General features: G+C 45.4%; 1 long non-coding RNA gene and 4 other non-coding genes across 9 annotated transcripts; 1 reads left to right on the top strand and 4 right to left on the bottom strand.

Moving 5' to 3' along the window:
* The first annotated feature begins 23,829 nt into the window (after window positions 1–23,829).
* Window positions 23,830–118,852, top strand: LOC140493399 (uncharacterized). Of its 5 annotated transcripts, XR_011963666.1 has the most exons (8): window positions 23,830–23,971; window positions 50,625–50,753; window positions 54,015–54,097; window positions 57,570–57,656; window positions 61,371–61,475; window positions 66,299–66,362; window positions 73,138–76,727; window positions 78,401–78,725. It is a non-coding gene; the product is annotated as an uncharacterized lncRNA (long non-coding RNA). The 5 variants fall into 5 exon arrangements; XR_011963669.1 differs by lacking the exons at window positions 73,138–76,727; window positions 78,401–78,725 and adding an exon at window positions 117,135–118,852; XR_011963667.1 differs by having other exon boundaries at window positions 75,679–78,725.
* Window positions 81,480–81,552, bottom strand: trnav-cac (transfer RNA valine (anticodon CAC)). Its single transcript has one exon. It is a non-coding gene; the product is annotated as a tRNA-Val (tRNA).
* Window positions 84,818–84,890, bottom strand: trnav-cac (transfer RNA valine (anticodon CAC)). Its single transcript has one exon. It is a non-coding gene; the product is annotated as a tRNA-Val (tRNA).
* Window positions 88,146–88,218, bottom strand: trnav-cac (transfer RNA valine (anticodon CAC)). Its single transcript has one exon. It is a non-coding gene; the product is annotated as a tRNA-Val (tRNA).
* trnal-cag (transfer RNA leucine (anticodon CAG)) lies at window positions 89,744–89,825 on the bottom strand. Its single transcript has one exon. It is a non-coding gene; the product is annotated as a tRNA-Leu (tRNA).
* Window positions 118,853–144,179: the final 25,327 nt, after the last annotated feature.

Raw genomic sequence — 144,179 nt, 5'->3', positions numbered from 1 at the left:
GGCGAGTGAGTGAGAGAGAGAGAGAGAGGGGGCAAGAGAGAGAGAGGTGCAACTGAGCGGGAGGAGGGGATGGAAATGAGAGAGAGAGTCTGAGAGAGTGAAAGAGCGCATGAGAAGGGAAAGAGAGAGAGAGAGAGAAAGATAGAGAGGGGACAGAGCGTGATAGGGAGAGATAGCGGGCAAGCCAGAGACAGAAGGATGAGGGAGAGGGAGACGCAAGGGAGAGAGAGAGACGGGTGAGAGAGAGGGTTTGGGTGAAGAGTGAGTGAGGGGAAGGGAGAGAGAGAGTGAGAAAGAGAGAATACGAGTGAGGGGGTGAGAGCAAGGGAAAGAGAGAGTGAGAGAGAGAGAGAGAGATGTCTCGAGGTAGCAGTGCTAACCACTGAGCCATTGTGCCACGCAGCTGGTCAGTGCTAGGCCCATTGCTGTTTGTCATCTATATCAATGATTTGGATGAGGATGTTTAAGGCATGATTAGAAAGTTTTCAGATTACACTAAAATAAGTGAGGAAGGTTCTCAGCAATTGCAACAGGACCTTGATCAGCTGGGGAATTGGGCTGAGAAATGGCAAATGGAGTTTAATACAGACAAGGGCAAGATCTTGCATTTTGGAAAGTCACATCAAGACAGGGGTTTCATGGGGCAAGGTAGGGCCTGAAGGAGTGCAGTGGGACAGAGGGACCTTGGATTCCAGGAGCACGGCTCTCTGAACTCAGGGAGACAGGGCAATGAAGAAGGCTTTTGGCACACTGGGCCCTTCACCAGTCAGGGCATGGAATATCGAAGTTGGGAAGTTCTGTTGTAGTTGTGCAGGATGTTAGTGAGGCCGCACTTGGAGTATTGTGTTCAGTTTTACCCACCTTGCTATCGGAAGGATGTTATTAAACTGGAAAGAGTGCAGAAGAAACTTACAAGGATGTTGCCAGAACTCAACTAGACAGATATAGAGAGAGGTTAGACAAGCAAGGACATTTTCTTTCGTGTGTAGGAGACTGAGGGGGTGTCCTTATAGAGGTGTATAAGGTCATGGAAGGCATGGATAGGGTGAATACACTCAGTCTTTATCCAAGGCTTGGGGAATCAAGGATGAAAGGGCATCAGTTTAAGGAGAAAGGGGAAGATTAAAAGGGAACCTGAGGGACAATACTTTTACCAGAGGGTGGTACACATACAGAATGAACTACCAGTGCAAGTGGTCGAGGAGGATCCATTCAATAACATTTAAAATGCACTTGGACAAATACATGGAGAGGAACGTATTGGAATGATATGGGTCAAGTGCAGGGAAACTGGGTTAGTGTGAATGGACCAGTTTGGGCCAAAGAGCCTGTCTCCATGCTGTAGAACTCTATGACTCTATGAACATACCCAGGTATCCCATAATACAGAAGCGACCAAAGCAATATGCACACGAGCCGGTACAAATGTGAAACAGTCCTGCAGAATTTGGCAGGAAGCCAGCCTGGCCTTGCAGTGAAGGATTCCTGGTACAGGAGCTGTGGTGAGATGCCCAAAGAGAACCTGGGAAGGAAGCTGGAAAGCTCACTCCACTGCCGATAGCCTGGAGGACCCCCGGCTGGGATAAGGCAGCTGGGATCCGGTCACCCAAGGGAAACCTACAGGCTGTGACAGAGCTAGGTCTCCGACACAATGAGCAGGACAGAAGGTTGCAGGAACATCTCACCCACATGGAACTACTCCAGTTCCAATTGGGAAGAGCCCAAGCCAGTGAAAGGAGGGTCTCTGGGGATGGGGAGGCAGCCTCAGGTTACATTGACAATCTGGAAGGACAGTGTATGAGCTCCAAACAGCTGCATGGGTCCTGTACACCTACAACACGGAACAACTCACATCAGGCCCTAGTAGGGGGTGTCAGGAGCAAATACAATCCCTAGGGAACAAGGACTCCTCCCAGAATGGGATAATGTGTGCCTTTGGGGTTCTACCTCCCCAGGGAGATAATGACAGGCCCCACACTGACACATCACAGATGGGGTCTCCCACTGCCTGTCTCCCAGGTAACTGCATCTTTTGCCCCCAGCCCTGACCCACAGACGGACCCAGATTCCATGAATCCTGTGGTTACCCAGTGTAAAGCAGCTTATGGTCTCACTCCGTACACAACAGCCATTCCAGGCACCCAGCTGGTGGGCAGCACCAAAAAGGCCACTCTGTTTGATCCTGTCTCAAACCCAGATACATTTTTGAATGAGATAGACCGACAGTCTGTCATACACGGACTGGATGCTGACAAATAAATTAAATTAATCACCATGTGACTTTGTCCAGCAGGCCATTCAGCCCTCGCTGAGGGACAACAGTGAGGGAGGGACATCCACGATGAAATGAAGGCAGCGGTCCTCACTGCTCGAGAAAAGTCCCATCCCGGGTTAGTGACAAACAGCGTAAATATTTGTTCCAGGAGAACACCCACACTAACATTCCTCACTGTCAGTTACAGCAGTTCACCAAGGGCTGGGTTAATGACAGCTGTAAGGACACTTTCGGTGGGCCACTGGGCTTGGTGCAAGGGATTCCAATTATCCCAAGGGACAATGTTAGGATGGGGATCTTTGAAGTTGAAAGTATCGGAATTACATTAAAAAAGGTATTTGGATGGGTTATCATGATTCCCTCCCACATGCTGTGGAGATAGAGGGGACATTGACAAGGACCACCCTTACGTAAATGTGAAGGAACAGGCCATACCACGGCATTCCCATCGCCTGTCATTAAATAATTCGGCTCCTCTCACATCAAGCTGTGGTCCTAACTGCACTCACCTTCATATATCTCGGGATACCGGTGGTTAGGATTGCAGGCTGTAACAGATGGGTACGATCATGGTGAATAATGCTTGGATACACCCCCAGGGACTGGAAGGTAGATGGAACTCCCCGGGTGATCACCTTAGTTTCATTCATTTGCAGTGTTTGAGTGTTCCTGTCTGGGCCCAGTATTGATTGCCTGTCCGTAGCTGCTCGGGAGCTGGTTTTGGTGGTGAGCTGCCTCCTTGAACTGTTGCAGGTGGTGGACTCACAATGTCCTTCGGGAAGGGAATTCCTGGAGTTTGAGCCAGCAGGTCTCATTCCCTTGCATTTATTCTGCTCACTGGATGTTGGCGATGCATCACTATTCTGTATGGATTCTCAGAACGGAATATGTTTTGTCGAAACAGTTTGGAGAGCCACAGTCACTCAGTGGTTAGCACTGTTACCTCACAGCGCCAGAGACCTGGGTTTGATTCCACTCCTGAGCGACTGTCTGTGTGGAGTTTGTACATTCTCCCTACATCTGTATGGGTTTTCTCCCACTGTTCAATGGTGGGCATTTTGGACAGATTGCCCGTAGTGTCGAGGGATATTCAGGTTCGCTGGAATAGCCATGGGAAATGTAGGGTTTCACAGATATCATCAGGGGATAGATCTGAGTTGGATTCTCTTCAGAGGGTCATTGTGGTCTCGATGGGCTGAAGGGCCTGTTTCTGCTCTGTAGGGATTCTATGGTATCACTTATCAGCCATATGACAATCGGTTTGACCAATGTACAAAATGGTTTTCGCTCAAACAGCAGGCTACTCTGACAACAAACATAACCAGCTTTTAAAATTAGGTTTGTAATTCATTGTATAAGCTTCTTTCTATTCAAAAGACTGGGTGGGGGAGGGGGAATGGGTAAAATGTTCCTGCCTCCTTGCTAAAACACAGATAGACAGCTAAGAGATGCTGGGTATATTGGACAAGTTATACTCCCAAATCACAAAAACCAGACAGCAGCCAGATGGTTATCCCATCAGCATAATGTCAAAGGCAACAGTTCCCCTGGGCAGACATATCCCTAATAACGTCTCCACTAAACAAAGGAGGGCCCAAACAGGAAGGTACCGGGTCCTGCTACACAAAGAAACTAACAGGAACAAGCCATCCAAATGATTAGCAACGCTTTACACTGTTAACTGATTCTCTGAATTGGCCAGAAGTATAGAAAGTTCTGGGAAACCATCCAGAAATGAACAAAACCAGGGATCACCTGCAGACTGATCTCTTGAATTTTCTGGAGGCTTTCTGAGATGACCAACATGGCAAGGGACAGAGACCAGCTCACCATCCAGAGAGAGGGAGAGAGAGAGGGAGAGAGACAAGCTGAAGGAAACCTCAGGAACATGGGAGAGAGGGAGTGTGAAAAACCATTGAGAGAGAGAGAGCTGGAACCAACTGGAATACTGAGTGTCACCCCTTCAGTCTGTCCATGCTTCAACGCCTGTTTGTCTCAGTCTGACTTCCCCTTCTCTCTTTGTCCTTCTCTCTCCCTGTCTGTCTCTTTCTCTCAATCTGCCTTTCTCTCACACCCTCCCTCTCTCTGTCTGTCTCTGCCCCATCTTTCTCTCATCCCCCTTCTCCATCTCCACTCGCTCTACCTCTCTCTTTTTTTCTCACCCTCCCTTTCTCTTTTTCTTTATTTCAGACCTGAAAGTGCTCACCCAATTTTGACCCCGCTAAAAACATTTGCCCCTCATTTTAACTCTCCTCAGAAATTTATTCCCTTCCCCAAAAACCTTCCCTCCCAAATGCCTACCTTACCAACTGTGCCCCCCTCAAATATTTCGCTGCCCCCAACATTGCTGTGATCCCCACTCCCTGGGGCAGAGGGAAATGAGTGGAAAAGTGTGGAGCTGGAAAAGCCCAGCAGGTCAGGCCTGACCCATCGACTCTCCTGGCTGACCTGCTGTGCTTCTCCAGCTCCACACTTTGTAACTCTGACTCTCCAGCATCTGCAGTCCTCACTTTCTCACACAGGTAAATGAGTCTGGGTTGACTGACTCGCCTGAGACGATTTTAATGTACAGCAAGATCCCAGTCCGAGAATTACAGAAGGTTTACATCACAGATGGAGTCCTTTCTGCCCATCATCCCCCCTCCCCCATTAAATGATCCTGGACCGGTTCAGGATCCTCAGGATTGGCCCCTGAATGGCCTCATTGACTATCCTTCCTGTGCAGACCTCTTCACAACCCTGTCTCAGATTTTGCATCACATGCTATCCCTCCCTCCATCTCTCTCTGACAACAGCCCCTCCTTTCTCCACCAACCCCAAAACTCCATCAAACCCTCCCCCTGTCTCTGGCTGTCCCAGTCTCTCCTTGTCTCCCACTCTCCCCCTTCCCATGCAGACTCACAGTCCCTGGGCTGGAGGACATAGTGCAGAGACTAACTCACCTTTTGACTGACTGCTGTAATGCACAGCAAGATCCCACTCTGAAACCGTCGCCAAGTACACACACTGTCCTTCTCCCTCAATAGATGTCCTTCCCACTCTCTATCTCCCTGTCTCTCTCACTCTGTCCTTTTCTCACTCCACCTCCTTGACTCTTACTGCCCATTTCTCTCTCTCCACTTTCTCCATCTCCACTCTCTCCATGTCTCTCTCTCTTTTTATCACTCTCCCTTTCTCTTTCTCTTTTTCTTTATTTCAGACACACTCAGAAAAGTACTTCATGTTCCTTCCACTCACCCCCTCCCCACAGTGGGGGTAAAACCTGGGAGAGATCAGGCACTGAGGCAAGCTCTTCCCATTGCCCCTTCCCCAGTCGCTGGGACAGAGCAGAGGGGTCCAGGGAGAAAGAGGGAGAGAAACTACAGGAGAGAAAGAGAGATGGACGGACAGACAGTGAGAGGGAGGGAGAGAACAAGAGAAAGACAGGCAGGCAGAGGGGGGTAGAGGAAGTGAGAAGAACTGAGAGAGAGCAGACAGAGACAGAGAGAGAGAGAGAAAGAGAGAGAGTTAAACTCCAGGAAGAGAAATACAATGTCAGACAGATACAAGGAGAAAATGGGAGGAGAAAAACAGGGAGAGTTCAGGCAGACAGCAAGACAGAAATCCCAGGGAGAGATATAGGACAGAGAGAGAGAGGAGTTACAACAGCAGAGAGATAGAGCTGAGAGAGTGGGGTGGTAGTGGGGGCTATGATGTTGCTAGAGTGATGTACAGACAGGAATAGTATAATCCCACAGAGTTGAGAGACAGATGCAGAGAGAGATGAGCAAGGTGTTAGTTTTGTGAAAGACTGAATGATTAAGCATTCCTGAAAAACCAGGTGAGGTGACAAAGGGGGAAGGGAATCTACTGGGAAATGTAAACAGGACAGAGATGTGAAGGATGGTGAGAGATAGGGATTGAAGGAAAGATGTGGGAGAGAGAACTGGGAAAAACAAAAACAGACATGAGAGCTGCAGAGAGAGAGGGAAGGAGTGAAATCTGTGGGATCAGATCCCTCTCTAGCATTTTGCTCCTTTCTCTCTCCCCGTTCCCACAGACGGCCTGAATCCCACAATTTGTGTGTGTGTGTGTGTGTGTGTGTGTGTGTGTGTGTGTGTGTGTGTGTGTGCTCTCGTCTGATAATTCCTTATCGCAGAATAATTTGATTCTCTGTCTCTGTACTGTCCGGGTTTCAGCTCCCAAATCAATACTAAATCATTCACGATTCTATTGAATAGTAGAGCAGGCTCGAGGGGCTGAATGGTCTCCTCCTGTTCCTATTACAGATGGTCTTATGTCCTTAACACTACCTCCCAGCTCTTGGTCCCCACACTGGAGGTTATGACTCCACAAGGCCCTGATCTGTAGAGTGCTGCACTCTTCCGTGAGTCTCGGAGGGAACCAGTCTGATTTGGATTGGAGTTGGAGCCTCTCAGTGAGAAGTGAAATCTCCTCGAGGTTCCCCTCAGTCTCTCACTGTAAGGTGGAGCAGGCCAGTCTCGGGGAAGCAAACAGCAGGCCCGGTCTGCCCTGTCCTCCAGCTCCATTTCAGAAGGCCACATGGGAGGGGCTTGGTTCCTTCATCAGCTTCCCATGCTCTCCCTTCTGGGTTAGGGTGGGGGCTGAATGGCCTTGCTCCTGGCTCTTCTTGAGGTGCAGGCTGGCAATGATTGGGTTATACACGGCATGCCCCTGGAGTGAGGTTGGTTAGCTCAGTTGGCTGGTCAGTTAGCTTACCACACTAGCTGAAGTTACTCTGAAGGACTCTCCTTCCCAACCTCTCCCCTCAGCTGGGCCCTGGTGACCCTCTGATTAAATCCCCACCAGACCCCACTCTGTAATGAGGAGCTGTCCCATGCTCTGGTAAGACTACAGTGACATTACATTGGTTTGTACCTGGGGCACTGTGTGCAGGACTAGTCACTGCATTGCCAGAGGGATGTTAGTGTGTGGGGAAGGTTTACTGGATGAATCCCCACTGGAATGAACAGCACTCTCTTTCCCCCAGTTAATTCACTCTTGCAGCCTTTGTGTCTTTGGAGACACGAGGACCACCTCACCTGAAACAGCAGCTGGATTTTATATTCATTAGATTGGCTAGTTTACACACACACAGACACACACACACAGACACACACACACGCAGACACTCACACACATATACCCACACACACACAGACACTCACACACAGACAGACAGACACACACACACACGCACAGACACACACACAGACACACACACACAGACACACACACACACAGACACTCACACACAGACAGACAGACAGACACACACACGCACAGACACACACACAGACACACACAGACACACACACACAGACACACACACATACACACACATACACACACACACAAACATACACACACACACAGAGACTCACAGACAGACAGACAGACAGACACACACCCACACACAGACGCACACACAGACACACACACAGACACACACCCACACACAGACACACACACAGACACACACAGACGCACACACACAGACACACACACACTCACACACACTCCCTCAAGCACACACACACAGACACACACACACTCCCTCAAACACACACACACACACACTCCCTCACACACACACACACAGACACACACACAGACACACACACATACACACACACACATACACACACATACGCACACACACACATATACACACACACATACACACACACACCTACACACACACACACACAGACACACACACACATACACACACATACGTACACACACACAGACACTCACACACAGACAGACACACACACACACGCACAGACACACACACAGACACACACAGACACACACACACACGCACAGACACACACACAGACACACACAGACACACACAGACACACACACACAGACACACACACAGACACACACACACTTACACACACACACATACACACACACAGAGACACTCACACACAGACAGACAGACAGAAACACACACGCACACACACAGACACATACAGAGAGACACACAGACACACACACAGACACAGTCACACACAGACACACACACACACAGACACACACACAGACACACACACAGACACACACTCCCTCAAACACACACACACACAGACACACACACACTCCCTCAAACACACACACAGACACACACACACACACTCCCTCAAACACACACACACAGACACACACACACTCCCTCAAACACACACACACACAGACACACACACACACAGACACACACACAGACACACACACAGACACACACTCCCTCAAACACACACACACACAGACACACACACACACACTCCCTCAAACACACACACACAGACACACACACACTCCCTCAAACACACACACACACAGACACACACACACACACTCCCTCAAACACACACACACAGACACACACACACACACACACACATACACACACACACACATACACACACATACACACACACACACATACACACACACATACACAAACACACATACACACACACACACATACACACTAAGACACACCCTCAAACACACACAGCCACACACTCTCACATGAACATTCACTTTCTCTCTCACGCACACATATACAGACACACAGAGATACACATGCATCCACTCATTCACACACACAAACACGGGCAGTCTCTCTCTCTCACACACACACACACACACACACACACACACACACACACACACACACACACATACACATACACAGCTGTAAAGGCATGGTTGAGGTTTTGCTGGAGAAATGATTTCTCCGAGGACTGAACCCTGATCTCACTTGATGACTGCTCCGGGGGACAGACAACAGCTACAGAAGACTTGTTGGATCTTCCTGTGCACCACCTCTTGTATCGACAGCATTATTCTGTTTAGGTGCCTGCTTTTCTAAAACATCTCCAAGCAACAAGTAACAATAGATTGATGAAAGATTTCACCCAAACCATGTTTCAGACACATGCTGCTGATCATGCTGTTCGTGACCCTCTGACAGTGTGGCACTCCCTCAGTACTGACTCTCTGACACTGCAGCACTCCCTCAGTACTGACTCTCTGACACTGCAGCACTCCCTCAGTACTGACTCTGTGTCAGTGCAACACTCCCTCAGTACTGACATTCTCACAGTGCAGCACTTCCCCCAGATTGATCCTCTGACATTGCGGCAATCCCCCATGACTAATCCAACTGATAGCGCAGCACTCCCGCAGTCGTATCCTCTGACAGTGCAGCATTCCCTCAGTACTGACCCTCTGACAGTGCAGCACTCCCTCAGTACTGACCCTCTGACAGTGCAGCACTCCCTCAGTACTGATCCTCTGACAGTGCAGCATTCCCTCAGTACTGACCCTCTGACAGTGCAGCACTCCCTCAGTACTGACCCTCTGACAGTGCAGCACTCTCTCAGTACTGACCCTCTGACAGTGCAGCACTCCCTCAGTACTGACCCTCTGACAGTGCAGCACTCCCTCAGTACTGACCCTCTGACAGTGCAGCACTCCCTCAGTACTGACCCTCTGACAGTGCAGCACTCCCTCAGTACTGACCGTCTGACAGTGCAGCACTCCCTCAGTACTGACCCTCTGACAGTGCAGCACTACCTCAGTACTGACCCTCTGACAGTGCAGCATTCCCTCAGTACTGACCCTCTGACAGTGCAGCACTCCCTCAGTACTGATCCTCTGACAGTGCAGCACTCCCTTGGTACTGACCCTCTGACAGTGCAACTCTCCCTCAGTACTGTTCCTATGACACTGCAGTACTCCCTCAGAACTGACCCTCTGACACTGCAACAGCTCCTTGGCACTGCGCCCCTGACGGTGCTGCAATCCCTCAGTACTGACCCTCTGACAGTGCAGCACTCCATCAGTACTGACCCTTTATCAGTGCAGCACTCCCTCAGTACTGACCCTCTGACAGTGCAGCCCTCCCTCAGTACTGACCCTCTGACAGTGCAGCACTCCCTCAGTACTGACCCTCTGACAGTGCAGCACTCCTTCAGTACTGACCCTCTGACACTGCAGCACTCCCTCAGTACTGACCCTCTGACAGTGCAGCACTCCCTCAGTACTGACCCTCTATCAGTGCAGCTCTCCCTCAGCACTGCTCCTTTGACACTGCAGCACACCCTCAGAAATGACGCTCTGACACAACAGCATTCCCTCAGTACTGACACTCTGACTTTGCAGCACTCTCTTTGTACTGACATTTCTACAGTGCAGCATTCCCTCTGTACTGATACTGATACAGTGTGGCATTCCCTCAGTACTGACCATCCGACAATGTAGCCCTCCCTCAATACAGATGCTCTTACAGTGCAGCACTCCCTCGATACCGACCCTCCAATAACGTGGCATTTTCTCAGTACTGTCTCTCCGACAGAGCAGAACTCCCTCAGTACTGACACTCTGACAGTGCGGCACTGCCTCAGTCCTGCACTTCTGATAGTCTGGCAATGCCTCAGTACTGAGCGAGTGGCAGTGCAGCACTCCCTCAGTACGGACCCTCTGAAACAACACTCCCTCAGAACTGACACCCTGACCGTGTAGCGCTCCCTCAGTAATGAACCTTTGAGTGTGCATCACTCTCTCAGTACTGACCCTCTGGCAATGCAGCAATCACTCAGTACTGACTGTCCGACACATAGTGTGGAGCTCCCTCAGTATTGACCCCCTCACAGTGCGGTGATCCCTCAGTACTGAACCCCTCACAGTGCGGTGATCCCTCAGTACTGACCCCCTCACAGTGCGGTGATCCCTCAGTACTGACCCCCTCACATCGCGGTGATCCCTCAGTACTGACCCCCTCACAGCGCGGTGATGCCTCAGTACTGACGCCCTCACATCGCGGTGATCCCTCAGTACTAATCCCCTCAGAGTGTGGTGCTCCCTCAGTACTGACCCTCTCACATCGCGGTGATCCCTCAGTACTAATCCCCTCAGAGTGTGGTGCTCCCTCAGTACTGACCCCCTCACAGTGAGGTGATCCCTCAGTACTAATCCCCTCAGAGTGTGGTGCTCCCTCAGTACTGACCCCCTCACAGTGAGGTGATCCCTCAGTACTAATCCCCTCAGAGTGTGGTGATCCCTCAGTACCGACCCCCTCACATCGCGGTGATCCCTCAGTACTAATCCCCTCAGAGTGTGGTGATCCCTCAGTACTGACCCCCTCACAGTGCGGTGATCCCTCAGTACTAATCCCCTCACAGTGCGGTGATCCCTCAGTACTGACCCCCTCACAGTGCGGTGATCCCTCAGTACCGACCCCCTCACATCGCGGTGATCCCTCAGTACTGACCCCCTCACATCGCGGTGATCCCTCAGTACTGACCCCCTCACAGTGCGGTGATCCCTCAGTACTGACCCCCTCACATCGCGGTGATCCCTCAGTACTAATCCCCGCAGAGTGTGGTGCTCCCTCAGTACTGATCCCCTCACATCGCGGTGGTCCCTCAGTACTAATCCCCGCAGAGTGTGGTGCTCCCTCAGTACTGACCCCCTCACATCGCGGTGGTCCCTCAGTACTGACCCCCTCACAGCGCGGTGGTCCCTCAGTACTAATCCCCGCAGAGTGTGCTGCTCCCTCAGTACTGACCCCCTCACATCGCGGTGGTCCCTCAGTACTAATCCCCGCAGAGTGTGGTGCTCCCTAAGTACTGACCCCCTCAAATCGCGGTGGTCCCTCAGTACTAATCCCCTCAGAGTGTGGTGGTCCCTCAGTACTGACCCCCTCACAGCGCGGTGGTCCCTCAGTACTAATCCCCTCAGAGTGTGGTGCTCCCTCAGTTCGAACCCTTTCACAGTGCGGTGCTCCCTCAGTAGTAACCCTCTCACAGTGCGACACTCTGACAGCATGGCCATCCATTAGTACTGACCGTCAGAGAGTACGCACTTCATCATTACTGACCCTCTCACTGCACAGCAATCCCTCCATCCTGACTCACTGACAATGCAGCACTCCCTCCACACTGACCCTCTGACAATGCAGCACTCCCTCCACACTGACCCTCTGACAATGCTGCACTCCCTCCATACTGACCCTCTGACAATGCTGCACTCCCTCCACACTGACCCTCTCACAATGCTGCACTCCCTCCATACTGACCCTCTGAGAATGCTGCACTCCCTCCATACTGACCCTCTGAGAATGCTGCACTCCCTCCACACTGATCCTCTGAGAATGCTGCACTCCCTCCACACTGACCCTCTGACAATGCTGCACCCCCTCCACACTGATCCTCTGACAATGCTGCACTCCCTCCACACTGATCCTCTGACAATGCTGCACTCCCTCCACACTGACCCTCTGATAATGCTGCACTCCCGCCACACTGACCCTCTGACAATGCTGCACTCCCTCCACACTGACCCTCTGATAATGCTGCACTCCCTCCACACTGACCCTCTGACAATGCTGCACTCCCTCCACACTAACCCTCAGACAATGCTGCACTCCCTCCACACTGATCCTCTGATAATTCTGCACTCCCTCCACACTGATCCTCTGACAATGCTGCACTCCCTCCACACTGACCCTCTGACAGTGTAGCACTTCCTCAGTACTGACCCTCTGACAGTGTAGCACTCCCTCAGTACTGACTCTCTGACAGTGTGGAAGTGGCCCTATACAGACCCTCTGACAGTGTGGCCCAATCTCAGGACAAAACCTCTGACAGTACTGCACTCCCTCAGCACTGACCCATTGACAGTGTTTTACTCCCTCAGTACTGACCCATTGACAATGTAGCACTCCCTCAGTACTGACCCATTGACAATGTAGCACTCCCTCAGTACTGACCCATTGACAGTGTAGTACTCCCTCAGCACTGACCCATTGACAGTATAGTACTCTCTCAGTACTGACCCATTGACAATGTAGCACTCCCTCAGTACTGACCCATTGACAGTGTAGTACTCTCTCAGTACTGACCCATTGACAATGTAGCACTCCCTCAGTACTGACCCATTGACAGTGTAGTACTCTCTCAGTACTGACTCATTGACAGTGTAGAACTCCCTCAGCTCTGACCCATTGACAGTGAAGTACTCCCTCAGCACTGACCCATTGACAGTGTAGCACTCCCTCAGTACTGACCCATTGACAGTGTAGCACTCCCTCAGTACTGACTCTCTGACAGTGTGGAAGTGGCCCTATACAGACCCTCTGACAGTGTGGCCCAATCTCAGGACAAAACCTCTGACAGTACTGCACTCCCTCAGCACTGACCCATTGACAGTGTTTTACCCCCTCAGTACTGACTCTCTGACAGTGCAGCACTCCCTCAGTACTGACTCTCTGACAGTGTGGAAGTGGCCCTATACTGACCCTCTGACAGTGTGGCCCAATCTCAGGCCAAAACCTCTGACAGTACTGCACTCCCTCAGCACTGACCCATTGACAGTGTAGCACTCCCTCAGCACTGACCCATTGACAGTGTAGGACTCCCTCAGTACTGACTCATTGACAGTGTAGTACTCTCTCAGTACTGACCCATTGACAATGTAGCACTCCCTCAGTACTGACCCATTGAGCGTGTAGTACTCTCTCAGTACTGACTCATTGACAGTGTAGCACTCCCTCAGCTCTGACCCATTGACAGTGAAGTACTCCCTCCACACTGATCCTCTGACAATGCTGCACTCCCTCCACACTGACCCTCTGACAGTGTAGCACTTCCTCAGTACTGACCCTCTGACAGTGTAGCACTCCCTCAGTACTGACTCTCTGACAGTGTGGAAGTGGCCCTATACAGACCTCTGACAGTGTGGCCCAATCTCAGGCCAAAACCTCTGACAGTACTGCACTCCCTCAGCACTGACCCATTGACAGAGTAGGACTCCCTCAGTACTGACTCATTGACAGTGTAATACTCTCTCAGTACTGACCCATTGACAATGTAGCACTCCCTCAGTACTGACCCATTAACAGTGTAGTACTCCCTCAGCCCTGACCCATTGACAGTGTGGTACTCCCTCAGTACTGACCCATTGACAGTGTGGTACTCCCTCAGTACTGACCCATTGACAGTGTAGTACTCCCTCAGTACTAACCCACTGACAGTGCAGCACTCCCTCAGTACTGACCCTCAGACAATGAGGCACTCCCTCAGTACTGACCCTCTGACAGTGCAGCACTCCCTCAGTACTGACCCTCTGACAGTGCAGCACTCCCTCAGTACTGATCCTCTGACAGTGCAGCACTCCGTCAGTACTGACCCTCTGACAGTGCAGCACTCCCTCAGTACTGACCCTCTGATGGTGCAGTGCTCTCTCAGTGCAGATCCTCTGATAGGGAGGCTTGCCGTCTGGACTGACCCTCTGACAGTGTGGTGCTCCCTCAGTACTGACTCTCTGACAGTGCAGCACTCCCTCAGTACTGACCCTCTGACAATTTGGAAGTGGCCCTATACTGACCCTCTGACAGTGTGGCCCAATCTCAGGCCAAAACCTCTGACAGTACTGCACTCCCTCAGCACTGACCCATTGACAGTGTAGTACTCTCTCAGTACTGACCCATTGACAATGTAGCACTCCCTCAGTACTGACCCATTGACAGTGAAGTACTCCCTCAGTACTGACCCATTGACAGTGTAGCACTCCCTCAGCACTGACCCATTGACAGTGTGGTACTCCCTCAGTACTGACCCATTGACAGTGTAGTACTCCCTCAGCACTGACCCATTGACAGTGTCGTACTCTCTCAGTACTGACCCATTGACAATGTAGCACTCCCTCAGTACTGACCCTCTGCCTCAGTCCTGCACCTCTGACAGTCCAGCAGTGCCTCAGGGTACTCTCTATCTGACAGTGTAGCACTCTCTCTGTACTAACCCTCTGACAGTGCAGCACTCCCTCAGTACTGACCCTCTGACAGTGCAGCACTCCCTCAGTACTGATCCTCTGACAGTGCAGCATTCCCTCAGTACTGACCCTCTGACAGTGCAGCACTCCCTCAGTACTGACCCTCTGACAGTGCAGCACTCTCTCAGTACTGACCCTCTGACAGTGCAGCACTCCCTCAGTACTGACCCTCTGACAGTGCAGCACTCCCTCAGTACTGACCCTCTGACAGTGCAGCACTCCCTCAGTACTGACCCTCTGACAGTGCAGCACTCCCTCAGTACTGACCGTCTGACAGTGCAGCACTCCCTCAGTACTGACCCTCTGACAGTGCAGCACTACCTCAGTACTGACCCTCTGACAGTGCAGCATTCCCTCAGTACTGACCCTCTGACAGTGCAGCACTCCCTCAGTACTGATCCTCTGACAGTGCAGCACTCCCTTGGTACTGACCCTCTGACAGTGCAACTCTCCCTCAGTACTGTTCCTATGACACTGCAGTACTCCCTCAGAACTGACCCTCTGACACTGCAACAGCTCCTTGGCACTGCGCCCCTGACGGTGCTGCAATCCCTCAGTACTGACCCTCTGACAGTGCAGCACTCCATCAGTACTGACCCTTTATCAGTGCAGCACTCCCTCAGTACTGACCCTCTGACAGTGCAGCCCTCCCTCAGTACTGACCCTCTGACAGTGCAGCACTCCCTCAGTACTGACCCTCTGACAGTGCAGCACTCCTTCAGTACTGACCCTCTGACACTGCAGCACTCCCTCAGTACTGACCCTCTGACAGTGCAGCACTCCCTCAGTACTGACCCTCTATCAGTGCAGCTCTCCCTCAGCACTGCTCCTTTGACACTGCAGCACACCCTCAGAAATGACGCTCTGACACAACAGCATTCCCTCAGTACTGACACTCTGACTTTGCAGCACTCTCTTTGTACTGACATTTCTACAGTGCAGCATTCCCTCTGTACTGATACTGATACAGTGTGGCATTCCCTCAGTACTGACCATCCGACAATGTAGCCCTCCCTCAATACAGATGCTCTTACAGTGCAGCACTCCCTCGATACCGACCCTCCAATAACGTGGCATTTTCTCAGTACTGTCTCTCCGACAGAGCAGAACTCCCTCAGTACTGACACTCTGACAGTGCGGCACTGCCTCAGTCCTGCACTTCTGATAGTCTGGCAATGCCTCAGTACTGAGCGAGTGGCAGTGCAGCACTCCCTCAGTACGGACCCTCTGAAACAACACTCCCTCAGAACTGACACCCTGACCGTGTAGCGCTCCCTCAGTAATGAACCTTTGAGTGTGCATCACTCTCTCAGTACTGACCCTCTGGCAATGCAGCAATCACTCAGTACTGACTGTCCGACACATAGTGTGGAGCTCCCTCAGTATTGACCCCCTCACAGTGCGGTGATCCCTCAGTACTGAACCCCTCACAGTGCGGTGATCCCTCAGTACTGACCCCCTCACAGTGCGGTGATCCCTCAGTACTGACCCCCTCACATCGCGGTGATCCCTCAGTACTGACCCCCTCACAGCGCGGTGATGCCTCAGTACTGACGCCCTCACATCGCGGTGATCCCTCAGTACTAATCCCCTCAGAGTGTGGTGCTCCCTCAGTACTGACCCTCTCACATCGCGGTGATCCCTCAGTACTAATCCCCTCAGAGTGTGGTGCTCCCTCAGTACTGACCCCCTCACAGTGAGGTGATCCCTCAGTACTAATCCCCTCAGAGTGTGGTGCTCCCTCAGTACTGACCCCCTCACAGTGAGGTGATCCCTCAGTACTAATCCCCTCAGAGTGTGGTGATCCCTCAGTACCGACCCCCTCACATCGCGGTGATCCCTCAGTACTAATCCCCTCAGAGTGTGGTGATCCCTCAGTACTGACCCCCTCACAGTGCGGTGATCCCTCAGTACTAATCCCCTCACAGTGCGGTGATCCCTCAGTACTGACCCCCTCACAGTGCGGTGATCCCTCAGTACCGACCCCCTCACATCGCGGTGATCCCTCAGTACTGACCCCCTCACATCGCGGTGATCCCTCAGTACTGACCCCCTCACAGTGCGGTGATCCCTCAGTACTGACCCCCTCACATCGCGGTGATCCCTCAGTACTAATCCCCGCAGAGTGTGGTGCTCCCTCAGTACTGATCCCCTCACATCGCGGTGGTCCCTCAGTACTAATCCCCGCAGAGTGTGGTGCTCCCTCAGTACTGACCCCCTCACATCGCGGTGGTCCCTCAGTACTGACCCCCTCACAGCGCAGTGGTCCCTCAGTACTAATCCCCGCAGAGTGTGCTGCTCCCTCAGTACTGACCCCCTCACATCGCGGTGGTCCCTCAGTACTAATCCCCGCAGAGTGTGGTGCTCCCTAAGTACTGACCCCCTCAAATCGCGGTGGTCCCTCAGTACTAATCCCCTCAGAGTGTGGTGGTCCCTCAGTACTGACCCCCTCACAGCGCGGTGGTCCCTCAGTACTAATCCCCTCAGAGTGTGGTGCTCCCTCAGTTCGAACCCTTTCACAGTGCGGTGCTCCCTCAGTAGTAACCCTCTCACAGTGCGACACTCTGACAGCATGGCCATCCATTAGTACTGACCGTCAGAGAGTACGCACTTCATCATTACTGACCCTCTCACTGCACAGCAATCCCTCCATCCTGACTCACTGACAATGCAGCACTCCCTCCACACTGACCCTCTGACAATGCAGCACTCCCTCCACACTGACCCTCTGACAATGCTGCACTCCCTCCATACTGACCCTCTGACAATGCTGCACTCCCTCCACACTGACCCTCTCACAATGCTGCACTCCCTCCATACTGACCCTCTGAGAATGCTGCACTCCCTCCATACTGACCCTCTGAGAATGCTGCACTCCCTCCACACTGATCCTCTGAGAATGCTGCACTCCCTCCACACTGACCCTCTGACAATGCTGCACCCCCTCCACACTGATCCTCTGACAATGCTGCACTCCCTCCACACTGATCCTCTGACAATGCTGCACTCCCTCCACACTGACCCTCTGATAATGCTGCACTCCCGCCACACTGACCCTCTGACAATGCTGCACTCCCTCCACACTGACCCTCTGATAATGCTGCACTCCCTCCACACTGACCCTCTGACAATGCTGCACTCCCTCCACACTAACCCTCAGACAATGCTGCACTCCCTCCACACTGATCCTCTGATAATTCTGCACTCCCTCCACACTGATCCTCTGACAATGCTGCACTCCCTCCACACTGACCCTCTGACAGTGTAGCACTTCCTCAGTACTGACCCTCTGACAGTGTAGCACTCCCTCAGTACTGACTCTCTGACAGTGTGGAAGTGGCCCTATACAGACCCTCTGACAGTGTGGCCCAATCTCAGGACAAAACCTCTGACAGTACTGCACTCCCTCAGCACTGACCCATTGACAGTGTTTTACTCCCTCAGTACTGACCCATTGACAATGTAGCACTCCCTCAGTACTGACCCATTGACAATGTAGCACTCCCTCAGTACTGACCCATTGACAGTGTAGTACTCCCTCAGCACTGACCCATTGACAGTATAGTACTCTCTCAGTACTGACCCATTGACAATGTAGCACTCCCTCAGTACTGACCCATTGACAGTGTAGTACTCTCTCAGTACTGACCCATTGACAATGTAGCACTCCCTCAGTACTGACCCATTGACAGTGTAGTACTCTCTCAGTACTGACTCATTGACAGTGTAGAACTCCCTCAGCTCTGACCCATTGACAGTGAAGTACTCCCTCAGCACTGACCCATTGACAGTGTAGCACTCCCTCAGTACTGACCCATTGACAGTGTAGCACTCCCTCAGTACTGACTCTCTGACAGTGTGGAAGTGGCCCTATACAGACCCTCTGACAGTGTGGCCCAATCTCAGGACAAAACCTCTGACAGTACTGCACTCCCTCAGCACTGACCCATTGACAGTGTTTTACCCCCTCAGTACTGACTCTCTGACAGTGCAGCACTCCCTCAGTACTGACTCTCTGACAGTGTGGAAGTGGCCCTATACTGACCCTCTGACAGTGTGGCCCAATCTCAGGCCAAAACCTCTGACAGTACTGCACTCCCTCAGCACTGACCCATTGACAGTGTAGCACTCCCTCAGCACTGACCCATTGACAGTGTAGGACTCCCTCAGTACTGACTCATTGACAGTGTAGTACTCTCTCAGTACTGACCCATTGACAATGTAGCACTCCCTCAGTACTGACCCATTGAGCGTGTAGTACTCTCTCAGTACTGACTCATTGACAGTGTAGCACTCCCTCAGCTCTGACCCATTGACAGTGAAGTACTCCCTCCACACTGATCCTCTGACAATGCTGCACTCCCTCCACACTGACCCTCTGACAGTGTAGCACTTCCTCAGTACTGACCCTCTGACAGTGTAGCACTCCCTCAGTACTGACTCTCTGACAGTGTGGAAGTGGCCCTATACAGACCTCTGACAGTGTGGCCCAATCTCAGGCCAAAACCTCTGACAGTACTGCACTCCCTCAGCACTGACCCATTGACAGAGTAGGACTCCCTCAGTACTGACTCATTGACAGTGTAATACTCTCTCAGTACTGACCCATTGACAATGTAGCACTCCCTCAGTACTGACCCATTAACAGTGTAGTACTCCCTCAGCCCTGACCCATTGACAGTGTGGTACTCCCTCAGTACTGACCCATTGACAGTGTGGTACTCCCTCAGTACTGACCCATTGACAGTGTAGTACTCCCTCAGTACTAACCCACTGACAGTGCAGCACTCCCTCAGTACTGACCCTCAGACAATGAGGCACTCCCTCAGTACTGACCCTCTGACAGTGCAGCACTCCCTCAGTACTGACCCTCTGACAGTGCAGCACTCCCTCAGTACTGATCCTCTGACAGTGCAGCACTCCGTCAGTACTGACCCTCTGACAGTGCAGCACTCCCTCAGTACTGACCCTCTGATGGTGCAGTGCTCTCTCAGTGCAGATCCTCTGATAGGGAGGCTTGCCGTCTGGACTGACCCTCTGACAGTGTGGTGCTCCCTCAGTACTGACTCTCTGACAGTGCAGCACTCCCTCAGTACTGACCCTCTGACAATTTGGAAGTGGCCCTATACTGACCCTCTGACAGTGTGGCCCAATCTCAGGCCAAAACCTCTGACAGTACTGCACTCCCTCAGCACTGACCCATTGACAGTGTAGTACTCTCTCAGTACTGACCCATTGACAATGTAGCACTCCCTCAGTACTGACCCATTGACAGTGAAGTACTCCCTCAGTACTGACCCATTGACAGTGTAGCACTCCCTCAGCACTGACCCATTGACAGTGTGGTACTCCCTCAGTACTGACCCATTGACAGTGTAGTACTCCCTCAGCACTGACCCATTGACAGTGTCGTACTCTCTCAGTACTGACCCATTGACAATGTAGCACTCCCTCAGTACTGACCCTCTGCCTCAGTCCTGCACCTCTGACAGTCCAGCAGTGCCTCAGGGTACTCTCTATCTGACAGTGTAGCACTCTCTCTGTACTAACCCTCTGACAGTGCAGCACTCCCTCAGTACTGACTCTCTGACAGTGCAGCACTCCCTCAGTACTGACCCCTCTGACAGTGCAGCACTCCCTCAGTACTGACCCTCTGACAGTGCAGCACTCCCTCAGTTCTGACGCTCACACAGTGCAGAACTTCCTCAGTACAGACCATCTGACTGTGTGGCTCTGCCCCCATACCGACCATGTGACAGTGTGGTACACCCTCAGTACTGACCCTCTGACAGTGTCGTGCTCGTTCAGTCCTGACCCTCTGATGGTGCAGTGCTCTCAGAGTACAGAGCTTCAGACAGTGCGGCATTCCCTCTGGATTGAACCGCTGACTGTGTGGTGCTCCCTCAGTACTGACCCTTTGACAGTGTAGTACTCCTCAGAAATGGCCCTCTGGTAATGCAGCAGTCCCTCACTACTGACTGTCCGATAGTGCGGTGATCCCTCAGTACTCACCCTCTGGCAGTGCGGTGATCCCTCAGTACTCACCCTCTGGCAGTGCAGTGATCCCTCAGTACTCACCCTCTGGCAGTGCAGTGATCCCTCAGTACTGACCCTCTGGCAGTGCAGCACTCCCTCAATACTGACCCTCTGGCAGTGCAGCACTCCCTCAGTACTGACCCTCTGACAGTGCAGCACTCCCTCAGTACTCACCCTCTGGCAGTGCAGCACTCCCTCAATACTGACCCTCTGGCAGTGCAGCACTCCCTCAGTACTGACCCTCTGACAGTGCAGCACTCCCTCAGTACTGACCCTCTGACAGTGCAGAACTTCCTCAGTACAGACCATGTGACTGTGTGGCTCTGCCCCCATACCGACCATGTGACAGTGTGGTACACCCTCGGTACTGACCCTCTGACAGTGCAGCTCTTTGGCAGTGCAGCACTCCTTTAGTTCTGACATTCTTACAGTGTAGTGCTCCCTCAGTAATAACCCTCTGAGAATTCACCGCTCCATCAGTACTGACCTCTCTGACAGTGCAGCACTCCCTCAGTACTGACCCTCTGACAGTGCAGCGCTCCCTCAGTACTGACCATCTGACAGTGCAGCACTCCCTCAGTATTGACCCTCTGACACTGCAGCACTCCCTCAGTACTGACCCTCTGACAGTGCAGCACTCCCTCAGTACAGACCCTCTGACAGTGTGGCACTCCCTCATTACTGACCCTCTGACAGTGCAGCACTCCCTCAGTACTGACCCTCTCACAGTGCGGCGCTCCATCAGTACTGACCCTCTGACATTGCAGCACTCCCTCAGTACTGACCATCTTACAGTGCAACACTCCCACAGTACTAACCCTCTGACAGTACAGCACTCCCTCAGTACTGACCCTCCGACAGTGCAGCTCTCCCTCAGTACTGACCATCTTACAGTGCATTACTCCCACAGTACTAACCCTCTGACAGTACAGCACTCCCTAGGTAATACCCTCTGGCAGTGCAGCACTCCCTCAGGGCTTCATCGCAATTTCAGACATGATAGAGATTGAACCAACAATGTTGGCAGAACGAACCTGTTAGCTGAGGTTAATGACCCCCCTTTGTAGCAGAGGGATTCAATCCCTCTGACAGTGCAGCACTCCCTCAGTGTTGACCTTCCGACAGTGCAGCACTCCCTCAGTGTTGACCTTCCGACAGTGCAGCACTCCCTCAGTACTGACCCTCTGACAGTGCAGCACTCCCTCAGTACTGACCTTCCGACATTGCAGCACTCCCTCAGCACCGACCCACTTTTTTTCTATTTAACAGAGTCTTGTGGAAATTTGGAGACATAGGGTTTGCAGATTCTGAGGAAGCATGAGAGAGACACACAAACCAAACCCTGTCTGAAACTCTCTGCAATAGAGTATTCAGAGGCACAGAGTCACTGAGATGAAACTCTCTGCAATAGACTATTCAGAGGCACAGAGTCACAGAGATGCACAGCTTGGAAATGGACGGTCCTATCCAACTTGCCCATACCAACCAGATATTCTCATCTCATTTCATTCCATTTGCTAGCACTTGGCTGATATCCCTCTAAACCCTTCCTATTCACATACTCATCCTGATGCCTTTTAAATGTCGCAATTATAACAGCCCCCATCACTTCCTCTGGCAGCTACCTGCATGCCCTTGAATAAGTGCTCAAACATTCATACTGTCGATACAAACTCTAATAAACACCAACCTACGAAAGGATATCATTGTCATTTTCAACTGACCCTTTGCTTCTTCATTACGCTGATTTGAACACAGGTAAAGAAACAGAGTTAGTGACCATCCACCGTCACCCTGTTATGAAACTTATTTTCAAATGTGGCTTGTATGTGATTCCCACCCCCTCTAATAGTTGCCTGGAAGGTGGGGGTGGGGTGTCCTCTCCTGCTGCAGTCCTTGGGTGTCCCACAGTGATGTTAGCTAGGGAGCTCCAGGAGTTTGACCTGAACCATGTAAAGAGCTCTCTTACTGGAGTGTCCTTTTTAAAGTTGGGAAGTTATTATAGACCAGGAGGACCCGAGAGCTGCTGTCTTGTCAGAGAGAGAGGCTGGTGGGTCACACACCTCAGCTGAGGGGCGAGGTTGAGAAGCTGGGGCCTTCATGGTCATTTCAGACATGATAGAGATTGAACCAACAATGTTGGCATCACGAACCTGTTAGCTGTGATAACTGACCCCCCCTTTGTAGCAGAGGGATTCAATCCCTTTAATAGAGCAAGCTTTAGAATTCAACACTAAAATCAATCTGTACGGACGCACTAGAGACCTGAAACATCAATACAGAGATTGCTGAAGAAGCTCAGCATGTCCGGCAGCATCTCTGAAGGGAGAGGGAGAAAGAGACAGAGAGTTCACCTTTCAATCCAGTGATTTCTGCGGGAAAGTTCCTTCAGAACAGACCGTTTTGAGGAAGGGTCACTTGACAAAGGCACTTCACAAAGATCCTGATCAATGTAACTTTGTGATGTTAGTTCAGAAGGAATAGCTCAGACCTAACATTTCCGTGTGCCTTTGTTCTGTATCTGTTCTCCCATGTAGCCCGCCCTCCGAATACAATACCTTACAAAGCCTTAAACCTGTTTGTCAACTTTCAGCAGAAGCAGCCTCAGGGCATTGAACACAGACTGAATTACTCAGTGACACTTGGATCAGGTAGTTCTCAAGTAAACAGATGGTGGGGAAATTCAGCACAATTCAGCAGGTAGCAACGCTGAAGAGAGAAAGGAACAATTCGCATTCCAAGTGACTCTTCCTCAAAACGGTCTGTTCTGAAGGAACTTTCCCGCAGAAATCACTGGATTGAAAGGTGAACTCTCTCTCTGTCTCTTTCTCCCTCTCCCTTCAGAGATGCTGCCAGACATGCTGAGCTTCTTCAGCAATCTCTGTATTGATGTTTCAGGTCTCTAGCGCGTCCGTACAGATTGATTTTAGTGTTGAATTCTCAAGCTTGCTCTATTAAAGGGATTGAATCCCTCTGCTACAAAGGGGGGTCAGTTACCACAGCTAACAGGTTCGTGATGCCAACATTGTTGGTTCAATCTCTATCATGTCTGAAATTACCATGAAGGCCCCAGCTTCTCAACCTCGCCTCTCACCAGAGGTGTGTGACCCACCAGGCCTCTCTCTCTGACAAGACAGCAGCTCTCAGGTCCTCCTGGTCTATAATAACTTCCCAACTTTAAAAAGGGCACTCCAGTAAGAGAGCTCTTTACATGGTTCAGGTCAAACTCCTGGAGCTCCCTCCCTAACATCACTGTGGGACACCCAAGGACTGCAGCAAGAGAGTACACCCCACCCCCACCTTCCAGGCAACTATTAGAGGCTGTGGGAATCACATACAAGCCACATTTGAAAATAAGTTTTATTACAGGGTGACGGTGGATGGTCACTAACTCTGTTTCTTTACCTCTGTTCAAATCAGCGTAATGAAGAAGCTCAGGGTGGGTCAAAAATTACAGAGGGTCAGTACTGAGGGAGCACCATCCTGTCAGAAGGTCAGTACAGAGAGAGTGCTACGCTGTCAGAGGGTCAGTACAGAGAGAGTGCTACGCTGTCAGAGGGTCAGTACAGAGAGAGCGCTACACTGTCAGAGGGTCAGTACTGAGGCACTGCTGGACTGTCAGAGGAGCAGGACCGAGCCTGAGGGTCAGTACTGAGGGAGTGCTTCACTATCAATGAGTCAGTACTGAGGGAGTGCGACACTGTCAATGAGTCAGTACTGAGGCAGTGCTGTACTGTCAGAGTATCAGTTATGATGGAGTGCTGTACTGTCAGAGGTTTTGTCCTGAGATTGGGCCATACTGTCGGAGGGTCAGTATAGGGCCACTTCCACACTGTCAGAGAGTCAGTACTGAGTGAGTGCATCACTATCAGAGGATCAGTGTGGAGGGAGTGCTGTATTGACAGAGGATCAGTATGGAGGGAGTGCAGCATTGTCAGAGGGTCAGTGTGGAGGGAGTGCAGCATTGTCAGAGGGTCAGTGTGAAAGGAGGGCTGTATTGACAGAGGATCAGTGTGGAGGGAGTGCAGTATTGTCAGAGGATCAGTGTGGAGGGAGTGCAGCATTGTCAGAGGATCAGTGTGGAGGGAGTGCTGCATTGTCAGAGGGTCAGTATGGAGGGAGTGCAGCATTACCAGAGGATCAGTGTGGAGGGAGTGCAGCATTATCAGAGGATCAGTGTGGAGGGAGTGCAGCATTGTCAGAGGGTCAGTGTGGAGGGAGTGCTGTATTGACAGAGGATCAGTGTGGAGGTAGTGCTGCATTGTCAGAGGGTCAGTATGGAGGGAGTGCTGCATTGTCAGTGAGTCAGGATGGAGGGATTGCTGTGCAGTGAGAGGGTCAGTAATGATGAAGTGCGCACTCTCTGATGGTCAGTACTAATGGATGTCCATGCTGTCAGAGTGTCGCACTGTGAGAGGGTTACTACTGAGGGAGCGCTGCACTGTGAAAGGGTTCGAACTGAGGGAGCACCACACTCTGAGGGGATTAGTACTGAGGGATCACCGCGCTGTGAGGGGGTCAGTACTGAGGCATCACCGCGCTGTGAGGGGGTCAGTACTGAGGGATCACCGCACTGCGAGGGGGTCAGTACTGAGGGATCACCGCGATGTGAGGGGGTCAGTACTGAGGGAGCACCACGCTCTGAGGGAATTAGTACTGAGGGATCACCGCGATGTGAGGGGGTCAGTACTGAGGGAGTACCACACTGTGAGGGGGTCAGTACTGAGGGAGCACCACACTCTGAGGGGGTCAGTACTGAGGGATCAACGCGCTGTGAGGGGGTCAGGACTGAGGGAGCACCACACTCTGAGGGGATTAGTACTGAGGGATCACTGCGCTGTGAGAGGGTCAGTACTGAGGGATCACCGCACTGTGAGGGGGTCAGTACCGAGGGAGCACCACACTATGTGTCGGACAGTCAGTACTGAGTGATTTCTGCATTGCCAGAGGGTCAGTACTGAGAGAGTGATGCACACTCAAAGGGTCATTACTGAGGGAGCGCTACACGGTCAGTGTGTCAGTTCTGAGGGAGTGTTGTTTCAGAGGGTCAGTACTGAGGGAGAGCTGCACTGCCAAAGGGTCAGTACTGAGGGAGTTCTGCTCTGTCGGAGAGTCAGTACTGAGAAAATGCCACGTTATCGGAGGGTCGGTATCGAGGGAGTGCTGCACTGTAAGCGCATCGGTATTGAGGGAGGGCTACATTGTCGGAGGGTCAGTACTGAGGGAATGCCACATTGTAGAAATGTCAGTGCAAAGAGAGTGCTGCAGTGTCAGAGTGTCAGTACTGAGGGAATGCTGTTGTGTCAGGGCGTCATTTCTGAGCGTGTGCTGCAGTGTCAAAGGAGCAGTGCTGAAGGTGTGCTGCACTGTCAGAGGGTCAGTACTGAGGGATTGCAGCACCGTCAGGGGCGCAGCGCCAAGGGGCTGTTGCAGTGTCAGAGGGTCAGTTCTGAGGGAGTACTGAATGATCAGAGAATGTGCCGCATCATCTGAAAGTCAGTATGAAGGTGCCCCACACTGTGGGAGGGTCAGTATACGTGCAATGCCTCACTGTCAGAGGGTCAGTACTGAGGGAGTGCTGCACTGTCAGAGGGTCAGTACTGAGGGAGTGCTGCACTGATAGAGGGTCAGTACAGAGGGAGTGCTGCACTGATAGAGGGTCAGTACTGAGGGAGTGCTGCACTGTCAGAGGGTCAGTACTGAGGGAGTGCTGCACTGATAGAGGGCCAGTACAGAGGGAGTGCTGCACTGATAGAGGGTCAGTACTGAGGGAGTGCTGCACTGTCAGAGGGTCAGTTCTGAGGGAGTGCTTCACTGTCAGAGGGTCAGTACTGAGGGAGTGCTGCACTGTCATCGGAACAGTATTGAGGGAGAGTTGCACTGCCAGAGGGTCAGTACGGAGGAGGTGCCACACTGTCAGAGGGTCAGTACTGAGGGAGTGCCACACTGTCAGAGGGTCAGTACTGAGGGAGTGCTGCACTGTCAGAGGATCAGTACTGAGGGAGCTCTGCACTGTCAGAGGGTCATTTCTGAGGGTGTGCTGCACTGTCAGAGAGTCAGTACTGAGGGAGCGCTGCACTGTCAGAGGGTCAGTACTGAGGGAGTGCCGCAAACTCGGAGGGTCAGGACTGAGGGAGTACTGCAATGTCAGAGGGTCAGTACGGAGGGAGTGCTGCACTGTCAGAGGATCAGTACTGAGGGAGTGCTGCACTGTCAGAGGGTCATTACTGAGGGAGTGCTGCAATGTCGGAGGGTCTGTACTGTTGAGTGCTGCAATGTCGGAGGGATTGTACTGTAGGCGAGCTGCACTGTCAGAGGGTCAGTACTGAGGCAGTGCTGCACTGTCAGAAGGTCAGTTCTGAGGGAGGGCTGCACTGTCAGAGAGTCAGCACTGCAGGTGTGCCATACTGTCGGAAGGTCAGTACTGTGGAAATGCTGCACTGTCAGAGGATACGACTGAGGGAGTGCTGCTCTATCGGGGGGGTCAGTAATGGGGGATTGCTGCAATGTCAGAGGGTCAATCTGGGGGCAGTGCTGCACTATGAGAAGGTCAGTACTGAGGGAGTGCTGCAGTGTCAGAGAGTCCGTACTGAGGGAGTGCTGCACTGTCAGAGGGTCAGTGCTGAGGGAGTGCTGCACTGTCAGAGAGACAGCACTGTGGGAGAGCTGCAGTGTCAGAGAGTCAGTACGGAGGGAGTGCTGCACTGTCAGAGGGTCAGTACTGAGGGAGTGCTGCACTGTCAGAGGGCCAGTACTGAGGGAGTGCTGCACTGTCAGAGGGTCAGTACTGAGGGAGTGCTGCACTGTCAGAGGGTCAGTACTGAGGGAGCGCTGCACTCTCAGAGGGTCAGTACTGAGGGAGTGCCGCACTGTCGGAGGGTCAGTACTGAGAGAGTGCCGCACTGTCGGAGGGTCATTACTGAGGGAGTGCTGCAATGTCGGAGGGTCTGTACTGTTGAGTGCTGCAATGTCGGGGGGATTGTACTGTAGGAGAGCTGCACTGTCAGAGGGTCAGTACTGAGGCAGTGCTGCACTGTCAGAAGGTCAGTTCTGAGGGAGGGCTGCACTGTCAGAGAGTCAGCACAGCAGGTGTGCCATACTGTCGGAAGGTCAGTACTGTGGAAATGCTGCACTGTCAGAGGATACGACTGAGGGAGTGCTGCGCTATCGGGGGGGTCAGTAATGGGGGATTGCTGCAATGTCAGAGGGTCAATCTGGGGGCAGTGCTGCACTGTGAGAAGGTCAGTACTGAGGGAGTGCTGCACTGTCAGAGAGTCAGTACTGAGGGAGTGCTGCACTGTCAGAGGGTCAGTACTGAGGGAGTGCTGCACTGATAGAGTGTCAGTACTGAGGGAGTGCTGCAGTGTCAGAGAGTCAGTACTGAGGGAGTGCTGCACTGTCAGAGGGTCAGTACTGAGGGAGTGCCGCACTGTCGGAGGGTCAGTACTGAGGGAGGGCGGCGCTGTCGGAGGGTCAGGACTGAGGGAGTACTGCAATGTCAGAGGGTCAGTACGGAGGGAGTGCTGCACTGTCAGAGGAGCAGTACTGAGGGAGTGCTGCACTGTCAGAGGGTCATTACTGAGGGAGTGCTGCAATGTCGGAGGGTCTGTACTGTTGAGTGCTGCAATGTCGGAGGGATTGTACTGTAGGAGAGCTGCACTGTCAGAGGGTCAGTACTGAGGCAGTGCGGCACTGTCAGAAGGTCAGTTCTGAGGGAGGGCTGCACTGTCAGAGAGTCAGCATTGCAGGTGAGCCATACTGTCGGAAGGTCAGTACTGTGGAAATGCTGCACTGTCAGAGGATACGACTGAGGGAGTGCTGCACTGTCAGAGGGTCAGTACTGAGGGAGTGCTGCACTGTCAGAGGGTCAGTACTGAGGGAGTGCTGCACTGTCAGAGGGCCAGTACTGAGGGAGTGCTGCACTGTCAGAGGGTCAGTACTGAGGGAGTGCTGCACTGTCAGAGGGTCAGTACTGAGGGAGTGCTGCACTGTCAGAGGGTCAGTACTGAGGGAGTGCTGCACTGTCAGAGGGTCAGTACTGAGGGAGTGCTGCACTGTCAGAGGGTCAGCACTGAGGGAGTGCTGCAGTGTCAGAGAGTCAGTACTGAGGGAGTGCTGCACTGTCAGAGGGTCAGTACTGAGGGAGTGCTGCACTGTCAGAGGATCAGTACTGAGGGAGTGCTGCACAGTCAGAGGGTCAGTACTGAGGGAGTGCTGCAGTGTCAGAGAGTCAGTACTGAGGGAGTGCTGCACTGTCAGAGGGTCAGTACTGAGGGAGTGTTGCACTGTCAGAGGATCAGTACTGAGGGAGTGCTGCACTGTCAGAGGGTCAGTACTGAGGGAGTGCTGCACTGTCAGAGGGTCAGTACTGAGGGAGTGCTGCACTGTCAGAGGGCCAGTACTGAGGGAGTGCTGCACTGTCAGAGGGTCAGTACTGAGGGAGTGCTGCACTGTCAGAGGGCCAGTACTGAGGGAGTGCTGCAGTGTCAGAGAGTCAGTACTGAGGGAGTGCTGCACTGTCAGAGGATCAGTACTGAGGGAGTGCTGCACTGTCAGAGGATCAGTACTGAGGGAGTGCTGCACAGTCAGAGGGTCAGTACTGAGGGAGTGCTGCAGTGTCAGAGAGTCAGTACTGAGGGAGTGCTGCACTGTCAGAGGGTCAGTACTGAGGGAGTGTTGCACTGTCAGAGGATCAGTACTGAGGGAGTGCTGCACTGTCAGAGGGTCAGTACTGAGGGAGTGCTGCACTGTCAGAGGGTCAGTACTGAGGGAGTGCTGCACTGTCAGAGGGCCAGTACTGAGGGAGTGCTGCACTGTCAGAGGGTCAGTACTGAGGGAGTGCTGCACTGTCAGAGGGCCAGTACTGAGATAGTGCTGCACTGTCAGAGGGTCAGTACTGAGGGAGTGCTGCAGTGTCAGAGACTCAGTACTGAGGGAGTGCTGCACTGTCAGAGGGTCAGTACTGAGGGAGTGCTGCACTGTCAGAGGATCAGTACTGAGGGAGTGCTGCACTGTCAGAGGGTCAGTACTGAGGGAGTGCTGCACTGTCAGCGGGTCAGTACTGAGGGAGTGCTGCAGTGTCAGAGGGTCAGTACTGAGGGAGTGCTGCACTGTCAGAGGGTCAGTAGTGATGGAGTGCTGCACTGTCAGAGGATCAGTACTGAGGGAGTGCTGCACTGTCAGAGGGTCAGTACTGAGGGAGTGCTGCACTGTCAGAGGGTCAGTACTGAGGGAGTGCTGCACTGTCAGAGGGTCAGTACTGAGGGAGTGCTGCTCTGTCAGAGGGTCAGTACTGGGGGAGTGCTCCACTGTCAGAGGGTCAGTACTGAGGGAGTGCTGCACTGTCAGAGGGTCAGTACTGAGGGAGTGCTGCACTGTCAGTGGGTCAGTACTGAGGGAGTGCTGCACTGTCAGAGGGTCAGTACTGAGGGAGTGCTGGACTGTCACATGGTCAGTACTGAGGGAGTGCTGCACTGTCAGAGGGTCAGTACTGAGGGAGTGCTGCACTGTCAGAGGGTCAGTACTGGGGGAGTGCTCCACTGTCAGAGGTTCAGTACTGAGGGAGTGCTGCACTGTCTGAGGGTCAGTACTGAGGGAGTGCTGCACTGTCAGAGGGTCAGTACTGAGGGAGTGCTGCACTGTCAGAGGGTCAGTACTGAGGGAGTGCTGCACTGTCAGAGGGTCAGTACTGAGGGAGTGCTGCACTGTCAGAGAGTCAGTACTGAGGGAGCGCTGCACTGTCAGTAGGTCAGTACTGAGGGAGTGCTGCACAGTCGGAGGGTCAGTACTGAGGGAGTGCTGCAGTGTCAGAGGGTCAGTACTGAGGGAGTGCTGCATTGTCAGAAGGTCAGTACTGAGGGAGTGCCGCACTGTCAGAGGGTCAGTACTGAGGGAGTGCTGCACTGTCAGAGGATCAGTACTGAGGGAGCGCTGCACTGTCAGAGGGTCATTTCTGAGGGAGTGCTGCACTGTCAGAGGGTCAGTACTGAGGGAGTGCCACACTGTCAGAGTGTCAGTACTGAGGGAGTGCTGCACTGTCAGAGGGTCAGTACTGAGGGAGTGCTGCACTGTCAGAGGATCAGTACTGAGGGAGTGCTGCACTGTCATAGGGCCAGTACTGAGGGAGTGCTGCAGTGTCAGAGAGTCAGTACTGAGGGAGTGCTGCACTGCCAGAGGGTCAGTACGGAGGGAGTTCCACACTGTCAGAAGGTCATTACTGAGGGAGTGCCACACTGTCAGAGGGTCAGTACTGAGGGAGTGCTGCACTGTCAGAGGATCAGTACTGAGGGAGTGCTGCACTGTCAGAGGGTCAGTACTGTGGGAATGCTGCACTGTCAGAGGGTCAGTACTGAGGGAGTGCTGCACTGTCAGAGGGTCAGTACTGAGGGAGTGCTGCACTGATAGAGGGTCAGTACTGAGGGAATGCTGCAGTGTCAGAGTGTCAGTACTGAGGGAGTGCTGCACTGTCAGAGTGTCAGTACTGAGGGAGTGCCGCACTGTCGGAGGGTCAGTACTGAGGGAGGGCGGCGCTGTCGGAGGGTCAGGACTGAGGGAGTACTGCAATGCCAGAGGGTCAGTACGGAGGGAGTGCTGCACTGTCAGAGGATCAGTACTGAGGGAGTGCTGCACTGTCAGAGGGTCATTACTGAGGGAGTGCTGCAATGTCGGAGGGTCTGTACTGTTGAGTGCTGCAATGTCGGAGGGATTGTACAGTAGGAGAGCTGCACTGTCAGAGGGTCTGTACTGAGGCAGTGCTGCACTGTCAGAAGGTCAGTTCTGAGGGAGGGCTGCACTGTCAGAGAGTCAGCACTGCAGGTGTGCCATACTGTCGGAAGGTCAGTACTGTGGAAATGCTGCACTGTCAGAGGATACGACTGAGGGAGTGCTGCGCTCTCGGGGGTGTCAGTAATGGGGGATTGCTGCAATGTCAGAGGGTCAATCTGGGGGCAGTGCTGCACTGTGAGAAGGTCAGTACTGAGGGAGTGCTGCAGTGTCAGAGAGTCAGTACTGAGGGAGTGCTGCACTGTCAGAGGGTCAGTGCGGAGGGAGTGCTGCAGTGTCAGAGAGACAGCACTGTGGGAGAGCTGCAGTGTCAGAGAGTCAGTGCTGAGGGAGTGCTGCACTGTCAGAGGGTCAGTACTGAGGGAGTGCTGCACTGTCAGAGGGCCAGTACTGAGGGAGTGCTGCACTGTCAGAGGGTCAGTACTGAGGGAGTGCTGCACTGTCAGAGGGCCTGTACTGAGGGAGTGCTGCACTGTCAGAGGGTCAGTACTGACGGAGTGCTGCACTGTCAGAGGATCAGTACTGAGGGAGTGCTGCACTGTCAGAGGGTCAGTACTGAGGGAGTGCTGCACTATCAGAGGATCAGTACTGAGGGAGTGCTGCACTGTCAGAGGGTCAGTACTGAGGGAGTGCTGCACTGTCAGAGGGCCAGTACTGAGGGATTGCTGCACTGTCAGAGGGTCAGTACTGAGGGAGTGCTGCACTGTCAGAATATCAGTACTGAGGGAGCGCTGCACTGTCAGAGGCTCAGTATTGCGGGAGTGCCGCACTGTCGGAGGGTCAGTTCTGAGGGAGGGCCGCACTGTCAGAGGGTCAGGACTGAGGTAGTGCTGCAATGTCAGAGGGTCAGTACCGAGGGAGTGCTTCATTGTCAGAGGGTCAGTACTGAGGGAGTGCTGCACTGTCAGAGGATCAGTACTGATGGAGTGCTGCACTGTCAGAGGGTCATTACTGAGGGAGTGCTGCACTGTCAGAGGATCAGTACTGAGGGAGTGCTGCACTGTCAGAGGATCAGTACTGATGGAGTGCTGCACTGTCAGAGGGTCATTACTGAGGGAGTGCTGCATTGTCGGAGGGACTGTACTGTAGGAGATATGCACTGTCAGGGGGTCAGTACTGAGGCAGTGCTGCACTGTCAGAAGGTCAGTTCTGAGGGAGGGCTGCACTGTCAGAGAGTCAGCACTGCAGGTGTGCCATACTGTCGGAAGGTCAGTACTGTGGAAATGCTGCACTGTCAGAGGATACGACTGAGGGAGTGCTGCGCTATCAGGGGGGTCAGTAATGGGGGATTGCTGCAATGTCAGAGGGTCAATCTGGGGGCAGTGCTGCACTGTGAGAAGGTCAGTACTGAGGAAGTGCTGCACTGTGAGAAGGTCAGTACTGAGGGAGTGCTGCAGTGTCAGAGAGACAGCACTGAGGGAGTGCTGCCGTGTCAGAGGATCAGTACTGAGGGAGTGCTGCACTGTCAGAGGGTCAGTACTGAGGGAGTGCTGCAGTGTCAGAGAGTCAGTACTGAGGGAGTGCTGCACTGTCAGAGGATCATGACTGAGGGAGTGCTGCACTGTCAGCGCATCAGTCTGGGGCCTACCTGCATTGTAAGAGAGGCAGGACTGAGTGAGTGCCACACTATCAGATGGGCTGAATGGCCTAATTTCTGCTCCCATGTCTTGTGGTCTAAGAGGAATATCTGAAATTGTTCAGTATATTTCTGCCTCTGCTTCCTACAAACCCTGCTCAGCAATGATTCCCACGTTCAAATTCCAGAGGCTGTGTTCAAACAGACCGCCTTCATTTGGTTACCACCCTCTTTTCCCAGGGATCAAGTTTTCGTTTCGTGTGACTGACCTGCCAGCTCAATTGTATATTTTCATGCTGCAGGACTGAGGTTTATTCCTCAGCTTCCATGTGCTCATCCCAAATGAATCCCACTGCCCCACACTCAGCACAGTCGGGTGTTCCTTATTTCTGAGCTTCCCAATGCTAATCCACACTCCTCCAAATCGTATCGCAGGCGAATTGCCTGGGAGAGAGGAGTGCTAAGAGAGGAAATAAAAATCTGAAAGTACCTTACAGTGACATTAATGGTGAATTGATAATGACAGAAAGAGTAAGTTGTGGAACACAGTGAGAATTTGTGCATGGACCCAGAGGCTACAGTGAATGGATTCATTTTGTCAGTGCTCATTGGGACAGGGTTGATATGAAATTGTGAAGATGCTCCTTGATACAATTAAATGAATTAGCATATATAGAGAGAGAGATGGTTCTGAGTGTTCTGGCCTTCTTCCAACCCAATAAATCTCCAAATGTATCTCAGTTTACCGAATGAGGTGATGGAGGAAGGAGCAGGTACACTTGCAAACATTTTCAAATCCCCTCTGGCCACAGGAGAGATGTCTTCGGACTGACAAGGTGGTACTGTTATTCAAGAAGGAGCATGAGATATATCAGCCAGCTACAGGCCAGTCAGGCTAATATCGTGGGTGGGACGTCAGTTGGAAGCAATTTTGGGAGATAGAATTAATCAGCATTTAAAGAGACTGGAGTTCATGAAGAACAGTCAGAATGGTTGTGTTAAGGAGGGGTCAGGTCTGACCAATGGGATTGCACTTTTTAAGGAGGTGATCAGGTGTGTAAAAAGGGGCAATACTTTCCTGTCGCCTGCTTGGAGGTCAGTAAGGCTTTTATCAGGACCCATATTGGAAACTGATAGTGAACATAAAAACTCAAGATCCAAGGAATTTGGCGCAGAATGCTGAGTGGCAGGAAGCAGACAGTGATGGCCCAGTTAGAAATCTCTGTCTGTTCATGTCTCACTGTTGGGGTCTTACTGATGTGGTTGATAGAAAAGATTTAGATTTGAATGGTGGAGGGTTAATCATTGGGTTCATGAATGATATGAAGATTGGTTGGGTGATAAATACTGAGGATGATAGCCTTAGATTACAGAAGGATGGAGATGGCCTTGTCAGATGGACCGATCAGTGGCAACGGGTGAGGTGCCTGAAGACTGGAGGGTGATTAATGATGGGCCATTATTGAAGTAAGGCTACAAGGAACAGCCATTGAACTATGGAGCTGTGAGCCTGATGGCAGTGGTGGGTAAGCTGTTAGAGGGCATTCTGAGAGACAACTTACATGGATTTGGAAAAGCAAGGATTGATTAGGGATGGTCAGCGTGGCTTGTGGAAATGGTTTGGGATGGAGGCCACGTCCATTTTAAAAGATTCAGATCTTTTTAAACAATCAGTGAAAAATAACATCACCAGGTGCCTTAAACATGGATTGGAGAAAAACTGTTGTCAATGTATGGTCACTTGATGCTTGGAGACTCTCTAGAAAAGCAGGCACCCAAACAGACCAATGCTATCGATGCAAGATGCGGTGCACAGGAAGATCCAACAAGTCATTTGCAGTTGCTGTTTGTCTCCCTGGAGCAGTCATCATGCGAGATCAGGGTTCAGTCCTTGGAAAGTGACCTCTCCATTGAACCTTCCTCCACGTTTGTACAGTAACCGTGGTTTTGTGTGCTTATCTCTGTGAGAGAGAGACACAGAAAGCGAGTGTCTGTCCGTGTGTGTGAGAGAGAGTGCATGTGTGCGTATCTCTGTGTGTCTGTGTGTGTGAGAGAGGGATTATGTGTTTTTGTACGTGTCTGTCTGAGTGTGTGTTTGTGAGAGAGTGTGTGTGTGTCTGTGTTTGAGGGAGTGAGAGTGTGTGTATGTTTGAGAGAGTGAGTGTTTGTGAGAGAGAGAGTGTGTGTGTGTGTGTGTGTGTGTGTGTGTAAACTAGCCAATCTTATCAGGTGCCCATGAATATAAAATCCAGCTGCTGTTTCAGGTGAGGTGGTCCTCGTGTCTCCAAAGACACAAAGGCTGCAAGAGTGAATTAACTGGGGGAAAGAGAGTGCTGTTCATTCCAGTGGGGATTCATCCAGTAAACCTTCCCCACACACTAACATCCCTCTGGTAATGCAGTGACTAGTCCTGCACACAGTGCCCCAGGTACAAACCAATGTAATGTCACTGTAGTCTTACCAGAGCATGGGACAGCTCCTCATTACAGAGTGGGGTCTGGTGGGGATTTAATCAGAGGGTCACCAGGGCCCAGCTGAGGGGAGAGGTTGGGAAGGAGAGTCCTTCAGAGTAACTTCAGCTAGTGTGGTAAGCTAACTGACCAGCCAACTGAGCTAACCAACCTCACTCCAGGGGCATGCCGTGTATAACACAATCATTGCCAGCCTGCACCTCAAGAAGAGCCAGGAGCAAGGCCATTCGGCCCCCACCCTAACCCAGAAGGGAGAGCACGGGAAGCTGATGAAGGAACCAAGCCCCTCCCATGTGGCCTTCTGAAATGGAGCTGGAGGACAGGGCAGACCGGGCCTGCTGTTTGCTTCCCTGAGACTGGCCTGCTCCACCTTACAGTGAGAGACTGAGGGGAACCTCGAGGAGATTTCACTTCTCACTGAGAGGCTGCAACTCCAATCCAAATCAGACTGGTTCCCTCCGAGACTCATGGAAGGGTGCAGCACTCTACAGATCAGGGCCTTGTGGAGTCATAACCTCCAGTGTGGGGGCCAAGAGCTGGGAGGTAGTGTTAAGGACATAAGACCATCTGTAATAGGAACAGGAGGAGACCATTCAGCCCCTCGAGCCTGCTCTACTATTCAATAGAATCGTGAATGATTTAGTATTGATTTGGGAGCTGAAACCTGGACAGTACAGAGACAGAGAATCAAATTATTCTGCGATACGGAATTATCAGACGAGAGCACACACACACACACACACACACACACACACACACACACACAAATCGTGGGATTCAGGCCGTCTGTGGAAACGGGGAGAGACAAAGGAGCATAATGCTAGAGAGGGATCTGATCCCACAGATTTCACTCCTTCCCTCTCTCTCTGCAGCTCTCATGTCTGTTTTTGTTTTTCCCAGTTCTCTCTCCCACATCTTTCCTTCAATCCCTATCTCTCACCATCCTTCACATCTCTGTCCTGTTTACATTTCCCAGTAGATTCCCTTCCCCCTTTGTCACCTCACCTGGTTTTTCAGGAATGCTTAATCATTCAGTCTTTCACAAAACTAACACCTTGCTCATCTCTCTCTGCATCTGTCTCTCAGCTCTGTGGGATCTTGCTATTCCTGTCTGTACATCACTGTAGCAACATCATAGCCCCCACTACCACCCCACTCTCTCAGCTCTATCTCTCTGCTGTTGTAACTCCTCTCTCTCTCTGTCCTATATCTCTCCCTGGGATTTCTGTCTTGCTGTCTGCCTGAACTCTCCCTGTCTTTCTCCTCCCATTTTCTCCTTGTATCTGTCTGACATTGTATTTCTCTTCCTGGAGTTTAACTCTCTCTCTCTCTCTCTCTCTCTCTCTCTCTCTGTCTGCTCTCTCCCAGTTCTTCTCACTTCCTCTACCCCCCTCTGTCTTTCTCTTGTTCTCTCCCTCCCTCTCACTGTCTGTCCATCCATCTCTCTTTCTCTCGTGTAGTTGCTCTCCCTTTTTCTCCCTGGACCCCTCTGCTCTGTCCTAGCGACTGGGGGAAGGGGCATTGGGAAGAGCTTGCCTCAGTGCCTGGTCTCTCCTAGGTTTTACACCCACTGTGGGGAGGGGGTGAGTGGAAGGAACATGAAGTAGTTTTCTGAGTGAGTCTGAAATAAAGAAAAAGAGAAAGAGAAAGGGAGAGTGATAAAAAGAGAGAAAGACATGGAGAGAGTGGAGATGGAGAAAGTGGAGAGAGAGAAATGGGCAGTAAGAGTCAGGGAGGTGGAGTGAGAAAAGGACAGAGTGAGAGAGACTGGGAGAGACAGAAAGTGAGAAGGGCATATATGGAGGGAGAAGGACAGTGTGTGTACTTGGCGACGGTTTCAGAGTGGGATCTTGTTGTGCATTACTGCAGTCAGTCAAAAGGTGAGTTAGTCTCTGCACTATGTCCTCCAGCCCAGGGACTGTGAGTCTGCATGGGAAGGGGGAGAGTGGGAGACAAGGAGAGACTGGGACAGCCAGAGACAGGGGGAGGGTTTGATGGAGTTTTGGGGTTGGTGGAGAAAGGAGGGGCTGTTGTCAGAGAGAGATGGAGGGAGGGATAGCATGTGATGCAAAATCTGAGACAGGGTTGTGAAGAGGTCTGCACAGGAAGGATAGTCAATGAGGCCATTCAGGGGCCAATCCTGAGGATCCTGAACCGGTCCAGGATCATTTAATGGGGGAGGGGGGATGATGGGCAGAAAGGACTCCATCTGTGATGTAAACCTTCTGTAATTCTCGGACTGGGATCTTGCTGTACATTAAAATCGTCTCAGGCGAGTCAGTCAACCCAGACTCATTTACCTGTGTGAGAAAGTGAGGACTGCAGATGCTGGAGAGTCAGAGTTACAAAGTGTGGAGCTGGGGAATCACAGTTGGTCAGCCAGGAGAGTCGATGGTTCAGGCCTGACCTGCTGGGCTTTTCCAGCTCCACACTTTTCCACTCATTTCCCTCTGCCCCAGGGAGTGGGGCTCACAGCAATGTTGGGGGCAGCGAAATATTTGAGGGGGGCACAGTTGGTAAGGTAGGTATTAGGGAGGGAAGGTATTTGGGGAAGGGAATAAATTTGGGAGGAGAGTTAAAATGAGGGGCAAATGTTTTTAGCGGGGTCAAAATTGGGTGAGCACTTTCAGGTCTGAAATAAAGAAAAAGAGAAAGGGAGGGTGAGGAAAAAAAGAGAGAGGTAGAGCGAGTGGAGATGGAGAAGGGGGATGAGAGAAAGATGGGGCAGAGACAGACAGTGAGAGGGAGGGTGTGAGAGAAAGGCAGATTGAGAGAAAGAGACAGACAGGGAGAGAGAAGGACAAAGAGAGAAGGGGAAGTCAGACTGAGACAAACAGGCGTTGAAGCATGGACAGACTGAAGGGGTGACACTCAGTATTCCAGTTGGTTCCAGCTCTCTCTCTCTCAATGGTTTTTCACACTCCCTTTCTCCCATGCTCCTGAGGTTTTCTTCAGCTTGTCTCTCTCCCTCTCTCTCTCCCTCTCTCTGGATGGTGAGCTGGTCTCTGTCCCTTGCCATGTTGGTCACCTCAGAAAGCCTCCAGAAAATTCAAGAGATCAGTCTGCAGGTGATCCCTGGTTTCGTTCATTTCTGGATGGTTTCCCAGAGCTTTCTATACTTCTGGCCAATTCAGAGAATCAGTTAATAGTTTGAAGCGTTGCTAATCATTTGGATGGCTTGTTCCTGTCAGTTTCTTTGTGTAGCAGGACCCGGTACCTTCCTGTCTGGGCCCTCCTTTGTTTAGTGGAGACGTTATTAGGGATATGTCTGCCCAGGGGAACTGTTGCCTTTTACATTATGCTGATGGGATAACCATCTGGCTGCTGTCAGGCTTTTGTGATTTGGGAGTATAACTTGTCAAATATACCCAGCATCTCTTAGCTGTCTATCTGTGTTTTAACAAGAAGACCGCAAAATTTCACCCATTCCCCCTCCCCCACCCAATATTTTGAATAGAAAGAAGCTTATACAATAAATTACAAACCTAATTTTAAAAGCTGGTTATGTTTGTTGTCAGAATAGCCTGCTGTTTGAGCGAAAGCCATTTTGTACATTGGTCAAACTGATTGTCATATGGCTGATAAGTGATATCATAGAATCCCTACAGAGCAGAAACAGGCCCTTCAGCCCATCGAGTCCACAATGACCCTCTGAAGAGAATCCAACTCAGATCTATCCCCTGATGATATCTCTGAAACCCTACATTTCCCATGGCTATTCCAGCTAACCTGAATATCCCTCGGCACTACGGGCAATCTGTCAAAAATGCCCACCATTGAACAGTGGGAGAAAACCCATACAGATGTCGGGAGAATGTACAAACTCCACACAGACAGTCGCTCAGGAGTGGAATCAAACCCAGGTCTCTGGCGCTGTGAGGTAACAGTGCTAACCACTGAGTGACTGTGGCTCTCCAAACTGTTTCGACAAAACATATTCCGTTCTGAGAATCCATACAGAATTGTGATGCATAGCCTACATCCGGTGAGCAGAATAAATGCGAGTGAATGAGACCTGCTGGCTCAAACTCCAGGAATTCCTTCCCGAAGGACATTGTGAGTCCACCACCTGCAACAGTTCAAGGAGGCAGCTCACGACCAAAACCAGCTCCCGAGCAGCTACGGACAGGCAATCAATACTGGGCCCAGCCAGGAACACTCAAACACTGCAAATGAATGAAACTAAGGTGATCACCCGGGGAGTTCCATCTACCTTCCAGTCCCTGGGGGTGTGTCCAGGCATTATTCACCATGATCGTACCCATCTGTTACAGCCTGCAATCCTAACCACCGGGATCCCGAGATATATCAAGGTGAGTGTGGTTAGGACCACAGCTTGATGTGAGAGGAGCCGAATTCGTTAATGACAGGCGATGGGAATGCCATGGTCTGGCCTGTTCCTCCACACAAGAGGTTAGTGAGTAAAATTAGGGCGCACGGTATTGGGGCAAAGTACTAGATTGGATAGAGAATTGGTTGGCTAATAGGAAACAAAGGGTAGTGATTAACGGCTCCATTTCGGAATGGCAGGCAGTGACCAGTGGGGTACCGCAGGGATCCGTGCTGGGACCGCAGCTTTTTACAATATATGTAAATGATATAGAAGATGGTATCAGCAATAACATTAGCAAATTTGCTGATGATACAAAGCTGGGTGGTAGGGTGAAATGTGATGAGGATGTTAGGAGATTACAGGGTGACCTGGACAAGTTAGATGAGTGGGCAGATGCATGGCAGATGCAGTTTAATGTGGATAAATGTCTGGTTATCCACTTTGGTGGCAAGAACAGGAAGGCAGATTACTACCTCAATGGTATCAAATTAGGTAAAGGGGCTGTTCAGAGAGATCTGGGTGTTCTTGTCCACCAGTCAATGAAGGCAAGCATGCAGGTACAGCAGGTCGTGAAGAAGGCTAATAGCATGCTGACCTTCATAACAAGAGGGATTGAGTATAGAAGCAAAGAGGTGCTTCTGCAGCTGTACAGGGCCCTGGTGAGACCACACCTGGAGTACTGTGTACAGTTCTCGTCTCCAAATTTGAGGAAAGACATTCTGGCTATTGAGGGAGTGCAGCGTGGGTTCACGAGGTCAATTCCTGGAATGGCAGGATTGCCTTACACGGAAAGACTGAAGCGACTGGGCTTGTATACCCTTGAGTTTAGAAGACTGAGAGGGGATCTGATTGAAACGTATAGGATTATGAAAGGATTGGACACTCTGGCAGGAGGAAACATATTTCCGCTGATAGGGGAGTGCCGAACCAGAGGACACAACTTAAAAATACGGGGTAGACCATTTAGGACAGAGATGAGGAGAAACTACTTCACCCAGAGAGTGGTGGCTGTGTGGAATGCTCTGCCTCAGAGGGCAGTGGAGGCCCAGTCTCTGGATTCATTTAAGAAAGAATTGGATAGAGCTCTTAAAGATAGTGGAGTCAAGGGTTATGGAGATAAGGCTGGAACAGGATACTGATTAGGAATGATCAGCCATGATCATATTGAATGGCGGTGCAGGCTCGAAGGGCTGAATGGCCTACTCCTGCATCGATTGTCTATTGTCTATTGTCTATTCTCTATTTACGTAAGTGTGGTCCCTGTCAATGTCCCCTCTATCTCCACAGCATGTGGGAGGGAATCATGATAACCCATCCAAGTACCTTTTTAAATGTAATTCCGATACTTTCGATTTCAAAGATCCCCATCCTAACATTGTCACTTGGGATAATTGGAATTCCTCATACCAGGCCCAGTGCCCCACTGAAAGTGTCCTTACAGCTGTCATTAACCCAGCCCTTGGTGAGCTGCTGTAACTGACAGTGAGACATGTTCGTGTGGGTGTTCTCCTGGAACAAATATTTACGCTGTTTGTCACTAACCCGGGATGGGACTTTTCTCGAGCATTAAGGACCGCTGCCTTCATTTCATCATGGATGTCCCTCCCTCACTGTTGTCCCTCAGCGAGGGCTGAATGGCCTGGTGGACAAAGTCACATGGTGATTAATTTAGTTTGTTTGTCAGCATCCAGTCCGTGTATGACAGACTGTCAGTCTGTCTCAACCAAAAATGTATCTGGGTTTGAGACAGGATCAAACAGAGTGGCCTTTGTAGTGCTGCCCACCAGCTGGGTGCCTGGAATGGCTGTTGTGTACGGAGTGAGACCATAATCTGCTTTACACTGGGGAACCACATGATTCATGGAATCTGAGTTCGGCTGTGAGTCAGCGCGGGGGGCAAAAGGTGCAGTTACCTGGGAGACAGGCAGTGGGAGTCCCCATCTGTGAGCGGGTGTGGATGTGTCAGTGTGGAGCCTGTCAGTATCTCCCTGGGGAGGTAGAACCACAAAGGCACACATTATCCCATTCTGGGAGAGTTCCCAGTTCCCTAGGGATTGTATTTGCTCCTGGCACCTCCTCCTAGGGCCTGATGTGAGTTGTTCCGTGTTGCAGGTGTACAGGACCCATGCAGCTGCTTGGAGCTCATACACTGTCCTTCCAGATTGTCAATGTAACCTGAGGCTGCCTACCCATCCCCAGAGACCCTCCTTTCACTGGATTGGACTCTTCCCAATTGGAACTGGAGTAGTCCCATGTGGGTGAGATTTTCCTGCCCTGTTCTGTCCTGCTCATTGTGTCGGGGACATAGCTCTGTCACAGCCTGTAGGTTTCCCTGGGGTGACTGGATCCCAGCTGCCTTATCCCAGCCGGGGGTCCTCCAGGCTATCGGCAGTGGAGTGAGCTTTCCAGCTTCCTTCCCCGGTTCTCTGTGGGCATCTCACCACAGCTCCTGTACCAGGAACCCTTCACTGCACGGCCAGGCTGGCTTCCTGTGAAATTCTGCAGGACTGTTACACATTTGTACCGGCTTGTGTTCCTATTGCTTTGGTCGCTTCTGTATTATGGGACACTTAGGTATGTTCATAGAGTTCTACAGCACGGAGACAGGCTCTTTGGCCCAAACTGGTCCATCCACACTAACCCCGTTTCCCTGCACTTGAACCATATCCTTCCAAAACGTTCCTCTCCATGTATTTGTCCAAGTGCATTTTAAATGTTCTTAAATGTATCCTCCTCGACCACTTGCACTGGTAGTTCATTCCGTATGTGTACCACCCTCTGGGTAAAAGCATTGTCCCTCAGGTTCCCTTTTAATCTTCCCCTTTCACCTTAAACTGATGCCCTTTCATCCTTGATTCCCCAACACTTGGATAAAGACTGAGTGCATTCATCCTATCCATGCCACCCATGATCTTATACACCTCTATAAGGACACCCCCCTCAGTGTCCTACACATGAAAGAAAATGTCCTTGCTTGTCCAACCTCTCTCTTTATCTGTCCAGTTGAGTTCTGGCAACATCTTTGTAAATTTCTTCTGTCCTCTTTCTAGTACAATAACATCCTTCCGATAGCAAGGTGGGTAAAACTGAACACAATATTCCAAGTGCGGCCTCACCAACATCCTGCACAACTACAACAGACCTTCCCAACTTCGATATTCCATGCCCTGACTGGTGAAGGGCCCAGTGTACCAAAAGCCTTCTTCACTGCCCTGTCTCCCTGAGTTCAGAGAGCCGTGCTCCTGGAATCCAAGGTCCCTCTGTTCCACGACACTCCTTCAGGCCCTACCATTCACCATGAAACCCCAGTCTTGATGTGACTTTCCAAAATGTAAGATCTCGCTCTTGTCTGTATTAAACTCCATTTGCCATTTCTCAGCCCAATTCCCCAGCTGATCAAGGTCCTGTTGCAATTGCTGAGAACCTTCCTCACTTATTTTAGTGTAATCTGAAAACTTTCTAATCATGCCTTAAACATCCTCATCCAAATCATTGATATAGATGACAAACAGCAATGGGCCTAGCACTGACCAGCTGCGTGGCACAATGGCTCAGTGGTTAGCACTGCTGCCTCACAGCACCGCGGATCTGGGTTCAATTCCAACCTCACAGGATGCTCTGTGGGGGTTAGATCCTGTTAGGGTTAGATTTCCTACAGTATGGAAACAGGCCATTTGGCCCAACAAACCACACCGACCTGCTGAAGAGTAACCCACCCAGAGCCATTCTCCCTACCCAACATTTACCCTTAACGAATGTACCTAGCAATATGGGCAATTTAGCCTGGCCAATTCATCTGACCTTCGCATCTTTGGAATGGGGAGAAAACCGGAGCACCCAAAGGAAACCCACACAGACACAGGGAGAATGTGCAAACTCCACACAGTCACCCGAGGCTGGGGTCGAACCTGGGTACCTGGCGCTGTGAGGCAGCAGTGCCAACCGCTGAGCCACCATGCCACACCAACTGAGTTTGTACATTCTCCCCATGTCTGCGTGGGTTTCCTCTGGGTGCACCGGTTTCCTCCCACAATCCAAAGATCTGCAGGTCAAGTAAATTGGCAATGCTCAATTGCCGAGAATGTTCATGGATGTGTAAGTTGCGTTACTCAGGGGTAAATGTAGAGTAATAAAGTAGGGGAATGGGCTTGGGTGGAATAATCTTCAGAGGGCCAGTGGACTTGTTGGGCCGAAGGGCCTGTTTCCACAGAGGAAGGATTCTATGATTCTATGACCGCTGAGGCACACCATGAGTCACAGGCCTCCAGTCTGACTGTTACACTCTGCTTCCTACCATCAAGCCAATTGTGTACCCAGCTTGCCAACGCCCCCTGGATTCCATGCGATCTAATCTTCCAGAGCAAGGTACCATGTGGAACCTTATCAAAGGCCTTCCTGAAATCTGTAGAGTCTAGATGTACTGGCCTGCCCTCGTCAAACTTCCTGATCACTTCAATAAAGAACGCTGACTAATTTGTGAGGCATGGTCTCCCATGCACAAGGCTTTGCTGACTCCTCCCAATCAAATGTTGTATTTCCAAATGCATGTCTATCTAATCTCTCAGCATCTTCTCAAGTAACTTACTTACCACGGATGTTAGGTTTACTGATCTATAGTTCCCAGGTTTATCTTTGCAGCCATTCTTGAATAAGGGTGCAGCATATGCTGTCCTCCAGTCTTCCAGGACCTCACCCGTGGCTAAAGGTGAGGCAAAAAGATCAGCAGGGACTCCACAAGAACTTCCCTCACCTCTTGAGGTGCTGTTGGATATGTTTGGTCAGGTCCAGGAGATTTATACACCTTCATACATTCTAATGCATTCAACACATCCTCTCCTGTGATATGGACTGACACCAAGAGATCATCACTAACTTTCCCAAGTTCCCAGGCCTTCATGTCCTTCTCCAAGGTCAACACAGAGGGGAAATAACTCCTGCATTTCTGCACACACGTCCACTTTCGTCCTTGAAGTGTCCTATTTTTCTCTCGAGTTATTTTTTTTTTTCCTTGGGAGGGGGAGATTGTAGTGTTGGGTAGGGATCAGTCAGGGAGGGGGAGATTGTAGTGTTGGGTAGGGATCAGTCAGGGAGGGGGAGATTGTAGTGTTGGGTAGGGATCAGTCAGGGAGGGGGAGATTGCAGTGTTGGGTAGGGATCAGTCAGGGAGAGGGAGATTGCAGTGTTGGGTAGGGATCAGTCAGGGAGGGGGTGATTACAGTGTTGGGTAGGGATCAATCAGGGAGGGGGAGATTGCAGTGTTGGTTAGGGATCAGTCAGGGAGGGGGAGATTACAGTGTTGGCTGGGATCGGTCAGGGAGGGGTGATTGCAGTGTTGGGTAGGGATCAGTCAGGGAGGGGGAGATTGCAGTGTTGGGTAGGGATCAGTCAGGGAGGGGGAGATTGTAGTGTTGGGTAGGGATCAGTCAGGGAGGGGGTGATTACAGTGTTGGGTAGGGATCAGTCAGGGAGGGGGAGATTACAGTGTTGGGTAGGGATCAGTCAGGGAGGGGGAGATTACAGTGTTGGGTAGGGATCAGTCAGGGAGGGGGAGATTGCAGTGTTGGGTAGGGATCAGTCGTGGGGGAGATTGCAGTGTTGGTTAGGGATCAGTCAGGGAGGGGGAGATTGCAGTGTTGGGTAGGGATCAGTCAGGGAGGGGGTGATTGCAGTTTGTGTAGTGATCAGTCAGGGAGGGGGAGATTGCAGTGTTGGGTAGGGATCAGTCGTGGGGGAGATTGCAGTGTTGGTTAGGGATCAGTCAGGGAGGGGGAGATTGCAGTGTTGGAGAGGGATCAGTCAGGGAGGAGGTGATTGCAGTTTGTGTAGTGATCAGTCAGGGAGAGGGAGATTGCAGTGTTGTGTAGGGATCAGTCAGGGAGGGGGAGATTGCAGTGTTGGGTAGGGATCAGTCAGGGAGGGGGTGATTGCAGTGTTGGGTAGGGATCAGTCAGGGAGGGGGAGATTACAGTGTTGGGTAGGGATCAGTCAGGGAGGGGGAGATTACAGTGTTGGGTAGTGATCAGTCAGGGAGGGGGAGATTACAGTGTTGGGTAGGGATCAGTCAGGGAGGGGGTGATTACAGTGTTGGTTAGGGATCAGTCAGGGAGGGGGTGATTGCAGTGTTGGGTAAGGATCAGTCAGGGTGGGGGAGATTGCAGTGTTGGGGAGGGATCAGTCAGGGAGAGGGGTGATTGCAGTTTGTGTAGTGATCAGTCAGGGAGGGGGTGATTGCAGTGTTGGGTAGGGATCAGTCAGGGAGGGGGTGAGTGCAGTGTTGGGTAGGGATCAGTCAGGGAGGGGGTGAGTGCAGTGTTGGGTAGGGATCAGTCAGGGAGGGGGAGATTGCAGTGTTGGGTAGGGATCAGTCAGGGAGGGGGAGATTGTAGTGTTGGGTAGGGATCAGTCAGGGAGAGGGGTGATTGCAGTTTGTGTAGTGATCAGTCAGGGAGGGGGTGATTGCAGTGTTGGGTAGGGATCAGTCAGGGAGGGGGTGAGTGCAGTGTTGGGTAGGGATCAGTCAGGGAGGGGGTGAGTGCAGTGTTGGGTAGGGATCAGTCAGGGAGGGGGTGAGTGCAGTGTTGGGTAGGGATCAGTCAGGGAGGGGGAGATTGCAGTGTTGGGTAGGGATCAGTCAGGGAGGGGGAGATTGTAGTGTTGGGTAGGGATCAGTCAGGGAGGGGGAGATTGTAGTGTTGGGTAGGGATCAGTCAGGGAGGGGGAGATTGCAGTTTGTGTAGTGATCAGTCAGGGAGGGGGTGAGTGCAGTGTTGTGTAGGGATAGAGGGAAATCAGGAGGGCAAAAAGGGGACATGAGATTGCTTTGGCAAATAGATTTAAGGAGAATCCAAAATGTTTTTATAAATCCATAAAGGACAAAAGGGTCCCTGGGGAGAGAATAGGGCCCCTCAATGATCAAGACAGTCTGCACGTGGAGCTGCAGGAGATGGGGGAGAAACTGAACAAGTATTTCCTGTAGAGAAGGACATGGAAGATATCGAATAGAATGATGGTTTGAGAAGTAGCATTGGGAAATAGATGATGTCATCTTGCAAAATGTCCACATTACAGAGGAGGAGGTGCTGGATGTCTTGAAATGGTTAAAGGTGGATAAATCCCCAGGACCTTATCAGGTGTAATCTCGATCTCTGTGGGAAGCTAGAGAAGTGATTGCTGGGCCTCTTACTGAGATATTTGTATCATCGATATTCACAGGTGAGATGCCAGAAGACTGGAGGTTGGGCTAACATGGTGCCACTGTTTAGGAAGGCTGGTATGGACAAGCCAGGGAACTACAGACTGGTTCGCCTGTCATCAGTCGTGGGCACGTTGAGCGACGGATACATGAGGGACAGGAATTACATGTGTTTACAGAGGCAATGTCTAATTGGGGATAGTCAGCATTGCTTTGTACGTGGGAAATCATGGCTCAAGATATTGAGTTTTTTGAAGAAGTAACAAAAGGATTGATGAGGGCAGCGCGGTGGATGAGTGATATAGACTTCAGTAAGGTGTTCGAAATGTTTCCACATGGGAGATTGGAGAGCAAGGATAGATCTCACCGAATACAGGGAAAACCAGCCATTTGGATACAGAACTGGCACGAAGGTAGAAGACAGAGGGTGGTGTGGGGGGTATTTTTTTTCAGACTGGAGACCTGTGACCAGTGGAGTGCCACAAGGATCGGTGCTGTGCCCACTACTTTCCATTAATTATATAAATGATTTGAATGTGAACACAGCAGGTATAGTTAGTAAGTTTGCAGATGACACCAAAATTGGAGGGGTAGTGGACAGTGAAGAATGTTACTTCACATTACAACGGGATGGTGAACTGATGGGCCAATGGGCTGAGGGGTGGGAGATGGACCTTCATTTAGATAAATGGGAGGGGCTGCATTTTGGGAAAGCAACTCTTCGCAGGACTGATCCACTTAATGTTAATGTCCCAGGGAGTGTTTCTGAACAAAGAGACCTTGGAGTGCAGGTTCATTGTTCCTTGAAAGGAGAATTGTGGGTCGATAGGATAGTGAAGAAGGTGTTTGGTATGGTTGCGTTTACTGATCAGTGCATTGAGTAGAGGAGTTAGGAGGTCATGTTGTAGCTATACAGGACATTGGATAAGCCAGTTTTGGAATATTGCGTGCAATTCTAGTCTCCTCCCTATCGGAATGATGTTGTGTAAATTGAAATGGTTCAGAAAAGATTTGCACAAACGCTGACAGGATTGGAGGATTTGAGCTAAAGGGAGAGGTTAAATGGGCTGGGGATGTTTTCCCGAGAATGTCTGAGGCCGAGGGATAACCCATATGGAGGTTTCTAAAGCTATGAGAGGCATGGTTAGGTTTAACAGACAAGGTCTTTTCCCTGGGGTGGGGGAGTCCAGAACTGGAGGGCCTAGGTTCAGGATGAGAGGGGAAAGATATAAAAGGAACGTAAGGGACAACGTTTTGATGTGGAGGGTGTTGCGTGTATGGAATGACCTGCCAGATGAAGTGGTGGAGACTGATACAATTACTGCATTTAAAAGGCATCTGGATGGGTATACGAACTGGAAGGGTTGAGAGGGATTTGGGCCAAGTGCTGGCAAATGTGATGAGATTATGTTCGGATATGTGGGTGGTGTGGATGAGTTGGACACCGAAGGCCTTGTTTCTGTGCTGTCCATCTCTCTGACTGTAAATGTTTTGTACTGTCCATTTCCAGCCATACACTTCACGGTTTCCCCTGTTTACCTTGGTCAGTTCTCCTCTCAAACACATGTCAATGGCTTTGGTTGTGATTGTAGGGTGTGCTTTATGGTCACTTTAAAAATCCATCATCTCACTGAATTCCACGACACTACAATTTCCCAGAGGATATCTCAGTGTGACATTACTCCTTCCCACAGCATCATCACCCAACGGTCGATCTGAGATAGTCACCTCCCTGGCCGTTTCCACAATGTCTTATTCAAAGAAACACTGACACAAACATTCAAAGAGGAGTTCGGAGAACATCCCTTTTGCCGATGTGACTGTCCCAGATTATACAAAGACTGAAGTCTCCCAGAATTATCACAGTGCCTTTGTATTACACAGGAATACATTGGAATGTGGAACAGGGTTGAGCAATGAAATGCTGTTAGGCAGCCTCTAAACTGTTCACCTGCTTGTGTTGTTGACACGTGTTACCCAGAATCTCCATTCGGACTGATTCAGCTTCATCATCTGAGGCCAAATGCTTTCTCTGTTATGCCTTTGTTACCCATTACTGTCAGGGTTACCCATCCTGCACTCCCTGAGACCCCTCAAGGAGGTGTACAATAGAATATTCATGTTCCACCTTTTGTTCACCCTGTCACCACTAAATCTCATTTATCTCTGTGCCCCAGTCTATCCTCCTTATTGTAGAGACTTTATCCATTCCAAAAAAGAACATTACGATTGACTCTTTCCACAATTTCTTGTCACAGTCCAATTCACTGATGTACAGTTTCAGTTAAACTCTGTCTCTTCCTGTTCCTTTCTGCTTGTCTTCAGCTACATTGCCATTTCTGTTTGGATTTGGAAAGCTCCTTTCACCTGAACCCTGGCCCTGCATCCTCTCTGTCAGTTTAAAGTCCTTTCCATAAGCTTACCGACATGGTTGACCAGGACACTGCTCCCAGCAGTGTTATGTTTAATTCACTCATGGGATGTTGCTGTCTCTGGCAGGCCAGCATCGCATGCCCACCCTGAGCTGCCCTTGAGCTGAGTGCCTTGCTGGATCATTACAGAGATCAGTTTAGAGTCAACCCCATCGCTCTGGGTCTGGATCATATGTAGGCCAGACCCGCTGCCTATAACAGATTTCCATTCGGAAAGAATATTAGGCAGTTAGATGGGTTATACTGGACACCAGCATTAACATCTGGATGAACAGTCAGGTGAGAATAGCACGAGGCCATCACCTGTCCCACTCGTAGCTAACCTGTCACTGAGTACGGATCCCCGTGCACCATGAATCACAACCCTTTCATCATGACCATTGTGTGATCCTGATACCTTCCTGCACTCTGGTGATATCACTCAGTCTCTCTCCATGTGGTATCCCTCACTGTGTGGGTCTAATTGCTGCCTCTGTCAGTGTCTCTCACTCTTGCAGCTACTCCAGATCCTGACCCAACAGCATTCTCCATTCCAGAGGGACACAGCAGCACAGGCCAGGGATGGAGACAGGGATTTTCCAGATCTCTGTGGGACTCAGTGCCATTCTCCATGTGTAACCCTCACTGCATCAGTCTAATTTCCCATTCTGTCTGTTTCTCTGTCTCCTGTAGGTCATCTGGATGTTCCTGTCTCAGCCGAATTCCTAACTCTTGTCTCGTCCATAACCACATCAAAGACGGTTGGTCAGTCAGAGAGACATGAAGAGGGAGGTCTGGAGCCTTCAGTAAATCCTGCAGTCGGTAAGATCACTCACAGTGAACAGCACAGGGAGGGGTTAGTGACCTTCTGTATTCAGACCTGGAAGACAGGACATAGACACCGAACTGGGCAAGGTAAAGCAACATTCTAGGCTTCATTCACATCATCTTGTGAGGGACCTGCTTTCACCTCTGCTGTACTGGTCCTCACTGAGACTTCTCTCTCTGACTCTCTCTCTCACCCCCTCACTCTCATTCTTTCTTTCTCACCCTCTCTTTCTCTCTCACCCCCTCACTCACTCTCCACCCAAACTCTCTCTCTCACCCGACTTCTCTCTCCCTCGCATCCCTCTCTCTCTCATCCCTCTATCACTGGATTGCCCTCTATCTCTCCCTATCAGCTTTGCCTCCTCGATATCTATCTTTCTCTCTCTCTCTCTCGCTCGCGCTCTCTCTCTCGTCCCCTTCTCGTGCGCTCTCTTGCTCTCAGACTCTCCGTCTCATTTCCTTCCCCTCCCTCCCACTCATTTGCACCTCTCTCTCTCTCTTGCCCCCCCTCTTGCCCCCCTCGGTCTCGCGCTCTCGCTCGCCCCTCTCTCACTCACTCGCCCCTCTCTCTCACCCCCTCGCCCCTCTCTCTCACCCCTCCTCACTCTCAACCCATCTCTCTCTCACCCTCTCTCTCCCTTCCCCTCTTATGCTCTCTTCCCCCTCTCTCACTCACCCCTCTCTCCCCTTTTCTCACCCCCTTGCTCTCATTCCCCCTCTCAACATTTTGTATTTCTATTATCATGCTTATAATTTCACAAAAATACTATTGAGAACTTTAGACCTCAGGCCAGAGATGGAGATATTAGGTCATTGCCAAAGCATTGCCAAAAAGCAGGTTTTGAGGGATGTCTTAAAGGTGGAAAGCAGACCTGTGAGGTTTTGGCTGCAAATTTCAGACCATGCTGCTTCAGCAAGTGTAGAAACAGCCACACAGGTGAACTAATGAATTAACAAATGGTTGGGAGTCTCGAAGAAAATGGGTTGTCCAGGTCTCAAAGTGTGTGTGGTGCAGGGAGTTAGGGACTATGACAGCCAGGAATTAAATCAAGTGTGAGAATTTTAAATTGAGGGATATTGGCCAGGTGCTGGCAGGTGAGACTAGATTGGGTTGGGGTATCTGGTCGGCATGGACGGGTTGGACCGAAGGGTCTGTTTCCATGCTGTACATCTCTATGGCTGTACGCTGTTGATTCTAATTAGGAGCCTTTTGATGAATCAACAAGCAGTGATTTAGACTTTCTTGAGATTACAGGGAGGTTGAATATGGGAAGCTGGCCCTGAGTGTGTTTGGAAAATGAAGTCTGGAGATAACACACAACGGATGAGAGTTTCAGTATATGAGCTGAGACAAGGGTGGAATCAGCTAGAATTAGTGATCTTGGAGTGGGACTGGGCTGTCACCCTCACCTCGCCTCTGGGATTCAGCTGGTAGCCAGATTGTGAATCAGGGCGGTAACACAATCGGGAGCTGAGTGGTCCTGGTGGAACCTAAAATGAGTGTCACTCAGCTGGCTGTTGCTGAGCAGCTGCTGCTTGGTAGCCCTGTTGATGACATCTTCCATCACTTTACTGCTGATCGAGTGTGGACCGATAGAGGGAAATTGCCTGAGTTGGGTTGCCCTGTGTTTTTGTGTTGAACATCCCTGGGCAATGTTCCACATTGTTGGTCAATGCCAGTGCTGGAGTGGTACTTGGCTTGGTGGGTGGCAAGTTCTGGAGTACAAACCATCAGTATTATTGCCAGAATATTGGCAGGGCCCATAGCCTTTGCACTATTTAACCATTTCTTGATGTTATTCAAACTGAATTGAATTGGCTTAAAACTCACATCTGTGATGTTAGAAACCACTGGAGAAGGCTAAGATGGATCATCCCACTTTACACTTCTGGCTGAAGATTGCTGCAAATGCTGTCATCTTATCTGGTGAATGGGTGTGTGAGACCCCTCCATCAGTAAGGGTGGGGATATCTGTGATGCTTCCTCCAGTGAGTTGTTTAATTATCCATCACCGTTCACAACTGGGTGTGGCAGAACTGCAGAGCTCCGATCTGTTCCACTGGACGTAGGATCACTTAGCTTTACAGATTGTGCTGGAGTACAGTTCTGCTGCTGTTGATGTCCCACAGTGCCTCAGAGATACCCAGTTTGAGATCCTGCATCTCTTCAAAGTCTGTCCCAATTAGAACGGTGATAGTGTCACTCAACACAATGAAGGTTTTTCTCAACTTTAAGGCAAGACTTGTGTCTCCAAAAGGAATGTGTGATGGTCGCTCTTACCGATACTGTCATGGCCAGATGTATCTGCAGCTGGTCAATTCATAACAATGAGATCAAGTATGTTTTTCCCTCTTGTTGGTTCCCTCACCACCCGCTGCAGACTCAGTTGAGCAGCTATACCCTTTAGGACCTGACCAGCTCAGTCAGTAATTCTGTTGCAGAGCAAGTCTCGATCATGGACATTGAAATCCTGTACCCAGAGTACATTTGACATCATTTTATTGCCTCAGTGCTTCCTCCAAATGTTGTTCAACATGAAGGAGAACTGATCCATCAGCCAAGGGAGGATGGTATGTGGTAATCAGCAGGAGCCATGAAACCTACTGGTCTCCAGAGCCAATGCTGTGTACTCCCAGGACAAATCCTCCCTGTCTGTACACCACTGTGCCACCACCTCTGCCTGGTCTGTCCTGCCGGTGGGACAGGACATATCCAGAGATTTCAGGAGAAAGTGAAGACTGCAGATGCTGGAGATCAGAGTCGAGAGTGTGGTGCTGGAAAAGCACAGCAGGTCAGGCTGATGAAGGGCTTAGGCTTGAAACATCGATTCTCCTGCTCCTCGGATGCTGCCTGACCTGTTGTGCTTTTCCAGCACCACACTCTCGATATCTAGGGATGGTGATGGTGGTGTCTGGTCAATGTTTGTAAGGGATGATTCCGTGAGTATGACTATGTCAGGCTGTTCCTTGACTAGTCTGTGAGAGCTCTCCACATTTTGGCACCAAAAACCTTATGTTCGTGAGTAGGATGTTGCACCATCGAGAGGGCTGATTCTGTGGTTGTAATTTCTGGTGCCTTGTTAGTTGCCAACTGGTCCATCCAGTTTCATTCCGGTGTTGAGACTTTGCAGTGATTATTTCAGTGAGTAGCTGGCTGGGCCGCTGTCAGGTTGGCAGGATTTGTTTCGCCATTGACAATGGTTTCATGGAGATCAGCAGATTCCTAATACGTTCTTTTTTTTTTCTTGAATTCAGATTCCACCGTCTGCCAAGATGGGATTCGAACCAGGACTTCAGTCGTTTGTTTTAATATTCTGGATAAAACCGAAATACATCAGGTTTGATCACTCATTTTAAATATCACTAACCCTGGTTTTGTTTCTTTGTAAAACACTGTCCATCATCCTGTCTCCTCCATCCTCCCCTCCAACAACGAGTGAGGAGCACATGGAGTTTCTCTGTCACTAAGACTGAGATAATCCGATCTGCTGTTTCTCTCCCTCCCACTAGCCCACTGAGCCAAACTGCCTCACGTGGTGTTCCTGGTTTTTGTCCTAAACCTACATCTTTCTCCAGTGTCTTGTCAAGCCTTATCAGAGCTCACCTTGACCCTTTACCCTAATCTCACTAAACTCCCTTTCCAACTCTCTTTCCTCCGCTGCCGCCTCATCACTCCCCTTCGCCAATTCATAGATATTGTTCCTTGTTCTGTCTGTTGGTCTTTTCTGGTTATGTCCTTCTCTCCCATTCTGTGAAAAACTGATATTTGACCTCACTGTTGTTGGAAAATCCTGCTCCATCTCCATTCTCCCTTTCCTTTCTGAATTCCTTGCATTTGGTGTCCCTCAACGATCTATCTTTGGTCTCTCCTGTATCTCACGTACATAGTGCCGGGAGGTGATATCATCCAAAAACAGTGTTAGGTTTGACATGTACACTGACGATGCCCAGCTCTCCCTCCCCATCATCCCTCTCCATTACTCCACTGTTACTCAGTTATCAAACTGCTTATCACATTCCACTACTCAATTAGCTGCAATTTCCTCCAATGAAACATTGTCATGGTTAAACCCATTGCCTTACCTTTACCTTTCTGCTGAGCCCCTCCCTCCCACTGGGAACTCTGAGGCAGAACGACACTCTTCACAATATTGCTGTTCTATCTGACCCCAAGATGACCTTCTGATCAGACATCCACACAATCGCAACACCAGGAAATCCAATCTCTTCAACGTTGCTTCTCTCCACCTCACCCCAGCTCCATTGCTACTGAAAACCCGTACCTGCGTCTGTGTCGCCTTAACTTGAATCCAAAACAGAACCCTTGATTTAGTGACTCAGAATCTGGTTTCAGACCCCCCTCTCAGTATTTACCCTCAGACACATTCCCTCTGTATTTATCCTGCCAAACCCCTTAAGAATCCCATCTGTCTCACTGAGATCACCTCTCTTTCTCCAAAATCCAGTGAGTAGAGTCCCAACCTTTTCAGCCTTTATTTAAAAGATAATCCCTCCAAACCAGGGATCATCTCATTGAATCTTCCCTGAAATGCCTCCAATAAAGTGACACATTTCCTTATCTGAACGGACCAAAACTGCTCTCATTCCTGCAGATATGGTGGTCTCACCAGCACTTCCACACATTACTCTCAGGTAGAGACTCCAAACTCTAATACTGAAAAACTTTGAAACAAAACATTCAATTCCCCTTCCTGATTCCCTGGTGTAACTGTGTGGTAGCTTTCTGTGTTTCCTGAACAATTACCCCGGTCCCTTTGTGGTGCAGCTTTCTACAGTTTCCACCATTTAAATAGTACTTTGTTCTTTATTAACTCCTCCAAAATGAGCAACTTCCCATTTTCCCAAGTTACACCCCATCTGGCAACTTATTGCCCCCTTCTCCTGTGCATCTCTCTCTTTTTTCATAATCCTCTTAGACCTTTCCGGTTATGCCTTTTCTAGGAGATATCCCCCTTTCCCATTCTTCCAAACATTTACTGGGAACACTGGGCAGTGGGAAGGCAGTGGAAAGCAGGCAGAGTTGCTATCTTTCTAGGGATACGCTTTGGAGTGTTTGGGAGGATCTTCCTACCCATTGGTCAGGATGGAGACAACTTGCCCATCGTTAGGCATTAGCCTTTCACACCCATGTCTTATTGATGAGGCAGAGCGGCAGCACGGAATGAAAGAAAAGAAAGTAATTCTTGTTCCCCATATCTCACTGACGCTTGGATCATTTTCTCCAATGTGTCAAAGATTAGGGGGTTAGATAGGGTTGACAGTGAGAACCTTTTTCCACGTATGGAGTCAGCGATTACAAGGGGGCATAGCTTTAAATTAAGGGGGGGTAGATATAGGACTGATGTTAGGGGTAGGTTCTTCACTCAGCGAGTCGTAAGTTCATGGAATGCCCTGCTAGTAGCAGTAGTGGACTCTCCCTCTTTATGGGTATTTAAGCGGGCATTGGATAGGTATATGGAGGATAGTGGGTTAGTGTAGGTTAGGTGGGCTTTGATCGGTGCAACATCGAGGGCCGAAGGGCCTGTACTGCGCTGTATTCTTCTATGTTCTATGTTCTAACTGCTGTGTTCAGTCACATGAGCTCTCCAGTTGGAATCTCCTAGAAACCCACAGATGTCCCTCTGAGTTGACTGTTGATGCCCTCAAGGGTAATATGTACAGTAATCCTGGGCCACGAGGAGGGGATGGTGTGGGTTTCTAACTTGAACTGAGAGTGACAGATTTTATAAACTTGTATTACAGGATATTACAGGTGGACATTCAGATGGTAATCTCAGTAAATATTCTTCTAAACTCTGATTGAATTACTCAGTATATCAGGATCTGGATATTCACATTGTGTGTGTGAGTATTGTGTTCCAGATCAATCCCATTTGCTGCTTAAAAATTCTCCTTTGAATCATCGCATTCTCTCAAAAGGTTTCCCCAAACCTTCAGTGAGTCATGTAATCCTTTTATGATGACCTGATGTCTGTAAGGTTTATTATTCGAATGTGTAATTTTTGTATAAGGATTTCTCAGAGAGGGAGCAGAATATTCTTAAAGGGGAGAATAACCATTTTGAGGGGAGGCTATTGTTTATTGGTATCAATGACATGGGAATAGAAGAGTTCACATTGTTGGATCATTGGAATCTCTTGTGGGGTAGAATTGACCTCCATCAGAAGGATGGATTGTACTGGCACTGGAAGGGAACAGTTGCTAGTGCTATTCAGGAGGCATTAAACCAGTGAAGGAATGTGGGTAAACCCAGAGAGAGAGTGAGGGAAGAGCTCAGTCTGATGCTTGTACAGTTCAGATGTCAAACAGTCAAGGCAGACAAGGGCAAGGCACAGAATGAGCAGTTACACTGCATTTATTTCAATGCAGGAGGCCCGATAGGTCGGGCAGAGGAGCTCAGGGTATGGTTTTGAACATCGCACTGGGGTATTATAGCAATTACAGAGGCATAACTTAATGACGGATAGGGCCAGCAGCTTAATGTTCCAGTGTACAGATGCTATAGCAAAGATAGAAAGGGGGCAACAGAGCAGGGGGAGAGGCATTTTTGATTAGGGATAGCATTACAACTCGGCTTCAAGAGGGTATTCCTGGGAGTACATCCAGGCAGGTTATACAGGTGGAACTGAGAAATAAGAAAGGGATGATCTCCTTATTGGGATGGTAATGTTGACCCCCTTCCCCAATAGTTAGCAGGGAGTTGAGAAGCAAATTTATTAAGAGATCACTTATCTGTAAGAACAGTATAGTTGTGTACAAGACTTGACCTTCTTTGTTATTCATTCACAGGATGAGGGTGTCACTGGCTGGGCCCAAAGGGCAGTAAAGAGTCCACTACATTGCTGTGGGTCTGGAGTCACATGTAGGCCAGACCAGGTAAGGATGGCAGATTCCTTCCCTGAAGGATATTAGCGAATCTGATGGGGTTTTTCTTTGCAATAATCAACAATGGATTCATGGTCTTTAATAGATTCTTAATTCCAAATTTTTATTGAATTCACAGTCCACTGTCTGCCATGACGGGATCCAAACCCTGGGCCCCAGAACGTTATCAGGGTATCTGGATTATCCATCTAGTGATAATCTCACTCGGCCATTTGGCAGGGTGAGTGACTGAGGTATCCGTGGGGCAGCACATCAGCACCAAAGATCCCATGGTCTCTGCGGAAGATAGAAAGGGCTGGGGAGGGAGATATATCCCTGGTGGTGGGGTCTGACTGTAGGTAGCGGACATAGCAGAGGTTAATGGAGATTAGTGGGTGGCAGGTGAGGACCGGGGGATTATATTCTTATTGTGGTTGGAGGGGTGGGGGGAAGGCGGAGGTACAAGAAGTGGAGGATATGCGTTGGAGTGCATTGTTGATCAAGTGGGAGGGAAATGCGGTCTTTGAAAGAGGAAACCTTTCTAGGATGTCCTGGAGTGGAATTGCTTCTTCTGGGAGCAGATATGGCAGAGGCAGCGGAATTGGGAGTACAGGATCACGTTTTTACAGGAATATACTCGAGGGTAATCAGGAGAACAAAAAGGGGACTTGAAATATCTCTAGGAAATAGTTTAAGGAGAATCCAAAGAGATTCTACAAATATATTAAGGATAAAATAATAACCAGATAGAGAATAGGACCCCTTAAAGATCAACAAGGCCATTTATGAACAACAGGAGGTGGGAGAAATACTATGCTCTTCTATTCTGGAGAGTTTGGAGAAATAAATAGTGATAATTTGAAAAGTGTCTATATTACAGAGGAGGAAGTACTGAAAGTCTTAAACAGTAGCAAGGTGGATAAATCCCTGGGACCTGATCAGGTGTATCCCAGAAATTTGTGGAAAGCTAGGAAGGTGATGGCAGTGCCCCTCCCTGAGGTATTTATATCATTGTTTGTGACAGGTGAGGTGCTGGAAGATGGGTGCCATTATTTAAAAAAGGTGGTAAGGAAAGGCCAGGGAACAAGAGAACAGTCAACCTAACGTCAGTGGTAGGTAAGTTGTTGGAAGGGATTCTGAGGAACAGGATTTACATGTATTTGGAAAGACGAGGATTGATTAGGGATAGTCAACATGGCTTTGTGTGTGGGAAATTCTCTCTCTCGAACTTGATTGAGTTTTTTTGAAGATGTGACAAAGATGATTGATGAAGGCAGACTGTGGGCGTTGTCTTTATGGACACTGAACGATGTTCCACAGAGCAGACTGGTTAGCAAGGTTAGATAACATGAAATGTTGGGAGAACGAGTCATTTTGGTACAAAACTGGCTTGTAGGTAGGAGGCAGAGGGTGGTGATGGAGGCTTGCTTTGCGGACTGGAGGCCTGTGAGCAGCATTGTCCTGCTGGAATGGATATTGGGTCCTTAAATAAATGACTTGGATGTGAATATATGAGATATGGTCAGTGGGTATACAGGAGACACCAAAATTGGAGGTGTAGTGGACAATGAAGAAGGTTAGTTCAGAATGCAACAGGCTCTTGACCAGATGGGCCATTGGAGTGAGGAATGGCAGACTGGGTTCAATTTAGATAAATGTAAGCTGTTGGATTTTGGAAAGGCAAATCAGAGCAGGACTTGTACACTTAATGGTAAAGTCCTTGGGAATGTTGCTGAACATAGAGACTATGGAGTTCAGGTTCATTGTTCCTTGAAAGTAGAGTCGCAGGTAGGCAGACTAGTGAAGGTGGTGTTTGGTATGCTTATATTTATTGGTCAATGCATTGACTACAGAAGCTGGGACATCAAATTGTGGCTGGACAGGAATTATGTTTTAAGTTCGAAATTCCCTGTTCTGGAAAGGATGTTGTGAATCTTGAAAGAGTTCAGACAAGATTTACAAAGACTTTGCTAGGGTTGGAGGATGTGGGCTACAGGGAGAGGGTGAATAGGCTAGGGGTAATTTCCCTGGAGAGTCAAAGACTGAGAGGTGACTTCATGGAGATTTATAAAATCATAAGGGGCATGGATAAGGTGAACAGCCAGGGTCCTTTCCCCCAGTTATGTGGGTTCAAAACAAGATCACATGGACTAAAGTTGAGAGGGCAAGGATTTAAAATGGATCTAAGGGGCAAAGTTTTCAAGCTGTGTGTGGTGTATGTGTGGAATGAGCTGCCAGATGAAGTAGTGGAGGCTGATACAATTACAACATTTGAAAGGCATCCGATTGGGTACGTGAATAGGAGGAGTTTCCAATGATACGGACCAATAGCTGGCAAATGGGGCTCCGTTTATTGAGGATTCCTCATTGTCATGGACAAATTGGACCAAAGGTTTGTTTCTGTGCTGTACATCTCTATGACACTAATAAATGAAAATAAGATATGTTCCTCTTTTGTGGAGAGCCAGTAGAAGCACAGATAATTGTCCTTGGAGCTGAGAAGGTTAAGCAGTGATTTTGACCAGGTGCAAATTTGTTTCTAGGATATCTAATCTGCAGAGAGAGGGGAATTGTTAACAATGTCACAATTTTAGTAACTATTTTCAGGTAATTGGCAAATAATGTGAATATGTGAACATTATTTTATTCAGAAAGTTCTGAGTATCTGGAAAAGTCTGAATGGCAGCTGGACACAGACTCAGCAGTTATTCATAAACAGATTTGGAATTTTGCTTTTTAAGGGAAGATTTGGGGGCTATGGGCAAATGGGAAGGGAATTGGGACAGATTTGCAGCATCTCCAGAGGGAGAGGGTACATCCCAAATGGGCTGAATAGCCCCAGCCCCTGTGCTCTGTGATATTGCCCCATTGACTGTGAATGTTGAAGCTCATCCCAGGGCAGAGAGAGGGAGGATCCCACCACCCACCTCGCAATGGGCCTCGATGATTGATGTCAGCGCAGGCCAATAGGGGGCAGAGAGCAGTACTGGAGGACCAGGTTGTACCAGTTTGTCCTCCAAACAATCTGAGTGAATGAGGACATCCTCAAGGCTGGAACTAAAGAAAGGCACATATCACAGAGATCTGAGAAACTGGAGGACATGAGATAGGGAGCGTTCTGTGGCTGGTGAGGAATTATATAAATAAGGAAGAGTTGTGAGGCTAGATGAAGTGACAGTGATTGGGAGAGTTGAGGATGGAGGAATTTAGAGTTAGTGAGGATTAGACTCCTAATGTTATACAGCAAGGAAACAGGCCCTGTGGTCCACCCAGTCCATGCCGACCATAATTCCAAACTGAACTAATTGTACCTGCCTCTGATTGGTCCACATCCATCCAAATATTTCCTATTTACGTACTTATCTGAATGTCTTTTAAATATTGTAATTGTATTCACAGCTACCACTTCCTCTGGAAGTTCATTCCACGTGTGTAATTTTTTTTTTAAAAGCCCTAATGTCTTTCCCCTCAAATCTTTCTCATTTCTTCTCAAAATGAATGCACCCGAGTTTTGAATCCCCCTCTCTCCTGGCTATTCACCTTATCTACACTCTTTCTGATTTTGTAAACCTCTAATAAGGTCACCCCTCAACCTCGTGCACGCCAGTGAAAAAAATTCCCAGCCTATCCAGCCTCTCCTTAGAACACAATCCCTCCATTCATGGCAACATGCTGGTAAATCTCTTCTGAACCTGCTCCAATTTAATAACATCCTTCCTATAACAGCACAACCAGAAATGGACAGAGTATTCCAGAAGTGGCCTCCCCAACGTCCTGTACATCCTCAACATAACGTCCCAACTCCTGGACTCAAAGGTCTGAACGATGAAGGTAAGTGTGCTCAGCACCTTCTTAACCACCCTGTCCACATGGAACACACACTTCAAAGATCTGAAGCCCTCGGTCTCTTTGTTCCCATATCACTACTCAAGGCCCTACTTTTATTGAGTGTAAGTCCTGCCCTCGTTTGTTTTGTCAGGATGTTATATTTTTTATTTATTCCAATCCAAAAAATTTTTGAGTATAAAGGCAGTAGGAGTATAATTAAGAGGGAAATCAGGAGGCAAAAAAGGGGCATGAGATAGCTTTGGCGAATAGGGTTAAGGATAATCCAAAGGGCTTTTGTAAATACATGAGGAACAAAAGGCTAACTAGGGAGAAAATAGAGACCCTCAAAGATCAGCAAGGCAGCCATTGTGTGGAGCTGCAGGCGAAGGGCGAGATAGGAAACAAGTATTTTGCATTAGTGTTTACTGTGAAGAAGTACATGGGAGATATAGAATGTGGGGAAATAAATGGTGACATCTTGAAAAATGTCCATAGTACAGAGGAGGAGGAGGAGGTGCTCAATGAGTGGCTAAGGAGCTGGTGCAGGGGAAAAGGATTCACGTTTTTTGGATCATTGTGATCTCCTCTGGAGTAGAGTTGACCTGCATAAGAAGGATGGATTGTACCTGAATTGGAAGGTGTCTAACATCGAGGCAGGGAGACTTGCTGGTGATACTCGGGAGGCATTAAACCAGTGAGGGAGTGGGTGTAAACCCAAGAAGATAGTGAGAATAGAGGTATGTCTGAGGCTGGTACAGTTCAGAAGTCAAATAGTCAAGGCAGGCAAGGGCAAGGCACAGAATGAAGTCGGACTGAGCAGTTGCACTGCATTTACTTCAATAGAAGAAGCCTGACAGGGAAGGCAGATGAGCTCAGGGTGTGGTTTTGAACATGGCACTGGGATATTATAGCAATTACAGAGGCATCACTCAGGGATGGATAGGACTGGCAGCTTAATGTTCCAGGGTATAGATGCTATAGGAAAAATAGAAAGGGGGAGAAGGAAGGAGGGGGAGTGGCATTTTTGATTCGGGACAGCATTATGTTTTTGCTTAGGGAAGATATTCCTGGGAGTACGCCAGTGAAGTTATTTAGGTGGAACTGGGAAATAAGAAAGGGATGATCACCTTATTGGGATTTTCTGCAAGGATTTCGTCCGGGTGCTCTGGTTTCCTCCCACAGTCCAAAGATGTACAGGTTGGGTGGATTATCCAGGTTGAATTACCCACAGTGTTCAGGGATGTGTAGGTTGGGTGGATTGTCCAGGCTGAATTGCCCACAGTGTTCAGGGATGTGTAGGTTGGCTGGCCCTGGGAAATGCAATGTTACAGGGGGAGGTTAGGAGGCTCTCCAGGTCAGTATCAATGTGATGGGCTGAATGACCTGCTTCCACACTGTTGGGAGTCTCTAATAATTCTACTAGTTTTAAAATAGATACAGAAAACAATACACCAGATCTAAAAGTTAAGGTTCTGAATTGGACAAAGGCCAATTTTGATGGCACAAGGCAAGAACTTTCATCTGGCCCCTTAAGCCTGCTCTACCATTCAATAAGATCAGGGCTGATCTTTTCATGGCCTCAGCTCCACATTCCTGCTCTCTCCCCATAACCCTTAATTCTTTTCCTGTTCACAAATCTACATTTTGCCTTAAAGGCATTCAAGTTGAGAATGTCAAATGCTGCACTCGGCAGGGAATTCCACAGATTCACAACCCTTTAGCTGAAGAAGCTCCTCCTGAACTCCGTCCTAAATCTGCTCTCCCTTATTTTGAGGTAATGCTCTGTAGTTTGACCCGCCCCCAGTGGAAATAGCCTCCCTGCTTCTGTCTTATCTACTCCCTTCATAATTTTATTGTTTCCTCTCCAACCTCCCATTCTTCTAAATTACAATGATTATAGAACCAGTTTTCTCAATCTCTCCACATACACCAACCCTCAACTCCCAACTCAAACTAGTGAACCTCCTCTGTACTCCTTCCAGTGTTAGTACATCCTTCCTGAAGTAAGGAGACCAAACCAGTACACAGTACTCCAGGTGTGGCCTCCCCAACACCCTGTACAGCTGCAGCATAACCATCCCTCTAGCAATGAAGGACAATATTCCCTTCACTGCCATAATTACCTGCTGCACCTGCAAACCAACTTCCTGTGATTCATGCACAAGGACACCCAGCTCCCTCTGCACAGCAGCATGCTGCACGTTTTCACCATTTCATCATCAGTTAGCTGTTAGTCCAGCCAAAATGGATGACCTCACATATCCCAACATTGAACTCCATCTGCCAGATCCTTACCCACTCACTTAACCGATCTGTATCCCTGTGCAGACTGACAGTGGCCTCTGCAGACATTGCTCTACCTCATCTTTGTATCAAATATGAACTCTGACACCGTACACTTGGTCCTCAACTCCAAAACATTTGTGTAAATTGCAAACAGTTGTAGTGCCAACATTAATCCAAACACCCGTTTATTCCCATTCTTTATTTTTTGTTGGTTAACCAATCCAGTATCAATGATAATACATTACCCACAATGCCATGCATTTTTACCTTATTCAGCCGCCTTTTGTGTGGCAACTTGTTGAATACCTTCTGGAAATCCATGTACACCACATCCACCGAGTCCGCCTTGTCCAACGCACTCGTCGTATCCTCAAATAATTCCAGTAAATGCGTTAAACGTGACCTGCCTTTCATGAATCAATGCTGTGTCTGCTCAATGAGACAATTTCTACCCAGATATCTCACCACTACTTCCTTGAGAGATTCAAGCATTTTCCCCACTACAGAAGTTAAGCTAACGGGTCCTTTTTGAAAAATAGTGGCACCATATTTGCAGCTTCCAGTCTGTCAAAACCATCCCAGAATCCAACAAATGGTAGTGAATTATCACGAGGTCTATTTGTTATCTCTTTCCCCCCCCCCCCTCCCCTCACCCACCTCTTTTAGTCCCTGCGATGCATTCCATCAGAGCCTGGATACCCATCTACCTTCAGGCTGTTATCTTTCCCAACATTACCTCTTTACTGAGAATGATTGTTTCTCTGTCCTCATCTGCCATTGCCTCCATAGGCCTGCGACAATGAGAGTACACAGACAGTATGTTCCTGTTAAGGCCAAGGCTGGTAGGTGTAAAGAATGCTGCCTGACGAAAGATATTGTGGGCCTGGTCAAGAAAATGAAGGAGGCATATGGCAGGTACAGAGAGCTATATTTGTGTGAATCCCTAGAGGAGTATAGGGGCAGTAGGAGTATACTCGAGGTAAACCAGGAGGGCAAAAAGGGGACATGAGATAGCTTCAGGAAATAGGTTTAAGGAGAATCCAGAGTGATTGTACAAATACACTAAGGACAAACGAGTAACCAGGCAGAGAATAGGTACCCACAAAAATCATCAAGGTTGTCTGTGGAACCGCAGGAGGTGAGAGCGATTCTGTATGAGCGGAGAGGTTTTACAAACAAAATGTGCACGTCGGAAAACACAAATTTGAACGTCCCAGTCTCGTGTTTTCAGTAAACGGGGAATTGCCTCAGTGTGGCAGCAGGCATGAGTGTGTGCCGCCATCTTTATTCGGGGCAAGAATTCTCTGGACACATGTGGAGCCACCAGCTTTGTAGGGGGCAAGGTGCAGCCAGGCGCATGTGCAGCCTTTCTCTGGTACAGAGTCATTGGGCAGGATTTACACAGAGCACATTCAAACTCTGAGAAATGGATGTCTATTTCTGGATTTGTTTCGTCATTCATTTAAATAATTTGGTATCGTAAATGAGTTTACAGGTCATACAAAATTGGAGGGGTGTGGATAATGAAGAAGGTTACCTCAGATTACAATAAGATATTGATCAGATGGGGTTTAATTTAGGTAAATGTGATGTGCTGCATTTTGGAAAAGCAAATCAGGGCAGGACTTGTACACTGAATGGCAAGGCCCTGAAGACGTTTGCGCAACAAAGAGAGCTTGGACGGCAGGTTCATAGTCCTTGCAAGTCAAGTTGCAGGCAGATAGGATGATGAAGGTGTTCAGTATGTTTTCCTTTATTGGTTTGAGCATTGAGTATCGGATGTGGGAGGTCATGTTACTGTACAGGACATTCGTTAGGCCACTTTTGGAATATTGTGTGCAGTTCTGGCCTGCCTCCTATCAGAAGGGTGCTGTGAAACATGAAAGGTTTCAAAAAAGACTTACAAGGATGTTGTTAGGGTTGGAGGATTTGAGTTGTAGGGTGAGCCATAAAAGTCAAAGATGCTCCGGTGTTAGAATCATGAAAGTGTTGGCCCCTTAACAGCGCATCAATGAATATTCATGGGCTATGCATATATCTACATGAACACAGGCCACTCACAATATGAACACCTATCTCCCTCTCTGTGCCTACATTCCTTGTCTATGTGCCCTTTCCTGCTTCCCTTGTAACATTGTGGGTCTGATTACCCTCCCTGTACTGCAGCTATTCCCCTGTGTTTCTGTGTTTGCCTCAGCTCTCATGGCCCAATTCAGAGTGTGGTTAGAATTATCTCCCACTGGGAGTCCCATGTTTATAATTACAGTTAAATAGGGTCCCATGTCATCTTTTAAATGCATCAAACCGATTTCATCATCACATGTTGTGGTTTGGTAATCCCCCGTGGTCCGTACATACATCAGGCTTCCTCTCTGTATGATCCTCGATATTACCCTTGATTCCCTGAGACACCAAGGTTATTTCAGCCCATTCAGCCTGTCCCCTCCCCAGTGTGTCCCTGTAATATCTGTAAATTCCTGGAGCCACAGATCGGCTGTGCATTGGGGGAACCAACTCTCACCCTCACCCTCTCATTGCAGGGACAGATTCTGCTGTACACGTCAGGGCATCTTGGCTCGAGGGAGGGTCCGTACATCATCTTTGGTGAGACTGTGTACCTCTACTAATTCATCCATATTGTCCCAATAAGGCCCATTATTACCATTTCTCTATCAGGCTGGGTGTTCATTCACCAACATCTGTTATTCAGCGGGTAAACGGTTCAGGTTTCGTTTCTGTCAGTTCCCCTTGTTGCTCCCTACTGTCTGTCCAAGTTTGAGCTTTGATGCCCAGTGGAGCCATAGACAGGGCCTTCTGGGCCTTACAGGGTGGTGGGTGATCCCACCCATTGCCGTCCCTCTGTCCATTCGTGTGCACTTTGTCATCATCCTCACTGCCTTCTGAGGAGAGCGGGGCACTAGGTACCTCCCCCCACTGTTACTACCACCTGGCCCTTGGCTTTAAGGCCTCACGTCTGAGAGCCACCACCTTCACTTGTTCCTGTTTCCCATAATAATTCAACACATCCTGTCATTCCTGGAATAAAACAGAGCAAAATGTGAATTTGGTTTTACTTGAAATAATTTGACATTCACTTTGACATATCTATAGAGGTGAGAATTGTACTGTGATTATTTAAGTGAATTTAACGTGATCATACAATGAAAATAACTCTGATAATCAACGACAATGAATGAACTGAATAATATGTGATTATTTGTACCACTTCTTGCATTGAAAATTCAATTTTATTTTAATGCTTGTCACCCATATCACCGTGGGCATTGTTATTAGGGAATAAAGTAATGGAAGGATATCAGAGAAAATAAATAGACTTTAATTTTAGCTTCACTGCAATAATGAACCAAAACAATATTTGGAAATATGGTTAAACTACATAACAAAGTTTCCAGTGTCATTATTGACATGAAAACTATTTTAGTTTGCAAGTTGTGTTGCTCTAAAAATAATTGGAAATGAATTGTGATTATGAATTGACCATTTAAAATATATTTTGAAGAGAATAGTCAGATATATAGTTTTGGAGGCAACTTAGGAAAGGAAATAAATATGTATACATTGGTATTAATAGTTTTAAAATGTTTGGAAGTTGACTAGAATTATTTGATTGAGAGAGGCTGCATGATTATAAAGACTAACTCACCTTTTTCATCGCATTGTTGGTTTCACTAGAATCTGTTGTGGTCTAAGCTCTTGTTGTGTGCAATGGACTGTCACTAACAGCTTAATTAACCGTCGAGTCCCTGATCAGGTTTCCTTTGTCTGTAAGTCAGTCTGTAAGTGAGCAACACACCTCCTTTTCTGAGGGGAAACAGAGATTCTTTTCAAAGGAAATAAGTGGCAGTTCTCACTGAGAATGGTTACTACCACACACCATAAACAGGGAAGGGTTTTTCTGAAGAATTTCATTGTCTATCTATAAATCTAATGGTATCTGTGTTTGTCAGTTTATGGAGGATTCCGCCCCTTTGTTCTGAGCTGTTTTTATACAAGCAGTTGGTTCATTCTGTCTTTGCCAAGAATGTTGTTTACTTTCCCCTTTTACTGTGATTCTGCAGGTTAGAATATTCTGAGAGTCAGTAATATTCAATAACTGAACGTTGAATGATTTTGACTCTAACAGAGCAGTGGCATCTCTCCCTACCTTCCCACTCTCTGTGGGTTAATTTTAAGCCTGGCCTGCCTGTTTAATATCTGAGGTCATGAGGTGTTGGAAAGATCAATGTGACTAACTCCATCAGCCATATATCGGTGGGATATAGTGGAATATTGTGGGATCCCTGAGGTAACTGGATCCAGGAGTACTGTTTTCCTCAGCCAGTAAATGCCAGCCTATTCTGGGATTCCAGGTCCACAGGTATGGACCAGAACCCATTCACAACATCAAGGACTTAGACTATATCCTGTTGCGATTTCAATCCATTAAATACAGTGGTGTGGTTCGCTAATGTAGGATACTCTTTAGTGGCGGATTCACTGAGGGACGTATACTCAATAGTGAGGTGGGATGAGCTGTCCGGCTTCTGTGAGTTAGTCTGGGATACTGCTGGTCTGACTATTCACTGCTTTTGTCAATCTGATACTGTCACAATTACTGCCTCCTCAGCTTTAATGGGATCCGGTTTGTGTGGGGAGTGAGAGGGCCCTTGATCTTTACAGGATCTACAAATAATAACCCACATTCCTGTTTGAGTTACCCAAACTGCTGCTTGGGTCCTAGCTCTAACTCCCCAGATTCCCTGACTGTTCCAGTCTCCCTGCAAGGTAACTACTCTGGAGATGTCGACTCTCCTTTGCTTCCTGTCCCAGGCCTGTTCAGGTTGTTCCCATATTATAGTTTGTGTCTCTACATCAATAGTTGGTCCTAACTGTTCGAAATGGACAACTCCCAGAGTGGTCCCTTCCTCAGTTTCCCACAGCCCACATCTGAATATATTTTGCCATATGCATGATCTGCGTCGGGAGAAGTTTATTTCATCCAGCTTCCTTGATTCCTTCTTCGACTGCTCTCATTTTAGTAATTGAGGTGGTAAGGGACAAATCCATATCAGTCATTGATATAGATGCTCCTGTATTAATATTTGTTCTGCTGGTTCGCAAACACAGCATCAAAGAATATTCATGTGCCTACGTGAACACATGCACACACACAATGTGAACATCTATCTCCCTCTCTCTGCCTACATTCCTTGGCTATGTGCCCTTTCCTTCTTCACTTGTAACATTGCCAGTCTGGTTACCCTCCCTGTACTGCAGCTATTCCCCTGTGTTTCTGAGTTTGCCTCAGCTCTCATGGTCCAATTCAGAAAGTGGTTAGAATGATCTTCCACTGGGAGTCCCATGTTTATAATCACAGTTAAATAGGGTCCCAGTTTAAAAACAAAAAAAATGATATCATCATCACAGATTGGGGTTTGGTAATCCCCCGTGGTCCTTACACACCTCAGGCTTCCTCTCTGTATGATCCTCGATATTACCCTTGGTTCCCTGAGACACCAAGGTTATTTTAGCCCATTCAGCCTGTCCCCTCCCCAGTGTGTCCCTGTAATATCTGTAAATTCCTGGAGACACTGATCGGCTGTGCACTGGGGGGGACCAGCTCACACCCTCACCCTCTCATTGCAGGGACAGGTTCTGATGTACACGTCAGGGTATCTTGGCCTGAGAGATTTTGGCCTGACACCATCATCGGTGAGACTGTACCTCAACTAATTCATCCATATTGTCCCAATAAGGCCCATTATTACCATTTCTCTATCAGGCTGGGTGTTAACTCACCAACATCTGTCATTCAGCGGGTGAACTGTTCATGTTTGGTTTCTGACAGTTCCCTTTGTTGCTCCCTACTGTCTGTCCACGTTGAGCTTTGATGCCCAGTGGTGCCATGGACATAGCCTTCTGGGCCTTACAGGGTGGTGGGTGATCCCACCCATTGCCGTCCCTCTGTCCATTCGTGTGCACTTTGTCATCATCCTCTCTGCCTTCTGAGGAGAGCGGGGCACTAGGTACCTCCCCCCACTGTTACTACCACCTGGCCCTTTGGCTTTAAGGCCTCACGTCTGAGAGCCACCACCTTCACTTGTTCCTGTTTCCCATAATAATTCAACACATCCTGTTATTCCTGGAATAAAACAGAGCAAAACGTGAATTTATTTTTACTTGAAATAAGAATAATTTGGCATTCATTCGACATATCTATAAAGGTGAGAATTGTACTGTGATTATTTAAGTAAATTTAACTTGATCATACAGTGAAAATAACTGATAATCAACGACAATGAATGAACTAAATAATATGTGATTATTTGTACAAGTTCTTGCAATGAAAATTCAATTTTATTTAATGTTTGTCACCCATTGCACCATGGGCATTGTTATTAGGGAATAAAGTAATGAAAGGATATCAGAGAAAATAAATACAGTTTAATTTTAGCTTCACTGCAATAATGAACCAAAACAATATTTGGAAATATGGTTAAACTACAGATCAAATTTTCTAGTGTCATTATTGACGTGAAAACAATTTTAGTTTGCAATTTGTTCTGCTCTAAGAATAATTGGAAATGAATTGTGATTATGAATTGACCATTTAAAATATATTTTGAAGAGAATTATCAGATATATTTTTGGAGGAAATTAGGAAAGTAAATAAATATGTACACATTGTATTAATAGTTTTAAAATGTTTGGAAGTTGACTGGGATTATTTGATTGAGAGAGACTGCATGATTATAAAGACTAATTCACCTTTTTCATCACATTGTTGGTTTCATTAGAATCTGTTGTGGTCTAAGCTCTTGTTGTGTGCAATGGACTGTCACTAACAGCTTAATTAACCGTCGAGTCCCTGATCAGGTTTCCTTTGTCTGTAAGTCAGTCTGTAAGTGAGCAACACACCTGCTTTTCTGAGGGGAAACAGAGACTCTTTTCAAAGGAAATAAGTGGCAGTTCTCACTGAGAATGGTTACTACCACACACCATAAACAGGGAAGTGTTTTTCGAAAGAATTCCAATCACTATCTATAAATCTAATGGTATCTGTGTTTGTCAGTTTGTAGAGGATTCCGCCCCTTTGTTCTGAGCTGTTTTTATACAAGCAGTTGGTTCATTCTGCCTTTGCCAAGAATGTTGTTTACTTTCCCCTTTTACTGTGATTCTGCAGGTTAGAATATTCTGAGAGTCAGTAATGTTCAATAACTGAACATTGAAATGTTTAGACTCGAACAGAACAGTGGCCTTGTTTTCAGCTCATTATTCACTTTCCATTTCCTGGTTGTGTTGAATGTTACAGAAACAGGCTCTGAGCAATGTTTCCATTCCCTTGTGTTGGAGTCACTGACAGCCATCTGGTCAGTCAGTTTCAGGCTGATGGATCAGTTTCTCTGTCCTATTAGATGGTGGTCACTTGCTCAGTTTCCGATGGCTCACCTCAGTGTCAGTCCATCAGCTGCTGAAACCCTGCATCCAGCATTTGTTCCCTCTCACAGTGACTACTCCAATAAAGTCCCAGCTTGTCTCCCACATTCACCTCCATATACTCATGATCACCTCAGATTCTACTGTCTGTGTCCTTGTAGCAAGTTGTGTAAAACACCTACTTCAGTTTTAACCTGATCGATATTATGTTTAGAAAGATCATTTCAAAATTTGGTTCACTGCTTCGTCAGGACCTTCCTGAAGCAGGGCTCATGCCCGAAACGTCGATTCTCCTGCTCCTTTGATGCTGCCTGACCTGCTGCGCTTTTCTAGCAACACATTTTCAGTTGTAATTGTATTAACCAGTTTATTACAAGTTACTGACAAAATATTTTAAGAGGAGCTGCTATTGGTGTTGGAAATGCTGCTGGATGGTATAATAGAGGGCTGGAGGAGAAAGTGAGGACTGCAGATGCTGGAGATCAGAGCTGAAAATGTGTTGCTGGAAAAGCGCAGCAGGTCAGGCAGCATCCAAGGAACAGGAGAATCGACGTTTCGGGCATGAGCCCTTCTTCAGGAATGAGGAACGTGTGTCCAGCAGGCTAAGATAAAAGGTAGGGAGGAGGGACTTGGGGGAGGGGCATTGGGAATGCGATAGGTGGAGGGAGGTCAAGGTGAGGGTGATAGGATTCGAATGGAGTGGGGGCGGAGAGGTCAGGAAGAAGATTGTAGGTTAGGAAGGTGGTGCTGAGTTCGAGGGATTTGATTGAGACAAGGTAGGTGGAGGAGAAATGAGGAAACTGGAGAAATCTGAGTTCATCCCTTGTGGTTGGAGGATTGAGGTGAATACAGTACTCGGTTTTGATGAGAAAGTTGAGCAATGTAAGATTCTTTTATCTTTGTTAATAAGAAGAGGCAGAGATTGCAGGTAGGACATCCACAAGCATCCACCCTCACCACCACTGATGCTCAGTAGCAGCAGTGCCAATCAAGCGGGCTGCTTTATTCCGGATGGTATCAAGTTTCTTAAGTGTTGTTAGGGCTGCACTCATCCAGGCAAGTGGGGAGTATTCCATCACACTCCTGACTTGTGCTTGGTAGCGTTTGGACAGGATTTCAGGAGCCAGGAGTTGAATTACTCTTGTAGCCACTGTGTTTATGTGGTGAGACCAGTTCAGTTCCTGATCAATGATAATCCACAGGATAATGTTGATAGTGGATGTTCAGTCATGGTAACACCATCGAATGTCAAGGGATGGTGGTTAGGTTATGTCTTATACGTGATAACCTGCATTTATGTGGCATGTATGTTACTTGCCTCCTGTAAGCCCAAGCCTGGATACTGTCCAGGTCTTGTTGTACTTGGACTTGGACTGCTTCAGTACCTGAGGAGTTATATTTTATTAACATTAAATACTCATAAGATTATGCGAATTCCTTTTTCTATCCAATATCACGGACTGTATCTTGTGGTCACTCTCATATTCATTTTCATTATCTTTTTATTTACTTCCTAATTCAGACACAAATGTTTGAACATCGATCACAATAAAATTTCATAAATTAAGAACACATGTTTCTACAAGTAAACTCATTGAATGAAATGCATTACTTCTGTATTGTCTGCATTTTGACAAAAATATAAATTCTTTTCAATAACTATTGAATGGCTCATTTATTGTCCTCAATCCATCAATCTAGGTATTATAATTCAGTCTTCAGTTTACCGATCTTAGTGTATGTCTAATCAACATCAGAGCAAAGTGTTTTTAAAATATTGAGTCAATTTATTTGTTCAGAATACAACTTTTATTATGAATTCATTATCCTTATAATACTTGCAGAATAATTTGTTTGTCTTCCTAACGTGTATCGTCAGATCCATATATTATTTTAATCCATATTTTAATTTAATCCATTGCAACAATGCTATTGTTTTCAGGTCAACTATCCCACAATGGAACCAATCATTTTGCATCCAACACGCTTTGTAAACTGACTTTTGCTCATTTGAATAATCACAGTAATTTCAGCCTTATGAATTCAGAGAACTGTAACTACTTTTCACTGCAAAAATTCCTGTTCATGTCTGCGCATTGCACAGTCATGTAGTGAAATTGAATCTCTCCTTCTTCTAAGTGTACTGATAGATTTTCGAAAATCTGAGTGTTGCTAATATCTAATTATTGTTCAGTTCAGTAGGGGGTATAAATGTGTAATAATGGCTCAGTACATGAAGTAATGTGAAGATATTGCAATGTACAAACTCACAATGATTGTGAATATCAATTTTTATGTTAACCATGGAAACACAGTTGAATTGATTTAATTTTATTTCACTTCAATGCTCACAATCATTGTATTTCTTATCACAATAAGAGCGAACTATTTCATGTGACAAAATTATTTAAAATGCATTTCACTTTTTTATGGACACTAAATAGAATTAACATCCGTTTGTTCTTTCCTTTACCAATCACAGTGAAGTTTGAGTTGTCGAATGCTAGACTGATACAGCATGGAAACAGGACATTCAGCCTAACTTGGCATTCCGGCCAGGTTTCCTAAACTAAACTAGTCCCATTTCCCTGTGTTTGTCCCATACCCCTTTGGACGTTTTCTATACAATAAACAGTCCAAAAGTCTTTTAGATGTTGTATTTGTGCCAGCCTCTGCCCTTCCTCTCACAGCTCATCCTAAAATGTGAAACACACTGTGTGGAAACGTTGCCCCTCAGACCCCTTTTAATTCTTTCCCCCTCACCTTAAATCGTAGAATCTTTAAGACTGCAAAGTTACTAAAAGTTGAGAGGTATTTAGAAGCAGCGTAATAACATTCATACTTTAATCAGTGATGTGAAGCAAATAAATTCAAGATGTTGTGATCATTATAATGAACAACAGTTACAAGTTGAGACAATGTTGGTTGAAAAGCAGTTCAATCGACACTTAGATATTTTCTCATCAACTCTGAGGTGATTTGACACACCTCTGTTGAAGGTGGGAATTGAACCCATGCCACCTGGTCTACTAGTACAGACATTACCGGAGTCCTCCATAATATTCCCTTGCAGGAAGGGCAGGACTATAATCACATACTTACTGTGTTTATTCACAGGGAAAACTACTGAGATATTTATTGTTATAATTGGACTAGGCTTGTATTAGACAGTTCCAGAGTGTAATGGATCGATAAAAAGAATTAGTTATTTCTAATAATGAAGGAACGAAGCAACAATGATCTTAAATAAACATAGATCTCATGATAATCAAGTAAGTCAATATGTTTGAAGCAGTTATTCATCTGCATAAATAAAAATTAACACGCTTTGTAATGCACATGAAATGGAAATAAAGCATTAGTCTTTCAATGTGACTATTCAGCGAAAGATAACTTTCCTCATTTTCAAAAAATTGTGATTGCTAAGAATTCAAGATTTATTGTTATAGCATAGAGCAAACATTTGTTAATTCTGGTTTATTTAAACAAGAAACTCGGAAAATTTAAATCATGTTTAACATGAAAAATATTTAGCTCTTATTGTCATAATCAGATATATAGAAATGTTAGAATTGAAGTGAAATATAATCAATACAAGAATGTAAACAAAACTGTGGATGCTGGAAATCACAAGCAAAATCAGTAATTGCTGGAAAATAACTCAGCAGGTCTGGCAGCATCTGTGGGGAGAAATCAGTGTGAAAACTTTTGGGCCAGTGACCTTTCTTCAGTCTGCATTTTTGCTCACAACCAATTCAATCCATCTAAGCGTAAACACTTAAAATTATTTTTGCTAAGATTAAGAGATTGCAGAGTGCAATATTGTTTACGTCAGTTGATGTATTGAGCCATAGCTCCACATCGACAGCTGGAGATATTGGATTTCAACAATGTTTGCCGGTTAGATATTGACCATAATTAGTTTTAAAATGGCTGATAACAAATTTAATAATGATAAGAAAACTCTTTTTGCAATGTAATTGTGCAATATGTTGGAAAAAAATGAAATATTTATATGAAAAATAGTTAGCCATCTCTTAATTGATAAGACTGTTTAATGATCCTTCCATTAATATGAGAACTCAAATGAAAGAGAATGAGATAGTTAGATGTTGGATGAGAAAACTTTGGTTGATTGCAGGTGAGTTGACCTGAAAAGAATGTTAATATTTCATTATGATACTGGCACTAAGAAATAATGGATTCAACTAAAATGTGAATCTCCTGATGGTGTGAGAATTGAAATAACAATTAAACAATAATTAACGTTAGAACTCAACACTTAAAATGATTCAATATTAACAAAGCAGTTTGTACTGGATATTCATTAAGATCAGTAAACTGAGAATTAAAACATTGGGTTAATTTAAAAACAAAAATCACACCTTAGAAGATTATTCATCAGAATTGTTCTGTCATTGAAAAAAAACCTCATTTCGTCAAGAATTCTGCATTTCCCTCATTACCTGTCTTTTTTCCACAGGTACCTGTACTGGAACCCTTCTGTTTGTGATACAATTATATAGAAGTGAAATGGATTATAATCGAATTGGGGGAGTTAATAAGTTCAGTGCAGTTGGGGACAATGTAGAGGGTTGTCATATAATGCAGCAGGAAAAAGATAAATTGCAGATATGGGCAGAGTAATTAAAGGTGAAGTTTAATCCATACAAGTGTGAGGTGTTTCACTTTGGAAGCTCAAATGTTAAGGAAAAGTAGATAGTTAATAGCAGGACCCTAACAGCTTTATTATTGAAAGGGATCTTGGTGTTCAAGACCATGGCTCCCTGAAAGTGGTTAGGAAGGCAAATGGTATGCTTGCCTGTATTGGTCAGAGAACTGGTTACAAGTGTCAGGAAGCCATGTTGTAACTTTATAAGACTGGTTAAGGCATACTTGAAGTATTTCACTTTTGTTCTCCACATTACAGGACAGGTATGGAGGATTTGGAGAGGGTACAGAGGGCTTTTACCAGGATGCTGCCTGGATTCAGAGAGGCGAGAAAAAACTCAGATTGCTTTTTTGTGGAGTGGCGGAGACTGGAGGAAGACTTGATGGAAGTCTCTACAATCATGAGATACGTAGATAGGGTTGACGGTCAGAAAGTTTTTCCCATAGTTGAAGCATCAAAAACTATGTGACATGCATTTAAGGTTAGGGGGAAAGTTCAAGGGGCATGTAACGGGCAATTTGTTTTTACACAGGGAGTGGTAGGTGTCTGGAATGAACTTCCATGGTTGGTGGTGGAAGCAGATACATTAAGGCTCTTTAATGTTCATTTCGATAATTTGGAAGGATATGGACCAAGAGTTGGCAGAAGGGATGAGTTTCTTTTGCATTATGTTCAGCACAACGTTATGGGCCAAATAACCAATTCCTGTGCTGCACGGATCTGTGAGAGAAAACGAACGTCTAACTCATATGACATTTAATCTAATCCATATTTAGCCACTGGTGTCAGAAATAGGAAGGAAATAAGTAGAGAACGAACTTTACTACAATCTAAAAATATAGTCAACTAAATTTACGGAGGTAAGTTTTTGATATTTGTTCTGAATTATCAGATTAATAACTTTGATGGAGATGTGTCGAAATTGTTTGCAGTTACTGATGTTCTGACCCAAACTTCCCCTTGTTAAACTGAAGATTGGACCAGAAGCCTTTTAGAAAACTTGAAAATATTTAGTAAGGTGATATGCACATCATAATTTAATCCATTATTTCTTACTGCCAATACTACAATAACAAAATCTTTCAGCTCTGCACCAAAAAGCAGTGATTTCCATCCAATGCTCTTTATAAGTAACTGAATGCTACTCGTTTCAACAATCAAAGTATACATAGCCTCATTGATTAAGAGATGTCTAAGGCATTTCACTAAGAATTACTGTTTATATCGACACATTGCTCTTTCAAACAGCAATGTGAGATTTCTCATTAATATTCAGTTCACTGACAGCATATTAATAATTTAGTTATTGCTAATATCTAATAATTGATCATTCCAGTAAGGGGTATAAAAGTGGAATTATGGCTCAGTACATGGAAAGATATTGTTGTGTCTACTCTCCCAATTGTTGTGAATATCGATATTTATTTTGATTTGAATTGATTTGATCATATTTTTCTTCAACATGAAGATTTATTGTATTTCTGATCACAGGAATAGTTAAATACTTTAAAGCTAAAAAAAATTCAAATTTGCGACTTTATTGTCAACAAGAAAAAAGAATTTACATGCGTATGTTCTTTTCTTTATCAGAGTAAATTTTGAATTGTTGGAAGTTATACATATGTGTCAGGAAGGGGAGCTGCCTGCAGCTGAATAGTCACATTGAATGTTTTTTTTGCGATTACATCCTGCTGCTAAGCATTCTAGCTATCGTTTCATTATAAGAAAAACGGCTTTAAACACATTCCGCAGTCATATTTTTCATGAATTTACAATAAGCGCATGATATGTGCATTTATCTTTCTTTCAATTGTCATGATTTTAATTTTTAAGTAAGTGCATTTCTGCTTAGTACCATCATTATTGGGAATTATTATTTCATTCTCAGTCCATTACACACAGAAACAGTCTAATTAATTCCCAGCCCAATTATCGGAATGAATATTGATTAGTTTTCATTTGATTATGATGTATTATAATCATCACAATTGATTATAATCCCACCCTTCCTTGTTAGGAACATAATGAAAGACACTTGTGGATCTCTAGTAGTGTCACTCTTATGAGACTAGGAGGTGTGGGTTCGGTTCCCTTCTCCAACAGAGATATGCCAGAGCAGCTTGGAATGGTGATTAGAATATATCTAAGCAGAGTTTGAATTGATTTTCAATCCAGTTTTGGATCTGCTTCTGTCTGTTGTTCATTCCAATAATCTCTTAATCTGCAATTTATTATTTTCAGGTCATTAATAACATTATGTATCATATTACATTATATCCAAATTTTAGATTTGAGGACACTGCAGTTTTTAAAATTTTAAAGTATCTAAGTAATGAAATTCATTTTATTAAATCAAAATACATTCGGGTATTATTCATATGGTGGGCAACAGGATTTTACTTCTAGTCAACTCAAGAATGTTCAAATATTGTTTATTCTGTGAACTTAATTCTGCAGAAGAGTTTCAATAAACATTTAACACATCATTATGGTGCAGTTCAACTCCTCACGTACACCAATCCTTATTCTCTAGTCCGAGCGGATGAAGAGATGAAGGTCGCCCGATGAAGAGGCATCACCTTGAAAGTTAGGGCTTCCCAATAAACCTGTTGGACTATAACATAGTGTCACGTGATTTTTAACTTTCCTCACCCCAGTCCAACTCCGGCATCTCTAAATCACTGTTTCACAAAGGAATTCTCATAATTTTAAAAAAGAAAATATGACTTTAATTACGAACTTTACGCGATTATGAATCCCTTCCTGTATAAGCAAAATATCTCAATGTCAATGAAATCAATGGCACACAACATGGCATGGGTTTAGAGAGTTTGAGGCCAAATACTGGGGAACCGGACTTGTTTATATTTGGCTATGTGGTGAGCATGGACGAGATACACCGAAGTATCTGTTTCCACGCGGTGTCCCCCAAAAACGTTGTGTTGCTTACACCTGCTTTAAAGGATTACTTTTTAGCGGAGCTTGCCGTCGCAGTCTGTGGCACAATCCTTTACTGTGTTCGATGCTCACGGGAAAGGTAGTATTGCGAAACACTGCAGAAAGGAACGACTTCCTTACTTTTGCTCCGACTGACCATACTCTGTGAAATTTTCCCAGATCCTCAGTTAAGGACTTTTGCAGCTGGAAGTTTCCTCAGAAACGCTGTTAACTCGTAAAGTATTGAGCGAATCGCAAAACAGAAAGCATTTAACAAGGAACACAAACAAAGCTGGCATACCTAATGCATTTTCAGACACAGAGATGCATGAATGCTAAATGTGAGACAGTCCGAGGGCATGATTTATAAAGTAATCTCACAACTAACAACAGGACAATTCCAAACTACTCTTTCAAACATACTGCAGCCTTAGGGAACCACCACTTCCCAGACAATACTGAAAAGAGAGAAAGAAAGAACCTAATAAGAATGGGCCATAAAAAGTGAATTTCACCAATCACAGTCTCGATTAGATTACCTTTCCCTTCCGATGTCTCCAGGACGGAAACGAAGGAAATGGGAGAAATTCAACAACATATCACATCGAAATTCGTTGGAACGATTTTCCCATTGGCCGAAAAACCAAATAACGACGAGTCGAGTCACCCCAGGACTTTGTTTCACAACAGCGATGAAATACCGGTCTCCATTCGGTTCCAGTACAAGCTCAACTTGCCTGGAACAGCACAGCTGCTTGCGATTTTCTGCGCGGGAGGCGAACACGATCATGACAGACAGAGACACTTTGAAATATTCGGCACTATCCCACACCACAGTTAATTCCTCGGGAAGCAAAGCCATTTTACTTTTGTTTTCAACATCAATACAGTGGGGACAGAAACAGCATTTTAACAAGCTGCAGCGTTGGAGTTGATCTGCAGAAATGGCAGTGGTGGGATTCGAACCCAGCCCCTTTCGGGACTGGAACCTGGATCCAGCGCCTTAGACCGCTCGGCCACACTACCAGCCAGCCGCGCGCACCATTTTCTTGCGTTTCCAACTGTGCTCTCCTGCATAACAACAGATGCCAAGTCACATGAAAATGGTTCCATGATCCCTCTCCGACTCGCACAGCTGCTGGGATGTGCCCGTCTACAATATCAATTTCGCAGCAGATAATGAGAGCCCATCAATCCAGACAAAAATCAATGGTAAGCTGAGTCTATCTTCTCAGACTCCTTTCAGCTCCAAATGTATCTGTGAGAATATATGTTCGGTTATGATTTGGTCAAATAACCACGAGCTGCTTGACATTACTGCAATTTCGATTCTTGCTTTGCTAAATGATTTCACCCATTGCTTGAAACAGGGCAAGTTTCACGTTTACGCGGAACATGAAGCACACCGGACTACAGGGAAAATGCACAAAGCCGTGTTCCACATCATACCGTGCAGCGTAATTTCAGTCACTGTGTCTGTTTTGCAGAAAAAGAGTCCCAAACAATGTTCTCCACCCTAAAACCGGAGGTCGCATTCCTATTCGAGAACGACAGATTGCATTGTGACGATGCTCTGACCTCGGAGCCAGTTCGAGATGGCACTTTCCTTGCCTTTTACCTTCACCGTGCAATTTGCTGCAGAGATGTTCACTCCTGGACATCAGCCACATGGATAGCAACTGAGTTGGAAACCTGTGTGGGAATCGACGAGAAGCGACTCAATAAATTTTGCTCAATTCCATGGTGCTTATTAGAAATGCATTTTCTGTTCACCTCAATCTAAAAGGCAGTTTCTCAACATAGTAACAAAGTCAAAAGGTAATTACCTCACCCCACCCCCACTCCGGAAGAGGTGCTAACTGCCCTTGATTGCTTTTTGTTCTCGATGTGAAGAGCTCTCACGCCTCTGAGTCACCTTCACGTGTCTGGTTGCTGAGTGAGTCACAAAGAAGGAGTTTCTCCAGAGCTGCAACTGCCTGACTTCCCCACTCGACTTCGCCGTTTACATTTTCCTGCTCCTCAGTGATTTCAAGAAAACCAAATGGATGCGATGTCATTCTGTAACCTCTCTGTCGATTCCTCCGTTTCAGTTCCAACGTGGCTTAGATCTCGGGGCGCACCTTAATACTAGCGACACCATGAAAGCACAGGTCCAGAGGTTCCTCTGAGAGTGTAATTTCTTTCATTGCTGTTGCTGATTGAAAGAGACACTCAAGTGCGAACTGCTCCAAAACATGATTCAGGACCTCTGGTGCCAATTCTCGTACGTTGAATAACGACAGACAGCTTCCAAACGAGGCCTTTCAGAGACGCCTTTGGGGTACATTTAACAGACAGACAAGTTCAGGAATCCGTGGTGCACTGTGACACCAGCGCATCAGCTTCTTCCCTGTCTTTGAACCGAGCCGCCTGCGCAAGGAATGCAAATGCGGTACTGCTTTTCGTAGAAGAATCAGAAGGGGGTAACTACACTCTCAAACAGAATTGCATATGATCAGAACCAGTTTGGATAAAAACTTTACAATTCTTTGCACAGTCATTAAATGGAATTGCATTACATTTCACTACGCGAGCAGATTTGTTCAAGCAACTTCGAAGGCAGGTTTGCAGATGGGAAAGCAAGCAAGAAAGCACCGTTCTTGTCCATGTAAAAGGCTGCCGATGAAGAACAAAGCAGTTTCTGCCCAGTTTCGAACTGGGAACCTTTCGCGCGTGAGGCGAACGTGATGACCACTACACTACAGAAACAAGCGGCAGCCGCCCATCCGGCAGCTCAGGGGCATCCAGCACTGAAAGTTGAAGCCATTCTTCGTTTCACCTTTCTGTTTCCAATAGCTCGTTGTTGTCCAGCGTAATTGACATCTTCAAAACATAAAAAAAAGACACGTGAAATTGATGATAAAATATAGACAAGGATGTGGTCAATGTTTGGACCGTAGGGCGAGGTCGACTAGGCTGGGACGACTTTCCCTGCAGCGTAACGACTGCGACATGATCTAATGGAAGGGTTGGAAACTGAGTATTTACGTGTTTTACCCAAGTTGGGGTGAGTTGAAAACTCGAGAGCATAGGTTTAAGGTGAGTGGGCTGAAATTGACAAAGGACCTGAGGCACATTTCCCACACAGAAGGTTGTGCGTGTATGGAATGAGCTCCCAGAGGAAGCGGAGGAGGCTCAGAAAATTGCATGAGTTTCTGGATAGGATGGGTTGAGAGGGTTTGGGGCCAAATACTGGGGAACCGGACTTGTTTATATTTGGCTATGTGCTGAGCATGGACGAGATACACCGAAGTATCTGTTTCCACGCTGTGTCCCCCAAAAACGTTGTGTTGCTTACACCTGCTTTAAAGGATTACTTTTTAGCGGAGCTTGCCGTCGCAGTCTGTGGCACAATCCTTTACTGTGTTCGATGCTCACGGGAAAGGTAGTATTGCGAAACACTGCAGAAAGGAACGACTTCCTTACTTTTGCTCCGACTGACCATACTCTGTGAAATTTTCCCAGATCCTCAGTTAAGGACTTTTGCAGCTGGAAGTTTCCTCAGAAACGCTGTTAACTCGTAAAGTATTGAGCGAATCGCAAAACAGAAAGCATTTAACACGGAACACAAACAAAGCTGGCATACCTAATGCATTTTCAGACACAGAGATGCATGAATGCTAAATGTGAGACAGTCCGAGGGCATGATTTATAAAGTAATCTCACAACTAACAACAGGACAATTCCAAACTACTCTTTCACACATACTGCAGCCTTAGGGAACCACCACTTCCCAGACAATACTGAAAAGAGAGAAAGAAAGAACCTAATAAGAATGGGCCATAAAAAGTGAATTTCACCAATCACAGTCTCGATTAGATTACCTTTCCCTTCCGATGTCTCCAGGACGGAAACGAAGGAATGCGAAGGAAATGGGAGAAATTCAACAACATATCACATCGAAATTCGTTGGAACGATTTTCCCATTGGCCAAAAAACCAAATAACGACGAGTCGAGTCACCCGAGGACTTTGTTTCACAACAGCGATGAAATACCGGTCTCCATTCGGTTCCAGTACAAGCTCAACTTGCCTGGAACAGCACAGCTGCTTGCGATTTTCTGCGCGGGAGGCGAACACGATCATGACAGACAGAGACACTTTGAAATATTCGGCACTATCCCACACCACAGTTAATTCCCCGGGAAGCAAAGCCATTTTACTTTTGTTTTCAACATCAATACAGTGGGGACAGAAACAGCATTTTAACAAAAAAGCTGCAGCGTTGGAGTTGATCTGCAGAAATGGCAGTGGTGGGATTCGAACCCAGCCCCTTTCGGGACTGGAACCTGGATCCAGCGCCTTAGACCGCTCGGCCACACTACCAGCCGGCCGCGCGCACCATTTTCTTGCGTTTCCAACTGTGCTCTCCTGCATAACAACAGATGCCAAGTCACATGAAAATGGTTCCATGATCCCTCTCCGACTCGCACAGCTGCTGGGATGTGCCCGTCTACAATATCAATTTCGCAGCAGATAATGAGAGCCCATCAATCCAGACAAAAATCAATGGTAAGCTGAGTCTATCTTCTCAGACTCCTTTCAGCTCCAAATGTATCTGTGAGAATATATGTTCGGTTATGATTTGGTCAAATAACCACGAGCTGCTTGACATTACTGCAATTTCGATTCTTGCTTTGCTAAATGATTTCACCCATTGCTTGAAACAGGGCAAGTTTCACGTTTACGCGGAACATGAAGCACACCGGACTACAGGGAAAATGCACAAAGCCGTGTTCCACATCATACCGTGCAGCGTAATTTCAGTCACTGTGTCTGTTTTGCAGAAAAAGAGTCCCAAACAATGTACTCCACCCTAAAACCGGAGGTCGCATTCCTATTCGAGAACGACAGATCACATTGTGACGATGCTCTGACCTCGGAGCCAGTTCGAGATGGCACTTTCCTTGCCTTTTACCCTAACCGTGCAATTTGCTGCAGAGATGTTCACTCCTGGACATCAGCCACATGGATAGCAACTGAGTTGGAAACCTGTGTGGGAATCGACGAGAAGCGACTCAATAAATTTTGCTCAATTCCATGGTGCTTATTAGAAATGCATTTTCTGTTCACCTCAATCTAAAAGGCAGTTTCTCAACATAGTAACAAAGTCAAAAGGTAATTACCTCACCCCACCCCCACTCCGGAAGAGGTGCTAACTGCCCTTGATTGCTTTTTGTTCTCGATGTGAAGAGCTCTCACGCCTCTGAGTCACCTTCACGTGTCTGGTTGCTGAGTGAGTCACAAAGAAGGAGTTTCTCCAGAGCTGCAACTGCCTGACTTCCCCACTCGACTTCGCCGTTTACATTTTCCTGCTCCTCAGTGATTTCAAGAAAACCAAATGGATGCGATGTCATTCTGTAACCTCTCTGTCGATTCCTCCGTTTCAGTTCCAACGTGGCTTAGGTCTCGGGGCGCACCTTAATACTAGCGACACCATGAAAGCACAGGTCCAGAGGTTCCTCTGAGAGTGTAATTTCTTTCATTGCTGTTGCTGATTGAAAGAGACACTCAAGTGCGAACTGCTCCAAAACATGATTCAGGACCTCTGGTGCCAATTCTCGTACGTTGAATAACGACAGACAGCTTCCAAACGAGGCCTTTCAGAGACGCCTTTGGGGTACATTTAACAGACAGACAAGTTCAGGAATCCGTGGTGCACTGTGACACCAGCGCATCAGCTTCTTCCCTGTCTTTGAACCGAGCCGCCTGCGCAAGGAATGCAAATGCGGTACTGCTTTTCGTAGAAGAATCAGAAGGGGGTAACTACACTCTCAAACAGAATTGCATATGATCAGAACCAGTTTGGATAAAAACTTTACAATTCTTTGCACAGTCATTAAATGGAATTGCATTACATTTCACTACGCGAGCAGATTTGTTCAAGCAACTTCGAAGGCAGGTTTGCAGATGGGAAAGCAAGCAAGAAAGCACCGTTCTTGTCCATGTAAAAGGCTGCCGATGAAGAACAAAGCAGTTTCTGCCCAGTTTCGAACTGGGAACCTTTCGCGCGTGAGGCGAACGTGATGACCACTACACTACAGAAACAAGCGGCAGCCGCCCATCCGGCAGCTCAGGGGCATCCAGCACTGAAAGTTGAAGCCATTCTTCGTTTCACCTTTCTGTTTCCAATAGCTCGTTGTTGTCCAGCGTAATTGACATCTTCAAAACATAAAAAAAAGACACGTGAAATTGATGATAAAATATAGACAAGGATGTGGTCAATGTTTGGACCGTAGGGCGAGGTCGACTAGGCTGGGACGACTTTCCCTGCAGCGTAACGACTGCGACATGATCTAATGGAAGGGTTGGAAACTGAGTATTTACGTGTTTTACCCAAGTTGGGGAGAGTTGAAAACTCGAGAGCATAGGTTTAAGGTGAGTGGGCTGAAATTGACAAAGGACCTGAGGCACATATCCCACACAGAAGGTTGTGCGTGTATGGAATGAGCTCCCAGAGGAAGCGGAGGAGGCTCAGAAAATTGCATGAGTTTCTGGATAGGATGGGTTGAGAGGGTTTGGGGCCAAATACTGGGGAACCGGACTTGTTTATATTTGGCTATGTGCTGAGCATGGACGAGATACACCGAAGTATCTGTTTCCACGCTGTGTCCCCCAAAAACGTTGTGTTGCTTACACCTGCTTTAAAGGATTACTTTTTAGCGGAGCTTGCCGTCGCAGTCTGTGGCACAATCCTTTACTGTGTTCGATGCTCACGGGAAAGGTAGTATTGCGAAACACTGCAGAAAGGAACGACTTCCTTACTTTTGCTCCGACTGACCATACTCTGTGAAATTTTCCCAGATCCTCAGTTAAGGACTTTTGCAGCTGGAAGTTTCCTCAGAAACGCTGTTAACTCGTAAAGTATTGAGCGAATCGCAAAACAGAAAGCATTTAACACGGAACACAAACAAAGCTGGCATACCTAATGCATTTTCAGACACAGAGATGCATGAATGCTAAATGTGAGACAGTCCGAGGGCATGATTTATAAAGTAATCTCACAACTAACAACAGGACAATTCCAAACTACTCTTTCACACATACTGCAGCCTTAGGGAACCACCACTTCCCAGACAATACTGAAAAGAGAGAAAGAAAGAACCTAATAAGAATGGGCCATAAAAAGTGAATTTCACCAATCACAGTCTCGATTAGATTACCTTTCCCTTCCGATGTCTCCAGGACGGAAACGAAGGAAATGGGAGAAATTCAACAACATATCACATCGAAATTCGTTGGAACGATTTTCCCATTGGCCAAAAAACCAAATAACGACGAGTCGAGTCACCCGAGGACTTTGTTTCACAACAGCGATGAAATACCGGTCTCCATTCGGTTCCAGTACAAGCTCAACTTGCCTGGAACAGCACAGCTGCTTGCGATTTTCTGCGCGGGAGGCGAACACGATCATGACAGACAGAGACACTTTGAAATATTCGGCACTATCCCACACCACAGTTAATTCCCCGGGAAGCAAAGCCATTTTACTTTTGTTTTCAACATCAATACAGTGGGGACAGAAACAGCATTTTAACAAAAAAGCTGCAGCGTTGGAGTTGATCTGCAGAAATGGCAGTGGTGGGATTCGAACCCAGCCCCTTTCGGGACTGGAACCTGGATCCAGCGCCTTAGACCGCTCGGCCACACTACCAGCCGGCCGCGCGCACCATTTTCTTGCGTTTCCAACTGTGCTCTCCTGCATAACAACAGATGCCAAGTCACATGAAAATGGTTCCATGATCCCTCTCCGACTCGCACAGCTGCTGGGATGTGCCCGTCTACAATATCAATTTCGCAGCAGATAATGAGAGCCCATCAATCCAGACAAAAATCAATGGTAAGCTGAGTCTATCTTCTCAGACTCCTTTCAGCTCCAAATGTATCTGTGAGAATATATGTTCGGTTATGATTTGGTCAAATAACCACGAGCTGCTTGACATTACTGCAATTTCGATTCTTGCTTTGCTAAATGATTTCACCCATTGCTTGAAACAGGGCAAGTTTCACGTTTACGCGGAACATGAAGCACACCGGACTACAGGGAAAATGCACAAAGCCGTGTTCCACATCATACCGTGCAGCGTAATTTCAGTCACTGTGTCTGTTTTGCAGAAAAAGAGTCCCAAACAATGTACTCCACCCTAAAACCGGAGGTCGCATTCCTATTCGAGAACGACAGATCACATTGTGACGATGCTCTGACCTCGGAGCCAGTTCGAGATGGCACTTTCCTTGCCTTTTACCCTAACCGTGCAATTTGCTGCAGAGATGTTCACTCCTGGACATCAGCCACATGGATAGCAACTGAGTTGGAAACCTGTGTGGGAATCGACGAGAAGCGACTCAATAAATTTTGCTCAATTCCATGGTGCTTATTAGAAATGCATTTTCTGTTCACCTCAATCTAAAAGGCAGTTTCTCAACATAGTAACAAAGTCAAAAGGTAATTACCTCACCCCACCCCCACTCCGGAAGAGGTGCTAACTGCCCTTGATTGCTTTTTGTTCTCGATGTGAAGAGCTCTCACGCCTCTGAGTCACCTTCACGTGTCTGGTTGCTGAGTGAGTCACAAAGAAGGAGTTTCTCCAGAGCTGCAACTGCCTGACTTCCCCACTCGACTTCGCCGTTTACATTTTCCTGCTCCTCAGTGATTTCAAGAAAACCAAATGGATGCGATGTCATTCTGTAACCTCTCTGTCGATTCCTCCGTTTCAGTTCCAACGTGGCTTAGGTCTCGGGGCGCACCTTAATACTAGCGACACCATGAAAGCACAGGTCCAGAGGTTCCTCTGAGAGTGTAATTTCTTTCATTGCTGTTGCTGATTGAAAGAGACACTCAAGTGCGAACTGCTCCAAAACATGATTCAGGACCTCTGGTGCCAATTCTCGTACGTTGAATAACGACAGACAGCTTCCAAACGAGGCCTTTCAGAGACGCCTTTGGGGTACATTTAACAGACAGACAAGTTCAGGAATCCGTGGTGCACTGTGACACCAGCGCATCAGCTTCTTCCCTGTCTTTGAACCGAGCCGCCTGCGCAAGGAATGCAAATGCGGTACTGCTTTTCGTAGAAGAATCAGAAGGGGGTAACTACACTCTCAAACAGAATTGCATATGATCAGAACCAGTTTGGATAAAAACTTTACAATTCTTTGCACAGTCATTAAATGGAATTGCATTACATTTCACTACGCGAGCAGATTTGTTCAAGCAACTTCGAAGGCAGGTTTGCAGATGGGAAAGCAAGCAAGAAAGCACCGTTCTTGTCCATGTAAAAGGCTGCCGATGAAGAACAAAGCAGTTTCTGCCCAGTTTCGAACTGGGAACCTTTCGCGCGTGAGGCGAACGTGATGACCACTACACTACAGAAACAAGCGGCAGCCGCCCATCCGGCAGCTCAGGGGCATCCAGCACTGAAAGTTGAAGCCATTCTTCGTTTCACCTTTCTGTTTCCAATAGCTCGTTGTTGTCCAGCGTAATTGACATCTTCAAAACATAAAAAAAAGACACGTGAAATTGATGATAAAATATAGACAAGGATGTGGTCAATGTTTGGACCGTAGGGCGAGGTCGACTAGGCTGGGACGACTTTCCCTGCAGCGTAACGACTGCGACATGATCTAATGGAAGGGTTGGAAACTGAGTATTTACGTGTTTTACCCAAGTTGGGGAGAGTTGAAAACTCGAGAGCATAGGTTTAAGGTGAGTGGGCTGAAATTGACAAAGGACCTGAGGCACATTTCCCACACAGAAGGTTGTGCGTGTATGGAATGAGCTCCCAGAGGAAGCGGAGGAGGCTCAGAAAATTGCATGAGTTTCTGGATAGGATGGGTTGAGAGGGTTTGGGGCCAAATACTGGGGAACCGGACTTGTTTATATTTGGCTATGTGCTGAGCATGGACGAGATACACCGAAGTATCTGTTTCCACGCTGTGTCCCCCAAAAACGTTGTGTTGCTTACACCTGCTTTAAAGGATTACTTTTTAGCGGAGCTTGCCGTCGCAGTCTGTGGCACAATCCTTTACTGTGTTCGATGCTCACGGGAAAGGTAGTATTGCGAAACACTGCAGAAAGGAACGACTTCCTTACTTTTGCTCCGACTGACCATACTCTGTGAAATTTTCCCAGATCCTCAGTTAAGGACTTTTGCAGCTGGAAGTTTCCTCAGAAACGCTGTTAACTCGTAAAGTATTGAGCGAATCGCAAAACAGAAAGCATTTAACACGGAACACAAACAAAGCTGGCATACCTAATGCATTTTCAGACACAGAGATGCATGAATGCTAAATGTGAGACAGTCCGAGGGCATGATTTATAAAGTAATCTCACAACTAACAACAGGACAATTCCAAACTACTCTTTCACACATACTGCAGCCTTAGGGAACCACCACTTCCCAGACAATACTGAAAAGAGAGAAAGAAAGAACCTAATAAGAATGGGCCATAAAAAGTGAATTTCACCAATCACAGTCTCGATTAGATTACCTTTCCCTTCCGATGTCTCCAGGACGGAAACGAAGGAAATGGGAGAAATTCAACAACATATCACATCGAAATTCGTTGGAACGATTTTCCCATTGGCCAAAAAACCAAATAACGACGAGTCGAGTCACCCGAGGACTTTGTTTCACAACAGCGATGAAATACCGGTCTCCATTCGGTTCCAGTACAAGCTCAACTTGCCTGGAACAGCACAGCTGCTTGCGATTTTCTGCGCGGGAGGCGAACACGATCATGACAGACAGAGACACTTTGAAATATTCGGCACTATCCCACACCACAGTTAATTCCACGGGAAGCAAAGCCATTTTACTTTTGTTTTCAACATCAATACAGTGGGGACAGAAACAGCATTTTAACAAAAAAGCTGCAGCGTTGGAGTTGATCTGCAGAAATGGCAGTGGTGGGATTCGAACCCACGCCCCTTTCGAGACTGGAACCTGGATCCAGCGCCTTAGACCGCTCGGCCACACTACCAGCCGGCCGCGCGCACCATTTTCTTGCGTTTCCAACTGTGCTCTCCTGCATAACAACAGATGCCAAGTCACATGAAAATGGTTCCATGATCCCTCTCCGACTCGCACAGCTGCTGGGATGTGCCCGTCTACAATATCAATTTCGCAGCAGAAAATGAGAGCCCATCAATCCAGACAAAAATCAATGGTAAGCTGAGTCTATCTTCTCAGACTCCTTTCAGCTCCAAATGTATCTGTGAGAATTAACCATACAACCAGAAAGACACTCGTATACCTGCACCATGGGAAACACTATGAAAACGGGATTGTTGTCAAGGAGTTCATTCTCGATCATGGATTGTAATCGATTTGCATTGTCATGTCGGTTCCAGCACCGTGGGGAAATAGTGAGAATATGATGAATGTAATGTATTTTCCTGTATGAAACAGTAAAAAGTGCAGAACAATTTAAAAGGATGTTGCCAGCGCTTCGGGGTCTGTGTTATAGGGAGAGGTTGTACAAGTGAGGATTTTACGTCAAGGACAGTGGTGGGAGACTGTGTATTGAGTCGGAAGAGATAGGAGAGGTCTTGAACAAGTACTTCTCTTCAGTATTTACGAACGAGAGGGACCGTATTGTTGAAGAGGAGAGTGTGAAACGGACTGATAAGCTAGAAGAGATACCTGTTAGGAAGGAAGATGTGTTGGACATTTTGAACAACTTGAGGATAGACAAGTCCCCCGGGCCTGACGGGATATATCCGAGGATTATGTGGGAAGCAAGAGAGGAAATTGCAGTACCGTTGGCAATGATCTTCTCGTCTTCACTGGCAACTGAGGTGGTACCAGGGGACTGGAGAGTAGCGAATGTTGTGCCCCTGTTCAAAAAAGGGAATAGGGATAACCCCGGGAATTACAGGCCAGTTAGTCTTACTTCTGTGGTAGGCAAAGTAATGGAAAGGGTACTGAGGGATAGGATTTACGAGTATCTGGAAAGACACTGCTTGATTCGGGACAGCCAGCACGGATTTGTGAAGGGTAGGTCTTGCCTTACAAGTCTTATTGAATTCTTCGAGGAGGTGACCAAGCATGTGGATGAGGGTAGAGCAGTGGATGTAGTGTACATGGATTGTAGTAAGGCATTTGATAAGGTTCCCCATGGTAGGCTTATGCGGAAAGTCAGGAGGCATGGGATAGAGGGAAATTTGGCCAATTGGATAGAAAACTGGCTAACCGGTCGAAGTCAGAGAGTGGTGGTAGATGGTAAATATTCAGCATGGAGTCCAGTTACAAGTGGAGTTCCGCAGGGATCAGTTCTGGGTCCTCTGCTGTTTGTAATTTTTATTAATGACTTAGATGAGGGAGTCGAAGGGTGGGTCAGTAAATTTGCAGATGATACAAAGATAGGTGGAGTTGTGGACAGTGAGGAGGGCTGTTGTCGGCTGCAGAGGGACTTAGATATGATGCAGAGCTGGGCTGAGGAGTGGCAGATGGAGTTCAACCCTGCCAAGTGTGAGGTTGTCCATTTTAGATGAACAAATAAGAATGCGGAATACAGGGTTAATGGTAGGGTTCTTGGTCAGGTGGAGGAACAGAGGGATCTTGGGGTCTATGTACATAGATCTTTGAAGGTTGCCACTCAGGTGGATAGAGTTTGTAAGAAGGCCCATGGAGTATTATCGTTCATTAGCAGAGGGATTGAATTCAAGAGTCGTGAGGTGATGTTGCAGCTGTACAGGACTTTGGTTAGGCCACATTTGGAGTACTGTGTGCAGTTATGGTCGCCTCACTTTAGGAAAGATGTGGAAGCTTTGGAGACGGTGCAGAGAAGATTTACCAGGATGTTGCCTGGAATGGAGAGTAGGTCGTACGAGGATAGGTTGAGAGTTCTCGGCCTTTTCTCGTTGGAACGGCGAAGGATGAGGGGTGACTTGATAGAGGTTGAAAGATGATCAGGGGAATAGATAGAGTAGACAGTCAGAAACTTTTTCCCCGGGTACAACAGAGTGTTACAAGGGGACATAAATTTAAGGTGAAGGGTGGAAGGTATAGGGGAGATGTCAGGGGTGGGTTCTTTACCCAGAGAGTGGTGGGGGCATGGAATGCACTGCCCGTGGGAGTGGTAGAGTCAGATTCATTTGCGACCTTTAAGCGGCATTTGGATATGTCCATGGATGGGTGCTTAATCTAGGATAGAAGTTCGGCACAACATTGTGGGCCGAAGGGCCTGTTCTGTGCTGTATTGTTCTATGTTCTATGTTCTAAGATTATCTCAATGGTAACAGTTAAGTACTTCAGCAATTACAGAGGCCATATATTCCCCACACAATATGTTCCCCTCAGCAGGGTAAACTGCTATTCCAGCCCAAGGGACAGGTATTAATCACTTTTCTCCGCCAATTCCATCTCGCTTTCTGTTGATCTTTAAAGTTTTTCTAATCTCCTTGGTCTTTGCCAATATTTATGTATTTTATTTCATTTTGATAGACTACCTTATTTCCTGAGCCACCCTTGCCAGATGACTCCTCTTCCTACAGTCCTTCCTTTTCCCTGCTATATTCTTTTGCTGAGCACTTCGAAAAATGGCTTTGATATTCCTGCACTGTCCGCCAACTTTCCCACCATAAAGTCTTTGTTTCCAGTCCACATTAGCCAACTCCTGCCTCATTCTATTGTAGTCTCCTTTTGTTTAAGCACTGGATCTTGGGAGTGGATCTAATCTTCCAGCTTTCCATCTGTGTTCTAAGTTCAACCAGACTTCTCAGAATTCTTTTATCAGATTAAGAGGGGAGGCGATGTTTCCTGGGTGTTTTGGTTTTCATTGTCAGAGACCTTGGCTGTGTAATAAAGTACAGGATAGGTAATCACAACAGAGTATTCTGGACGGTGTGAATGTACCACACAGTCTAAAACCATAAATCACTCTCTCCCCTGAGTTTAAAATTGCAAAATCATTATCTCCTACACACTTCCTCACTATCTAAGCTTGGTATGCTAATGCACTTGACTATCTGTCATTTTCCGAAAATCTCCTTTGGTGAAGTTGGTGATTTTTGGATTCAGCTTTCCAGTTATTACCGTTAGAAGATAAGCACTGGGCACTGGAGAACCAGCCCCACCATTTAATACGGTGATGATTGAGCTCACATCGGTATCAGCTGGATTTTCCAGCCTGCTCTCTCACCCTTCATCTCATTGCAAATTAAACATCTGTATCTCTTCATTAAATTGGCTCATTGTCCTGGCATCCACCGCATTTTGAATAGGGAATTCCACAGATTGAGATAAGTACCTTCTTCCTCATGAGAAGAGAATAGAGCCCCTGTTGTGGTTCTGTTGTGGAGCTGGGAATTTGTCTTGCAAACGTTTCGTCGAGTTGACATCCTCAGTGTTTGGGAACCTCCTGTGACGCGCTTCTGTGCTGTTTCTTCCGGCATTTATCGTGGCCTGTCTCTGCCGCTTCCGGTTGTCAGTTCGAATGGCCGGTATATTGCAGTGATCACAGTGTGTCTGAGTTTTGCGTTTATTTTGGGTGAGGGTAGTCTGTGTCTGAGACGAGCGCTTAACACCCAGACAACGGGAATGGTATCAGATAGCGAAGTTAGGACGGGCTGAAGTGAAGTGGAAAATTCTGTCAGAAGGTGGGTCAATACAAATGCATCACATCACCCAGACTGTAAAAGATTCGCAGAAGGAGCAAAGCAACTTCAATGCAGGCACAATAACAGGTAAATTAGAAAGAAGACAATTGAACACACTGAGATGGAGTGGAATTATTTATGAGAAAGGATTAAATTTAGAAGCTATTTTACATACAGACTGTCGTCACATTGGAAAAAGGAATTTCCTGCAAAGTAACGGTGATATTTGCCTGCGACATCACAATTGCGAGAGACACTGACATATTATCTTCTGCAACAGCGTGGCCTAGTGAAAGCATGATCGGCCCATCAATCAGAATTCAATACTTCAAAGTTCTCCTATGCGCTATACAACCTATTTGCTGCTCCTGTAGTCAGATCCTAATCACTGCTTCCTGCCTCACGTAAATACTTGAAACATGATCCAATCCCCAGTGTTTCCGCTTTAACCCATATTTTGTAACTCCCGAGCTGACACAGGTACGAGTGACCAATTGGCCTTTTCGAGCGCTCTCACTCTGTATGATCTGAATGATAAAATGTACTGCATCTGATCCGCAGGAGACACTGCAGAAATTAACCCATCCCAGCGGACTGAGCTGCCTCTATTGATCGAGCTGTTTCCATTGGTATAGTATCACACAGTAACAGCCAACGTCTTTTGATGTCATCCGCGAAGGTACTTGCAACAAAAAAGCGGAAGACGGCTGGAAACAGCTGTCGTCAGTGCGATATACAGAAGCCCAGCGGGATCCTAGCTAGATTACTGTGTGCAGTTCTGCAATTCAGACTACTTTATCTTTTATGATTTTTAACCCATGAGAAGTTTGTTACCACCTTCGATGACAGCCATAATGCTCTGACCACTTTGACGGAGCCAGTACAAGTCAGTTCTAATAGTTATCAATAGATTGAATCTAAACAGGATGCCCCACAACAGGAAGTGCTCTGACACTCAATGCCGGTAAGCCAAGGTAATTTTCCTAAAACCACTCCCGTCTGGTAATACCATTGAAGATATTTTATACAGTAACCTTTCATTCTCAATTGCCAGTTCCAGTCCATGAAGCAGCCAGTAACATGCAGCAGTGAATTTAAATCTAACAGCAGCATTGCCCTGGCAGGAGAGATTAAGGAGCTTGAAGCTGTCTTCTCTGGAGTATCTAAACATGAAACACTTCAAAGGAACAAAAATCTTCAAGAGCTCGAGAGGATACATACAGGAAGGATGTGCTCCTAGGCTGGTGTGCCTGGAATAAAATAAACGCGAACTACAGTATCTTTACCCAGCATCCCCTTTAGCTGCGTAACTGTTTAAGATTTATTTGCTGCTCTAATTAGACTCCCAGTTTTAACTGCTGTCATGTTGATGACTATGCAAATGTATAAAATTTAATTTAATCTATCCCAAAACCTCTCTGTACTTGTGTCTCACTTGTGCTCACTGAGACCCTCATTCAATCTGACCTCTTTACAAACCCTGCCCAGATATTTCCTCATAAGGCTCAGAATGAAATATTCACAGAATTGTTACTGTGCAAAAGGAGGCTGATTGGCTCATCAGCTCTCCAAAGGATCACCTCACTGAATGCCAGTCTTCTGCCTTTACCCCATAAACCTTCCCATTCATCCTCTTCCAATAACACCGGCGAGTTCACAAGTAACCACAGCGATCAGATTTGTTTTGTTTGTTCGTGGGATCATGGCATCACGTGCTGGGGCAGCATTTATCATCCATTCTAACTGCCCAAGAGATGGTTCAGAGTCAACCATGTTATTCAATGTCTGGATTCACTTGTAGGCTGGACCAGGTCAGAATTAACAGTTTCTCAGACCCAATGACATGAAGAGTTGATTTCTGGCCTATTATCTTATTTCTGAAATGATAATGAATAATTTTTGCAGTTGAATTAAAAGTGAAAGACCAAAATGTGTTTTATTCTGATTGAGCACATCCTCCTATTTTCTAAATTGTTATTGACAGTCTCATTCCACTCGCACCAGAACCTATTCCAGAGAGTGTTGCAGAATGGTCAGCTGCAGGTGATCACTTGACCGGTCGCTGGACCCAAAGGTTCACTCTCCACAGATGCTACCAGATCTGATTTTTTCCAGCAGTTTCTGGTATTGTTCCTGATTTCCCAGCATTTGCAGATGTTTAGTTTTTGAATATTGATCTTGTCTGGTGCAGAGTAGTTAATTGATGTGTTTGAATGGTTTTGAAAATTCCAACTTAGGCCACAAATCAGCCATGATCTATTGAATGGCAGAGCAGGGTTGAAGGGCTGAATGACTTCCTCCTATTTCAGTGAAAGTGATCCATCTGCAGCTTGTGGTAACATTTCCCCTCACTGCTCCCTTCCCCTCCATGTCGAACACACTGTTACCGACTGAACAAACCTCCTGTGTTTGAACTAAACCTGCTCAGGTTCAGTGATTCCCTCTACTGCCACCCGGATTTAACTCTCATCATGGAATGCTGTCTCGTGTTACTGCGGGAATGCCCATAAGGACTAATCCTGGAGCATGTATCCCCTGGGATCCAAAAATACTGTTTATTTCCTTCTTCCTATTTCATTCTGGCATTGAACTCTCGGTTTCAATCCATTCTCCTGTCATGCTCTTCAACATGCCCATGTGGGTGGACTCGAGGCAGCTGGCACCTGAAATTGTGGGAGGAGGCAGATTCAATCAGGGATTTGGGAAAACACTCAGACAATGACATATCCGTCTGATTGTTGACTCAGACAGATAGGCAGTAAGAAAGATGCACATTTAGATCGTACCTTTGATGACCTGGAGCAATGAAACATGCTTCAAACGCAATGATTTCAACCTCAAATCTCTTAAAACACAGATACAAAGCTTTCTACTTGTACCAGGTTGTCTCTCAGCCTCCTGTTTTCTTAAGAAAAGATTTTTAAGCTGTTATGCCTTTCCTGGTGATTATACCCACTGTTTCTCTGTCAGATTTATGACTGAACCTTTATTTTCCTGTTGTGAGTGATGCTCGTACCAGAAACAGTTCCTGACTTGTGAGGGGGTTCGGTTGGAGTATTTATATTTACATAAATTCCCACCCTCACACACAGTGTGAATTTGATGTAAAACAGAAGGAAAGGATTGATTGAGCACCCACAAAAACACAAAAGGCAGCATGTGTACCTGAGTTGAATGAACCTGGACTTAGGAAAATGTGACAACAATCACAACTAGTTAGAATTACAGAATCCCTTAGGCGCACAAAGAGACTATTTGGTCCATCCAGTATGCAATGACTTGCTGTCCTACCCTACCTTCATAACCCCACATTTAGCCTGGCTAACTCAACCCACCTAACCTACACACTATTGGCCATGTTAGCATGGCCAATCCACCAAACCTGCACATCTGTGGGAGGGTCACATATTATGTCTAAGTGCTCAGGATTGTGGGATGAAGGCTCAGAAATACTTGACTTTGACGCAAATCCTCTTTTTTTTCAAAATAAAATCTGGGAGAAACTGCAGCCAGAAAGATTTCCGATTATCTCATGAGAAATAGAATTCAAAACTCGTGCCACTGACCCAGGGGGCGCAGTGAAGTCACAGAGGTCTGGGAACAATCAGAACTGAAACAAGATGTGAGCAAGGTGGGAGGGAGACAAGGACAAAAAGACACTCTGTCACACGGGGGAAGACAGGAGAGATTAAATTACAGAAATGGTAGTCCCTCAAGGCCATGGGGAATGGAGTTAGAGCTGGGAAAGAAACCAGGAAACAAGGTGAGCAGCTGTCAAAGAAATACATTGAAAAAGCAGATTATAACAACATTGAGGGCAGAGTACACAGTCTGAAATTGTTGCTCTCATTGGTGAGTACAGAACGCTGTAAAGCCTGGGTCATTCTATTTCAGCCAACATATGCAGGATAGGCCAAGTGGCCTCTATCTGTGCTGTAACTTTCTGATAAATTTATTCTGACATTTGGAATTCAGGTCGAATGATGTTCATAAATTCTCAAATTGGACTTGAGTTTAATATTCTGGAGAAATGTTAAATCAATCACAATGACCCCATTCTGCAGACTTTAGTCCGCAGCCCTTAATGTTCCAGCATCGCAGTTACATCCATGTCCTTTTATTCTAATGTGATGCTGGTTACTGCCTCTGCCACCCCATCAATGATTTCCTGCTCCCCACCATCTCTGAGTGAAATGAATTCTCCTCTCCCCTTCTTTCTGGGAATTTGTTTCAATCTAAATCGTCCAGTTTCTGACCTCTCAGTTAATGCATAGCTCCTTCCTAGACACTCGATCTGGATTCCTCAGCATTTTATCACTTCAATTAAATCTCAGGTCATCCTCCTCGGAAATCATCCCCAGCCTATCCAACCTTTCCTCAGAGCAGGAATTTTCCAATTGTAGAAACATTCTGATCAATCTCCTCTGTATCCTCACTGGTGTGATCACATTAACCCTGGAATAAGGGGATCAGAAGTGTGTGCAGTACATTAACTGCAGTCAAATGAGTGTTGCTGATATTTCCCATGTCACCTCCGTGTTCTTGTGGTTGTCGATCACACAAGACGTGTCCTGGTTTCCCACTTGGAACTGGATTTGCACTCCATGGGGCTGGGATTCCCTACCATGTGTTTATTTGTTAACACATCCTAAATTAACTTCAGATTAAAAGAACATTATCAGCTACCTACCAATCAACTGCTTCCATTATACTCAAGTCACCTTACTTTTTAAAATCTCTTTAAAAATATTACAATCTAAACACAATAGGCTTTAAGTTGCTGACCAAGTATTCAGATGTCTCCATCGTGACAATTACTTGAAGATTATCTTTACCTTCAGCTACATTTGGTGAATTGAACACTGATTGTAAATATATGAATATCAAACGGACTTGAGTTTTACGATAATTAATCCAGTCTGACATTCTTGTTGGTTAATATCTTGAAGAGAACTGTCCTCAGAACTCCAGCTGTGCTCTGACTTCCTTCACAACTGGATTTGGTTGGACTGCAAATCTTAGATCTGTTCTGTTGTTTCCCGGATTGCTTCACTCTGTCTATCACTTGCTGCTTATGCTGTTAGGCACACAAGTAGTCCTCTTTGGGAACTTCATCAGGTTAACACCTCATTTTTAGGTATTCATGCTGCTTTTACTGATATGCCCTCCTGAATTCTCACAGTTGAATGAGGACTGATACTCTGGTTTGATGGTAAGAGGCAAGTTGGGTAATATGCGGGGCCCTGATTGTATAAGATTTGTTGGAGTACAATTCTACTGCAGTTCTTGGAAGGAATGAGCTAAACTCTTACACTGTTGGCCCCATATAATACATGCAGTATCATGAACACTGATAGGCCAAGTCATGAAATACAAGAAACACTGTACAATGTTGCAGGACCACAACTGCAGCAAGGGGAGTTCAAGATCCAACTTGACATAGGAGCTGGGGAAGAAGCAGCTGATCAGATTATCTCATTCATAGTCACAAAGAGACTGTGAGATTATTGTATTGCTGGAGGTGAGGATGAAGGAGGTTGGGGAGATGGAGAGCCCTTCAAAAGAAACTAATGTGCCTGTGAGTTGTGAGATAGAATTGATTGCCATGCATTTAGCAGAAAGCTAATTGAAACTGTTTTTACCCCCAAAAGATAACAAGACTGATGATGCTTCCAATCATCATCAGAAAAAAACCCCAGAATACATGGTTCGGAGATGGATGTCAATAGCCAATCAACATCCAACTCCTGCAATCATTGAGCAAACATATGTGTGATTACCCAGTTCTGATGAACCAGAAAATCACTGTTCACTCTGTGCAGATGGACAGCGATGTGGGGAAGTATTGGTCTCGTGGTATTGTCGCGAGGCAGTTAATCTAAAACCCCAGATCGTGTTCTGGAGACCTGGGTTCAAAGCCTATTGCAGCAGATGGGGGAATTTGAATTCAATAAAAAAACTTGTGAAATTAGAGTCTAATGATGACCATTAATCGATTGTCAGAAAAACCCATCTGGATCACTAATGCCCTTTCAGGAATGAAGCTGCCATCCTTACCTGGTCTGGCCAACATTGTGACCTCAGATCCACAGTAATGTGGTTGACTCTTACCTTCCCTCTGGGCAATGAGGTATGGGCAGTAAATGCTGCCGGGCCAGCGGCACCCTCATCCTGTGAATGAATAAAGGAAAATAAAAATCTGTACCCAGTGTGAATCTGTGCATGTTCAACAATGTTGTGAACATTTCCAAAGCTAATTTCTGTGTGCACAACTTTATGAGCTGTCAAAACCATTGTTCATTACTTGGCGTGAAAAAGAGGAAAAAGTCCTTCAACTTGTGGTTATCAGTAAATTGACTGGTGTCTCAGCAGGATGGATGCCTGAGTGAATCCCTTCCCCCTCACACACACAGAGCAGGTGAACGGCCCCCCAGTCTGACTGGTTTGGCCAGTTTCCAGGTGGGATGGGTAAAGAATTCCCTTCTGGCATTCCCCACATTTCCAGAGTCGATCCCTGGTGTGGCTGCACTGGTGTTGAGCCATTTCAGATAAATGTTGACAGACTGTTACACACACCGATAGCCCGTCCCCATCACCCCCCCCCCCCCCCCCCCCCCCCCCCCCAAGAACCCAGTATAAAGCAGTAAACATTATCTCCTGTTGTGGAGGGACAGCCTGTATTGGTCTGAGTAGGAACACTGAGAAGATGTACCTCAATGACAACTTAATCGGTGACCAGAGCAAGTTGAGCAAGTCCAAATAAAATGCATTATAGCACAGAAAGAGGCCCATCAAATCCAAGCTGTCTCTCTGTAGCAGAATCCCATATTCTCATTCCCCATACGTACCCCAAACTCTGCAAGTTTATTTCCCTCAGAACTGATCTAATTGTTTTTATCAATCATTGATCTTCTCTCCTTGCACCAACATAGTAGGCAGCATGTTCTGCATATTTCCAGCCAATACAGTCAGCAGAAACACTTACTCATCTCCCGCTGTCTCAAAACCTTACATCTGACCTTAACTCTTGTGCCATCACCTATCGAATGCAGATATTTTTGTCTGCTGTATCTAGGTGTGTTATAACCTTATACAGCTTTATCAAAAATATATCCAACTTCTTCATTTCAAAGAAAATCGCAATTTTTTCAAATCAATCCAGTGACTGCATTTTCTTCATCAGTGAGCCACTCCAGTAAGCCTATATGCCACAGTCTGAAGATCACTCATATCCTTCATTGTTGATGCCTATTTTGTTCCACAAATCCAGACGATGCAAGTTTTCTGCACAACAGCAGTAACTTTATTATTGGACAGCCGGCGAGAGTTTCAAAATGTCTCTAAAGTAGCTGAGTGTCTACTTGTAGACACTCTTCTTCACGAATCTCTGCCTTACCCACAGAGACAGTATATTTAATAGGAATTAGACAAAGGCATATCAATCACATGGACGATTGTCTTTGCATAGTTTAAAGTAGGTAATTATGACCTTACAAAGCGATGTCTGTGATAACGTGTGATGGATTACAGAAACTGATGATCGTATTGTTCATGATTATGTGTTGATTATGTGTTGATGGGAGGAGATTAAGGCAGAATGGTTCTTCCTTCAGTAAATAAGGGATTCACTTACCTATGCCAATATGGAGGGGAGGTAAGACAATGGGAGTGGGAGGCAGTTTAACAGAGTTGTGCCCAGGGCTACCAGTCTTGTCTGAAAAGGGCAAATTCCTCTGTCTGGGATTACGGGGCAATCCACATGTCTGGCTGCAAGAGGTTCTATTTTGAGATACTGTCAGCCTCCACCATTCTGAGGTGTTCTGTCTGTATTCTAAGAGTACAGGCCTTCAGTTGATGAAATAAGGCCTTTTGCAAGGTAATGTTTAACCCTTGAGACCCCACGGTGTCCTGAAAGAGAAGCAAAATGTATGGAACTGGTCCCTCTATGGTATTTTAACTTCCTCGTTCTGACCAGGAATATGTTGACCAGAATTGAATGCAATGATTGACTGTGACCTAACTCAAGCTTTGTCAAGGGTCAGAATCTTTTCCGTGAGTTTGTTATCATTCCTCCATTAATGAAGCCCAGCATCCCATTTGTTTTACCCAAAACACATAATGTTTTCTCTCCTTTAAGGATTGGTACACATTGTCCCCCATTCCTGCTGTCCTGCTCTCTGTGTCTGTGCCATGCAAATATATATTCCCTTTCTACATTGCTTCTCTCAAAATGTATTAACTTACTGTGTGTTCTAAAGAAGAGACATATTCCACTCAAAATATTATCTCTCGCTCCACACATTCTACCCCCTAGAAAACAGAACAGTGCAGCGCCGGTAATCGGCCCACCATGTCTGTGCGGTCCATGATGCCATTCCAAACTAATTCCATCTGCCTGTACATGGTCCATATCCCTGCCAATCCATGCCTGCTTATCTGTCTGTCCAAATGCCTCTGAAACATTGTGATTGTTTCTGCTTTTCCCATCTCTCAGGAAAGTACATTCTTGGCACTTACCAGCTTCTGCATAAGAAACTTGTCTGACACAACTCCCTTTAAGCTTGCTCAGGTGTTGTTGGAAATGCTTAGCAGATCATGCAGCATCTGTGAAGAAAAATGAGTTAATATTTCGGGTCTGGTCACCCCTCCTCAGAAACGTTGACTTTAATTTATCTTCATAGAAGCTGCTAGACCTGCTGAACTTTTCCAGAAAAAATTTTTTGTTTCTGGTTTACAGCATCTGCAGTTGGTTCAGTTTTCATTTCCTTTAAACTTGCCCCCACTCCCCTTAAAACTCTGGCCTGTAGAATTTGCCGTTTTCACCTTGGGAAAAGATTCAGATTATTCACTCTGTCTGAGCCTTTCGGATCACCCACAGCCACTGACTTTCCCAACGCAAAAATCCAAGTCTTTCCAACCTCTCCCAATCCAGGCAACATCGTGGTAAACCTGTTTTCACGCTGTCCAAAGCCTCAACATCCTCCTTTTTATGTGGTGATCAAAACAGCACACAATACTCCAAAGGTTGCCTAATGACAGTTTTATATTCAGTCCCTGACACAAGAAGGCAAGTATGCCATCCACCTCCTTCACCACTTTCAGGGAGCTGTGAACTTGCCCCTGGAGAACCCTGTGTACATCAATGCTGCTGAGAGCCCTTCAGTTTAGTGAATACATTCCTCTTGCAATGAGCCTCACAAAATACATCACCTCACACTTGTCTGGATCAATATCTATCTCCGTACAGGTTTTCCTACTGATCTCTTTCTTGCTGTATCCTTGGACAATATTCTTCACGATTCACAACTTCATCAATTTCTTCCATCTAAAACCTGCTAATCAAATCGTTTACATTTCCATGCTAAGCATTGATGTATGTTGCAGACAATGATGTTCCAATTCTGATCCTTGTGGAACAACACTGACCACAGAACTCCAGCCAGCAACATGTTGTGGAAGGAACATATTTCATTTAGTCATTCAGTCGGAAAGTATTTCAGGTATTGGTGTGGCACTAGATGTTCCAAGATATTCACAATCCTGGTTAAAACACCCTGGAGCAGATTTTCAGTTCTGGGTACCCTACCTGGGGACTCCCCCAGAACCAATTATAAAGGAGTAAACATTATCTCCTGCTGTGGAAGGACAACCTGTGTTGGTCTGAGCATGAGCACAGAGCAGATTTACCTTAATGATAATTTAACCCCTGAAGACAAATAACCAGACCAAGTTAAGCAAGTACAAAAAAATGTGTTATAGCACAGAAAGGGGCCCATCAAATTCAAGCTGGTTCTCTGCAGCAGAATCCCTTATTCTCATTCTCCAACTGTCCTCAAAACCCTGAAAGTTTATTTCCCTCAGATCTGATATAATCGTATTTGTGAATCTTTGATCATCTCTACTTGCAACACCATAATAGGCAGCACGTTCTGCATATTTCCAGCCAATACAGTCAGCGGAACATTGCAATCTTCCACTTTCTCAAAACGTTATATTTGATCTTAAGTTTTGAGCCATCACCTATTGAGTGCAATTTATTTTATTGTCTGCTCTATCTAGGTAGTTATAATCTTATCCATTTTAATCTATTAAGATATATTCAACTTGATTTCTTCAAAGAAAATAACAATCTTTTTTCCAAATCAATCCAGTGACTGCATTTTCTTCATCAGTGCACCACACCAGTAAGTCTGTACTGCACACTCTGAAGATCACTCAGATCCTTCCTGAGCAGGAATTTGTTGACCTGAATTGGATACAATGATTGATTGTGACCTAATCAGTCACTGAAATTGTTTCCATGAATTTGTTCTCATTCCCTTTATTAATGAAACCCAGGTTCCCATATATTTTGATCAAAACACTCTGATTATGTTTTCTCTCCTTTAATGAATTATACACATTCCCCCGCCCTTCCCTCAGTCTCTACTCTTTGTGTCTGTGCTATCTAAATATATATTTCCTTTCTACATTGCTTCTCTCAAAATGTATCAACTCACTGTGTGTTAGAAAAAAATATTACCTCTCGCTCCATGCACAGTACCCCCTGGAAAACAGAAAAGTACAGCATCTGAATAATTGGCTCATTATGTCCGTGCAGACCATGATGCCATTCCAAACCATTTCCACCGGCCTGGACATGATCCATATCCCTGCCAACCCCTGTCCACTTATGTGCCTGCCCAAATGCCTCTAAAGCATTGTGATTGTTTCTGCATTTACCACCTCCCAGGAAAGTACATTTCCAGTCATCTATCACCTTTTGCATACGAGACTTGCCTGATATAACTCCCATTAAACTTTCACATGTTGTTGGAAATGCTCAGCAGGTCTTGCAGCATCTGTGAAAATAAAAATCCGTTAATGTTTCGGGTCCTTCTTCAGAAATGTGACCTCTGATTTCTCTTTACAGATGCTTCCAGACTTGTTGAGCATTTCTAGACACTTCTGTTTTTGTTTCTGATTTACAGCATCTACTGTTCTCCCGGTTTTTATTTTCTTTAACTTTCCCCCTGTCCCCTGAAAGCTATGGCCTCTAGAATTTGTCATTTCTACCTTGGAAAAAGATTGAGTTTATAGAACATAGAACATAGAACAATACAGTGCAGAACAGTCCCTTCGGCCCTCAATGTTGTGCCGACCTGTGGAATTTTCTCAACTCGTCCCCCTACACTATCCTAAAATCATCCATGAGCATTTCTGAGGATTGTTTAAATCTCCCTAATGTGGTTGAGTTGACTACCTTAGCAGGTAGGGCATTCCACACACTTACCATTCTCTTTGTGTAAAGAATTTGTCTCTGACTTAAATCTATCACCCCTCAATTTGTAGTTATGACCTCTCATATAAGCTGTCCTCATCATCCTAAGAAAAAGACTTTCACTGTCTACCATATCTAATCCTCTGATCATCTTGTATGTCTCTACCAAATCCCCCGTTAGCCGCCTTCCTTCCAATGAGAACAGATCCATGTCTCTCAGCCTTTCCTCTTCAGACATTCCCTCCACACCAGGCACCATCCTGATAAATCTCCTCTGCACCTTTTCCAATGCTTCCACATCCTTTTTGTAATGGGGCGACCAGAACTGTACACAATATTAAAACTGTGGCCGCACCAGCATTTTGTATAGTTGCAGCATGATATTGTGGTTTAAGAACTCAATCCCTCTCCCAATGAAACCTAACATGCCGTATGCCGCCTTAACAGTACTATCAATCTAGATGGCAACTTTCAGGGATCTATGTACATGGACACCAAGATCCCTCTGCACACCCACACTACCAAGAATTTTTCCAATGACCCAGTACTCTGCCTTCCTGTTATTCCTCCCAAAGTGCATCACCTCACATTTCGCTGCATTGAACTCCACTTGCACCTCTCAGCCCAATTCTGCAGTTTATCTAAATCCCCCTGAAACCTGTGACATTCTTCCAAACTGTCTACTACTTCACAGACTTTAGTGTCGTCTGCAAATTTACTAATCCATCCACCTATGCCTGCGTCTAAGTCATTTATAAAAATGACAAACAGCAGTGGTCCCAAAACAGATCCTTGTGGAACACCACAAGTAACTGGGCTCCAGACTGAATATTTTCCATCAACCACCATTCGCTGCCTTCTTTCAGAAAGCCAGTTTCTAATCCAAACTGCTAAATCACCCTCAACTCCATACCTCTGCATTTTCTCTAACAACCTACCATGTGGAACCTTATCAAAGGCTTTACTGAAGTCCATGTATACCACGTCAACTGTCCTAGTCTCATCTAAATGCTTGGTCACCTTCTCAAAAAAATCAACGAGGTTTGTGAGACACGACCTGCCCTTGACAAAACTATGTTGACTATCTGAAATCAAATTGTTGCTTGTTCGATGATTATAACTGTTATCTCTTATAATCCTTTCCAAAACATTTCCTACAATGGAAGTAAGGCTCACTGGTCTATAATTACCTGGGTCATCTCTGCTGCCCTTCTTGAACAAGGACACAACACTTGCAATCCTCCTGTCCTCGGGTACTAAACCCATTGACAATGATGACTCAAATACCAAAGCCAAAGGCTCTGCTATCTCTTCCCTAGCTTTGCAGAGAATCCACGGATAAACCCCATCCGGGCTGGGGACCTGTCTACTTTCACTCCTTCTAGAATTGATTGCACCTGTGCATAACTAACCTCAATCCTTTCTGGTCTAGTATCGCGTACCTCATTTTTGTCCTCTACAATATTCTCCTTTTACTGTGTAAGCACCAATGAGAAATGTTCATTTAGCACTTTTCTGATCTCTGCAGGGTCCACACTCAACTTTGAAATTAGATTGCTTACAGTGTGGAAACAGGCCCTTCGTCCCAACAAGCCCACACCGACCCCGCTGAAGTGCAACTCACCCAGAGTCATTCCCCTACATTTCACCCCTTCACCGACCGCTACGGGTAATTTAGCAGAGCCAATTCACCTAACCTGCACATTTTTGGACTGTGGGAGGAAACCGGAGCACCTGGAGGAAACCCACGCAGACACGGGGAGAATGTGCAAACTCCACACAGTCAGTCGCCTGAGGGGGGAATTGAACCCGGGTCTCTGGTGCTGTGAGGCAACAGTGCGAACCACTGTGCCACCGTGCCACCCATAAAAATAACAATACATGAAAAACATTAAAACTTCCCACTTCTGTCTTTGATTAGCCCTATTCCTACCCTAAACATCCTTTTATTCTTCACATACCTATTGAAAATTTCAGGGTTATCCTTTGTTCTATTTGCTGAAGACTGCTTGTGTCCTCCCTTTGCTGTCCCTAACTCTCTCCTTAAATCTTTCCTAGCTGATCTGTAATCTCTATTGCTTCATCTGTACCATTTTGCCTCATCAACGCATAAGCCTCTTTCTTCTTCTTAACAAGGGATGCAATTTCTGTAGTAAACCATGGTTTACAAACTCTGTCTGTGCCAGTTGTGTCACCCCACAGCCATTGACTTTTCAAAGACAACAATTCAAGATTTTCCAACCTCTCCCAATCCAGGAAACCTCCTGGAAAACTTGCTTCCACCTTCCCAAACGCCTTCACATTTTACCTATAATGTGGTGATCAAAACGGCACACAATCCCCCAAAGGTGGCCTGATTATAGTTTTAAATTCACTCCCCTGACTGAAGAAGGCAAGCCTGCCATTCACCTCCTTCACCACTTTCAGGGATCTTTCAGCTTGCAACTGAAGATCGCTCTGTATATCAGTGCTGCTCAGGACCCTTCCGTTTATAGTATACATTCCTCTTGCTATGTGTCCTCCAAAACACATCACCTCACACTTGTCTGAATTAAAATATATCTGCAGTTTCTCCACAAAACTTTCCGACTCATCTTTTTCTTGCTGTATCCTTTGACATCATTCTTCACAATTCACAAGTTCAACAGTTTGCGCCATCTACAAACTTGCTAATTAAACCCCAGTCCAACACCGGCATCTCCGAATCATGCTAATTAAATCATTTACATTTTCAAACTTTTCATTTATATACATTACAAACAACAGATGTCCCAGTTCTGATCCTTGTGGAACAGCACTAGCCATAGACCTCCAGCCAGCAACATGCCCCTGCACAACTATTGCTGAGAGAAATATCAAAGAGGAGCCTTGAGTTCTGCGTTGAGCAGCACGACCAACGTTTATTCAGAGCTCCTTACTAATACATGATGGGAGATGTCCCTCTCCGGCTCCCCCAGATAAGTCCAGCATTTTGATGTGTTTACTTCATATGTTCCAGTAATATTTGCCCCCTGACCTGAACTCCAGGGTTTGGAATGTCAGCTCCGATATTTCCGCGTTCCCTTTCACAGTCTGATTCTCTCAACTCATGCAGCTGCTTTGTTAGCTCTTTCACAAATGGTTTAACCCTAACCTTATCATTGCACATCTCCAGCCCTCCCACTACCACACATCTCCGGTTCTCCCACTACTATACCCTGTGCCATCTGCATCTTCCATCCAGTTATTAAGTCAAAGAGGGACAGCCCCGTCCCCTTTTCTGGGCTTGTCCTCAGTTTCATTAGGCTGGTGGGGAGTACTCTAACCCATCGCTGTACTGTCTCTGAGAGAGCCTTAGTCAGACGAGCTTTAAGTGTCTGCGTCATTCCTTCTACTGTCACAGAGCTCTGGGGGTGGTATGGTGATGGGATTTCTGTTCAGTATTAAACAGGGCACATAGCTTTTTAGCTATGTTCCCTGTAACATGTGTCCCTTGGTCAGAATCTGCAGGGGAATGATTCCACCCACTGAGTTAACCTATTTATTAAAACCCAGCAGGACCTCCTTCCCTGGGATTGGGGTGGGTGTGGGTGTGTAAAACCCATCTGTACTTGTTCCCATGGGCCTCTGGGTCGCTGCTGCTGCCTCCATTTTATCCTGATTGCTTTCCCTGGCTCACACTGTGAACAGACTACACACCTTCGACAAAACCTTGCTGTATTTCTCCCTGTTCCAGGCAAGGATTGTAGTGGATCATCTGATATTGCATTTTATCCTCACCAGTATGGGCCAGCCCATGATATGTTTTAATAATGTTTGTCTTATACAGTGTAGTGGCACTGCTGGGTAATCCAGACTCTGTTGTGTCATATTACTGCCCCACCCTTTTCCCATTCCTCATTCTCCTGTTGTGGGGCTGTATCTGCGAAGGTCTTTAAACTTTCCTTACTCACTTCTGCAGTTACTGCCACTGCCACTTCCCCAAATGTCTGCACTGTTTCAGTCAGTATTTCACTCGCGTTCCCCACATACTTACTGCCCCGTTGGTGTGGGGTTTCTACTTCCCTGTGAGCTCTAATCTTTCATTATTGCTGCTTCACTGGGATAGTTAACTGCTCCCACTAACTATCTGACCTGTGCTTCGTGCTCTATGTGACCCCGAGACAGGGTGATGTACCCTCACCGAGCACAGGCCAACACATGGTCATGAACAATACCAAAGGCATGCTGACTGTGTGTGTAGATGTTGACTCCCTGACCCCTGGCTAATGTCCGTGCTTCTGTCAGGGTTTGTGATGATTCTGCCAATTCTGGAGAATTCTCCACAAACTTTCCACAGTAATTAAACAATCCTAATGTTTGCCTTACCCCCTTCACGCTGTGGGGGTGGATAGTTTTAAAATCATGGTCTGTCGTTCCACTGGGATTGTCCCCTCTCCCTTCCTGATTTGATCTCCCTGATGTGATGTCCCAGGTCCCCTACCTTCCCACTCTCTGTGGGTTAATTTTAAGCCCGTCCTGCCTGACCTGGCACTATATTCTGTTTAATATCTGGATATGTTCTTTCTCACCAACTGAGGTAATGAGGTGTTGGAAAGATCAATGTGACTAATTCCATCAGCCATATATCGGTGGGTATAGTGGAATATTGTGGGATCCCTGAGGTAACTGGATCCAGGTGTGCTGTTTTCCTCAGCCAGTAAACGCCAGCTTATTCTGGGATTCCAGGTGCACAGGTATGGACCAGAACCCATTCACAATATCAAGGGTTGAGACTATGTACTGTTGCGATTTCAGTCCATTAAATACAGTGGTGTGGTTCGCTCATGTAGGATACTCTTTAGTGGCGGATTTACTGAGGGAGGTATACTAAATAGTGAGGTGGGATGAGCTGTCCGGCTTCTGTGAGTTAGTCTGGGATACTGTCCATCTGACTATTCCCTGCTTCTGTCAATCTGTTACTGTCGCAATTACTGCCTCCTCAGCTTTAATGAGATCCTGTTTGTGTGGGGTGTGAGAGGGCCCTCGATCTTTACAGTATCTACAGGTAATAACCCACATTCCTGTTTAAGTTATCCACACTGCTGTTTGGGTCCTAGCTATAACTCCCCAGATTCCCTGACTGTTCCAGTCTCCCTGCAAGGTAACTACTCTGCAGATGTCGCCTTTCCTTTGCTTCCTGTCCCAGGCCTGTTCAGGTTGTTCCCATATTACAGTTTGTGTCTCTAAATCAATAGTTGGTCCTAACTGTTCTAAACTTGCAACTCCCAGAATGGTCCCTTCCCCAGTTTCCCACTCCCATATCTGAATATATTTTGCCACATCCGTGATCTGCGTCGGGAGAGGTTTATTTCATCCAGCTTCCTCGATTCCCTCTCCGACTGCTCTCATTTTAGCAATTGAGGTGATATGTGGCAAATCCATATTGGTAATTGATATAGATGCTCCTGTATTAATATTATGCTCTGCTGGTTCCCAAACACAGCATCAAAGAATATTCATGTGCCTAGGTGAACACATGCACACATACAATGTGAATATCTATCTCCCTCTCTCTGCCTACGTTCGTTGGCAATATGTCCTTTACTGCTTTACTTGTAAAATTGCCAGTCTGGTTACCCTCCCTGTACTGCAGCTATTCCCCTGTGTTTCTGAGCTTGTCTCAGCACTCATGGTCCAATTCAGAAGGTGGTTAGAATGATCTCCCACTGGGAGTCACATGTTTATAATTATAGTTAAATGGGGTCCCAGTTGAAAAACAACAAACTGATATCATCATCACAGATTGGGATTTGGTAATCCCCCGTGGCCCTTACACACCTCAGGCTTCCTCTCTGTATGATCCTCGATATTACCCTTGGTTCCCTGAGACACCAAGGTTATTTTAGCCCATTCAGCCTGTACCCTCCCCAGTGTGTCCTTGTAATATATGTAAATGCCTGGAGACACTGATCAGCTGTGCACTGGGGGAATCGGCTCGCACCCGCACCCTCTCATTGCAGAGACAGGTTCTGATGTACATGTCGGGGCATCTTGGCCTGAGAGTTTTTGGCCTGACACCATCATCGGTGAGACTGTACCTCAATTAATTCATCTATATTCTCCCAATAAGGCCCATTATTACCATTTCTCTATCAGGCTGGGTGTTAACTCACCAACATCTGTCATTCAGCAGGTGAACGGTTCATGTTTGATTTCTGTCAGTTCCGTTTGTTGCTCCCTACTGTCTGTCCAAGTTGAGCTTAGATGCCCAGTGGTTCCATAGAGAGGGCCTTTTGGACCTTATAGGGCAATGGGTGATCCCACTCATTGCCGTCTCTCTGTCCATACGTGTGCGCTTTGTCATCTAACCCGTTCCAGTCAGTGTCACCATCCTCACTGCCTTCTGAGGAGAGCGGGGCACTAGGTACCTCCCCCACTGTAACTACCACCTGGTTCTTTGGCTTTAAGGCCTCACGTCTGAGAGCCACCACCTTCACCTGTTCCTGTTTGTCATAATAATGCAACATATTCCGTCATTCCTGGAATAAAACAGAGCAAAATGTAATTTGGTTTTACTTGAAATAAGAATAATTTGACATTCACTCGACATATCTATCGAGGTGAGAATTGTACTGTGATTATTTAAGTGAATTTAATGTGATCATACAATGAAAATAAATGATAATCAACGACAACATGTGATTATTTGTACCAGTTCTTGCAATGAAAATTCAATTTTATTCAATGCTTGTCACCCATATCACCGTGGGCATTGTTATTAGGGAATAAAGTAATGGAAGGATATCAAAGAAAATAAGTAGACTTCAATTTTAGCTCCACTGCAATAATGAACCAAAACAATATTTGGAAATATGGGTAAACTACATAACAAAGTTTCCAGTGTCATTATTGACATGAAAACTATTTTAGTTTGCAAGTTGTTTTGCTCTAAGAATACTTGGAAATGAATTGTGATTATGAATTAATCATTTAAAATATACTTTGAAGAGAATAATCAGATATTTTTTGGAGGAAATTAGGAAAGGAAATAAATATGTATACATTGGTATTAATAGTTTTAAAATGTTTGGAAGTTGACTGGGATTATTTGATTGAGAGAAGCTGCATGATTATAAAGACTAATAAACCTTTTTCATTGCATTGTTGGTTTCACTAGAATCTGTTGTGGTCTAAGCTCTTGTTGTGTGCAATGGACTGTCATTAATAGCTTAATTAACCTGCGAGTCCCTGATCAGGTTTCCTTTGTCTGTAAGTCAGTCTGTAAGTGAGCAACACACCTGCTTTTCTGAGGGGAACATGAGACTCTTTTTAAAGGAAATAAGTGGCAGTTCTCACTGAGAATGGTTTCTCCCACACACCATAAGCAGGGAAGTGATTTTCTGAAGAATTTCATTGTCTATCTATAAATCTGATGGTAACTGTGTTTGTCAGTTTGTGGAGGATTCAGCCCTTTTTGCTGAGCTGTTTTTATATAAGCAGTTGGTTCATTATGTCTTTGCCAAGAATGTTGTTTACTTTCCCCTTTTACTGTGATTCTGCAGGGTAGAATATTCTGAGAATCAATAATGTTCAATAACTGAACATTGAATGGTTTAGACTCTAACAGAGCAATGGCTTTGTTTTCAGCTAATTAATCACTTTCCATTTCCTGGTTGTGTTGAGTTGTACAGAAACAGGCTCTGAGCAATGTTTCCATTCACTTGTGTTGGAGTCACTGACAGCCACGTGGTCACTCAGTTTCAGGCTGATGGATCAGTTTCTCTGTCCTATTAGATGGTGGTCTCCTGCTCAGTTTCCGATGGCTCGCCTCAGCGTCAGTCCATCAGCTGCTGAAACCCTGCATCCAGCATTTGTTCCCTCTCACCATGACTAATCCAATACAGTCCCAGCTTGTCTCCCAAATTCACCTCCACATACTCATGATCACCTCAGATTCTACTGTCTGTGTCCTTGCAGCAAGTTGTGTAAGACACCTACTTCAGTTTTAACCTGATCGATATTATGTTTAGAAAGATCATTTCAAAATTTGGTTCACTGCTTCTTCAGGACCTTCGTGAAGAAGGGCTCATGCCCGAAACGTCGATTCTCCTCCTCCGTAGATACTGACTGACCTGCTGCGCTTTTACAGTAACACGCTTTCAGTTTTAATTGGAGCAATCAGTTAATTACAAGTTACTGACAAAATATTTTAAGAGGAGCTGCTATTGGTGATGGAAATGCTGCTGGTTAGTATAAAAGAGGGCTGCGGTGAATACTGTACTCGGTTTTGATGAGAAAGTTGAACAATGTAAAATTCTTTTATCCTTGTTAATAAGAAGAGGTAGAGATTGCACCACTGATGCTCAGTAGCCGCAGTGCCAATCAAGTGGGCTGCTTTATTCCGGATGGTATCAAGTTTCTTGAGTGTTGTAAGGGCTGCACTCAACCAGGCAAGTGAGGAGTATTCCAACATACTCCTGACTTGTGCCTGGTAGCGTTTGGACAGGATTTCAGGAGCCAGGATTTGAATTACTCTTGTAGCCACTGTGTTTATGTGGTGAGACCAATTCAGTTCCTGATCAACGATTATCCCCAGGACAGTGTTGATAGTGGGTGTTCAGTCATGGTAACACCATCGAATGTCAAGGGATGGTGGTTAGGTTATTTCTTATACGTGATGGACATAGCCTGCATTTGTGTGGCATGTATGTTACTTACCCCTTGTCAGCCCAAGCCTGGATATTGTCCTGATCTTGTTGTCGTTGGACTTGGACTGCTTCAGTACCTGAGGAGTTAATTATTTATGAACATTAAATAGTCATGAGATTATGCAAATTCCTTTTTCTATCAAATGTCATGAACTGTATCTTGTGGTCACTATCATATTCACTTTCATTATCTTTTTATTTGCTTCCTAATTCAGACACAAATATTTGAACATCGATCGGAATAAAATTACATAAATTAAAAACACATGTTTCTAAAAGTAAACTAATTGAATGAAATACATTACTCCTGTATTGTCTGCATTTTGAGAAAAAAATAAATTCTTTTCATAAACTAATGAATGGCTGATTTATTGTCCTCAATCCATCAATCTAGATTTTATATTTCAGTCATCAGTTTACCGATCTTAATGTGCGTCTAATCAACACTAGAGCAAAGTGTTTTTAAAATATTGTGTCAATTTATTTGTTCAGAATACAACATTTATTAGGAATTCATTATCCTTATAATAATTGCTGAATAAGTTATTTGGCTTTCTAACGTGTATCGTCAGATCCATATATTGTTTTATTTCATATTTTAATTTAATCCATTGCAACAATGTTTTCAGGTCAACTATCCCACAATGGAATCAATCATTTTGCATCCAACACGCTTCGAAAACTGACTTTTGCTCATTTGAATAATCACAGTAATCTCAGCCTTATGAGTTCAGAGAACTGTAACTACTTTTCTCTGCAATACTTCCTGTTCATGTCTGCGCATTGCACAGTCATGCAGCAAAATTAGATTTCTCCTTCTAAATGTACTGATAGATTTTAGAAAATCTAAGTGTTGCTAATATCTAAGTATTGTTCAATTCAGTAGGGGGTATAAATGTGTAATAATGGCTCAGTGCATGAAGTAATGTGAAGATATTGCAATTTACAAACTCACAATGATTGTGAATATCAATTTTTATCTTAACCATGGAACCAGTTGAATTGATTTAATTATATTTCACTTTGATGCTCACGTTCATTGTACTTCTAATCACAATAAGAGCGAAATATTTCATGTGACAAAATTATTTAAAATTCATGACACTTTTTTATGGACACAAAATACAATTAACACCCGTTTGTTCTTTCCTTTACCAATCACAGTGAAGTTTGAATTGTAGAATGCTAGACTGACACAGCACAGAAACAGACCATTCAGCCTAACTTGGCATTCCGGCCAGGTTTCCTAAACTAAACTAGTCCCATTTCCCTGTGTTTGTCCCATACCCGTTTGTAAGTTTTCTATCCAATAAAGTGTCCAAAAGTCTTTTAGATGTTGTAATTGTACCAGCAACTGCCCTTCCTCTCACAGCTCATCCCAAAATGTGAAACACACTGTGTGGAAAAGTTTCCCCTCAGACCCCTTTTAAATCTTTCCCCCTCACCTTAAATATTATTTACACCGCAGAATCTTTAAAATTATTAAAGATACTTTTTAATATCTTTAAAATTTATTAAAATTATTAAAATAATTTAATAATTATTTTATTAAATAATAATAAACGCATGTCACATAGTTTTTGATGATTCTAACAGCCATTGGTCTTGATCTTATTTTTACTGAGTGCAATAACCACAGTAAACATTCTTGCCAATAAATACAAGAGCGATCACCTTATTTTTCAATTCAGTAATTACACATGATACTTTCTGCTGAAAGTGGTGTTTATTCTTTCTGAAAATTGGCCGAGGACACTGAGAGCAAGACATATTGATAGTCTTGATTTGTTCATGTTTTCAAACAGGTTTTCAGGCCATGTATTTCAAAAAGAAGTTATTTGACTTCATTCAAATTTGAATGTAAACATTTTCAGATATTTTCCATTCAAAATGTTTATTTGCTTATTCAGATAAATTTTGAATCTTGCCTCTGCAAAGTGAATTTATTGTGCTTTCCATTCATGGAAGTACTCATTAATTGATCCTCGTTTCATCTTAGATCTGACGGAAATTTGAAATACTGATTACAGTGAAAATTGTGTGAATTTTACATGAGAAAATCTAGAAGAAAATCAAGAAAGGCGCGATAGAGTTATTGAACAGCCTGTATATTTGAATAAAGAAAACATTCCTTCCAAAAAACAAAGTTAAAAATCGCACAACACCAGGCTATAGTCCAACATGTTTATTTGGAAGCACTGGCTTTCGGAGCGCTGTTCCTACAAACAGCTGATGAACGCTGGTTCTTCTGAAAGCGAGTTCTTCAAAATAAACATATTGGTTAATAAACTGCTGGTGTTTGATTTTTAACTTTGTACAGCCCAGTCCAACACTGGCGCCTCCAAATCATTCCCAAAATAAAACCCTTAAGTCTGTGGTTGAACAATTCAACAATCCTGCAACTAGATTATAATTCTCAGTTTATCTATCTTAATAAATATCTAATCAATGTCAGTGGAAATTCCTGGAAAACAACAAATCGTTTTGTTTGTTAACACACAAACTTTAATTGAAAATTCGTTGTTATCACAATATGAGAATTATATTTTAAACCTCCAGTGATGTGAAGTGACCCATGGACAGAAATTGGACGTTGTAAATTCACCCACAGGCAGAGAAATCGGGACAAATACAATATCAATCAACTTCAATCAAACAGCAGTTAGAATCAATCAGCTCCAGGGTGAATCAGATTTTCTTACACCTTGAATTCCAGCCAGTGCCTGAGCATTATACACCTCGCTTGGAAATGTCAATAATGAAGGGTTTTCACACCAACACATTGGATTCTTTAAATCCAGCTCATAACCACATGTGGATGTTTGTCACAAAATTATTAATCATTTTACAAATCATGGAAAATATGATTGCTATTGAAAAGCTCTTGAAATAAATTCATCACTGCACATAAAGCCACACGATGGGATTCAAGGCCACCTAACTACTGTTCAGTGCAAAATCTTTTGTCAGTATTGTATTGTTCTCAAGATGAATAACCACAACAAACATCACGCTTTCACACCATCCCAAATATATGCAAGAGATTCCTTCTTATCATATACACACATCTTTCCCACACCATTAAATAGACTTCACTTACGACAAAGGATGCTGATAGTAACATGTTTTGAGATAAAGGAATTCCTAAATATAGGCGAGTTTTCTGATAGGTTCCCCCAATCATCGTGCTAAAAATGTAAATGCGGCTCAATACATTGTAACAGATCCCCATTCAACCTTTTTATGTATTCACTCAGAGACAATGTTTAAAAATTTTCTCTATAAATGCTGTTGACTGTTTTTTGCTATGATACCCATGTTCCTTGTCGATTTATTTTCTTTGTAATGCCGACACAAATGTCTGAATATTGATGACATGAAAAGTTGCATGGATTATATATTGTATTTCTACAGAAGAAAAGCTGAGACAGCAATTACAGATTGCAGTTTTATCTGAGAATGTTGAATGATCAATAATCACTGCATATCGAAAATATTTTCCAAAACATCATGCCAGCATTCTAACTCTCAGTTCACTGATACTAATTATTATGTAATTAATATCACAGCAAACCCGTTTGGAAATATTGAATCACTTAATGTGTCAGTGTTCTAAAATAGATTACCAATTCATTGTTAGTCCAACAATCACACAGTAATTCAAGTTAGGTTTTGTAACAAATATCGTGAGATTCACAGTTCAATTTAATCATTATTTAGTAGTGCCAATTTTACAAAGAAAAAAATATCTTTTATTCCAGGTCAACACAACCACAAACCAAGCAATGATTCCTCATCCAACACTGACAGGAAATATCTGATACCTTCTCATTTGAATGTTCACAGAAATCATTGGATTCATATTCGCCTTACAAATGAAGATACGTCTGATTGTTTTAGACTCCAATAATTAATGTTCAATTCTACATGTGACGGATTGTAATATGACATTTATAATTATTTTAAGTTTACCGTGACTAGTTTTAACACTAAATGTTACTTATATCTAATATGTAATCATTGATCAAATCCAGTATAGTCGGCTTTAAGTGTGGAATTAAGTCTCAGTGACGTAGGCATATTGCATGGTACTGTTTCCTAATGGTAGCGAATGCTAATTTTTATTTTAGTGCTGAAATCCTTGTAGATTTGCTGCTGTAGGGAAGCCCCGAGCAGCCTGCCTTGGAATTAAAACACAAAATGGTGGAGGGGAGATAAATGAGACGAACAATCTGTTTCAGTCGTAAGTTAAAAAAGAACATTTAGTACAATCCTACTCCAAGTCCATAAGTATGCCATTCCAGACAGTCATACACCAGATAGTGATAAGAGAATGCCAGCATACAGTAAAATGACCAACCCTGACTTTCATTAATGAAAGAATAATTTTCCCAGTGAATGAATAAACACCAGCTGCAGGATAGAGCCCAGCTAACTTCCACAGCGGCTATCAGGGAAACAGACAGGATTTGATTGCCAGAAATAGTTACTATTTTTTTTGGAGAATAGATAGATAACTTTCAGTGTGGAAACAGGCCCTTCGGCCCAACAAGCCCACACCGCCCCGCTGAAGCACAACCCACCCATACTCCTGCATCTACCCCTTAGGTAACACTATGGGCAATTTAGTATGGCCAATTCACCTGGCCTGCACATCTTTGGATTGTGGGAGGAAACCGGAGCACCTGGAGGAGACCCACGCAGACACGGGGAGAATGTGCAAACTCCACACAGTCAGTCGCCTGAGGCAGGATATTGAACCCGGGTCTCTGGCGTTGTGATGCAGCAGTGCTAACTACTGTGCCACCATGCTGCCCACTAACGTTGCTCAGAACATTTAAAAAGTTTCTAATTACATATTCTTGAGAATCGTAAATAAGGCAGAGTGAGAGACCCAAAGGACTGCAACAATTAATTTTGTAATCTGAGGAAATAAAATGCACAGAGAGATCCCAAGGCCTGGAGATTATACCACCTGTAAAACACCATGAAGCAATAGGAAGCTCGGGCTATCCATAGCGATGTTCATCCAAGATTAGTTGTTCTACAGGATCGGGTGTCTGTATAATGAGGGAAGGACTGTAACTACATTGCATGTGGACATTGTAATACAGAAGGTGTGTAAAAATACTGTTTTTTACTGTACACGTTACAGTGTGTCATGGATCTCCCTTCCTAGATTTGTCTCGGGGGATGATCCCTGCATTAACTGATTGCAGCATGAGTAAACATCTTCCACTTGCCTGAGTTCGGCCTATCTCCTCAGTCTTCATTCCTTGTCAGGGGAAATCACTCCTACAGCTTTGGTGACATTTTAATTCAATATAAACACTTATTATCTGTGAAACTATTCCTTGCAGAGCGATATCATTTTCCTGTTTTTTTTATTTTTTGTGTGCAAGAAAATAATGGAGGAATATCCATTTGTTATTTAGTTCAACTTAAGCTAAATTTTAAATTATTGAAAGGACTACACATGGGGGTGGCGGGGGGAGGGGGGAAGAACGATTCTTCAGCTCAAACGTCACATTAAGTGACAATGTCCGCTTTTCAAATCATGTGACCTCCAAAATGATATTCATTTTTTGGTTTCATTTTGAGATAGTTTTATTTTCTTCCAACAGTAGTTGTCAATGATCAATAATCACAGAATTATTAGTTTTTTGCGACAAAATGACTTCCTGTACCAAATGACATGAACTCGATGTTTAGTTCACGATAATACTCACTTTCCCATCCTCATTATTTTCTTCCTAGTGCTGACATTTATCTAAACATTTATCATGATAAAAGTTACATTAATAAAATAGACATGAACCGACCAAAAAAAAGTTGAACGATGTCAATTGTTGCTGAGATTTTTAAATTATTAAAGCCAAGTTTTAAATTTTAATTTTCAGTTTATTAATCTTAATGAATATACAATCGACATCAGAGCAAAGTGCATTCAAAATATTAAGTCAATTTATTTATCAGGATTTTAGAAACAATGATCAATTACAATAATTATGCAATACTTTAACTTCGGCTTTATAACAAAAACAATGTGCTTTTAATACCTTCCATATTTCTTAGTGTGAGTGCTACAATATTAAAACCTGTTTGATCAGGCCAATATACCCACAAAAGACCAATAATTGCCATTGCAACATCATTTGTAAATATATGTCTTTTGCTCAGTTGAAAGATCACAGTCTTCTCAGCCATTGGAATTCAGAGAATACCAGTTATTTTACACTGCAATTTTTCTCTTCGTTTCTGAACATTACTCAGTGGAATAGGAAGAGGAGATACCTCATTATTCTTAAATTCATTAATAAAAGTTTTCAAATCGATTTGTTGCCAATACCTAATAATTGTTCAATTCGGTAAGGGGTGGACATGTGGAACTATGTTTCCATACAATAACTAATGCAAGGACATTGCAATGTACAATCACTCAATCATTCTGAATATTGCTTTTCAGTTTAAACTTGGAAACACTTTTGAATTGATTTGATTGGAAATCACTTTAATGTTAACATTTATTGTGTTTTTAATCACAATTACAATTGAATATGTTTCATGTGCAAAATCATTCAAATCCCCATGAATTTTTTGAAGCATACAAAAAAAGGTTGGCATCTATCTTATTTCATTAAACAATCACAGGAAATAGTGACTTCTTAGAAATCGTACATTTTCAGAAAGAATGAAAGTTGTCTTCAGCTGAATAGGCACATTGACGAACAAATTCATCATTTTGTTCCAATTTACATGTCTATCAAAAACATTTTAATCTGCATTTCAGAAAATGAGAAACTTCTGACCATATAGAATAATTAAATTAATTTTTTATATATAATGCACACTAATCACACCATCCTGTCAAGCTGTCATTCCCCAAGTGATCATAAAAATCATGTTTAATTAAGACATTTGTTAACTCCCATCATTATTGTAAATTGCTACTGAATTTTAAGTAGATTACACACAGTATCCAACCATTTAATTCCAATCCAATTATTACAATAAACATCTGATTAGTTTTCAGCCCTGCCCAGCCTGGTTGGGAATGTTATGAAGGAATCTTGTGCACATCTGGTCGTGTCTCTGTTACCAGACCAGAGGGTACAATTTCAATTCCCACCTTGCACAGAGCTGTGCCAGAGCAGCTCTGAATGTTGATAAGAAAATATCTAAGAATCGAATGAATTGCCTTTCAATTCAACATTAGATATGTTTTCATTTGTTGTTCATTCCAATAATCACAATATCTGCTATATATTTTCTTCAGTCCACGAATAACAGAATGTATCTAATTCCACTCAATCAATATTCTTTGCAAAATATTTGATAATGTTGCACTCACAAAGATGAAATATGCAAAGTACAGATATTCCTTGATTTTCTTTTGTTCTGAAGAGCTGAGTTCAGACTGCACATAGAACTTGATGCTTCAAAGGTGTAAATACGAGAAAAAAATCAAGTTGTTCAGTTAAATAAACAAATGCGACTTCCTACTATATATCAATTTTTAGTTATTGATCTGTTTATGAGTTGTCTTAAATTTGTTTTTAGTTTTCCACTCATCTATTTATATTGAATGTAAGATTGAAATGTTGTGAAAATATCCGAGTGCATCCATTTGAAATTGAATTTTGCATATTTCTCTCTAATCCAGTTTATTGTATGATGACTTAACTGTGTTTTGTTCAGCAAACCTAGAGAATACTAAAAATTGTCTAATCTTAAATAAGATCTTTCACACCCAGTTATCAGCCTGTTCCTAATTCATGTAAATATCTAAATTTATTGAAATCAATGTTCACACAAAACAGTGCACATAAAGCGACACAAAGATATTCATCATCAGCTGATTACTATTCAGTGGAATAACCTGAGTAAGTGTCTTATTGTTCCTGGGACAAATGACAGCAGTAAGCATTTATTTACTATTCTATGCAGTTAATGCAATTGATGTGTTATATTTCAGTTCAGTCGTTCATGTTGATTTATATTGTTTAAACCAATAATTCTACTTTATCACAGATATTGAGGATACTACAATAACGTTGGGAAGCAAATTTTTGTCAATCTAACAATCTTTAAGCTCCTTTTTTGTTGTGTGTTTACAAGAGACAATTCAAATTATAACCATTGTATTACAATTTGAACAAATACTGCATTTTAAATTCGTGAAGTTCCTACATTTTTGAAAAAGGGTTAGTCTTCACTGTATATGTCATATTTAAAAAACTGCTATTTCAAATCATGCCTGCTACAAAATGATTATTGTTTTCATTTCATTGTAAGAAAAGAATTGCTTTGGCCATGTTGATATTTTTGGCATTTCTATTCCAACATTATTCATCATTGTCCAAAAATGACAATATTATTAAAATCGCATATACGCCACATGTCATTGACTACATTGTTCAGTTTCAAGCTCACTTTCATGACTTACGAATTCTCTTCCAAATTCTGACACAAATCTTTCAACATTGATCATAATATTGATCATATAAATTGATGTATCATATCTCTACAAGGAATCCGGTGTATGGAAATTCACAATTCTTGTATTACGTACATTTTTTACTTAAAAAAGAAGAATTTTGCTCAATAATCACAGAATGGCTCATTTTTCTTCAATCCCTAAAGCTAGGTACTATGTTTTATGCCTCGGTTTACTGATCTTAATAAATATCAAATCAACATCACAGCAAAGTGCTTTTGAAATATTGTATCATTTTAATTCTTCAAAATACAGCATTCATTATCAAGTCATTGCCATTACAGTAATGGCACAATTATTTATAAATAAGTCTTTTGAACAAGTATAATGAGATTCACATTTAGATTTAATCCATTATTTCTGAGTACGAATAGTACAGTATGAAAATGCCTTTATTTTTCAGGTCACCTACCCCACAAAGAAACCAATGACTTCCCATCTAACGTCATTGCAAATATCTGATGTTTGCTCATTTAAATGATCACTGTAATCTCAGCCTTAAAATTCAGGGAAATGTAATTACTTTTAACTGAAATAATTCCAGTTCATTTCCAGACATTGCTCAATCACTTGCAAAAAGAGATTATTCATTATTCTTTAATGCATTGACAGACTTTGAAAATTAAATTGTTGCTGATTTAGAATAAAAATAATAATTATTCAATCTAGTAGGTTGCACAAATTTGGATTTACGGCACAGTACATGAACCACTGCAAAGATATTGCAGTGCACAATCTCTCAATCATTGTAAATATCAATTTTTATTTTGCCTGTTGAAACATCGTTGAATTCAATTAATTATATTTGACTTCAATGCTCACATTTATTGTGCTTGTAATCATAATACGGCTTACGGATATTTCATGCAACAAAATCAAATGAAAATGAATTAGCATCTCTATTCTTTCATTCAACAATGGCAATAAATTCTGATTTTTTAAAATTTTGAACATTTTGGAAAGAAGTGATGTTGTCTTCAGTTGAATTCTTGCATTGACTCAACGAATTCACAGTGTCCACTACTTATTCTCTTTGGGTTCCTATGAAAAGAAGTTAACTAGTTCTTCTGGTTGTAAATTCCTGGAAAATATTTGACAATGTTGTGGTTTTAAAGGTGACAAGGCTAAGTGATCGTAAGTCATCAGTTATTTTGTGAGAAAGAGCTTGATTGAAACATTTCGAACACACACACACACATTATTATGCTGCTGTGTAACAAAGGGAAAACAAGTCGCTTTCTTCATTAAGTAAATATATGCCACTTCCAATTATTCATTAGTTAGCTAATTACCTACATGTGTCATTAAAAATTGCAATTCATCGAAACATTGTTATGACCTTTGATCAAATTAAACTTTTAATTATTGTTTATTCATGAATTGCCGGGATTTTGTTTTTTATTGTTTTCCATACACCTATTCGTATTGAATGCAAGATTGACATGCGTTGACAATGCCGGAGAGTGTTCATTTGAAACTTGTTTTTTTCATATCTTTCACTGATTTTACTGATTGCATAAGATTACATGGTACCTCAGTGGTTAGCAATGCTGCCTCACAGCGCCAGGGACATTGTTTTGATTCTCTCCTCGGGTGACTGTGGGGACTTTGCACGTTCTCCCCAAGTCGATGCGACTTTGCTGTCGTGTCCTCCCACAATCCAAACATGTGCAGGTTAGGTGAGCTGGCCATGCTAAATCGCACATGGTGTTCAGGGATATGTGTATTAGTCAGCTGTAAATGTGAAGAAATATGATCGGAAAAAGTGTTTGGGTGGGTTACTCTTTGGAGGATAATTTTATTCAAACAAATGGCCTGTTATAGCATTGAGGGAACAGGGGTTCTTTCGTGGCGTCGCTAGTATTACTGTACAGCCCGAGATATAAGCCATGTTGGAACTGAAACGGAGGAATCTACAAAGAGGCTACAGAATGACATCGCATCCATTTGGATTTCTTTAAATCACTGACGAGCAGGAAAATGTAAACGGCGAGGGCGAGTGGGGAAGTGAGGAAGTTGCAGCTCTGGTGAAAGTCCAAAGGTCCCTCTGAGAGTGTAATTTCTTTCATTGCTGTTGCTGATTGAATGAGCCACCAACGTGCGAACTGCTCCAAAACATGATTCAGGATCTCTGGTGCCAATTCTCGCACGTTGAATAATGACAGACACCTTCCAAATGAGGTCTTTCAGAGACTTCTGTTTTCAACAGAAATGCAGCAGGGATCGAAACAGCATTTTAACAAGCTGTGCCGAAGAAAAGGCAGCGGTGGGATTCGAACCCACGCCTCAGACGAGATTGCGGCCTTAATGCAGCGCTTTAGACCACTCGGCCACACTACCAACACGCACGACTCTGTATTTTCTTGCACTTCCAATTGTGCTCCTGCATAGCAACAGATGCAAAGTCACGTGAAAAGGGTTCAATGATCCCTCTCCGACTCGCACAGTTGCTCGGATGTGCCCGTCTACAATATCAATTTCTCAGCAGATAATGAGAGCCCATCAATCCAGACAAAAATCAATGGTAAACTGAGTCTATCTTCTCAGACTGGACTCAGCTACAAATGTATCTGTGGTTGCGTGAGAATATATCGGTTATGATTGGGTCAAATTACCATCAGCTGCTTGACATTACTGCAATTCGGATTCTTGCTTTGCTAAATGATTTCACCGATTGCTCGAAACAGGACAACTTTCACGTTTACACGGAACATGAAACACACCGGACTACAGGGAAAATGCACAAAGCTGAGCAGGCCGTGTCCCAAATCAAACCGGGCAGCATAGTTTCAGTCACTGTGTCTGTTTTGCAGAATAAGGTTCCCAAAGAATGTTCCACCCTAGATCTCGGGGCGCACATTAATACTAGCGACGCTATGAAAGCACAGGTCCAGAGGTTCCTCTGAGAGTGTAATTTCTTTCATTGCAATTGCTGATTGAATGAGCCACTAACGTGCGAACTGCTCCAAAACATGATTCAGGACCTCTGGTGCCAATTCTCGCACGTTGAATAACGACAGACACCTTCCAAATGAGCTCTTTCAGAGACGCCTTTGGGGTACATTTAACAGACAGACAAGTTCAGGAATCCGTGGTGCACTGTGACACCAGCGCATCAGCTTCTTCCCTGTCTTTGAACCGAGCCGCCTGCGCAAGGAATGCAAATGCGGTACTGCTTTTCGTGGAAGGATCAGAAGGGGGTAACTACACTCTCAAACAGAAGGCATATGATCATTTGCAATTCTTTGCACAGTATTTAAATGGAATTGTACTGCAGTGCACTTCGAGAGCAGATTTCTTCAAGCAAATTCGAAGGCAGGTTTGCAGAAGGGAAAGCAAGCAAGAAAGCTCGGCTCTTGTCTACGTCAAAGGCTGCAGTTGTGGAACAAAGCAGTTTCTGCCCACTTTCGAACTGGGGACGTTTTGCACTTAAGCCGAACGTGATGACCGCTACACGACAGAAACAAGCCGCAGTCGCTCCTCCTGCGGCTCAGTGGCATCCAGCACTGAAAGTTGAAGCCATTGTACCGTTCACCTTTCTGTTTCCAATAGCGCGTTGCTGTTCAGCGTAATTGACATCTTGAAAACGTTAAAAAAAGACACTCTTCCAACTCAGTTCCAAAACGTTTCCAACTCAGTTGTTATCAATGTGGCTCGTTTCCATGTGTGAATGTGTCTGCAGCAAATTGTACGGTTCACGTAAAATGCAGAAAAACATGCACACCAACCTGCACCAATACCTGTCTCCTGTTATTAAACTGTTATTGACAGAAACACCAGCACACAACCTTCCACCACTACCCTGTCTCCTGCCATTAAGCAAATATATGCAGAAACACACACAACCCTCCATCATCACGCTGTCTCCTTCCATTAAGTAGATATACACAGAAACACACACAACTCTCCACCAAAACCCTGTTTCTTGCCACTAATCAGATATACACTAAAACACAAAACACAAGCCTCCACCGCCACGTTGTCTCATGCTATCAAGCGGATATACACAGAAGCACATACACACACAACCCTGCACCAACACTTTGCCTCCGAACAACAAGCAGATATACACAGAAACACACACACACAATCATTCAGGACCACACTGTCTCCTGCCATTACACAGATCTACACAGAAACACACGCACACACACTCACACACACAATGGTCTACCATCACACACTCACCGGCAATTAAACAGGTATAAAAAGAAACACACACATCTCGACACCATCCCCCTGTCTCTTGCCATTAAATAGACATACACAGAAACACGCGCACACAACCCTTCACCACCACGCTGTCTCCTGCAATTAAACAGATATACAGAGAAACACACACAAACCCCTTCACCACCACATTGTTTTCTGCCATTAAACAGATGTACACAGGAGCACACACACGCACACACAATCCTTGACACCCAATTTGTCTCCTGTCATTGAGCAGGTATACACAGAAACACACACGCAACCCTCCACCTGTTTCCTGTAATTGAACAGATATGTACAGAAATACACACACAAAACTCCAACACCACCCTGTCTCCGGCTATTAAACAGTTATACACAGAAACACACACTCACCATCCTCCACCACCACGCTGTCTGCTGCTATTAAACAGAAATTTACTGAAACATACAGCAACCCTCTACCACCACCCTGTCTCCTTTCATTAAACAGATATACACAGGAACACAAACACACACAAACTTCCATCACCACCCTGTCTCCTACGATTTTTCAGATATACAGAGAAACACGCATACACCACCTTCTACCACCACCCTGTCTCCTGCAATTAAACAGACAGACACAGAAACACGCACATACTCCCTCCACCACCACCCTGTCTCTTGCCATTAAACAGATATACACAGAAACACAGACCCATACATCGCCCTACCACCACCTTGTCTCCTGTCATTAAACAGATATGCACTGAAACACAGACACATCTCTCCACCACCACCCTGTCCTCAGCAATTAAATAGATATACACAGAAACACACACATGCACAACCCTCCACGACCACCCTGTCTCCTGCCATTAAACAGAGAAAGACAGAAACACACACACAAGCCTCCATCACCACCCTGTCTCCTGCCATTGAGTGGATATTCACAGGAATGCACACACACAATCCTCGACCAACTCCCTGTCTCCTGCCATTAAAAAAGATATACACAGAAACAAACACTCACAACTCTCGGTCACCACCCTGTCTCCTGCCATTAAACAGATATACAACGAAACACTCATACATACACAACCCTCCACTGCCATCCTGTCTCCTGCAAGTAAGCACATAGATACAGAAACACAGACATTCCACCCTCCACGACCACACTGTGTCTTGCCTATAAATAGATTTACGCAGAAACACACACACACACACCAGCCTCCTCCACCACCGTGTCCTGCAATTAAACCGATACATACAGAAACATACACACATATTTCCAGCACCACCCTGTCTCCTGTCATGAAGCAGTTAAACACAGAAACACGCACACGTTCCTCCTCCACCACTGTCTCCTGTCATTAAACACGCATGCACACTACCCTCCACCACCACCATGTCTGCAGCCCTTAAATAGATATATACAGAAACACACGCACACAACACTCAACGAATACCCTGTCTCCTGCTATTAAACAGGTGCACACAGAAATACACACACAATCCTCCATCACCACCCTGTTCCCTGCCATTAATCAGATATGCACAGAAACACACACACACACAATCCTCCATCACCACCCTGTCTCCTGCCCTTAAATAAATATACACAGAAACACACACACAATCCTCCATCACCACCCTGTCTCCTGCCCTTAAATAAATATACACAGAAACACACACACAATCCTCCATCACCACCTTGTTCTCCTATTAATAAGCAGAGATATACAGAAATACATACACAACCCTCCTCCTCCACCCTGTCACCAGTCCTTAAACATATATACACAGAAACACACACACATACCATCCTCCTCCAACACACTGTCTCCTGAAATTAAACATATATACACAGATACACACACATACCATCCTCCTCCAACACACTGTCTCCTGAAATTAAACATATATACACAGAAACACACACACATACCATCCTCCTCCAACACACTGTCTCCTGAAATTAAGCATATATACACAGAAACACACACACATACCATCCTCCTCCAACACACTGTCTCCTGAAATTAAACATATATACACAGAAACACACACACACCATCCTCCTCCAACACACTGTCTCCTGCAAATAAACAGTTGTACACAGAAACATACACGCATATCTTCAGCACCACCCTGTCTCCTGCCATTAAACAGATATACACAGAAACACACATGCACACAACCCTCCACGAACACCAGTCTGTCTCCTGTCATTAAGCAGATATATACAGAAAAACGCACACAACCCTGCACCACCACCTTATCAACTACCATTAAAGAGACTGGCACAAAAAAAACGCACAGACAACCCTACACCAACACTCTGTCTCCTGGCATTAAACTGATATACACAGAAACACACACACACACACACACACACACAACCCTCCACCACCACACTGTTCTCGTGCCATTGAGCAGATATACACAGAAATACACACACACACAACCCTCAACCATCACCCTGTCTCCTGCCCTAAAACAGATATACACAGAAGCACAGACACAACCCTCCATTGCCAGCCTGTCTCCTGCAATTTAATATATATATAGAAACACACAAACCCCCCACTACCTCCCTGTCAGCAGCCATTAAATAGATACATGCAGAAACACACACACAGTCCTCCACCACAACCTTATTTCCTGCCACTAAGTGGATATACATTCAAACACGCACTCTACAATTGAACCACAACCATTTCTCCTGCCACTAAACAGTTATACATAGAAAAACACACACACACACACAATCCTCGACCGCCACCCTGTCTGCTGACATTTAACAGATATACACACAAACACACACACGTCCGTCCACCACCACCCTGTTCTGCTGCCATTTAGCAGATATATATAAAAGTACACACACACAACCCTCGACCACCATCATGTCTCCTGCCCTGAAACAGATATACACAGAGACACACACATATACAGAATCCTCCACCACCACCCCGTTTGCTGCCGTTAATCAGACGTACACATAAACACACACAGACACAACCCTCCAGCATCACACTCTCTCTGGCGATTAAACCGATATAAACAGAAACACAAACTAATCTTGACACCATCATCCTGTCTCCTGCCATTAAACAGACATGCACAGAAACACACACACACAACCCTCCACCACAAACCTGTCCCCTGCGATTAAACAGATATACGTATAAATGCACAAACACACAACTGTTAACCACCACATTGTTTTATGCCATTAAACAAATACACACAGCAACACCCACACACAAACACACACAAAACCCCCGACCAACATCTTGTTGCCTGCCATTAAGCAGATATACACAGAAACGCACGCACAACCCTCAAGCACAACCACGTCTCCTGCAATTAAACAGATATACACAGAAACACACATACAACCTTCCACGAACACCCTGTCTACTGACTTTAAACAGGTATACACAGAAACATACACAATCCTCCACCACCCTGTCACCTGCCACTAAGCACGCAGACACAGAAACACAGACACTCTACCCTTCAACAGCACTGTCTCCTGACATTGAATAGAGATACGCAGAAACACACACAACCCTCCATGACAATCCTGTCTCCTGCCATTGAACAGGTATACAGAGAAACACTCACACACAATCATGTCACCTGCCATTTAGCATATATACGCAGAAGCACACACACAACCCTCCACACCAACATGCCACCTGCCATTAAACAGTTATACACAGAAACACACACACAGCACAATCCACTCCCACCCTGTCTCTAGCCCTTAAATATATATACACATTGACACACATGCACTCAACCCAATATGACCATCCTGCCTCCTGACATTAAACAGGTAGACACTGAACCCAATGCACAACCCTCCACCACCACCCTGTCTCCTGCCTTTAAGCAGATATACACACAAACACACACACATCCCTCAACCACCACCCTGTTTCCTGCCATGAAAAAGATGTATGCAGAAACTCACAAACATACACACACACGCACACACAAGCACATACAAAACTCCATGAACACCCTGCCTCCTGTCATTGGACAGATATACACAAAAAACACACACATCAAACTGTCTCGTGCCAGTAAGCACATATACATGGAAACACACACTCACTCACTCAAATCTCCTCGACCACCCTGTCTCCTGTCATCAAACAGTTATACATGGAAATGCACACACACACAACTTCCACGAAATTTACAGCTGAGGGAACGGCAGTTACGATGCGATTAGGCAAGATTTAGGAAGTATACGATGGGGAAGGAACCTGCAGGGAATGGGCACATTAGAAATGTGGAGCTTATTCAAGGAAACGCTCCTGAGAGTCCTAGATAAATATGTTCCTGTCAGGCAGGGAGGAAGCTGTAGAGCGCAGGAGCCGTGGTTTACGAAGGAAGTGGAATCTCTGGTCAAGAGGAAGAGGGAGGCTTACGGTCGGATGAGATGTGAATGTTCAGTTCGGGCACTTGAGGGTTACAAGGTAGCCAGGAAAGACCTAAAGAGAGAGCTCAGAAGAGTCAGGAGGAGACATAAGAAGTTGTTGGCCGATAGGATCAGGGTAAACCATAAAGCTTTCTATAGGTATTTAAGGAATAAAAGAATAACAAGAGTAAAATTAGGGGCAATCAAGGATATTAATGGGAAGTTGTGTGAAGAGTCGGAGGAGATAGAGAAAGCACTAAATGAATATTTTTCGACAGTATTCACTCTAGAAATCGACAATGTTATCGAGGAGAAGACTGAGATACAGGCTACTAGACTCGGTGGGATTGAGGTTCACAATGAAGAGGTATTAGAAATCCTGCAGAGTGTGAAAATAGATAAGTCCACTGGGCTGGATGGGATTTAGCCTGGGATCCTCTGGGAAGCAAGGGAGGATGTTGCTGGGCCTTTGGCATTGATCTATAAATCGTCATTGTCTACAGGAATAGTGCTAGAAGACTGGAGGATAGCAAATGTGGTTCCCCTGTTCAAGCAGGGGAGTAGAGACAACCCTGATAATTATAAACCAGTGAGCCTTACTTCAGTTATTGGTAAAGTGTTGGAAAAGGTTATAACAGATCGGATTTACAATCATCTAGAAAATAATAATTTGATAATGGAGAGTCAGCACGGTTTTGTGCAGGTTATGTCGTGCCTCACAAACCGTATTGAGTTCTTTGAGAAAGTGACCAAACAGGTAGATGAGAGTAAACTGGATGATGTGGTGTATATGGATATCAGCAACGCATTTGATAAGGTTCTCCACAGTAGGCTATCGTTCAAAATGCGGAGGAATGGGATTGTAGGAGATATAGCAGGTTGGATCAGTAATTGATTGCTGAAAGAAGACAGAGGGTGGTGGTTGATGGGAAATGTTCATCTGGAGTTCAGTTACTAGTGATGTGCAGCAAGGGTTGGTGTTGGGTCCACTGCTGTTCATCATTTTTATAAACGACCTGGATGAGGGAGTAGAAGGGTGGGTTAGTAAATTTGCAGACAACACTAAGGTCGGTAGAGTTGTGGATAGTGACGAAAGATGTTGTAGGTTACAGAGAGACATAGATAAGCTGCAGAGCTGGGCTGAGAAGTGGCAAATGGAGTTTAATGTGGACAAGTGAGAGGTGATGCACTTTGGTCGGAGGAACAGCAATTCAAAGTACTGGGCTTATGATAAGATTCTTGGTAGTGTAGATGAGCAGAGAGATCTCGGTGTCCAGGTACACAGATCCTTGAAAGTGCCACCCAGGTTGACTGTGTTGTTAGGAAGGCATTAATATAGGGATCGAGTTCTGAAACCATGAGGTTATGCTACATCTGTACATAACTCTGGTGCGGCCGCACTTGGAGTATTGTGTACAGTTCTGGTCACCGCAATATAAGAAGTATACGAAGTATGCTTTGTAAAGAGTACAGAAGAGATTTACTAGGATCTTGCCTGGTATGGAGAGAAGGTCGTCTGAGGAAAGTCTGAGGGACTTGAGACTGTTTTAGTTGGAGAGAAGTTTGAGACGTGACTCAATAGAGACATATAAGATAATCAGAGAATTAGATAGGGTGGACAGGGAGAGTTATTTCCAAGTATGGTGACGGCGAGCACGAGGGGCATAGCTTTAAATTGAGAGGTGACAGATATAGGACAGATGTCAGAGGTAGTTTCTTTACTCATAGAGTAGTAAGGGTATGGAATGCTTTGCCTGCAATGGTAGTAGATTCGCCAACTTTAATTAAATTTATGTCGTCATTGGACAAGCATATGGACGTAAATGGAATAATGTAGGTTAGATAGGCTTCAGATTGGAATGACAGGTCAGTGCAACATTAAGGGCCGATGTGCCTGTACTGCACCATAATGATCTATAATCTATGTTCTATGAACACCCTGCTTACTGACCTTAAACGGATATACGCAAAAACGCACATGCATACACAACCGTCCACCAACACCCTGTCTCCTGCCAGTAAGCACATAGATACAGGAATACAGACACGAAACTCTCCACTACCACCTGTCTCCTGCCTTTAAGCAGGTATATACACAAACACACAAACACACAAACACACACATCTCTTGACCACCACCCCGTTTCCTGCCGTTCATCAGATATACACAGAAACACACACGCACACCCCTCCACCACCACACTCTCTCCAACCCATAAAACAGATATACACAGAAACACGCACACATCCCTCTCCCATCACCGTCTCCTGCCCTTAAACAGATATACACAGAAACACACATACATACAGAACGCTCCACCGCCACACTGTTTCCTGCAATTCATGAGATATACAAAGAAACAGACACACACAACCCTCCACCACCACCAGTCTGTCTCCCGTCATTAAGCAGATACTTACAGAAAAACATACACATCCCTGCACCACCACCCTAACACCAGCATTAAACAGACAGACACAGAAAAAAACAAACAAACAGACAACCCTCCAACAACCATCTGTCTCCTGGTATTAAACAGATATACACAGTAACACACACACACCCCTCCACCACCACCACCCTCTCTCCTGCCATTTTACAGATATGCACAGAAACACACACACACAAACCTCCACAACCAACGTGTCTCCTACCAATAAGCACTTAGACACGGAAACACAGACATATATCCTCCACCACCACCCTGTCTCCTGCCATTATAAAGGATATACGCAGAAACACCCACATGCACAACACTCCATGAACACCCCGCCTCCTGCCATTGGACAGATATACACAATAACATACACACACCAAATTGTCTCGTGCCATTAAGCACATATGCACAGAAACACACACGCAGACTCAGTCAAACCTCCTTGACCACCATGTCTCCTCTCATCAAACAGTTATACACGGAAATATATACACACAAACTTCTACGAACACCCTGCCTACTGCCCTTAAACAGATATACACAAAAACGCACATGCAACCACAATCCTCCACCACCACCCTATCTCCTGCAATTAAATAGATACACGCAGAAACACACACACAAGCACAGCATTCCATGAACAACGTGCCTCCTGCCATTGAGCAGATATATGCAGGAACACACACACAAACCTTCATGACCATCTTGTCTCCTGCCACTGAACAGATATACACAGAAACACACACCACCACCACAAAGGGCCTGTTTTGTGCTGTACTTTCTATGTTCTATGTTCTCTGAAAAGTGTGAGTCGACCTCTGACCACCTAATGCCAACTGCAAAAGATGTTTAAAGACTTCATTGAGTTGCAAAGGTGTCAGCATTATAATTATGTTTTGGTCATTGTTCATTTTCTTTTCCTTGATGGGTTGAAGCTTACCCCACTTCCAACACTACTGCTAAAACTGTTGTAAATATTTTACTCAAGGAGATTATAACCTGCTCTGGTATTTGATATTGTCTACCTTCTGACAATGCCCAGCCCCTCACCCCCATTTTATTGGGCATATTAATGAAGAATTATGCTTTCATTTTGGGATCCACCACCAACTTCATTGTGCTTATTGCCCACAGGCTGCAGGGCTCGTGGAGCATGGTGACCAGAGTCTGAAAAGTAAACTTGCCAAATGGACTTCTGAGACTGTTTGTTCCTCGGTTAGGGTAGTGCCACTGGTATTGTTCCACCTACAATAAACTCCTGTGGGGAAATCTCGCTTTGCCTTTTCGAGCACTCTCACTCTGTATGATCTGAATGATAAAGTGCACTGTATCTGATCCGCAGGACACACTGCAGAAATCTTCCCATCCCAGCAGACTGAGCTGCCTCCATTGATAGAGCTGTCTTTATTGGTAGAGTATCATACAGTAACAGCAAATATCTTTTGATGTCATCCTCGAAGGTACTTGCTACAAAAACGCTGAAGACTGCGGGAAACTGCCGTGATCAGCGCTAGCGTAGAGGCCCAGCGGAAGCCTGGTCGGCCCTAAACCAGAAATCAATCGATAAAAAGATTCTTCTTTTTTGGAGAATCCCATTCAGACGATTATCTTTACACTTCCTGGGGAGAAAATTGATATGGAAGAGCGGACAGTCTCAACTGGTTCCAGCAATTACAACCTTGTCGGTGTGACAACAAAAGCAGAAACCTGGAATTGTTTATCTTGCTTCTGAAAAACAGGTGAGTAAATTTTGAAGATCACAGATATTTCTTCCTGGTGTTCATGAAATGATCGAGAGCAGAGTACAGTTTCCTGAGTGTGGTCTGACTTCAGGGTTATGGACTGTGATATTCTGCTCACATGATCTGAACACATACAAAGTAATGACTCAGTGACAAGATCTGCTGAATCGGGTTCTGTGAAGAACAGAAGCTGATGTAATGAAAAGATCCATAAGAATGGGAATGTAACAAATTATTTTCCAGACTCGAGGTGAGTGCATAGTTCTGTTTCCAGGGGTCAATATCTGTACAAGTAGACTGAAACAGCATTGGGTGTTATTATACTGCATCTTTTGTATAATGGTGCAAAAGCACGAAACTTTTGTATAGAGAGGATAACTTCAAAATCCTCAATGAGGCAAAACACACAAATGAGGTAAAAAAACAAAGTAACCACATAATTTGGTATTACGTTATGGCGTAAATGTCCCTGCTCAAATTTTGCTCAAAATCGCTCTCTGTCTAATTCCTAAGACTGATGTTCGAACAGTGAATGGTCTATGTCAATAAAAACCTGCTCCGGTCTCACAACTTCAGCATTTCATACGCCCCCTTATGTATGTCTGGCAATAGTAATTGATCCCTCACTGTGTAACTTCAGCACATGTAGAGAAGAAATAACTATAAGAACAACAGTCAAGTATGTGACTGGGATTTGACCCGATTCTGTTGCAGCTGTAATTGAAATTGCTTCCACCTTTCCTGTTTCGGTAATAAGATTGCACAGCTTAGTGGTGAGGTTTCATGCATTGAATTCGACCCAGCATCCTTTCTCAGGTTGAAATTTGCAGGGATATAAAGGCATGGTGAAAGACACGGGCACCGTTTACTGAAATACAAAGACGTTAGGAATGACACGCCCATGATACCATGTTGTTCGAAATGAAGGAAATGAGGTTTACTGGGAGATAAAGCCACCAGAAAAGAAAAGAGACGGTTTAATGGGATGATGGCATAGATAAAGAATAATGCGGGAGAAATCAGGAGAGACTTAGTTGTGTTCGAATAGAGGTTATCCAGCTGATGTGAAGATCTTAAGAGTAAATATGAGGGAAGTTTCCTCGTTTCAGTGAGTGGAAACTAGACGTTAGAACTTCAAACCCAGCAGGGAATGGGAAATAATTTTGGTCAGGCATTTTATATTCTGAGAGTTATTGCATTCAGAGATGAATTTTCAGAAATAAAAACATTTTAGGAGCTGATTCCAGAATATTCGAAAAGCGCGTGCAGGCACACAAGAAGTGAATTAAACAGCGACAGTGATTCTGGGCTGCCTGGATGGGGGTGCAAAAGGGAAACACTCTGGAAGTGGTTAACATTCATAGGAAAGAAATTGCATAACACCTGCAATTGAAAATGTTAAGTGTAAGAAGAGCTAATGTAGTTGGAAGGTGCAGCAGCTCATTCTACATGAAATATTATATAATTCAAATGCACTGATCTGTTTGGTTTAGCTCTGCATTGAATGGAAGTCGGTTAGCTCAGTTCGCTGACGAACTGGTTTGTGAGAAAAATGAGACCAACAGCGTGGGATTAATCCTCTCACTGTCTATCCGCCGTTTGATATGATCATGGCTGACCAAACATGTCAATGTCTTTGCCCAGCTCATCCACAACAACCTGTCATACAATGCGATAAAGACATTTAAGCAATCGAAAATTTCTGTTCATACAGGTAACATGATACATATTGTATCCGTCAATAATCTTCACCATTCGGACATCCAAGAACACGTCGCACAGTGGGTTTCTGCACGAATTTTGCAGGTTTTGCCGATGAGCATCTGATTCTGATCTGATCATTATTCAAACGATGTGATTCTTTAAAAACTCACAACCAAGAAGGTAATGAATTTCCTCTGGTCAGTAGCAGGGATGAGAACTCCAGACGATAGGAATTAGCGATGAAACAGCACAACACTCAACGGTTCAGCTGAAAATTGAATTTAACTCCAATTCTAGTGCGGTTCAAACCCACAAACATTGAATTGCAAAGTTCCAAAATTTGTAGAAATCTAACACGCTTTCCATTGCGCCACAGAGCTGCACTCGCCACAATTTTACTGCACCCAAAGTTGCGGTTGTCATCGAGAAGATGTCGACAATCACCAGGAGATGGGGAGTTTTTCAAGGAGATCTTTTATTGGCAAACAAAAACAGTGACATTCAGAAAACAAATTTTTGACTCGCACGAAACTCAGGGTCCATGGCATAGAGTCATAGAGTCATTGAGATGTGCAGCATCAAAACAGACACTGCTGTCCAACTTGTCCATGCCGACCAGATATCCCAACCAGTCTCGTCCCACCTGCAATCACCCGGACCATATTCCTCCAAACCCTTCCCAGACACATGCCTCTCAAATGTTGCAATTGTACAAGCCTCCACCACATCCTCTGGCAGCTCATTCCATTCACGTACCACCCTCTGTGTGAAAAGTTTACCCCTTAGGTCTCTTTCATATCTTAACCCTCTCACACTAAACCTATGCCCTCTAGTTCTGGACTGCCCGAACCCCAGGGAAAATATTTTGTCTATTTATCCTTTCCATGCACCTCATAATTTTGTAAATCTCTATGAGGTCACTCCTCAGCTTCCGAAGCTCCAGGGAATACAGCCCCAGCCTGTTCAGCCTCTCCCTATAGCTCAAATCCTCCAACCCTGACAACATCCTTGTGAATCTTTTCTGAACCCTTACAAGTTTCACAGCATCTTTCCGATCGGAAGGACACCAGAATTGCTCGCAATATTGCAACAGTGGCCTAACCAATGTCCTGTACAGCCGCAACATGCCCTCCCAACACCTGTACTCAACACTCTGACCAAAAAAGGAAAGCATACCAGATGCCTTCTTCACTATCTTATCTACCTGCGACTCCACTTTCAAGGAGCTATGAACCTCCACTCCAAGGTCTCTTTGTTCAGCAACACTCCCTAGGGTCTTACCATTAAGTGTATAAGTCCTGCGAAGATTTGCTTTCCCAAAATTCAGCACCTCACATGCATCTGAATTAAACTCCATCACTTTATACCTTTTTCTTTAATCATGTCTTGTTAGCTTATCAGAATGCCAACTGTGTTAGTCAGAATTACCTCACTCCAGCTATACAATAAACCAATGGTGCTAATTCCGATTATCGTTCTACTTCTGCCACTATTGTTTTTCCTAATTTATTCTACTGTAACTATTAAATATTCTACTGCCTCCTGTGCTACAATGAACCTCCATCCCAGACTAACCTGTCATGATTAGATATTTACCTACCCCATCTATCACAATGTTTTCCTATCCCAAGCTGACTCTACGAACTACTAATTAGATATTTAATGCCATATCCTGCTACAAGTGTCTCAAGCAGGCTGACTCTATTATCAATTAATTATTTAAATTCATGTCCTAAGTATGTACTGTCACGACGTTTCCCAAACTGCCATGATAATATTTAGTAGGAATATAATATAATTGATATTATCTCAGCCTGCCATAGTAACCTTTCAGCCTCAGTCTGACTCTGCTAATTGGTGTAGGAGCATTCCACTACACTTATCCCATCCTGCCACAGCGGCCCCATCCTGCCCCAGTGACCTTTTGACGAATGTAGCATTCCGGAGACCCCTTGTAACAGTTGGCCAGTCGTTTCCATGCCTTTAACCTTCCCATGCTTTCATGCTCTGTATTTTTTGTGCAGTGTTGCGATCTTTCATCAGACATCTTCACCCCACTTTCCGGTAACTGGTCCTTATCCAAGAGTGCTCTCGCTTCTCAAGTATTCGGCTAAATACTCCTGAAATATTTTGATGACTCATAGCTTTACCACAGTTCAAACAGTGATTTCCAATGATACAATACTCTCAGAGTGAAAACGTTCTTCCTATATCTCATCTGAGCATCCTCTCTCCCTTGCGTTTAACAGAAAACCCTGGATGTTAACTCTTCCCATAAGAAGCTCATTCCTATCACACATACCAATCCCCTTAATGTGCACCTTAATCACTTCCTCACTTAGCCTTCTCCGCTCCCAGATAAAGAGCCTGAACTGAGCTTGTCTATCTTCGCCATGGCAATAGTGTCGTGCTGGAAAAGTACAGCAGGTCAGGCAGCATCCATGGAGCGGGAGAATCGACGTTTCTGGCATAAATCTTTCATCAGGAATGAGGCTTGAGGGTGGGGACTGAGAGATAATTGGGAGGCAGTTGGGGTTGGGTGCAAGGTCGCTGGGAAAGCAAATGGTGGATGGAGGAGGGGAGAAGGTGATAAGTCAGAGGGGTAGAGATGAATAGGTCCGAAGGGTGGTGCTGAGTTGGATGTTTTAGACTGTGATAATGTGGGGGGAGGGGAAATGAGGAAGCCGCTGAAATCCACATTTATCTTGTGTGGTTGCAGGGTCCCAAGGCAGAATATGAGGCGTTCATCTTCCAGGCGTCAGGTGGTAAAGTTTTGGTGGTGGCTTATGTCCGAACCGTCGATTGTCCTGCTCTGCAATTCACATGACAGGAGAGATGTGAAAACCAAAGACTAAAAAAAGGACAAAAACTTCTAGATTCAGAGTTAATGGAATTAGACACAGTGCATACAGAAACCATTTGGCCAGTTGAGTCTGCACTGTGCCGTGGAAGAGATTCACACTCTCCACTCTATCTTTCTAAACCAGCATTTATGGTGCACCTACAAAAATAGAAATTACTCCAAAAGCTCAGCGAGTCAGGCAGCATCAGTGGAGAGAAATCAGAATTAACATTGAGAATTAAAATCAGGTCCTACGAAGGGTCTGTTGACCCGAAATGGTCATTCTGTTTTCCCCGACCTGCAATTCTGAATTTTGTCTCTTATTTACAGCACTTACAGTCCATTCAGATTTTGTTTGCCATTTACCTGAATTGCACACATTTGCATTGTGGGAAGGAATCAGAGCAGCCAGAGGAAACTCACACGGGAGAGAGAGAGAGAGAGAGAGAGCAGGAGTGTGCAAATTCCACACAGTCAGTCACACAAGACTTGAATCGAAGGCGGAATTCTGACGCTGAATGGTGCAGTTCTACCCACTGAGACCTCCCAATATGCAAGCGACTGTCCTGGAAGCAAATTGAACCCGACCTCACGCAGTGACAGGCGGTGGTACTACCCAGGAATTCTATGCAAAAATAAGCCTATGTGTTAATACTGGAAATTAACATTCGCTTAACTATCGGAACACTTTTTAAAATTACTTGGCCTATAGCCTTGTATGTCTTGGCAAATTCACATCGGAAAACTTCTGAAAGTTCTGAGGATTTCTGCCTCTGCAACCTGTGCATGCAATGAGTTCCAGATTTCAACCCACGGCTGTTTCAAGACATTTGTCTGCACATTCACTCAAACCTTTCCTCCTCTATCCTTAAATCTATGCCACCCTGCCCCTCCCCCCGTGATCGATCTCACCATCAAAGAAAAACATTGATTTCAGTCTATGCCATCCATATTCCTGATTATTTTATGCATTTCAATCAGGTTTCCTCTCAATCTCTTCAACTCTAAGAAAAACGCCTCCAGTCTGTCCAATTTCTCTTCACAACTGAAACTCTTCTACCCAGACAATATCCTGTTAAATCTCTCCTACATCATTTCCAGTGCGATCATATCCGTTCTATAATGCGAATAGCAGAACTGCACACAATAGACAAGACAGAGCTAAATGAGCAAGTGGAATAAATGATGTAGAAGTCCACAGACAGAAGTATTTTTGAATAAATTTTCTTTTCCTCAGTGCTGCCCTGTGTCCTTTTCCATAGCCTGATGTTCGAATAATCTCTGGTCCATGTGGTAAAAGCTGTAACATGAGAATTGATCTCACAACCATAGTATCGAAATGGATTGATTGGCTTGAAGATGAGCACCTGGTTCTTCTATGATGGCACCGAGGCGAAAGAAATGCCAAAGCTGGGAGTGCTCCTGGTCAAAGGCGGGGACGAAGAGCATAATTGTTGTATTAGGATACAACACCAGCATTAACCCGCAATACAGATTGGATCAGCTGAAGCGTGCTGGAGCCTTCAGCGAGAGATCGATTAATTGAAAGCATTCTCTGAAATTTTCCTTAACAATGCGCTGTTTTGTTACTTCGACAGTACGAGCTGTTTTTGATCACATCATCTCCACATCAGCCGCTTGCTCCCAGTAAACACTCCAGACCAGCGTACATCACTTTCATTCCGACACAGCCACATGTCATATTCTCATTCCCTCTGTGAAAATTAGAATTGACAATATCATTCTCTGAGATGCAGCAATGTAGCATGAAGTTGACAGAGTAGTGAACAAAGAAGAACAAAGAACAGAGAAAATTTACAGCCCAGGAACACGCCCTTTGGATGTCGAAGCCTGAGCTGATCCAAATCCATTGTCTAAACCTATCACCCAATTCCAAAGCATCCCTCTGCACTCTTCCTACACATGCATCTGTCCAGGAATTAGACTTCCCAAAATGCATCAACTCACATTTGCCTGGATTCAACTCCATCTGCCTCTTCTCCGCTCAACTGCCCCATCTATATTCTCCTTCATTCTTTGACAGTCCACTATGCTTTCTGCTACTCCACCAAACTTCGTGTCATCTGTAAATATAATGGCGATATTTGGGCGAGCAACCCTTGGAGACTGGAACATTGCAGCTGCTGGTAATTAGATTCGATGAATAAAATCTGGAATATAAACCCGCTCAGAGGAAGGCTGACAAAAATTTTTAATTTGCTGAAAACCCATTCATTCATGTACCTTCAAAAGGGAAATCTGCCGTCCTTAAAGAGACCTGCCAACATATAACTCCAGACCCACAATAGTACGGTTCACCCATACATTCCCTCTGACTCAGTTCAAGGAGAGTTAAGGATGAACAACAAATGCTGTTCAGACTATGATGGTCACACTCCTGGGAGAATAAGGAAGGATACAAAAGATACATGGATGACAGGGAAAATTGGGAATCGTCTCAGCGTGGTCTCAAATTCAGCTGATTATCCAAACTAAATAGACACAAGAATACCCACGCCTCCAAGAAGTCAGGTCCATGGGGACGGGGTCTGTAGGAAGGGATTTAATTACCGGCTGAAATGTAAACTCACTTCCTCAGTCACAATGTGGGCAGGTCATTCACCACTCCCCTATGTGAGAAGGAATCAGTCAGGAGACCAACCTGCTGAGTTGCAATCTGGTTTACAAAAGATAGCAAGGGTCCGATTTTGCTGTTATTGCAGGTGTTCATCCCATCCAGCAATGAACCATGCTTGGATGCCTGTTTCCAGTGAAGTGCCACTGTTTCCTGATGTAGATCAATAATTCAAACATAGTTGTAGGAGTCACGTTTAGATGTTTACAGATGATGCAACAAAGCCTGGATGACTTACTTCAGTGAATATTCTAGGTGGTGCACTCTGCTGCAATTGTGCCTCAGCAGTGAAGTGAATAAATATTCAGGCATTGAACAATGTACAGTAAGTGACTGTATTGTCGTGGAGGGTTTCCAGTTCCTTCAGTGGTATTTCAGCGGCACCCACCTAGGCAAATGGAGAGAGTTCTGTTCAACATCTAATGTGTGCGTTGTGGACGATGTAGGCTTCACGGAGACAAGGGTTGAGTTAATAATCAAACAAAGTCGACCGACGGACATATTTTTGTCGTCAACTTCTTTTATGCACGATCAGGTTCCATTTCTCCTAAACACTAGCTGTCAGGACGATTACACGGAGGAATTCAGCTACAATGAAGCCATCAAATGACAATCGAATATGATTAGATTCTGATTTGTCAGAGTTATCGTTGCTGTATTTGGTCTGCGGCCGAAATTCCAACCCATTTCATCACAGAAATTTCTCCACCTGTCTTAAGAATATGTAAGGACGCTGCAGGGGACAGCAGAGATTTACGAGGATGTTGCGAACTCTGTATAAAATAGACCTTCGTGGAATGATTGGTTAGGCTGGGATTATTCTCCTCGAAACAAAGGAGGTGGAGGGGTGCTCTATAATCATATAACACGAATCATAAACGTTCAATATTCGTGGAATCTTGACAGGATAGATACGGGCAGGTGGTTTGCCCCATGCTGTGAGGAGAGCACCAGAGGACATAATCTCAGAATTAGATATTGCCCATTTAATTCAGAAATGAGGAGTCAACTCTTTGCTCAGTGGCCAAACAATCTGTGCCATCAGTGTTGTTGGGTGTTTTCAAACTGTGCCAGATAGTTAATCAGAAAGATGATGAAAATTTGACGAGGTAAGTGGGCAGAAAGGAGTTAAAGATTATCAGATCAAACATGAGTTCGTTGAATGGTGGGGCAGACTCCATGGGCTGAATGGCAAACTCCCATTTGTTTAAGAATTTGTCAAACGCCTTATTTTATTAATAAGTTCAGAATTGTGGGGGGATGGGATGAAGTGATAGAAAAGGTTTATTAAACAGATCAGACATATCAGGAACAAGGCTCATAATCTCAGGAGGACGAAATGTACTGTGACCTGGGGATAACAAATGGCACTGGGCACAGCACAGGTGGCTGCATACATAAGTTGTGAAAGCTGAAGAAAGTTGGTAGACCTTATAAATTGGCAAGTCAGTGATCACGCTGGGTGATGGATCGCTGTTTGATTCACACACAGCAGAAACTTGTGAAAGAATGAAAGGTTCGTTTCATTGCAGAAGTCTTCTGTGGTTCCAATTCCGAGTCACTGTTTGAATTACTGATCAGATCATTGTGTGAAGTGTTAGGTTAAGATACTCATGCACCCCCCCCCCCCCCACCCCCCACTGGATAAACTTGTGCTCCCGATCTGTTGTTATTTGTTTCTCATTCTTTCGATGCAAATTCATAGAAAGACGAGATGGAATGTGGGGCGGAAAGAAAAATGCGTTCTTTCTCATTACACCAAGTTAATCTACAATTGAATAGAATGACTGCTCTCACTCTTCATTTCGACTTTAATGTGATGCCGATTATTCGTGAATCTCCCGTGCAGTGAAGGGCAAGAACAAGATTCTCTATCCATTCTATACCAGACGTGTGAGGTGCCAATAAAAACTGCTGGAGCGGTTTGTGAAGTTAGCAACCAGAGTGTGACTCGAACTCGTGAATGCGGAGCACAGTGGTGTAATAACCCACCACCACAATCATTCAGTCTTCTCAGCACATTTTGTAGAGCGGTGACATGTCACCTCATCAGGTTATATGTGGTGAAAGTGAAGGATGAGAAATTTGCAGAGCGGAATCAAATCCACACCATTGTGATTCTGCTTGCACCTGAATTATAATAACAGCAAATGCCAACAAATCGCCATGCTCGTCCGAATGAATAGCTGTCATTGATACATTCTGAGTCAGAACTGTGTCGGAATGAAACAGAGAACAAGAATTTTCCCTCATAATCACATCTACATTTGACTCATAATTTCTTCAGTCACTTTCTCTTTCACGTCAAGAAGCAGCCATGGAGAGGGAAATAAAGGC

The sequence above is a fragment of the Chiloscyllium punctatum genome, chromosome 22, assembly GCF_047496795.1.
Source record: "Chiloscyllium punctatum isolate Juve2018m chromosome 22, sChiPun1.3, whole genome shotgun sequence".
NCBI classification, from domain to species: Eukaryota; Metazoa; Chordata; class Chondrichthyes; order Orectolobiformes; family Hemiscylliidae; genus Chiloscyllium; species Chiloscyllium punctatum.
Note: the sequence above shows the minus strand (reverse complement) of the source record. Positions and strands in the feature narration are given on the sequence as shown.